Consider the following 144,179-nt stretch of genomic DNA (forward strand, 5'->3'; position numbering starts at 1 on the left):
ATAGACTTCTTTACGCCATTTTTACGGCTCCCCTAACAGGTGAACACCTCCTTTGCATACATTATGCCTGGCGCAGGCATAATGTAGCGCAAAGGGTTACAGGATAGCGCAATTCATGCATGGCGCCACCCTGTAAATACGGCGCAGGGAGTTTGGCCTCACTGGCCACATTAACGTCAGAATAAATGACGTTAATGTGGCACAAGGTGGTGCTAGGGGCCTATAAATATGCCCCTCAGAGACAGATTTATGGAAAAGTGGCACAGCACGGACTGCACCAAAATTAGCGGCCTTGTGCTGCATCACTTTAGAAATGCAGGGATGCGCCATATTTAAGTGAAAATGGCGCACCCCTTTGTTGTCCCATGTGCTGGCGATAAATTCAGCTGCAAGTGCCAATGCAGGCATCCTTGCACCACCGTGCAAGGATGTCTGCGTTGAGGTATGTGATTGTTTATGTGCGGGAAGGTGTCCCTTCCTGCACATAAACAATCACTGTTGGTGCTTTGGCACTTCTGTGTGTGCTGCACAATGCAGTACACACAGAAGTGTCACAGCGTCATTTTCAAATGATTATTTATGAGCAAGAAGGAACACCTTCCCGTACATAAACAGAAATTTCTGGAATTTTGTTCTTTATATTCTGCAGCACGCATGGAAAAAGCAAAAAACGAGGAGAAATAAAAGTATTCCTTCTCGTTGCACCCTGCTAACGCCACCCCTAGGGGTGGCGTTAGATTTTGGCACTGCCTAAGGTTTACAAAATTTCATAAATCTGAGGCAGTGTCAAAATGCAATGGGTGTTGCTGTGGCACACCCACAGAAACACCCATAGCACGCCCCTTCCACACACAGTGCTGCGTGGGAAGGGGACATATTTACAAGGTGACGTTAAGCCACAAAAAGTGCCTTAACGCCACCTTGTAAATACGGCTCAGTGCTTAGCGCTGCAGGAGAGTCACGAAAAAGTGACACTCCTGTGGTGCTAAGGGCCTATAAATACGCCCCTCAAGGCCAGATTTAAGGAAAAGTGGCGCAGCGCAGTGCTACACCAAAATTGGGAGCACTGCGCCACTTTAGAAACTTAGGGATGCGCCAGAATTTAAGGGAATACGGCGCACCCCTGTGTTTCCGCCTGCGCTGGTGTGATATTTAGCTGCCAGCACGAACGCAGGCATCCTTGCACCATTGTGCAAGGATGTCTGCGTTGAGGGGTGTGATTGTTTATGTGCGGGAAGGTGTCTCTTCCTGCACATAAACAATCACTAGTGGCGCTTTGGCACTTCTGTGTGTGCAGCAGAATGCAGCACACACAGAAGTGCCAAAGCGTGATTTTCAAATGATTGTTTTTGTGCAGGAAGGGACGCCTTCCTGCACATAAACAGTCATTTCTTGCCCTTTACTCTTTCTATGCGTGCTGCAAAATGCAGCACGCATAGAAAAAGCAAAAAATTAGGAGGAATACAAGTTTTCCTCCTCATTGCACCCTGCTAACGCCACCCCTTGGGGTGGTGTTAGATTTTGGCGCTGCCTCAGGTTTACGAAATTTCATACAGCCCACAGCAACACCCATTGCACGCCTCTTCCATGCACAGTGCTGCGTGGGAAGGGGCCGTATTTGCAGGGTGACGTTAAGTCACAAAAAGTGGCTTAACACCACCTTGTAAATACAACACAGTGCTTGGCCCCACCAGGAGCGTCACAAAAAGTGATGCTCCTGTGGCGTTAGGGGCCCTCAGGAACATATTTATAAATTTTGGTGTAAAACTCCACTAACACAGTTTTGCATCAAAACGTTTTGCACTGGCTTGCCCCATTCTTGAGCACCAGACGGGCACCATATTTATGGAATGGTGCAAGCCGGCACAAAGGGTAGGCTAGCATTAAAAAAAAAAGACTTTAGCCAGGTGGGGGTGGTGGTATGGGAGAAGGGGGTTTTGCACCAAAAAATGACGTTAGGCAGGTAAGAGTAAAAAAAATTACTCTAACCAGCCTATCATCATTTTCTGATGCAAAACCATCCATACCACATGATTCATGTCTTAGAAAAGACAGGAGTTATGCCCACCACCCTAATGGCCAGCACAGGGGACCAGGGTCCCCTGAGCATGGCCACTGCCCGCAGTGCCATGTAGGGGGGCCGATTTCAGCGTCCCCAATGGCACTTAAAAAAAAAATACTTACCTGTACTTATCTATACTTACCTGGGATGGGGTCCCCCATCCTCCGTTGTCCTTCTGGTGTGGGTGGGGGTGTCCCTGGGCCCTGTGGAGGGCACCTGTGGGCTTATTCCATGGTGTTCCACCATGGAAATAGGCCCAGAGGTCCCCAAATTCCTGCCCTGACCCAGGCGTTAAATAATGGTGCAAAGCAAGCTTTGTACCATTATTTGACCCCTCCTCCTGTGCGTGATATTAGCACGGGGGTAAATATGGCGCTAAGGCCATAGAGTCATTTTTTGCACGGGAACGCCTACTTTGCATCTTATTGACCAAGGCAGGTTTCTACGTCCAAAAAATGACTTTAACTCCATAACCTTGGTGCTAGACGGGTCTAGCGCCAAAGTATAAATATGTAGTTAGTTTTGCACCAAATTTGCATTTAAAGAAATGATGCAAATTCGGCGCAAAACAGTATAAATATGCCCCTAAGGCCCATATTTATACTTTTTCACGCAAAACTGCGTTATCACAGTTTTGCGTGAAAAAGTGTAGAACCGGCTAGCACCATTCTAAGACGCCGGACGGGCACCATATTTATGGAACGCTAGCCGGTGCTAATGCCCTGTTAGCGTCCTTGTAAAGGACGCAAACAGGGTGGGGGAGGCATAGGGGAAACCGGAGCTTGTGTGCCGAATTATGGCGCTACACTGTTTAGAGGCAAAAAAAATGCCTCTAAGCAGTATAGCGCCATTTTCTGCCGCACAACCCCTATGGACATGGCTCCAGTCTTAGTAAAGACAACAGGCATGCCCACCACACCAATGGCTATGCCCAGGGGTCGAATGTCCCCTGGGCATGGCATTGGGGCCAGCGCCATGCAGGCGGCCCCAAGTCAGGGCCCCTGGTCGTGAAAAAAGAAAAAAAGAAAATACTTACTGGGACTTACCTAGGATGGGTCCCCCAACCTGTTGTGTCACTCTGCTGTGGGTAGGGGTCTCCCTAGGGCTAGGGAAGGGCAACTGTGTGCTTACAGGTCCCCTAATGCCTGCCCATACACAGACGTTCAATAATGGCTCTAAGCAAGCTTAATGACATTATTTAAGGCCCCCATCCCCGTGCTGGATTTTAGCATGGGGGGATAAATATGGCGCTAAGGCCATATCGTCCTTTTCTGGACGGGAACGCCTACCTTGCATCTCATTGACACAAGGTAGGTTTTCACGTCCAGAAAACGACGATAACTCCATAAATTTGACGGTAGAGGTATCTAGCGCCAAAGTATAAATATGACGTTAGGTTTGCGCTGAATTAGCGTAAAAAAAATGACACTAATTCAGCGCAAACCGAGTATAAATATGGGCCTCAGTGTCTTATTTTTAGTCTGACTCTGCGTTCTCGAATTAACATAAGTACCTTCCAAAGAGAATGTGTCCTTACGGGTGACTAAATATTGAGAGCTTGGCAAGGGATTTAAGGGCGTTTATCCTCCATTAAACTGGAACAGACGCCAATAGGGATAATCTTGAGCTGTGATAATGACAAACAACAACAATGTGATTCAGAGTTTTGTTTCCATCAGTGCCCTTTATTGCAGTTACCCCTTCGTTTTTCTAAAGTGCTTTCATTTAATTTACGGTGTGAACTGGGATGTGTTTGTTCTGTTACTTAACCCACATCTGGGCTCCTCACTCATGCCTAGAGGGATATTCTGGTTCTTTCTCTGGTTTATTTGTGCCCACCCACTCCCCGGACTGCCTGCACTACTATGAAAGGGTTCGAGAGAAGTTGAATGTGAAGATTTCTCCTTCAAATATGTGGTACTCCTGTACGCCAAGGGCTGCCATCACTCCCAGTAGTTTGACAGTAAAGTATTTTTCTCTTCAGTGAACCTTTTGTTTCAGTGAACCTGACAGACCAATACAAACAGGAAATAACCTGTGCAATTTCCCGTTTGCACCAAGACCTATCTAAACCGAGGTTTCCATAGAGCTCAAGTATGGAGTAGAGCACTGCACTGCGTACCTGCTTTGCATTTTTCCTGTACATTTTCCATTAACATGTCTTGGAGAAGGCAAGTAACACAGACCCTTAGCCACGAGAGGAGGAGAGGGTGGCAGGGTCAGGCACTACCATGATAATGGTCACCTTCCTCCATCTAAACGCACACAAGCTTAGGTCAGTGAACTGTTCCTATGTAGTATTGAGACGTGGAGGATAATGATAATACTGCAGTAGTAGCATATTTGTTTAAATTGTCAATTGTCCCTTTTTTGAAGTGGGCCTCTCCCGCAAAACTATATTTCACATCATTTTTTCAACCTACTTTTCATAAAAAGGTAATTACCCTAATATATGTTTTAGATCACCTGAGGCCACGTGTACAAATATCCGGTTTTGCGACTCGCAATTTGTGAGTCGCAAAACCTGATGTACAACAATGTCAATGACACTGTTTGCGATTCCCGAAGGGGTCACAAATGACCTACCTCAATAATATTCATGAGGTAGGTTACAATGTGTGACCCCATTGGGCTTGGGACAGCAGACCACCATGTCTGTGACTGCTTTTAAATAAAGCAGTTTTTTTTTAAATTCATCCCGTGCATTTAAAAAAAGAAAAGTTTTCTACTAATTTTTCCAGAGCAGTCAGTGGTCCGTGGGACCACTGCCTGCTCTGAAAATATATTTTCGCATCCATTTAGGAAGGGATACTGTGGGGACCCCTTGCCGTTTGCGAATTGGTTAGCACCAATTTGAAATTTGTGCTATATGCAATTGTTTTGTGACCGCATTAACGATCACAACACAATCATAGATCGCACTGCAAATTGCAATCAGGAAGGGAGTGCCCCTTCCTTATTGCTACTTGCAAACCCTTTGTGTGATTCAATAAGTATATTATCGAATCACAAATTTGAGTCTGTGCATCGCAAAATACTTTTTTCTTGTCACAAACGCCTCAATTCTGCGAATAGGGCTGTTTGCAACAAGAAAAAAGCTTTGTACATCTGGCCCATGAACTCTTGTCTATCTTTATTATCAGCCGTAAGGCCTCTTCCATCCATATAGGTCTTCAAAATGAATCTGAGATGGCGTAGTTAGTAAGCAAAGAACAACATATTGAGAGACACTAAACCTAGTTTGTGACACTCCGGTGGTGCTGTGCAGTACACCACATTTACAAAGTGGCGCTAAGTCACTTTTTATAGCTTAACGCCACCTTGTAAATTCGGGCCCTTCCAACACAGCTTTCTGCATCAGAGAGTCGTGCAATGGGTATTGCTGTGGGTGTTCCACTGCAACACCCATTGCTTTTTGCGCTCCCCCAGCATTACAAGAATGCGTAAATCTGCAGCAGGGGCAGCGTTAGCATGGCAGAATGAGGAGGAATACTTTTATTCCCCCTCGTTTTTACTTTTTCCATGTGTTCTGCAGTTTGCAGCACACATAGAAAGAGCAAAAGGCCATGAATGAATGTTTATCTGCAGGAAGGTGTCCCTTCCTGCACATAAACAATCATTAAAAAATTATGATTTGCTACTTCTATGTGTGCTGCATCCGGCAGCACACATAGAAGTACCAAATCACCATTGCAGATTGTTCATGTGCAGGAAGGGACACCTTCCTGCACATTAAAAATTAACCCCCTCAACTAAGATTATCTTGCACTATGGTGCAAGTTTGCCTGTGTTGGCGCTGGCAGCTGAATTTAGTGCCGGTGCAGGGGGAAACACAGCGCATTCCTGTGTTTCTAAAGTGATGCAGTGTGGCGCTGCAAATTTTGGCAAAGCACCACACTCCTCCACTTTTTGGTAAATCTGGCCCTTAGGCACGAAATAAGGAGAGAGAACAGTACCAAAGACCAGGATCAGATTGGGAAGCTAGGCGTTCTGTTGGTGTCTGAGGCCCGCTGCCCAAGGCTTGATGTGGGCCATTTTTTCCCATCAATGTTCAGGCCTGCTCTGCTGCTCTGAACTCTAGAGGCTGACTAGCCCCTTTCCAAACCAACACAGATTATTGTGGCCATTGTCATGTATAGAATGACAACAGCATGTGATTTGAGCTTCCACCCTGATCTCATGGTATGACAGGGAGGCCTCGCCATGAGAGATGCTGCTACTTAGTGGCACCGTTTTCACTCCCCTTGGAAAAGGAAGTAATAGGGACAATAGATGGGGTTTTGCTTTTGTTCTCTGCGGTGGATGGCCAAACATGTGTTTCTCATGTCAATTCCCAGAGGGAACTGCAGCCTGAACTGCTGAACAGAATTACACCAAATTTGGCAGAAAGGTAGCTTGGTACATAAAGAAGCTTTTTTTGTTTGGTGGAAATCCATTCAGTAGTTTTTGAGATAATAAAAGAAAAATAAATATAGGTACCTAGAGGTGCGAAGGATTCACAAATAATAATGAGCTTTGGAGAGAAATGCACAGCTCTGAATAGCTGCCAACACTTCACCTAGAAAGTGTTGGCAGCCATCTTGTCCCGTTAAAAAAGTAAAAAAAAAACACAAGGGGCCAGAGTAGGGACATACTGACCTCTTAGCACTGGTGTGGCGTCCCAGAGGAAAACCCTTTCTTAAAAGGTTTTTGCAGAAAAAATGAAAAGAAAAACAAGTGTGATCTCCCTTACTTGTTTGTTCTGAAGCCCCCGACTGGGCCAAGTCCCAGGGGTATTGCTATAGATAATGCGAGGGCCCGGCCCCTTCTGCAGCCCCAGGGACCGCCACCTCCCCAGGGCAAAAATTATTATGGCCCTCATTACAACCCTGGTGGTGAGTGATAAATTGGCAGTAATGCTGCCAACAGCCTGGCGGTAAGTACCGCCAAATTATGACCATGGTGGTGATGACTCCCATAGAGAGCCAATGTACCACACCAACCGCCAGGGGGGAAACAACACTCACCATGGCGGTAGCCAACAACAGCCAGGTGGAAGACAAAGTGCCGCCCACAATATTAAGACACTGCAATCCACCACCTTTTCCGGGGCGGTACCAATGTCATCAAAAGCGTGGCAGAAACGCAACACTGAAGAGACAGGACTCACCATCAGAGACACAGTGAAGAACAATGCCGCCATGGAACCCGAACTGCAAGTCTTTCCAATGATCTTCTATGTTATGCTCCACCTGGAATGCCGACGAAGATGACGACTGTGAGTACAGCCGCCTAGCACACACGGAAGGGAGTGACACACACACGCTCGACACACACACCATACACACAACCAGCTGCACACGTAAAACAATTTGTCCCTGAAAAATGGCAGAATAACGCAAGGACAACAGCAACGTACTAAAGTGACTGTAATCAGATCAAAATAAAAATTAATAATTTGATATGTCAATGAAACAGATATATACACATGTACACAAAGGGACACTGCCCAGTCCAATGTTCAAAGGGCCCACAAGGCCACAGGGCACAGTCTAAGGCCCAACTCGTACCCTGACCACATCCAGATAGTACACTGCAGGGACATCAGTTAGCAAATAGGCAGGTTCGGGGGGGGGGCACCTCAGCCGGATGTAGGAACAAGCCCACTGGTTCTGGAGGGGGCTTCATGCCCATTGCTCTGTACTGAGGAGTGCAAGGCCACAGTCTCTCAGGTGGGTGACTTGCCCACTGGTTCTGGAGGCGGCAACTCGCACAGCAGCCCCTGGAGTGTGGCCTACATGGCGTCCGTTTGCAGTGACGGCTGCAGTGTGATGGTGGATGGAGGAACCTCCTAGGCAGCCTGTGAACGTTCTGATGCTGCAGTGTGCTGGTGAATGGAGGAGCATCCTGGGCAGAGTCTGCAGTTTCTGATGGCTACAATTCAGCAGATGGCGGTGGGGGCCCCTTGACAGCTGGGGTGGTGGAGGAGGTGTTACCCTGACAGCCTCCGCTGGAGTAGAGAGCTTTGTCTCCTCCAGTACATGGGGTGTGGATCCCTTATCCTTCCTGGCAAGGGTGGATGGGCTCTTCCCCTTCTTTCCTGGTTGTGTAGGCTTCTTCCCCTTCTTTCCTGGTGGTGCAGGCTCCTTCCCCTTCTTTCCTGGTGGTGCAGGCTCCTTCCCCTTCTTGCCTGATGGTGCTGGCTCCTTCCACTTCTTCGATGGAGGTGTGGTATCCTTACCACCACGAGTAGGTGATGCTACCACTCTCCCCGTGGACTGTTTGGCTGAGGTGCTGGGCTGTGTCCTTGGTACCCTGCTCATACGGGCAGGATGGGGGGACGGGTAGGGAACTGGTCAAGTTGGGAAAGGAAAAGCTTTTTAGGGGCGTTGGGGCGGGAGGAGGGAGGAGTAATGGGAGTGGAGGTTGAAGGAGTGGTTGTTGGAGGTGTATATCTGCTGGACTTGGATGCAGGTGCATGGGCTGTATGCTGATGTGAGGTGGATGGCTGTTGGGTGTCTGAGTGCTTGCGTTTGTGTCCTTTAGGAGGGGGGACAGACAGGGTGGGAGAGGACAGAGGGGACCCGTGCATGGCTGTTGTGGAGGTGTCTGCCAGTGAGGTGTGTGTCCTGCTTGGTGGGGTGATGCTGGTAGTGGATGTTGGTGTAGTGCATGCAGGTGTGAGTGTGGACATGACTGGGAGGGAGGTGGTGGAAGAGGAGGGAGACAGTGGAGGCAGTGGATGTTGTCATGTCTGCATCTGTTTGGTGTTTGGTGTTTGGGTGAGTGCTTGTGGGATGAAGTGTGGTGTCTTTGTTTGCCTGTAACACTCTTGGGTGTTGGCTTGTGTGCATGCTCATCTGTGTGTGTGCCTGGGATGGGTTGGGGCTGAGGTGAATGGGACTGGGAAGTGGTAGTTGGAGGAGGAACGGTAGAAACAGGGACAATGGCTGCCGTCAGAGAGGAGGCCAGAGCCTGAATCGATATCTGTTGGGCCGCCAATCCACTGTGAATGCCCTCCAGGAATGCATTACATTGCTGCTCCTGGGATGCCAGCCCCTGGATGGCATTCACAATGGTTGACTGCCCTACAGAGATGGATCTCAGGAGGTCAATAGCCTCCTCACTCAGGGCAGCAGGGCTCAGTAGGGCAGGGCCTGAGGTTCCTGGGCGAAGGAGATGCCCACCCTCCTGGGTGGGCGGGCATGGAAACTCGCTGAGGGGATGCTGGGATGGTGGTGCTGGTACGGGGGATGGAGGCTGTACCTGCAGCTGGGGTGGTCACAAAGGTGTCCGCCACCACCAGGAAGCTCCCATCGGAGGAGATATCCGAGTCTGTTTTGTTTCCTCCAGTCTCCGCCGTGGTGCTTCCCTCACCCTCCGTCCCACTGGTTCCCTCGGCGTCAGTGGATTCTGCCTCTTGGATCATGTGGGATGCAGCTCCCTCTGTCGCGGGTGCCCCTGCTCCTCCGCCAGATGATGCTAATAAACACAAGGACAGGATGACAAAACAAGAAGGGGGAGAGAGAGACAAGGGACACACTGGGTCAGTGATTGCACCAACACCGCAGTTGGCATACACATCACCGTCACACACAGGGAACAGGCTTCAGCACTATGCATTGCACTACCAGGGATATGGCTAGTCACTAAGGCAAGATGACGACAACACACCGCCAACGGCAGCACTCCTGGGGCCCACGATGCCCTGCCTAAAATGGACTGCTAACAAGCTAGGTCACCTGTATTTGCCATACACCCATTACCCTTCACATGACCCACAATGCAATCTCTGGCCTGGCCTTAGAGGTATCCACTAACACACATCCATCACCCTGGTACCACCCCACCAGCAAAAAAATGTATTGATACCCACTGTACTCATCCCCTTGTGGCTGCTGTGTCGCACTCAAGCACCCATCCAGCTCAGGGTAGGCCACCTCCAGTATGCCGGCCATCAGGGGGGTCAGGGTCCGATGGGCACCCCTTCCTCATTGGGAGGTCATCCCCAGCTGGGCCTCCGTGGTCTTCTATGCCCAGCATCTCAGGTCCTCCCACCCTTTCCAACAGTGGGTGCTCTGTCTGACCGCCAGGGTACGCACGTCTGTGGCAATGGCACACCATGATCCCTTTTTTTGATGGGCGCTGACCTGCAGAGGCAATATAGACAGGAGAACACTGTAGGAAGTTGGCTCTGTATGCACTATTTCAAAGTAAGGAATAGTATGCACAGAGTCCAAGGGTTCCCCTTAGAGGTAAGATAGTGGCAAAAAGAGATAATACTAATGCTCTATTTTGTGGTAGTGTGGTCGAGCAGTAGGCTTATCAAAGGAGTAGTGTTAAGCATTTGTTGTACATACACACAGGCAATAAATGAGGAACACACAATCAGAGACAATTCCAGGCCAATAGGTTTTTTTAAATAGAAAAATATCTTTTTTTAGTTTATTTTAAGAACCACAGGTTCAAATTCTACATGTAATATCTCATTTGAAAGGTATTGCAGGTAAGTACTTTAGGAACTTTGAATAATCACAATAGCATATATACTTTTTACATAAAACACATATAGCTATTTCAAAAGTGGACACAGTGCAATTTTCAACAGTTCCTGGGGTAGGTAAAGTAATGTTAGTTTTTGCAGGTAAGTAAACCACCTACGGGGTTCAGGTTGGGGTCCCAAGTAGCCCACCGTTGGGGGTTCAGAGCAACCCCAAAGTTACCACACCAGCAGCTCAGGGCCGGTCAGGTGCAGAGTTCAAAGTGGTGCCCAAAACACATAGGCTTCAATGGAGAAGGGGGTGCCCCGGTTCCATTCTGCCAGCAGGTAAGTACCCGCGTCTTCGGGGGGCAGACCAGGGTTTTTTTTTAGGGCACCGGGGGGGACACAAGTCCACACAAAAAGTACACCATCAGCAGCGCGGGGTCGGCCGGGTGCAGTGTGCAAACAAGCGTCGGGTTTCCAGTAGATTTCAATGGGAGACCAAGGGGTCTCTTCAGCGGTGCAGGCAGGCAAGGGGGGGGCTCCTCGGGGTAGCCACCACCTGGGCAAGGGAGAGGGCCTCCTGGGGGTCACTCCTGCACTGGAGTTCCGATCCTTCAGGTCCTGGGGGCTGCGGGTGCAGGGTCTTTTCCAGGCGTCGGGATTTCAGAGCCAGGCAGTCGCGGTCAGGGGGAGCTTCGGGATGCCCTCTGCAGGCGTCGCTGTGGGGGCTCAGGGGGGACAACTTTGGTTACTCACAGTCTCGGAGTCGCCGGAGGGTCCTCCCTGAGGTGTTGTTTCTACACCAGTCGAGTCGGGGTCGCCGGGTGCAGTGTTGCAAGTCTCACGCTTCTTGCGGGGATTGCAGGGGTCTTTAAATCTGCTCCTCTGGATACAAAGTTGCAGTCTTTGTTGAACAGGGCCGCTGTTCTCGGGAGTTTCTTGGTCTTTTGGAAGCAGGGCAGTCCTCTGAGGATTCAGAGGTCGCTGGTCCCGGGGAAAGCATCGCTGGAGCAGTTTTCTTCTGAAGGAGGGAGACAGGCCGGTAGGGCTGGGGCCAAAGCAGTTGGTGTCTCCGTCTTCTCTGCAGGGTTTTTCAGCTCAGCAGTCCTCTTCTTCTTTAGGTTGCATGAATCTAAATTCTTAGGTTCAGGGGAGCCCTTAAATACTACATTTAAGGGTGTGTTTAGGTCTAGGGGGTTAGTAGCCAATGGCTACTAGCCCTGAGGGTGGGTACACCCTCTTTGTGCCTCCTCCCAAGGGGAGGGGGTCACATTCCTATCCCTATTGGGGAAATCCTCCATCTGCAAGATGGAGGATTTCTAAGAGTTAGAGTCACTTCAGCTCAGGACACCTTAGGGGCTGTCCTGACTGGCCAGTGACTCCTCCTTGTTTTTCTCATTAATTCCTCCGGCCTTGCCGCCAAAAGTGGGGCCGTGGCCGGAGGGGGCGGGCAACTCCACTAGCTGGAGTGCCCTGTGGTGCTGGAACAAAGGAGGTGAGCCTTTGAGGCTCACCGCCAGGTGTTACAGCTCCTGCCTGGGGGCGGTGATAGCCTCTCCACCCAGTGCAGGCTTTGTTACTGGTCACAGAGTGACAAAGGCACTCTCCCCATGTGGCCAGCAACATGTCTTGAGTGTGGCAGGCTGCTAAAACCAGTCAGCCTACACGGGTAGTTGGTTAAGGTTTCAGGGGGCACCTCTAAGGTGCCCTCTGGGGTGTATGTTACAATAAAATGTACACTGGCATCAGTGTGCATTTATTGTGCTGAGAAGTTTGATACCAAACTTCCCAGTTTTCAGTGTAGCCATTATGGTGCTGTGGAGTTCGTGTTTGACAGACTTCCAGACCATACACTCTTATGGCTACCCTGCACTTACAATGTCTAAGGTTTTGTTTGGACACTGTAGGGGCACAGTGCTCATGCACTGATGCCCTCACCTATGGTATAGTGCCCCCTGCCTCAGGGCTGTAAGGCCTGCTAGAGGGGTGACTTATCTATACTGCATAGGCAGTGTGAGGTTGGCATGGCACCGTGAGGGGAGTGCCATGTCGACTTACTCGTTTTGTCCTCACCAGCACACACAAGCTGGCAAGTGAGGGGTCCCCAGGGTGGCATAAGATATGCTGCAGCCCTTAGAGACCTTCCCTGGCATCAGGGCCCTTGGTACCAGGGGTACCAGTTACAAGGGACTTACCTGGATGCCAGGGTGTGCCAATTGTGTAAAACAAAAGTACAGGTTAGGGAAAGAACACTGGTGCTGGGGCCTGGTTAGCAGGCCTCAGCACACTTTCATTTCAAAACATAGCATCAGCAAAGGCAAAAAGTCAGGGGGTAACCATGCCAAGGAGGCATTTCCTTACAAACACCATTAAAAAGACAGTCCAGCCTGTCACACAAATGGCCCACCATACCAGTTTCCATCACCATTGCCACACACATAGCTCAGCGTACAACATGCACACCACCAACAGACAATACCCCCACCCCCACCCACCCTTACATGATGTTTGCACATACATCTCCAAGCATCCTTGACACATGCATTGTGGCCAAAGTAAACTCACCTGTTGGTCTGGAGGCCCATACAGCTGTCCGTACATGGGTAGAACCACATCCACCAGTCGCTCCAACTCCTCTGAAGTGAAGGCAGGGGTCCTTTCCCCGGTCACACGGGCCATCTTAGGTTCCAGACACAGGTCACAGCACCACATGCAGTGTAGGTCTTCTCCTGTTGAAGGTCAGGAAACAAGTGAGGATTGAAATAGAAAATGTCAGACACGTCCGCAGCGGTGTATACCATAACCGCCGGCGTAGATCCCCATTGGCCACTGTACTCCATAGAGCCTTATAATATCCAATGAGGAATTGCACGGCGGTGCAAGACCGCCTTCCGCCACAATGCCCAACGTCTGCGGAGTTACCTCTCTCCCAACTATCCCTACATACAGGACAGGCAGTTGCTATTTCAGTCGGGGGGGGCAGGCATATCAACAATTGCTGTGTCACAGATTACATTGGCACATACTTCGCCATTAACACAGTCCCAATACATAAGTGCACCATGTGGATTGCTGATGTGGTTTTGTTGTTCCAATTGTGACAGCCTACTCACTCTTGTGTCCCTTAAATACCTACCGCTGTGGATGAATAGGAGGTGGCGACATGCCCCTATGTACAGACCCCTAGTGGACTTAGCTACATTGGAGGACAGGCACATTATACTCACCTATAGACTGGACAGGGCCACAATCACAGAGCTGTGTGCCCAGTTGGAGCCAAACCTCATCTCATCTATCTGTCATCCGACTGGAATCCCCCCTCACGCGCAAGTGCTATCAGTGCTCCATTCCTGGTGACAAGTTCTTTCCAAGTGACAGTGGGCTTGGCATCAGGAATGTCACAGCCAATGTTCTCAATAGGGCTGGCAAGAGTGTTGTATGCCCTGGTAAAACACATGTGCAGCTACATAGCTTTCCCCCAGGTGGAAGATTTGGCCACTGTGACGGCTGGATTATTTGTAATTGGACATATCCCCAATATTATTGGGGCGATTGACGGGACACATATAAGCCCATATTTATACTTTTTGACGCACAACTGCGCCAACGCAGTTGTGTGTCAAAAATGTTACCGCCGGCTAACGCCATTTCAAAGCGCCATGCGGGCGCCTTATTTATTGAATGACGTTAGCCGGTGCTGCGGACTGGTGTGCGTCAAAAAAAATGACCCACAACAGGCAGCGCCGGCGTAGGGGAAAATGGAGGTTGGGCGTCAAAAAATGTGGCAAGTCAGGTCTGAGGCAAAATTCAGGCCTCAACCCGATTTGCGCCATGTTTTTTTACGCCCAACCTCCATTGACATGACTCCTGTCTTAGCAAAGACAGGAGTCATGCCCCCTTGCCCAATGGCCATGCCCAGGGGACTTATGTCCCCTGGGCATGGTCATTGGGCATAGTGGCATGTAGGGGGGCCCAAATCAGGCCCCCCTATGCCACAAAAAAAAACGAAAAAAATACTTACCCCAACTTACCTCAACCTCCCTGGGATGGGTCCCTCCATCCTTGGGTGTCCTCCTGGGGTAGGCAAGGGTGGCAGGGGGTGTCCCTGGGGGCATGGGAGGGCACCTCTGGGCTCCTTCTGAGCCCACAGGTCCCTTAACGCCTGCCCTGACCCAGGCGTTAAAAAACGGTGCCCATCAGGCTGGGCGCCGTTTTTTAAGGCCTGCCCCCTCCTGTGCATCAAAATGACGTCAGAGTAAAAATATGGGGCACAGGCCTTAAAGTCATTTTTTGGAAGGGAACGCCTACCTTGCATATAATTAACGCAAGGCTGGTTCCCCCTTCCAAAAAATGACGCACATGGTGGAACTTTGACGCCCACGGGGTCGGACGTCAAAGTATAAATATGGGGCAGGGTTTCCGCCGATTGTGCGTCAAAAATTTTGACGCACATTCGCCGCAAACAGAGTATAAATATGCCCCATAGTGTTTGTCTCCCCGCCAGAGTGAACAGGTGTACAGGAATCGTAAGAGTTTCCACTCACTGAATGTGTAGATGGTGTGCCTGGCGGACCAGTACATCTCCTACGTCAATGCTAAGTATCCTGGGTCGGTGCTTGATGCCTTTGTCCTAAGAAATAGCAGCATCCCAAATTTGATGGCCCAACTACAAAGGCACAGGGTGCCCACCCACTGTATGTTAGTGTATGCCTCTGGTGTTAACCTCATAGGATAATGTGTGGATACATTTTGTCCCTCAATACCTGCAGGTGACTCTGGGTACCCAAACCTATCTTGCCTGCTGACCCCTGTGAGGAATGCCAGGACAAGGGCTGAAGAATGTTCTAATGAGGCACATAGGCGAAACAGACGGGTCATCACAAGAACCTTCGGCCTCCTGAAGGCCAGGTTCAGGTGCCACCATCTGACAGGTGGATCCCTGTGCTACTCACCTGAGAGGGTCTTCCAGATAGTAGTGGCATGCTGCATGTTGCACAACCTGGCCCTCAGGCACCATGTACCTTTTCTGCAGGAGGAGGACACTGGAGATGCCCCTGTGGCTCTAGAAGACCCTGATGGCAGTGAGGATGAAGAGGCTGAAGATGAGGATGAGGACAACAGAACGTCAGTTATCCGTCAGTACTTCCAATGACACACAGGTGAGACAGTGCAACTTCACATTTCTATGACTATTGTTGTATTCTGTGTGGCTGTGGCATGATGGCATTAACTACTTTTTACCTCTACTTACTGTCACCTATGGTTTATCATTTTACAGAAGACAACTGTGTACTGATGTGCTGAGTACAGCCAGCTACAGGTCATTATTTCTATGCTCTCATAATGTACAGTTCATTTGCAAAGGATAAAACTGTTTACATAAATACACTTTTTCAAAACATGACATACAAGTACTCGAGTTCAAGGGTGTTTATTTTAGTGCTACCAAATTGAGGGAAAAGTGCAATGAAATGGGGTGATGATGGAGGAAAGTCCAGCGTATTGCTCCAGTCTGTTTGTAGCACAGGTGCAGTGTCCAAGTGGCCATAGGAAGGTGAGCAACAGAGTTCAAGGTGGACAAGGTGACTGAGCGTGTCACAAGGGGGACAATCAGGAGAGTCTAATTTCCTGGAGGTGGTCTTGGCAAGTGTCTCTGGCTTCCCTCTGGGTCACAGGGAACGTTTGCAGGGTGGTTCACCTTCTGCAGGGGAAGAGGTGCTGGTGGCCTGTGGGTCCTGTGGCGGGGCCTCCTGCCCACTAGCGGCAGCGGAAGTGGAGGGCTTGTCAATGGACTGGCTAGTGGTAGGGGCTCACTGGTGCGCTGTTGCCTCCCTCATGGTGTTGGCCATGTCTGCCAGCACCCCTGCTATGGAGATCAGGGTGGTGTTAATGGCCTGCAAGTCCTCCCTGATCCCCTGATACTGTCCCTCCTGCAGCTGCCTGTTCTCCTACACGTTGTCAAGGATCTGGCCCATCATTTCCTGGGAATGTTGGTAGGCTCCCAGGATCTCAGAGAGTGCCTCCTGCAGGGTTGGTTCCGTGGTCCTGTCCTCCACTTGGTACACAGCAGTCCTCCCATTGTCCCTGTTGCCCTGTGTCCCCTGAATGGTGTGCCCACTGCCACTGACTCCAGGTCCCTGATTGTCTTGGGTATGAGGTGTGGCCTGGGGTCCCTGTACAGGTAGGGACACTGCTGATTGACGTGTCCTGGGGACAGAGGTGTGGGTACGCTGGGTGAGTGCTGTGGTGTTGGATCCTGATGGGGGAGGCTCTGTGATGGTCTGTGAGTGGGCTTGTGTAACCAGCTGTCCAGTGGTCCCTGATGGGCCAGGTAGGTCATCCAGATCCAGACATCCAGAGTTACTGTCATCAATGGTGGCATCGTCTGTTGGGGGACTGGATTGTCGTGGCACCTTCTCTCCACTGACATTGGCTAGGGTACCTGTGGAGATGTAAGTGATGTATTATGCTTCATGTGTATAACATTTGTACATCTCTGGCTTCCCCTCTATCATTGGAGTTGCCCTGCCACCTTTCGATTTTGTATGGTGATGTATTGTGGGAATGTTAGTTTCCTTATGCTGTGCATGCTTTAGTGATGGGCGTCCATGCGGGGCTGGGAGGGGTGTCCATGCATTGGTGTAGCAAGCAGGGTTTGGCATTGTGGTTAGTCATATGTTTAGGTGCAGTGTGTGTGATGAAGTGGAGTGATGGGAGTGAGGGTGAGGGTGTGAGATCATGCAGGTATGGGGGTGATAAGTAGTAAATGTTGACTTACCAGTGTCCAGTCCTCTGGCTACTCCAATGAGTCCCTCAGGATGCAGGATTGCCAGTACTTGCTCCTCCTATGCTGTGAGCTTGGTGGAGGAGGTGGGGGTCCACCGCCAGTCCTCTGCATGGCGACCTGATGCCTTGCTGAAATGGAATGTACCTTCCCCTGCAGGTCGTTCCACCTTTGCTTGATCTTGTCCCTTGTTCTTGGATGCTGTCCCATGGTGTTCAAACTGTCCACAATTCACCGCTATAGCTCTATCTTCCGGGCAATGGAAATCTGCTGTACCTATGATCCAAACAGCTGTGGCTCTACCCTGACAATTTCCTCCACCATGACCCTTAACTCCTCCTCAGTGAAACAGAGGTGCCTTTGTGGTCCATGAGTGTGTGGAGTAATGTGGTGGGGTGTGTGATGTGAGGTGCGTGAGGGATGTATGAGTGTATGTGGTGTGTGTGTCTAGTTGTGTCTGTGTTGCTCGTATCACTCTCCTGACAGTAATTGTTGTTCGTAAAGGGTTGTGGGTAATGTGAGTGAGTGTTTTATAGTGCTGTGGGTGGGTGGGTGTGGTGTTAGTATGGGTGTCAGGTGTGTGTTTTTAGTATTGGCCAGTGTAGTGTTGTTTTGTATGTAGGTGTCCATTCTGAGCGTGCAGTATGTACAGCCAATGGTTTACTGCCGTTGAATGTCCGCCGTTGTGATTCATGGGTCGTAATGTGGTGGCTATTGTTTGGTTGGCGTAACGGTATGGGTGTTGGTACTGCCACTTTATCACTGACCTTTGGGCTGGCGGATTTGTGTATGTGGCTATATTCTGTCGGATTGGTGTGTGTCATAATATGGTGAACAGATATTTGCCTCTGCGGTGATATGTTGGCGGCTGTCAGAATGGCAGTAGGTGGCATTTACCACCAATGTCATATTGAGGGCCAATGTGTGCAGAGAGAGCCACCCCGCCCCGGAGCAACCCCAGGGACCGCCACCACCCTGGGGCAAAACTGTCATTAATTGCGGGGGATACCCAGCCCTCCTGTAGCCCTGGCGACCACCACCTCCCTGGGGATTTAAAGTAAATGAATTTGGGGAGGACATGCACCCCCCCAGGCCCGGAGACCACCACTTCCTCAGGACTTTAAATGAATTAGTGCACGAGGGCCGCAGAGCACCCCTGCCTCCCTGGGGACAGCCTTCGTCCCAAGGCTTCAAATAAATGAATGCAAGAGGGCGTGCATGGTCCACCACAGTCCAGGGGACCAACACGTCCTCCAAGATTTAAATAAATGTAATGCGGGGGGCCACACACAGCCCCTGGTCTGCCACCTCCCTGAGGCTTTAAATAAATGAATGAGGGTGGCCGCCTAGCCCCCCTGAGCGCCTGAGACTGCCACCTCCCTGGGGCTTTAAAGATGTGTAATGTAGGGAGTCACCCTTTCCCCCTCTAGGACCCGGGGACCACCCACTCCCTGGGGCTTTAACAAAATGTAATGTGCGGCCTGCGGCCTGTGTGCCCCCCCTACAGCTCCCGGGACCATCACCTCCCTAGGGCTGAATTAAAATAAGATGGGGGGTCCTTTGTGGAACCCCTGCCCCAAGGACCATTACCTACCTGGAGCTACTTGAAATGTTGGAGGTGGTCTGCGCTCCACCCCTTGTGGAGCCACTGAAGGCCCTGGGGACCGCCACCCTCCAGTACCAGCTCCTGTTATGTCCGAGGTGCCCACCCCCAGGGCATTGCTGTTTGCTGTGACTTGGTGGGAACTGACAGCTCCCTCCAAGTCACAGCAAACACTCCACTCGGATAAAGTGAGAGCTGTTAAACATGCAAGTGGAGGTTTCTTCTGTTTCCCGACCTGCGGGCAGGGAAACAGAGGAAACTGCTCTCACAGACCACCATGCTGGCTCCCATAGGAGGTGGGGCGCTGGCTTGGACTGCAGGGGCCTTCAGGCTCCCCCTGCTGTCCCCAACATTGTGACTGGGTATCTGGGGGCCACCCAGATCACATGGGCAGGCCCCAGGCAATGGGGTCCCCGGGAGGTGAGATCAGCCTGGTGAGGGGGGCCATGTGGCCTTCTCACCAAAAAAAAAATATATATTTAGGCCGAACCCTGGGGGATGTGGTCCCTGGGGACAAGTTAGGCCTGTGGAGAGGGGCCATGTGGTTGCGCGCAGTGTGGGCGTGGGTGTTTATAGGGGTTGACTGAAGGGCCTGGCCTCTGGCCAGGGCCTGCGGCCTACTCCCAATAAGCACACCATATGCGTTTACCCCACAAATTAAAGCACTCATGACATTAAAAAAAATATTCATCAGCAGGGGCACGAGTTATAGTTACCTTAGGGCGTGAGTTATAGCTATTTGAAATAACTCTATAGCTACTGAATTTCCCTGGAGTAAATTCAGAACCTAACTATAATGTCCCTGTAACCCCTGGTTTTATTAAGTGAATATATGTATATATTCACTTAAATATATATAAAATTAGCACATTTTGTTTCTGCAGGTGGTTTCCCTCTTCCACTACAGAGCCAATGGTGAGGGCCCACCTTTTTGTCCCTCCTGCAGATCTGTCTCTTCCACACATGACTCACAAGTGTCTCTCTCTTGCATTCCAGAGGCCATTAGCAGAGTTTATCTTTTCTATCTTTTTGGCCATGGAAAGAGTCTGTGCCTTTTTTTGTAATTAAAATTGGGTAAGTCTTTGCACCTAGAGGATACTTAGGGCCTCATTACAAGTGTGGCAGACTTGCGGGCCTGGTAGATAAGACCGCAGCATTACGAGTTTTGCAGTTTGGCCAAAGCCAAACTACCACAACGCCACCAGTCCCGCTGGTCTGGTCAGACCGCCGTGGCCGGCAGTGAGCCCCCATGGTCCGGCAGCAGACCTAAAACCGCTGGCAGTATTAGGAAGCATCAAACCACCAGGCTTTTCGCGGCATTCTCATTGCCACAAAAATCCTGGCAGTAATGCACCTGGCGACAGGAATCCCCATGTCTGTCACCGGCACAAGAACTCCCACCCATCCCCACACTTGCAAACACCCCTCTCCCTTCCACACACTTGCAAAGACCCTCTCACCTGTCCACACACTTGCAAACACTCCCCCTTGACGGCACACTTGCAGACACACACTCCCACCCGACCGCACGCATACATACAAACACTCCCACTTACTCTCACACTGACATACACACACCCCCACTCGCTCTCACACTGACATATACACACACCCCCACTCGCTCTCACACTGACATACAAGCATCCCCACTCGCTCCCACACTGACATACATGCACCCCCACTTGCTTTCACACATACACCCCCTCTGCATTCATACACATACACATCCCCCTCTGAATTCATTCACACCCCACTCCCTCTGCATTCATACACATTCATACACATCCCCCTCCGCATTTATTGACACACTCCCCCTCCATGCACGCATACGGTCACACACACATGCACGCCCATTCTGACACACACACCCACATGCTCACACTCATCCATGCACACACCACATACATTCACCAGTCACACACATCCACCTCTTTCGGTCACTCCACCTACCTGTCTGGGCTGCACAGCAGCCCATGTCGAGGTGGTCATCCGGGAGGGGGTGGATGTTGGCGCTTCCATCACCAATGCTGCACCCCCATGCAAGGACCGCCATGCCATATTACTGCTCGTAATATGGCGGGTAGAGTCCTTGTGGCATTGCAGTGCTGGTGGTGGAACCGCCTCTCTCTCACCCTCGGCCATCCTGGCAGTGTTGGGCTTGTGGCTGTAATCTGGCAGTATTTGGTCTCTGACTCGTAATACACGACCGCCGACACTGGCGGTCTTTTGGCGGCCACCAGCATAGTGGTCTTCCAAAAAGACAGCCAATGTTATAACTGGGGCCTTAGTCACATTCTTCAAATCTAATTTAAAAATTGATACCACTCTCTTCATTACTTCTCCACTGGTGTTTATATCCCCACAATTTCAGCTATAAAATATCTATCATCCCCTCCATTATTAAAGGGAAGAGAATCACTGATATCATCTCATCTTTATTGCTCTACATACAAATACAATCCATACGAATGTAAAACAGTCTCTGGCTATTTATATTTTATTCATCTTTTTATATCAAATACCATTTAGTACATGGCATCTGTGAAAATATTTAACAAAGTAAAATACTATTCTAGGCACCCCTTCCCATTCACACATATCTACTAAATAAATCCTGGTAAGGGGAGACAAAAACACCAAGCAATATGAATTTCATCCAGCAGTCCTCCTGCTTTTCCAGACACTTTTTTAACAGTTATCAATTTTGTACACAACGTTTTGGCTCCTCATTTATTGCCTTCATCAGGATATATATGGATTATGGCCCAGTAGACAGGAGGAGACTCATAGATATGAAGTGGAACATGGGATAATGAAGATTCATGGACCTTGAGATGATCATCAGGACAAGAGTGAGCGGGCTTAGTGGAATAATGTAATTTTCAGTCCTGACCAATGTTACTGGCCATTCAGTGGTGCGAGTGGGTGTGAGAAGAGTCTATGTGGGTGTGAGAGTGGGGGTGAGAGTGTCTGACTCTGTTCCAATAGATGAAAGATGCATTTGTCTTCACAAAAGAATTTCAGATTGTTTTTCAATATGGAATCACGGACTAAACACACTTGCTTTGCCTTCTCCAAAGCCCAGGAGTTAGGATCATTCATCCTTTCCGGAAGTGGAGCTTCAACTGGGGCACGTTCTACATTTATATTTGTAAGTGCTTGCTGTTGACACTTAATTTCTGTGAAATGAGCGTCATTGCCAGAATGGAAGCTCACCTGCTCTTTTATCCAACAATAGTCCACAGTTTGCACAAAGGCCCTGATTTATACAGTTTTGCACCAAAATGTTAAGCACCGGCCTGCACCATTTCTGTACACCAACCAGGCACCATATTTATGGAACAGTGCAAGCCGGTGCAGGCTAGCTTAAAAAAAAAAAAAAAATTTAGTTGGGTGGGGCTAGCAGTATGGAAGAAGGGGGGTTTTCACCAAAAATGACGTTAGGTAGGTTAGAGTAAAAAAAATGACTCTAACCTGCCCAGAGTCATTTTCTGATGCAAAACCATCCATACGACATGACTCCTGCCTTTTCTAAAACAGGAGTCATGCCCACCACCCCAATGCCCAGCACAGGGGACCAGGGTCCCCTGGGCATGGCCACTGCACCCAGTGCCATGTGGGGGGGCAATTTCAGGGCCCCCAATGACACTTAAAAAAAAAACTACTTACCTGTACTTATCTATACTTACCGGGGATGGGGTCCCCCATCCTCTGCTGTCCCTCTGGTGTGGGTGTGGGTGAGGGTGACCCTCGGGCATGGGGAGGGCACCTGTGGGCTTATTCCATGGTGTTCCACCATGAAAATAGGCCCACAGATCCCCTAACACCTGCCCTGACCCAGGTGTTAACAAATGGCACAAAGCAAGCTTTGTACCATTTTTTTACCCCCCGTGTGTGATTTTTGCACGAGAAAATAAATAAGGCGCTAGGGCCTTAGAGTCATCTCATTGACGCAAGGGAGTTTTCCGCAAGACTAACTCCAATATTTTGGCACTATACATGTTTAGCGCCACAATATAAATAAGGAGTTAAGTTTGCGCCAGATTTGCATAAAAAAATAATGCAAATCCAGCTCAAACAGAGTATAAACATGCCCCAAAATGTCTATCCAACTGGAACACTTTGTACTGGTTACTTAGTAAGTGCTGCCTTGTTGGTTAAATGTACATTGTGGGGATAGGGGCCGCACGTCCTCCCTCCCTGCCCAATTTCAGCCCTAGGGCCCCTATTCCCTGGTGCCCACTACATTTCTATGGGGGAAAGTGTGGCCCCATCCCTGGGCCGACCTCACCTCTGGGGACCCCATCCCTCTGCCCTTGGCCTTCAATAAAAAGAGACCCCCATCCCCAGGAGCCCATCCATCAGGCCTGGGTGACCTCCAGTGCACCCAGTCACCAACATTGGGATTGCGGAGTAGCCTGATGGCTCCTACGATCCCAGGTGGCTCTCCGCCTCAGCAGGAGTCAGCATTGCTGTCACAGACAGTGAGTTGATAAACATGCAGCTCCCTGTCTGTGAGGGCAATTGTTTCTCCTGGTTCCCTGCCCACATGTCTGGGCACAAGGAAACAGAGGACACCACTGCTTCCAGCAAGCCAGAGCTGTTTGACCGCTCTCACTTGCTGGAACCAGAGTGTTTGCTGTGACTTGGCAGGAGCTTTCAAACCTCCCACCAAGTCACAACAAAAAACTATGTCTCAAGGGTGGAAACCCTGTGACATAGCAGGAGCTGGCCTTGGGGGGTGGCGGTCCCTAGGGCAATTATTGGCTCCTCGAGTAAATGTTGTAGTTTTTTACATGACCCCTCCATCATTTCACTCAGCCCTGCGGAGGAGGTGGTCACTGGGGCTGGGGGTCCACAATGTACTCCCTTCATTCTTTTATTTTAGCCCCGGGGGAAGTGGTGGCCCCCGAGGCCTTGGGGGCCCACAGGACTCCCCCTACTTAATTTACACAATTTGTCCTGAGGACGTGGTGGTCTCCGGGGCTTCAGGGGGTCCACAGGCCGCCTCCTACTATATTTTACAAATTTTGCCCCTGGGAGATGGTGGTCCCCAGGGTGCTGGGTGCACGGCCCTTGCACACTATTGAAATGAAGCCCCGGGAAGGTAGCAGTGCCTGGGCCATCAATAAGGCCAGGAGGGGCCATGTGCCCCCTCCTTTACTTTTTTACATGGCCCCGGGGCCTAGGCCACATGGAGGCTTTATTAAAACAAGCGCAGGAGACTGTGCTTGGTTTTATAAAAAACAATCTACTGTGGATTTGCAGTCCCAGTGCAAATTCGTGGCAATTCTTTTTTAGAAAGTGCTTTTTTTCCCCGGCGGGGTAGTCCCTCTGGTACTCCAGCAGAGCTAAGGGGTCAGGGCATCCCTACCCTGGCCCCTTTTCTGTTTTTTTATATTTTTTTTCTGGAACATGGCTGAGTCCCAAGATGGCTGGCAACACTTCCTGGTTGAAGTGTTGGCAGCCAATCAGAGCTCTGCAGATCTCTGCATGAGCTTGTTATTATGCAGAAAGCCTTCGCACCTCTACATATCTATATTTCTTTTTCTTTTAATACCTCAAAAACTTCTAAGCAGATTTCCACCAAATAATGAAAAGCACTCTTTCTGGACCAATAGCTACCTTCCTGCAAAATCTGGTGTAATTCTGTCCAGCAGTTCATGCTGTAGTCGTGTCTAAAATCAATATGGGAATTAAAATGTAAAACACACTTTTTTTGGCCACCTCTCCCCCTTTTTTCTTGGCCCCCACTTGACGGATCACCTCGAAAATTCTCATGTACAACAGAATCCTCAGGAACACTTTTTGGGAAAATTATGTGAAGATCCGTCAAACAGCACCAAAGATATTGGCAAGTCAAGAAATGCTCTTTCACTCAATAAGAACATGGTCCTACTATAATATATATAGATATATATTCACTTAGAAAACCAAAGTTTACGGGTTGTTATTGTAAGGCTCACATTTTAAACTTACCAAACTATAGCAATTCACCTGTTAGAGTTATCTCAAGTAACTATAACTCGTACCCTATGGTAACTATAACTCACCCCCACAGTGCATTTATTTTTGTCTAAACCTCTAATGCAAATAATACACTGATATTTTCAGTGATGTTATCAAAGATGTCATGAGTGCCATAATTTGTGGGGTAATTATCAGTGCATGGTGAGGGCACATGTTTTGGTTCGACTTGAGCCGAGTCACACAAAAAAGCAAAAATAAAATAAAAGGGGCCAGGGTAAGGACATCCTAACTACTACATTGAGGCACACGCTCAAGTAAATTTGTGCATATCTTTCATTGGTGGTTTATAATCATGTATATATATCTAGATCATGTGAAGATGAAACATCAAAGTCCAAAATCCATTGTCATGAAGAGAATCTGATCACATGGCAAGCAGATACAAAAACGTCTCAGTTCTTCCGTGTGGTTCAACCAGTCTGTAGTTTATTTGCTTCAAGCACAATTCTTGTCCATTTATGTATGTAGACATTGGATTTCAAATATACCACAGCCAACACATGTTTCGTCTAAGGGAATAACCCAACGACTTCCTCAGGGCTAGATTCTTATAAAAAAAAAAATAATGTTAGTAAAAGAAATTACAACTGCAACAAACACAATCCCTTCACCAAAGTATCCTAGGAATGGAGACCAGTTGTTGTAAATCACCTCATAGGGCATAATCCTAAGAGTACAAATAGTTATTTGTTAACATTGTCGTGATTTCTAATATTTCCAGTGCAGTGACATGCCAAAGTTTACATTAACTTTTGGTGCAACATAGAGGTTCATATGCCCATATTGTGCATTACACAAAACCTACCAAGTAAAAAGTGTAATGAACCATGCACACTCATGTGCAACAAAACCTAGTGATGACACAAATAGAAATAAAATTAAAACTACTCTCAAACTCTACCTGATGCTATATTAGGTCTTTAGCCAACTAATGAGTTTGAACGTCATACTGGATGAGCCCCAACACAATGCCTTGCGTAGTATCAGCTGTCAAAATTCAAACCAGGAAGGCTAGATCAATTCGACATTTCATACGATAATAATTCGATCTATTTAGTGCAAACGAGAACAAAATGCGAAATTTCCTAGCTATCGTGAAGGAAAGTTTCAATTCTATTAAGGACACAGAGGCGAGGCGAGTGGTAAATTCGAATACCTGATTGTTCCAGATGAATTGTAGGAATCTGCGATGAGGGGGAAAAATAGGGACGGTGAGGTATGCGTCCTTGAGATCTAGGCGCACCATCCAGTCCCCCTGAAGAAGGAGGTCGCGGAGCAAATGAATACCTTCCATTTTGAAATGCCTGTAAACAACCCATTCGTTGAATGCTCGAAGATTGATGACAGGCCGAAAACCCTTGTCCTTCTTCTCTACTAAGAAGATGTTGCTTACAAAACCCCTGGGGTGCCGGGAAGTTAAGGCTATGGCGCCCTTGTCCAGCAGATCCTGAACTTCTAAATCTATGAGGTCGCAGTCTGCTGCAGAAAACACTATCGGTGGTGGCAGTTTCCCTTGAATTGGGGTACCCCAGAATTCTATTTGAAACCCCGACACTGTCTGTAGCACCCAAGCGTCTGATGTAATACGTCTCCAGTTGGTCTTGAAATACTGCAATCTCCCTCCGAAATTTCGAGGGGAAAAAGGTTTAAGCCTTACCAGAGGGACCTCCTGCGGCATTAGCTGCTCCACGTGCAGTTCTGGAAGCTCTGCCTTTACCCCTTCCTCTGTTGGGGAAGAACGTTCCCTGTCGGCCATCACGCCAACCGTTGTTTTGGAAGGAACCGGGGCTTGGTTGGTAAGGACGGCCGGAAGAGCGACCCCTGCCTCGTCCGGCCCCGCCAAAAACCTTACTGGGAAAAATCTTTTTAATAGATGACTGGGCTTTATCCAGAGCCGAAAAAGTAGCCACGAATTTACCCAATTCTTTTACGAAAGGGTCACCAAATAAATTGCCTTGGGCAATAGCCCCTGCCTCCGAATTTGAAAGTTCCCCCAATTTGGGGTCAATTTTAATTAATAGAGACCTGCGCCTTTCTGCAGAAATGGCACAGCTCGCATTGCCCAGTAGATAGACAGCACTCTGGGCCCATCCTGCGATAATGTCCGTTTGAAGGGGAGTGTTTGAATGTTTGGCGCGTTCTGCCAATTGAATTATCTGTGTGAGGGGTCCCAACACATCGAGAAGTTTGTCCTGGCATGCCCTCCAGGAGCGATCAATCCCCTTCTTGGGATCTTTAGTGTATTTTGCAAAAAAGGTACACATTTTCGGGTCTATATCCGGAGTAAAAGCGACCTTATCTGATAAAGATGGGCGTGGGCATTCGGCCCGTAAACGAGCACGCACTTCCTTGTCCAAGGGTTGCCTAATTTTACTGGCGACATATTCCGCAACCTTGAGGTCTGGGCGCCACTCAGAGGAACGTGGATGGTATATACCCTCCGGTTCAAACATATCTGAGTCCGAATCCCCAGGGTCAGAAGGATCCGGTAGGGTAGCATTAGGACGCCAAGGGCGACCTGAGTCATCGTCCAAAGATGAGGAATCCTCGTCCGAACCACCCATGATGCCTTTAGGTGACCCTGAATTAGGGTTCCATAGATGGTAAAGCATGTCACCCATTACTCCGGGCAATCGACCCTCCCAGGAGGGTAAACGCGTATGCGCGCACGCACTCTTGGAGTGTGATAAAAAATCGCTATCCTCCAGGTGCCCCGCGTCGCGCTTGCGCCTATTCTTGGGGGCCGAAAGGGTAGATGAATCACCCTCCGCTCCCGTCACGCCAAACATGCCCGTACCCTTGGACACCTGCTCTGTGAGTTTAGCTACGGTCTCCCTAAGAGGGGCCAGGGCGTGCGAAATCGCTTGCGAGAACAAAGCGTCCACCCCAGGGGGGATGGTACGGTGAGAGGTACCCTCACCTGGGGACATGTTGGCAAAAGGCTCATGTTCCTGAGAGGATTGCATGCTGAGGTTCAGACGAAGCGCAATAATGTGACAGAGAATTACACCCTATAAAAATATATAAAGGGTAATTCCCTACCCCCTCTGTCAAGAAGAACACAATTATAACAAAAATTTCTTCCCCTCGGGGTATAACCGACCAACAGGTGTCACGGGGTAGGGAACAGCAAAAAACACAGAGGTGTTGCAAAATATGGAAGAAAATAACTCCAAAACCGAGCGCCCAGTGTTCAGAACAGCCGAGCGCTAAAAACGCTTTAAACAAGCACCGCGCGCCCTCAGCCGAGTGCGACGCGTGTAAACAAAGAATGAAAAGAATGAAGAAAAACAAACACGCGTGCCCTCTGTCGGGTGCGACGCGTGTGGAGAGGCTGACAAATACAGAAAATAAAGGCGCTCGAGCGGAACGTCTTGTTCCGAGCACCTTCGTAGCAACGCCCGTTGCTACAACAGGCTAAACAGACAAAAATACAAAAGTCGAAGCGCTCGGGTGTTCCGAGTCGAGCACTCCCGTAACAACCCTTGTTGCTACCACAGGCCAAAGGCAATAACGCGCCAAGCAAAGCAAACACAATGCTAAGAGCAAATTTAAACGGAGGCAGTAAAGGCACTTATCTGACGGAGCAGTGAAGAAAGAGGAAGTGTGTCGCAGCTGAGGATATTTATACCAGCGTGAAAGGAGGAACCTCATTGGATACTGGATACCATGGTGGCGGCTTCATGGAACTTGTAGTTTTTCTGTTCATTTTGTGTTTAAATTTGAACTTGCTGATTAATAAAAAGTGAAGAAAGATATGCATAATCCTCGCCTCCGGTCCTGCTATAGAATCCCTTATGGTGCATTGGTGTTCACCATCATAACAACGTTAGCAACTAATGATTGGTTAGTGCTAATAAATATGTGCTGAACAACTCTCCTGCAATGACAAATGATGAAAAATTATGCTGCAAATAACGGTTGCGAGTAATCTAACATTTTCAATACCGGAAATGCCTCCTTTTAAGAAACCGTCGAGGTAAAGGAAGGACTTCATTACACAACCTTCCTTGCCCGCCATCTTAAGGGTATAACATTGCTTCAGTTACCCGTAGACGGAATCTCAAAATAAGATTAATTGCCTCCTTCGCCAAAGAATTATAGTATAGCGAAGTCTGAACATGAGTGAGCTTGTAACCATGGAAACCAGTAAATTGGCATTTGTAAAACAAAAATAGCTAGACCGTCTCCAAGAGTTCCAAATTACTATAAAATTATCCTTAAATCACCCATAACATCGGATTGTGTTATTAGCCATATTTATGTATATACCAAAGCCTATGACTAATATGATTACCGTACCCTCGTCCAAATAATGGAGCAAATTGCCCTCATTTGTATATAAGTATATAATGTCACACCTCTGTCTCCATCATTGTAAAACAAGCAAACCAAGGTTAAGGAAGACTAAAGTAATGTAAACCAGTATTATAATGTAAAACAAAAATCTGTCTACCAAATACCAAAATTAAGGTCTAGTCATATTGATACTCTAGAAAAATGTTGTGAGTCACTCTACATACATACAATAGTATTTCATTACTTGATATCGATCTAAATCTATTGCAAAACATGTGTGTGCATGTTCAAAAGTAGTACTCAGGAAACTATTAAACTGGCTCTAACATTGATATGGCAATATTAACCCAAAATAAAGTACCAAATCAAATCAGCAGTAACCTTGTATGAACATGTTCTTGAAAATCATATTATTAGTGAAGCTGATTTCAAATAGATTAATACTATATAAGTGGTAATATACAGATCTAATAAGCAAAATTCATATAGCAAAAATCTCCTGTTGCACGGATATGATCATACAATACAGAGAGATTTCGTCGCCCGAGAAGTATTCAAGTTCGTGGTTCGTATTAAGACCGTTGGGTTGGTTACAGCCCCTTTGAACTTCTGTAGGGGCACCCTGCGAAGGGCCTCCCACCCTGGTAAAGGAGGGCTGGGAGCAAACACCTGGGAGAGCACTCCAGGATGTGGTTAGCTACATGCTGGCCGTCCGCAACCAGACAGCGTGGTTTCAGCCTGGCCAGAAGGTGTGGGTCATGGAGCACATGGAGCCCCATGTTTTAAAAGACCGCTGGCCTTGGCCCAATGAGGTTAAGGAGTAGGAGAGTGATGTCACCTGTTGGATGGACCTCACAAATGCTGGAAACCCCTTGAGGGTTCTACATGTGAACCACCTCAAGCCCCACTTTGAAAGGTCTGAAGTGACCATGCTCTTGGTGGCAGATAATGGGGTGCAAGAGGAAAGTGAACCTCTCCGACCTCCAGTCTGCCAAAGAGCAGGATGGATAAGTGAAAGGTGTCAACCTCTCCCCTACACTAACCCTAGACCATCAGAGGGACTGCCGCCAGTTGCTGGGGAAGTTTGCCTCGCTGTTCTCTCTTACCCCAGGGCTCACTACATGGTGCACCTATGATATAGACACTAGGGACAGTCCACCTGTAAAAAACATAATCTACGTGTTATCTGATAAGGTAAGGACTAGCATCAAGGAGGAAGTCTCCAAGATGTTGGCACTGGGTGTTATTGAGCACTCAAGCAGCTCTTGGTCCAGCCCAGTGGTGCTGGTCCAGAAGGCTGACCCACCATGCGTCACCAGGACCAAAGCACACCTCATCCCCAGAGCTGATGAGCTCATAGATTGGCTTGGGGCTGTCAAGTTCCTCAGCACGTTTGACCTAATGTCTGGGTACTGGCAGATTGCCTTGACCGGTGGGGCAAAAGAGATGTCTGCATTCTCTACCCCATGAAAATCACTACCAACTCCGGGTCATGCCCTTTAGGGTTAAAGTATGACCCTGCCACCTTCCAGAGGTTGGTAAACCAGGTCCTAGCTGGACTGGACAGCTTCAGTGCCGTCTATCTGGATGACAGTGCAGTCTTCAATTCCAGCTGGAAGGACCACCTGGGCCAACTGCAGGGAGTGCTTCAGGCTCTGCAGAGAGTAGGCCTTACTATCAAGGCAAATGAATGCTAGATAGGGCAGGGTTCTGTGCTCTACTTGGAACACCGAGTAGGGGGTGCCATGGCAAACCACGATTGACACCATTCTGGCTTGGAAGCCCCCCAAAACCCAGACTGAGGTGAGAGCCATCTTAGGCCTCACCTAGTATTACAGGAGATTTATCAAGGGATATGGCACCATTGTTGCCCCATGACAGAGTGACTTCTAAGAAGCAGCTTCATCAGGTGATCTGGACAGAGGCATACCAGAAAGCCTTCAACACCATCAAGAAAGCCATGTGCACCGCACCCGTGCTCAAGGCCCCAGACTTCTGAAAACAATGTGTTGTCCAGACAGACACCTCAGAGCATGGCATGGGGCAGTGTCTTCCCCACGTAAATGAAGAAGGCCTGGATAAACCTTTAACCTTCATCAGTAGGAGGTTACTTTCCAGGAAACAGATGTGGAGCACAATTACAAGGGAAGCCTTTGCTGTGGTCTGGGCACTGAAGAATCTAAGACCATACCAGTTTGGCACTCACTTCCAGGTTCAGACAGACCACAGGCCCCTTGGATTGTTAATGAAGATGAAGGGTGAGAATCCTACACTGTTAAGGTGTTCCGTCTCCCTACAGGGATTGGACTTTACGGTGGAACATCGTCCTGGAACGTACCACACCAATGCTCATGGTCTCTCCAGGTTCTTTGCCTTAGTGAGGAGAACTTCCAGGGGGATGGGTAGTTTCCCCCACTTCCAGCAGGGGGAACAAGTGTTAGACCTGGCATCATTGGTGTCATCTCCCCTGAATTTTTGCCCAATGTCTTCCTGTTTATCGGACCTATTTTTGCTGTCCTTTAGCCATCTATGCACTTTACCACTGCTTACCAGTGCTAAAGTGCAGGTGCTGTGACCTCTAAAACATGGTTACATTGGCTTCTCCATTAGTGGCATATTTAATTTACTTGTAAGGCCCTAGTGAAGTGCACTATATGTGTCTGGGGGGGTGTAAATTAAATGCTACTATTGGGCCTACAGCACTGATTGTGCGACCCATTACAGTACACTTTCTGCCACTGCAGACTCTGTGTGTGCAATTGTCAACTGCCATTTCGACCTGACAAGTGTACCTACTTGCCAGGCCCAAACCTTCCATTTTTATTCCATGTAAGTCACCCCTAAGGTAGGCCCTAGTTAGTCCCAAGGAGAGGGGGCAGTGTATTTAAAATGTTGGACATGTACTCTTAAGTTTAACATGTTTAGATCGTGAAAAACTCCTAAATTCGTTTTTCACTATTGCAAGGGCTATCTCTCCAATAGAATAGCATTGGGGTCACCATAGAACATATTTTAGGTATAATTTCCCATTGGGAAGAGATAGGTACCTGGCATTGGGGTCGCTGGACTCACAGTTTAAAATTACAACTTATGATGAAGTTGATTTTAAATTGTAAGTCTGAAAATGCTACTTTTAGAACGTTGGCATTTTCTTACTTCAAACATCCTGAGTCTCTGCCTGTCTCTGAATACATGTCTGGGTTAGAAGACAGCTGGGCTTTGTGCATTCACACTAGACGGTCACTCAAAGGGAGCCTAGGTGTGGCATTTGCATATTGATGTCTTATCACCAGGCTGATGGGTCTTCCTAGGCTAGATGGGACCGAGGAGCTGACACTTACTTCTGAATAGGGCTGTGCCTCTCCTCACACAAAGAACTGCATACCACCCTGTTGAGTGTCTGCGGAGGGCAGGAAAGGGACCCTGGGGAGTTCAAAGGAAGGTCTGGAAGTTTCTCCAACCTTCCAGCACCTGGGTACCAAAGTGTAAATACTGGAGCCCAAACACCACCAAATTAGAACTCTATTGGGACCAGGACACTCTACTTGGAAGAAGGACTGCTGTGCTGGAAGGATGGGCTGCCACTCTGCAACTGCATTGCTGTGTTGGACTACTGCTGGTGCTGTAGGAGGGACTGCCACTTTTCTGTTTACCCTTTTGTGTTGGCCTGCTGCCTGCTGGACTCTTCTCTATATCCCTCTCCCATGAGTCTCCAAGGGCTTGTTGGCATGCCCTGGTTCTGGTAGAGGTCTCCAGGACATCAAAGACCTCTTATTCAGCCCACCGATCCCCTATGACCTGTACTAGCACTTCAGTTTGTCAGCACGTGCCTTTGTTAGAGCTGGTACGGCCAAGAAGAACCTAGTGCAGTGCTGCATTCCCACCCTGCACCATGCTATGTGCAGCGAGGACAAGTGTTCCAGAGTGCCAGGGAGGAGCAGCATCTATTTGTGGACCGAGGCCCGAGTATCAGCACTCCAGCCCCAACTGCACCTGTGAGCCGTGCTGCAGTTGTCTTCCCCGCCAGCTAGAGGAGACTGCTGCACCACTCGAATAGTACTCAGTGTCACACGGGGATGACTCTCTGTGTCAGCAGGAAAGTGTGTTACTCCTGTTTAAACTAAGAGGAAACAATGCCAAAAAATGCAGTACTTTTAGTCTGAGTAATGAATTTATCAAGGCACTTCCCAGATATCAAATGAAAGCTCACGAATATATGAAAATAATCATTTAACTCAATTTGTGCATATGCCAGAATCAATCACTGCCGTTGGACAATCACAGGCAAAAATGTACAATACATCAGCAGTGAATATCTATCTATCTATCTATCTATCTATCTATCTATCTATCTATATATATATATATATATATATATATATATATATATCAGCTAAGAAATCAAATAAATCACCATGGGGGTTAAATCCATCACCCTTGCCAACAACAAGCCAGGGAACCCTCAAACAGCTGAGGCATGAGACCTTCCCCCAAATGGGATTTCCGGGGCAGTGCGTCCTCTCTGCAGGTGGGTTCCTACCTCAGTGCTAAGTTTCCTTATCTTTTATACCTTAAACTAATTCAAGAGCAAGAGTCTAGTAACACTCCTCCCTTTGGTTAAGGAATTCAAACGTTAGGCCTTTGCTTGACTATGTTTTGCAGCAAGTGTGGGAATGGAGCAGCTGGCCTAGCTTGGCATTCCCTGGCCTGGCCTGATGTGGCATGCTGTGTTTTGTTGTGCTGTGCTGTGCACTGCACTGTCATGCCATACCATGCCATGCCAAGGGGGTTAGTACTGGGACTTTACACACTGTCTGTACTTGGTCTGTATTGAAAACATGCAAAGAAACTGGCCCGACCCCAATGCGCATTCCAAAGACAGAGCCGTACTTTCCCTGATGAAAACATTCCCTGACTGGTACTCTCTTATCGACTCTCTTATCGTATCTGCATCCCCCATAATATATTCCAACACTGTATGACCCTGTTCTGGTGAGAACAGCAAAAACATGTTCTATGTAGAAAACAAGCTTGGTTGGCCAAACCTGGGCGACCGCTATGACAGCACCTGAAGCTAAGCACAAAATTGAGTCAATGATCAAGATGGAGTTGTGTTCAAATACACATAGCATTACAGAAAAGAGAATGCAACTCAGGACGCCAGCCTGCCAATGCTTGTTGAACATTAGTTACATGCATACATTGGGCCAGATCTACAAGAAAGTGGCGCATTGGTCCCAAAGTGCCACTTTTCTTGCATCGCCCCTGCCTCACCTAACGAAACAATGGTTGTGCTATATTTACAATACACCGCACCATGGCACTCATTTCCACAATAGCATCATAATTTATGATGCTATTGTGGCGCTTTCCTGGATTAGTTCAAAGAAATTATGGAACTAGTGCAGAAAAGCACTAGGGAGGCCCATAGGCTACTTTGGGCCCATCCCTTTAACGCCTGCCCTGAGCAGGCATTCAAAATGATGGAAAAAATGTTGCACTGAAATCTTGTACATTTCACTGTGCAATTTTTGCCGCCCCGCGTGGAAACGCCCCCCTTGCATACATTAAACCTGGCACAGGTATAATGTGGCGCAAGGTGTTACAAGGGGCGCAATGCTAGCATTGCGCCACTTTGTAAATATGGCGAAGGGGAATGGTACATTAACGTCACATTAGTGTAAAAAAAGAAATACTAGTGTAGCGCTAAGGCCTTATAAATCTGGCCCAATGTTCCCAATCGTGAACTTGGGGTGTCTGTTTTGTTTTTTCAAAGTGCATGAGACTCTTGTGGCTCTCCTTCATCGACCCGTAGGATCCCATGGGTGGTTTGTACACTTCTGAGAAAAGCAACTGTGATTGGCCAAACTGGTGCTTAAGGACAGTCTATTCACTCAAATACTACTTTTAATGCAGCACTTTTCTTCACTTTTACTGAATACTTTTATGTGGCATATGAATTGTTTCTCGTTTTTTTATGATTTGCCAGTGTTAACCTCAAAAATTATGCTCAGCAGTTTCTGTACATATTTTGCATGTTTTAAATACAACCTCAGAAACGTTTCCACAAAGCAGTAGTGATCTGAACATTCTCAAGGCTGTATGGATATTAACATTATTTAAAAGTTGCGTGTCTCAAAGATTCGATTATCATGATTGTGTAATAAGTGAGCACATACACGGACATGCTTATAGATTAATGTTTAAGCAGTCTGACTTTCATATTTCAATCCTTTGGTTTACAGGAGTAGGTGTATGCGGCAGGCCATAGACAAGCAAGCATTCAAATAAATAACGTTCAGCCGTGCAATGATCCAGCGCAAGTAAAAATCTGAAAACAGAGGTCCACGGGTGCAATGGTCCATGAACACTTAAACCATTTTATTTATAGACTGACACATGTATAACAGTCACTCTTAGTGATAAACCATTATTATTATTGGGTATACTTGTTCAGGATTCTGTGACATTGCAAGGATAATCACTAAACTGTTAATATCTCGTAATCCCTGCGAATTTTCAGGTTTTGTTTTTTACGTTTTTTGTCCTGGCTGACATAGCTTCTCCTCTTATTGTTGCCATTGTTCCATATTCAATTATTCGATTTACAAGATGTGGAACTATTTAGCAGAGACAGGATAGGTCTAGTTCCTTTAAAGCGGTGGGCATGAATGAGGGAAAGAAACAGTTACTCTGTACCTATGTAACCCCCCACGACGGCTCTGATTTGGCTAACACACACGCATGCCTTCGTGGTCTTCCAGCTTCCCACGACTCCCTTCACACTTTTTATTTTGTATGCATCAAGAGGTGCAGAAGAGTAAACTGTGAGAGTTCAGCCGCTCGGGCGCGTCGAGACGGACACGCCTTGGGCGCGCAATGGCCCAGGGGAAGAATTAACAAATCTGTGTTATTCACACGTAGGCCTGGGAATCTCTGGCCTCAGCACGTCTAGCGGCGCGCGCTGCTGCACCGTCCCATATGTAAAAGGAAAGTGAGGAGAAGGCTGGTAGTGACGTGTGCCAAAGTGCATTTCATAGAGGCTGGTTGTTCATATGTACATGGAAGAGGTCGTATAATTGCTGACACGATACAGCCTGCGGTTGCCAATGTGGAGGACTGTCTGAACAAGTGATTGATGTAAAATAAATTGGTACCTACCCTCGATAAGGCCCTAAGGAACCAAGGGAAAAGAGTTCCGTTTCCCATGATTTGGTGGTAATATACAACTGTAATTAGTTCGAAGGGCTTTTGGGAGACCACGGTATTGTGTCATCACACATGGGCTGAGAATAGCTTCGCTCCTGTATAGAATGTAAACTTTCTATTGTTCTAAATTGTTCTTTAAATGGATATATTTTTCATCTTTAATTGTTAAGCCAACCTAGCATTCTAAGAACTGTGCATTTTTTATGTGCATTAAAATAATTTCTGATACACACTAGCAACAAGCAATTGTTTTAAGAACAACCTATAACAAAGTGAGTTTCTTAACAAATACAGATAAAAAATACCAGTCCCATACCATACCTTCCAAACAGCACAGCTGCTATCACAAGTATATCCCCTCTATATATATTCGACATTTATAGCCCAGTATCAGGGTACAACAAGCTTTTAATCTTAAGTAAGGTAATGCCATTTTCTAAAGACAGTGCCATTTATTTTAAACATGACTTCATCAGCCAAAGACACGTGTCTCTCAAAGGTAATTAACCAATGTGTGCAATATCACTTACCAGTGGGCTACAAACATTATCAGCAAGCGGTCCAATGAAAGGGCGGGTGTCCTCAGATCCTTTACCTTATCCTGAGTTTATCCTGGGTTTGACCCTTTCTTGAGGACAGTAATGGCTACTCTCCTTGATCAGTGACATGTAACACATCACTTCTTATCAGCAGCTCTTGCCACAGAAAGATTGCAGATCCAGAAACAGTACCCACGCATTCACTGGAAATCTCAGAATATTTGCATCTTCTAGCTTTCGACTGACCAAATTCAGTGCTGGAAATGGAAAAAAAAGACTCATAAATTGTGTAGTAGCACAAGGGAGTGAAGTCATGATGGGACGAGGCATGATAAGTGGAGCCTGAAAGGCATCTTACATATTTTTTAAAAACTCTGCTGCAAAGATACATCCAACAAGGACAGATGTGGCAGTATATTTGTTCTGGCTTGCTTAATTGATCATAAAGAGGTTGTATTTTAAATTATCTTGCTGGAAGGAAAAGAGCAAGGCCGTGATGGTCATGATCTAAATAACCTTTTCCTTCCTGCTCTGGCGGACCACCTGTGACACAGTGTTTGCTTCACCTGCTTTCTGCCCCCTGCTGCCCTACACCACTAGGTTACTCTCCTGTGAGTGGCGAGGGCAGGAAGTGCCTTTCGATGTACTTGCGTGAATTCTTCGATCACCGCCTCTGGCCAAAGAGTAATAAGAGTAGGAGGGCAGTAAATAAATATCTGCAACCCCGCCCTCCCGTCACACCTCCCCACCCGTGGACTTGTTCAAACACACCACAACTTCACTTAAACATCAGAGGGCTAATGTGAAGTTATGGTAGGCTTTCTGGTAAGACTTTGACATATGTTTACAAAATACACAGATTAGTAACCCAAACCTGGACTTTAAGTGTGTTTAAGGAGAATGTTTGTATTGTTTTAAACAGTCAAGCATATTTTTCCTTTTGCCTAAAAAAACAAGGATGACCTGATATTATAGTTAGATCTTGTAGTAATATTAAAAATAGCATTTAAAAATAAACAAAAACACTGAAAAGCACCAAATACAGTTACAGTCTTCTGAGCTAACTATAACTTGAGCCGTACCATGTCCTGCCTATGACCTCTCATCTTGCATCACTCGTGACATGTTAAATGACAACATTGATGACATCACAGATAACACCATTGTCATTGACTGCATGGGGTTACTGAATGTGCATTTGTGGGTCCATTGCAAGGAAAATAACATAACCCTGAAGTCAAGCGTGATTGTGCATGTTGACAGTTATGTGGTGTATTGTTTACAAATCACTCAATAATGGGGTACACATATAACTCCCTGTTAAACAAGATACAGGCTGAGCACACCTGGTGTTGGTCACAGGGGTTTGTTTCAAATTATCTTGAGGCCAAAGCCTACTCCAAAAGATCTGTGACAAGGGGCAAACCTTCTGTTCATAATAGATTATCCACCAGTGGATATTTGGAAGTGCACATATCAAATAGTTATAAAACAGTGCAATATACACATTCTATCTAGGAAGGATGTTTATAAAGTATGGCCATTTATTTCCAGGACTTTGCTGAAGATTTTGAGACTTTGGCAATTGCTGAATATTGTAGAAGGTGGGGGTATCCCACTTAGAGGTGATTTATTTCCCACTGGTGTTGTAAGTATAACTCTAAGGTTGTATTTCACTGTACCCATCTCAGGGAAGTGTTACTAAACTATGGAGGGTGATCCATAGAGTCTTGAAGAAAGTGTCTTTGCAGTGGCAAATATGTAACTGTCAACCTCTTGACATAAAATTGTGGGGCATGTGAAGTATTTCAGGGGGTAATTCCATTACGGTGAATAGAAAGGAGTCCACATGAGTGTTGAATTGTTTCAAGGTCATATATATATTTATAATTTTATGGCCTAAAGCCAGGCCCTGTGTTCAACCCCCAGAGGTGGCCAGCCATGCACAGCCTCCAGCCATAAGTGGTGACTGGTTGGCTGCAGAGCCTGGCCAGCAGAGCGGCTAGGTCCTATGACCAGGCTAGCCAGTCTTGTTGAGGGGGTCCTGGATGGAGGTGCAGGGGTAGGGTAAAGGCTTTGCTGCAGGCCAGCTTCTGAGGCCAATCCCACACCACGCACAGCCAAAGGCTTTGCACAGCAGTTGATGACCACCCAGGGGAGGTGGATTGACCGCAGGGCCAGGTCACCAATTTGGCCCTACAGTGAGTTAATATATATGCAAACTGTAGCAAATGACCCATGGTGATCTCTGTATACATTGGCTCACTGCAGGACCTTCTTATGATCTCTGGATAGAAGCAGCTTTTCCTTTGTGTTCCTTTAGAACACAGTGAACTGACATCTTTTTTTTACGATGTAAAATGATTTAGCTAATGATGACCGTAGGCACTGCTGACCAAACTACATTGTGAGTTTTATTAAGTAATAGATACACCCTTTTCTTTTGATGCCCTTTTAGAAGACAGAAAAGCTCTTGGGATGCAGCCTTATGGATTGTGCAATACAATGGACTCAGTTATTAATTGCTGTTACAAATGGAGTCTCTAGTTGGCAGTCGGTTTGCACCCTGTCCAATTAGGGACAATCACTCTAGTCAGGATAAGGGAGATACCCGTTCAGCCTACCCCTGCCCACCCCCTTGGTAGCTTGGCACAAGCAGTCAGGCTTATCTCAGAAGCAATGTGTAAAGCATTTGCACATAACACACAGTAATATGTGAAAACACTACAAAAGGACACCATACCAGTTTTTGAAAATTAGCCAATATTTATCTGTGTAAAACAAGACCAAACCAATAAAAATCCAACATACAGTGCTAAAGATATGAATTTTGTAAGATTTATCTTAAAAATACAGTTCCTTGAGGTCGATAGCTCCACCTGGGGCTATCACGGCGTCGTGATCAACAAAACCAACAGTTCAGGCCGGTCGCGGCATCACGGACCAGCTACGGTGTCGGAAACACCCACAAATAGTACATTGGATTTGCAGGGTGTCATGATCCTTGTGGTGAGCTCCGGAGAGTGGCCTCGCTGATGTTGCGATGTCGGTTCCAGAGGCGGTGCGGGAGTCGTCGGGCCCTTGAAGTCACCCACGTGCGGATCAAACTCCGGCCTGATGAAGTCTTGAGCACTGGCGTGGATGGCGTCGGGGATGTGGTGTGAAGCGAGATGATGCAACGTGCGGTGCCTACAGGTCAAGGTGCAGGCAGCAGCTCGTGATGGCATCCAGCGGCGACAGTGACACCAGGGCTGCAGTGTGAAGCGCAGTGGCGTGACATGCCGTGTCACCAGGTCGCGGTGCAGGCAGCGGTGTCATCATTGCTAAAGCGCTGTCATCGGTAGGCCCATTCCAGCGGTGCGGGACGGGACGGTGCTTTGTGACCCTCATGAGCAGTGTCCACAAGCCACGGTACAGGCAAGATGCCTGGTGACAGCACTGGAGTCGATGATGCTGGCATCGGTGGACCGGGTCTGCGGTGTGGGACGGGACGGTGCTTCGTGTACCTCACAAGCGGCGTCCACAGGCCACGGGGCATGCATCGGCACTGGTGTCAGCAGGAGCGGCGGCGTCGGGGATGCCAAGGCTGCGGTGTGAGCATGCAATGCCGGAGTGCGGGGCCCAGAGGTCGCAGTGCGATCAGCGGCTCAGTGAAGTCATCCAATGACGGAATCTGTGAGACCAGGGTAGTGGTGAGAAGCGGGACAATGCGACTCTGTGCGGCATTGGCAGGTCATGGTGCAGGCCTGCAGCATCATTGGCTGCGTCACAGTAGTTTCTCCTCTTGAGCAGCACAAAGCACACAGTTCCCAGTGCTGCAGGTTGAGGAAACTGAAGTCTTTGGTGTCCCTGAGACTTCCAACAGGAGGCAAGCTCTACACCAAGCGCTTGGAGAACTTTCTCAAGCAGGACACACAGCAAAGTTTACCCTTTGCACTCTTTTAAGGCAGAAGCAGCAACTGCAAGCCAGTCCAGCAAAGCAACACAGCAAAGGGACAGTACTCCTCCTCCAGCTCTTCAGCTCTTCTCCTTGGTAGAGGTTCCTTTTGATTCCAGAAAGATTCTAAAAGTCTGGGATTTTGGGTCTTCTTCTTATACCCTGTTCTGCCTTTGAAGTTGGCAAATTTTGAAAGCAAACTCTCAAGTGTTTGCAACATCCTTCCTTGTCCAGGCCAGGCCCCAGACGCACACCAGGGGGTCAGAGACTGCATTGTGTGAGGGCAGGCACAGTCCTTTCAGGTGTGAATGACCACTCCTTCCTCCCCTATAGCTAAATGGCTTATCTGGATATGCAGGCTGTAAGGAAATGCCTCCTTGGCATGGTTACCCCCTAACTTTTTGCCTTTGCTGATGCTAAGTTATGATTTGAAAGTGTGCTGGGACCCTGCTAACCAGGCCCCAGCACCAGTGTTCTTTCCCTAAACTGTACCTTTGTCTCCACAATTGGCACAACCCTGGCACTCAGGTAAGTCCCTTGTGACTGGTACCCCTGGTACCAAGTGCCCTGATGCCAGGGAAGGTCTCTAAGGGCTACAGCATGTCTTATGCCACCCTAGGGACCCCTCACTCCGCACATGCACACTGCCTCACAGCTTGTGTGTGCTGGTGGGGAGAAAATGACTACGTCGACATGGCACTCCCCTCAGAGTGCCATGCCAACCTCACACTGCCTGTGGCATAGGTAAGTCACCCCTCTAGCAGGCCTTACAGCCCAAAGGCAGGGTGCACTATACCATAGGTGAGGGCATATGTGCATGAGCACTATGCCCCTACAGTGTCTAAGCAAAACCTTAGACATTGTAAGTGCAGGGTAGCCATAAGAGTATATGGTCTGGGAATTTTGTCAAACACAAACTCCACAGTTCCATAATGGCTACACTGGAAACTGGGAAGTTTGGGGCCATATTTATACTCCGTTTGCGCCGAAATTGCGTCGTTTTTTTTTTACGCAATTTCGACGCAAAACTAACGCCAACTAACGCCATATTTATACTATGGCGTTAGAGGCGAATAGCGCCAAAGTTCCCGGAATGTGCGTCATTTTTTAGCGTGAACCCCTTCCTTGCGTTAATGATATGCAAGGGAGGCGTTCCCGTCTAAAAAATGACTCCCAGGACTTTACGTGGTATTTATACTCCCGGGCAAAAGAGACGCCCGGGAGTTGGCGTGGCTAAAAACGGCGCATTTGCGCCACTTTTTAACGCCTGCTCAGAGCAGGCGTTAAGGGGCCTGTGGGCTCAAAATGAGCCCACAGGTGCCCTCCCATGCCCCCAGGGACCCCCCCTGCCACCCTTGCCCACCCCAGGAGGACCCCCAAGGATGGAGGGACCCACCCCAGGGACATTCAGGTAAGTTCAGGTAAGTATAATTTTTTTTTTTAATATATTTTTTTGGTGGCATAGGGGGGCCTTATTTGTGCCCCCCTACATGCCACTATGCCCAATGACCATGCCCAGGGGACAGAAGTCCCCTGGGCATGGCCATTGGGCAAGGGGGCATGACTCCTATCTTTACAATGATAGGAGTCATGTTGATGGGGGATGGGCGTCGAAAATAAATGGCGCAAGTCGGGTTAAGACGATTTTTTCGACGTAACCTGACTTGCCCCATTTTAAGACGCCCATGCGCCATTTTCCCCCTACGCCGGCGCTGTCTGGTCTACGTGGTTTTTTCCCACGCAAACCAGGCAGCGCCGGTCTGATTGCGCCGTCTAACGCCATTCCATAAATACGGCGCCCGCATGGCGCTTCAGAATGGCGTTAGACGGCGCAAAACTTTTTGACGCTAAACTGCGTTAGCGCAGTTTAGCGTCAAAAAGTATAAATATGGGCCTTGGTATCAAACATCTCAGCACAATAAATGCACACTGATGCCAGTGTGCAATTTATTGTAACATACAGCCAGAGGGCATCTTAGAGATGCCCCCTGAATACCTATCCAACTTCTAGTGTAGGCTGACCAGTTTCTGCCAGCCTGTCACACACCAGACATGTTGCTGGCCACATGGGGAGAGTGCCTTTGTCACTCTGTGGCCAGGAACAAAGCCTGTACTGGGTGGAGGTGCTTCTCACCTCCCCCTGCAGGAACTGTAACACCTGGCGGTGAGCCTCAAAGGCTCACCCCTTTTGTTACAGTGCCCCAGGGCATCCCAGCTAGTGGAGATGCACGCCCCTCTGGCCACTGCCCCCACTTTTGGCAGCAAGGCTGGAGGAGATAATGAGAAAAACAAGGAGGAGTCACCCACCAGTCAGGACAGCCCCTAAGGTGCCCTGAGCTGAGGTGACCCCTGCCTTGAGAAATCCTCCATCTTGAGTTTAGAGGATTCCCCCAATAGGATTAGGGATGTGCCTCCCTCCCCACAGGGAGGAGGCGCAAAGAGGGTGTAGCCACCCTCAAGGACAGTAGCCATTGGCTACTGCCCTCCCAGACCTAAACACACCCCTAAATTCAGTATTTAGGGGCTCCCCAGATCCCAGGAAATCAGATTCCTGCAACCTGAAGAAAGAAGAAGGACTGCTGACCTACAAGCCTGCAGAGAAGGAGGAAGACGACAACTGATTTGGCCCCAGTCCTACCGGCCTGTCTCCAACTTCGAAAACCTGCTCCAGCGACGCATCTGACAGGGACCAGCGACCTCTGAAGCCTTAGTGGACTGCCCTGGACTACAGGACCAAGAAACTCCCATGAACAGCTGCCCTGTTCAAAACCAGCTACTTCTTTGCAACAAAGAAGCAACTTCCAAAGACTTCACGTTTCCCGCCGGAAGCGTGAGACTCTACACTCTGCACCCGACGCCCCCGGCTGGACCTGCAGAAAACCAACACCTCAGGGAGGACTCCCCGGTGACTGCGAGCCCATGGGTAACCAGAGACGACCCCCCTGAGCCCCCACAGCGGCGCCTGCAGAGAGAATCCAGAAGCTCCCCCTGACGACGACTGTGTGTTACTCATTCATTGCCTGTGTGTGTACAACAAATGCCTAACACTACCCTCTGATAAGCCTACTGCTCGACCACCCTACCACAAAATAGAGCATTAGAATTATCTGCTTTTGCCACTATCTTACCTCTAAGGGGAACCCTTGGACTCTGTGCACACTATTTCTTACTTTGAAATAGTATATACAGAGCCAACTTCCTACACAGGCTACATCCTCGCCCCCTTCGTGTCACTGTATAGAGAGAGGTGCAAAACAGCCCAACTGTCAAACTGACCCAGACAGACAATCCACAAACAGGCAGAGTCATAAAATGGTTTACGCAAGAAAATGCCTACTTTCTAAAAGTGGCATACTCAAACTGACAATTTAAAAAACAACTTCAGTTAAACGTGTATTTTTAAATTGTGAGTTTAGAGAACATAAACTCCACATTTTTATCTGCTCTGAAAGAGAATCTGCTCTTTCAGGATATTTAAAGGCAGCCCCCATGTTCACCTATGAGAGGGATAGGCCTTGTACAGTGAAAACCAAATTTGGCAGTATTTCACTGTTAGGACATAAAAAACACACTACTATATATCCTACATACACTGCACCCTGCCCATGGGGCTATCTAGGGCCTACCGTAGGGGTGCCTTGCATGTAGTAAAAAGGGAGGTTTAGGCTTGGCAAGTGAGTAAACTTGCCAAATCGAATTAGCAGTTTAAAACTGCACACACAGACACTGCACTGGCAGGTCTGAACAATGTTTACAGGGCTGCTAATGTGGGTGGCACACACAGTGCTGCAGGCCCACTAGTAGCATTTGATTAACTTGCCCTGGGCACCTCTAGTGCACTTTACTAGGGACTTACCAGTAAATCAGATATGCCATTCATGGATAAACCAACCAACAGTACAATTTACACAGAAGCATATGCACTTTAGCACTGTTTAGCAGTGGTAACGTGCCCAGGGTCCTAAAGCCAACACAAACTGGTCAGAAAATTTAGGAGGCAAAAAGATTGAGGATGACCCTGCAAGTTGGGCCAAGTGCAACAAATGCCATAAGTGTATTCACTATTAAGTTATGTTTGCTTTGAACTCATATAGTGCATATAGATTGGAAATTTCATTTGTGTTTCCTTATATCAAGCAATCTATTTATGATCTGTTGCTACTAAGAGGGTGCTGAGCATCATTTTGGAAAAATTCTAGGAGGATAATGTTAGATGTCGTCTGCAACAGGGGTTGTTGGTGATTGACCCCTGTCTCTCCTGGACCTCATTTGGACTAGTGTATTAGCTAAATAAATGATGATTACAATGATATATGCAGTATTGTGCTTGTGCCCCAATAGCTAATTGTCATTTATTTCACCTAGAAACACCATATGGCCTGGTGTCACCAAGACCTGTCGCCCATACCTCACTATTCAACACAAGACCCCGACACCCCAATTCACAACCAAATTGACATTACTTCACCTTAGACAACAACAGTTCCTTGGGTTTGGGAGTCATGAACTCCTGGCCGTATCTTTCAATAAAAAAGAACACATAATCAAAATTCAATTGACAACACTTTTTACACAGTACTTACAATTTTCAGATGCCTAGCCTTAACAGTGTCCGCTAACACATCTGATTATCTATCACTAACTAAATCAGTTCCTGCGTATCCAAATATCGTGACTGCGGACTAGATCATGTCTGATTGCTAATGCACCCTGTCCTTGCCCCTCCTTCTAGCTATAAGGCCCAGAGGTAGGATATCCATGTGGGATCATTCCATCCCCCTCCAAAATACCAGTTATGTGTAGACCCTGTAGAGGGGGCCTGCCTGCCCGACAAGATACCTACCTCGGGCACCCCTCCACTCACAGACTCTCTGACTCTACCCCCCCAACCTCCAAGGACCAGTGCTAGCTTCAAGGTCTTTTCAAATGTGCAGGTGGTTGGCCCTAGGGACCAGATGCCAGCGACCGCTCGCAACCCCAGAGCCCCTGGATGTCATCCTCACTTCCCAGCCAGCACCTCTTGGATGGTCCAATTACCTTGCCGTCCTGCTGAGGTTAGAAAAAGGTACCTAATTGTCTCCCCAGTCATGATCTCACCCCGCCACCAATAAACAGCATAAGAAATATGACAAAGAAGCATTCACAATGAATCTATCCATGTTGTAAAGGGAGAAACATCATCAAAATCCCAATGAAAAAACGGAACAGATAAGACAGGTGCTAGCTGAGAGCTAGATAGTATAACCAAAACCAAGCAATTACTGTGAGGTGAGGTGGGTGTTTGTTTTGCTGCCAAAGTGCACAATTCTTTCATTGCGGTGTGTGAGCGGGAGCAAGAGACAGCTCGCCGACCGCTAACTCCTTTAAAAGGGGGTGAGTCTGTGGCATCAGCATCTTGCTTGGCCCGGAAGCACTTGAGTGCACCTGAGTGCTTCCGGGGCTGCAGCACTGATGCCTGCCAATCCCAGGAGGCCTCAATGAGGAGGTCAGGGTCACAATGCGCTCTCTTCCGCTACCTTAAGCACCCTGCCTGGCATCCTACCATGTGGGGGGCCCGCCCGATGGGGAAGGCCCCGTACCTAGGGTAAGGGATCACTATTCCCAAACTCCTCTTAAGCACCTGTAATCTAGGAGTCCTTTCCCAAGTTTCAAACTATGGACACACAGTCTTTCTGGGTCTGTCATCACAGTGCATTGCAGACATTTCAAAAGTCACAAAGGACTGCTGGCCACCCACTCCATGTGCTTCTTTACATAGGCCTAATTGGGTCTCTTTTGCATTGAGATGCTAGTTTAACTGTGGTTACTGCAGGAGAATGTTGTTTCTGTGTTGTGGGCTGGGATTGATTTTGAAAATTGTAATTCATCATTATACACTGGTTCATTGATTCATAGTCCATAGAGACCTGGATAGTTTGTTTATGTTCTGTTGCAAGATCTCCTTAAGCCTAGTTCTCTTCATCGAAAGAAAGTCAGTACAGAAAGACCATACATCAGCAAAACAATGTTACTTTATTGACTTTCACATCATATCAGTGTAATCAAAACGTTGTTGATAATTTTGAAATTATTTTAATTTAATTTTTGTATAAAAGATTTGTCTATTAGGGCCTGATTTACAGTTTGGCAACTAGAATACACCGTCATAACCATGACTGATATCCGGTCTGCTTTATCATAAGTGTATTATATCCTATGGTACTTGTAATACAGCAGACTGGATACTGTCATGTTTGTAACAAAGTATCCAACCCACCGAACTCTAAACCAGGCTCATAGTGGTGTGTGAGCCACCATTCTGAGCCTTGAATACTTGTTGCATTAGAATTATTGGGTATAGCATAACACGTTACAGTATACTAGGCTTGTTTATATAGTGTATGTTTTGATTCACATCTTTCATATATTGCATGCTAGCTGATTACATTGCCTCTTAATGTTTCCAGTTGGAAATGTTGGACCTGAGGTAGTTGATTTCCCCGTAGTGGGTCCTCCATGTGGGAAAGGCGTAATGGGGATTGGTTCTTTTGAAATGCTGACAAAAGCTATTGGAGACTAATGAAGGTTATGGATTATCTCTTTAGGGAGGGGGAACTCCAATGGGAACTTCTGTCCTGTAACCTTCGACTAACCCAAGTCAAATCCTGCAGTCACCTCTGTTGTTCAGACTTTTTGTGTTGGGCCTATGTTCATTGTTATGTGATGATGTAATGTTTTATTGCACTAGCATTGCACGACATTTTGTTTGATGTAGTGGGGTGTATTTGAGTTGCTCTGTTAGGTGTGGTGCCCTGTGGGGTTCTGTGATTTGTAATGCTGTTTGGTGTGGTGTTGTATTAAGTGTATCATCATTTGGGTGATCAGTTGATGTGAGTTTAGAACAATTTGAGCACTGGGTTCCCTATATTGCCATATGTTTAGCTTCTGGTCTACTGGGGCTGGTGAGCTTACATTTGCATGGTTATATTTTACAGTAAGGCAAATCATGGTTCAGGTAGTGGCGCAAGTTGTACTAGTCTTAGTTCAGGGAGCCCCCTCTTCGAGGGATGGTATGTAGACCCAAAAGTCTATGAATGGCATCAACATTGTTCCCACTCCCACTCTCAAGCTGCTCAGCCTGAGACCCATCTACATTGGTTATGAGAATAGAAATTCTCAGACATATATATTCATAAAAACAGGTTTTGTTGATCTTACAAGCATTACATAGAAAACATTATTCTTGATATACATTAGAAAACTGGACAATAAGTCACCTTACCAGCATAATTACAAATGTACAATAACTCACAAGTCATGGTTGACCACACAGCAGGCCATTCCAACATTAGGTAATTTGGTCTGGGGTACTATTAATCACATTCCAGCACCCTGACTGGACTATTTTCTGCAGAACAAACTTACCTGCTCCTGAAAGTTTGGGCCAGCTGTTAGGTTATGCCCTAAAGCCAACCATATGAAAGCCAAACCTAAATAGATACCCTGTACACCCTTTGAATGATGCCCCTCATCATCTGGGCTATATCTTGATTTCCCTGGTGCAAGCATTATTTCCCTCACATACCAAGGGCAGTGCCATGAAGTGCCCATGAAAGGGCTGAGGACAGTTACTGGATTGAGAATTTACCTGTTTTTTTCACTGTGTGATGGCAATGTAACCTTATGTCTTGTGGCTAACCGCAAGGCTACTTCTCCGCAGGCTCAGATGGTAAGCTGGCTATCTGGAGCAACCCATCCATCCTCCTCAGGATGACCCTTTTTTAGGCTGCGGGCCCCCAAAAGGGTCTCCCCTCTCTCTGAAACTGGGTATAGCTGGTGCACAGTGAAAGCCAATAGAGAGCCCACAAATAACTCTTTACCTTGGGAAGACAAGAGCACCCCTTCACTGTGAAAATATTAGTGTCCCATAAGGCAGCCATGCCAAATTATTTTTGCTCTGGATGTGTTCAGCAACTTTTTAAAATTACCGTTTAAGTAACTAGCTGACTCATTAAGGCATTTAGATGTGGGAACCACCCTCCGCACTCTTTGTGGTGTATGTGACCAAACAATGACAGCATTTGGGAATATCTTTGTCATGCATGAGATCTTAATCATGAGAACCTCAACTAAAGCTCTTCTATCCAGAACTGACAGATCATAGCCTACCATGAAAGATGATGAGCACAGGTGACTAACTACCTGAACACCAAGTTTTCTGCTAAACGATGAAGATTGTTGTGGTGAAGTCCCCTTACTTCATATCAGTGCATGTGTGTCTCAACTGTGGCTGCTCGCCTTCGGAATTCTTAATGGATAAACATTGCTTTAGCTGTTCCTACAAAAGAATGACTGAGAACCTATCTGCTGACTCTAGTTATGCATACCTAATTCAAAGATTTGAGTAGGGAAAAGGGACAGGCATGAGAAACACAAACAAGGCCAACCTGCAAATAACTATTCTGCTGTGCACAGGCCTAGATTAAATTGAAGCGCTCATATCATGTGTACCAATCTGATTTCCACCTCCCAATTCTTTTGACTGGGCCTGGTTCGACGCCAAGGGCTAGTGAAGAAGTTGCAGTCTCAATCCTAAAATAGTGAGAGGTGAGATTGGCGCCTCCTATCACTGATGTCTGAAGTGCCAAGGACATCACCCTGCTAAACTGTAAGCTCGACAATGGGATCTCATTATTGTGTAATAAAAGAATGGTAGCCTTGCAAGGTGACCTCAGATTCAAGTACATTTTTTGTTGTTTACCAATGGCAGACTACCAGCTCCTTCCCCTACAAACTTAAAGACTATGTGGTGTGGTTTTGGGGTGCCTGGGAGATATAGAGGTCTTGCATGGAATTCCTATTTATTTCATTTTACAATACAGACTATGACAAAAACAAATCTCCTACAAGGTGCTTAAAAGGAAATAGCATAATCCAAAAGAAGACATACATTTGCAAACACATGTGCAATGCAGAGCAATCACACAGAATAAATATATAAAATGCCTGCCTTTAAAATAGTTATTCCTATAACAGCATGCCAATATAACTACCCACCTCAAGATATCTGATGCGCTGTGAATTGTTAAATGTAGTGGTGTGATTTTGTGTTATGTGCTGCTATGTTTTTTCAGTGTTTGCTGAATTACTTGAGAGAATGGACACTGTGATTGTTATGTTGAGTGTGGCACAGATAGACCGATAAAACAGCGTACTGTGTTGGATGTCAGATGATGTGTGGTGTGATATTGGGTTGTGTTCTTTTGGCTGTGTTGATTTGAGTGTTAGTTAGGTAGTGCGAAGCATTTATATGATGTTGTTGTACCTTTCGAATGTGAATTTTATGTTGTGGCGGTGTTGTAGAGTGTTATGGTGCATGGTGGGGGGGAGTGTAGTTGCCACGGCTGGATTGCTTAGCAAAACGGTAAATGCTGAGTCTTCTGCTCTTATTGCTCTGAAAGTGATGAAGTGTTACTGGGTTGTGCGTAGTTATGCTTTTGAGACGGCGACCTACATGTAGGAGTATTAACAGTGAGTTTGTTTAAAACCTAGCTAGGGAGACAGTTGTTGTATTCTGCCATCCTTACTGGCAGTATTTGTGACACATCAGATAACCATGTTTGCAGATCCACATAAGACTAAACTATGGGGCTTATTCACAAGAGTCCTGAGCCTCCGGACTGTCACTTTTTTAGATGATCTGGTGGCACAGGCCTCAATCATATCTATGAGATGACGCAAAGCCACCCTGTGTGGCTTTGCTTGGCCTCATAGATATGGAGTAAGGCAAGGCAGCGCAAAGCGCTGCCTTGTCTTACTCTGCATCAAGGAGGTGTTCCATGGGTGTAGCGGTGGGTGTTCCCACAAATACCAATGGATTTTGAAGCTGCCTTGTATTTACAAAATCACATAAACCTGAGGAAGCACCAAAATCTTACACTTCTCCAGAGCAGGTGTAATGAGGAGAATTTTTTTCATTTCTCCTCATTTTTTCTACCTCTTTGTACCTTCCTGCACAAAACAATCCTGCCAACAACTCAGTGCAAGGACGCCTGCAATGGCGCTAGCACTGGCTGAAAGAACATGAATGTACTGCATCTTATAACAACAGTGCATTCCTGCCCTTTTGATTTGGTGTAGGGTAGCACAGCAAAAAGACTTGTGGTGCTGTCCTACACCAAGCGTTTGTAAATGAGGCCCTAAGGGGCAGATTTAAGGAAAGTAGTGCTGCACTGAGTGCAGCGCCTCTTTCCTTACGCCTTTTAGTGCCCCCCCTACCACCACCTTGTGTGTTTCATATTTAAAATATGGCACACCATGGTGCAGGGTAGGGGGCAATAGCATCATTTTATGTGACGCTATTGAAGCACTCTGCTGCAGATTACGTAGGGGCCCATTATAAATATTAGTATGCCCCCTTCCAACGCCTGTTCTGAGCAGGCGTTAAAAGTGCTGAAAAATATTTCTGCCCACCCCTATCGGGGGAACGCCCCCCTTGCATACATTATGCCTGGCGCAGGCATAATGTGGCGCAAGGCCTTACAAAGTGGCGCAATGCAAGTATTGCACCACTTTGTAAATATGGTGCATGGGAAATGCCACCTGAACGCCACATTTGCGTCGAGATCAATGCCGCAAATGTGGTGGCGCAAGGTACTTATAAATATGCCCCTAAACATCTTCTCTCATCTATCAGATCTTCATATAACCTCCACTTTCCACGTTTTATACACATTCTCGTAATTGTCTCTCAGCCTAATTTAAACCTGAAGCTTTGGTCTCTGAGAGTATTTCTGACTCGGCCGGGATTGACAGTGGCACACTGAAGGTCGCAGCAGGCGATCTGACTGGAAAATGAGATCACACTGTGAGGCGTGTGCGCGCCAAGGAGGCAAACTGTTAATAAGGTGCCAAGATGCACGCCTGGCCAGGCTCCGCTCATGCTGAGAAAGGTCAGTAGAAGGGTCAAGGAGCACAGAACCCTGATATCGGCTGCAGAGTTGTGCAAAAGACACTAAAGAAGCTGAGGACATAGGAATGTTCGAGTGCAGGACAGTCTCCAACCGCCAACACCCCATTAAAGGCGTTAGACACATGGGCCCATATTTATACTTTTTGACGCTAAACTGCGCTAACGCAGTTTAGCGTCAAAAAGTTTTGCGCCGGCTAACGCCATTCTGAAGCGCCATGCGGGCGCCGTATTTATTGAATGGCGTTAGCCGGCGCAAGCAGACCGGCGCTGCCTGGTGTGCGCGAGAAAAACCACGTACACCAGGCAGCGCCGGCGTAGGGGGAAAATGGCGCATGGGCGTCTTAAAATGGGGCAAGTCAGGTTACGTCGAAAAAATCGTCGTAACCCGACTTGCGCCATTTATTTTCGACGCCCATCCCCCATCAACATGACTCCTATCATTGTAAAGATAGGAGTCATGCCCCCTTGCCCAATGGCCATGCCCAGGGGACTTCTGTCCCCTGGGCATGGTCATTGGGCATAGTGGCATGTAGGGGGGCACAAATCAGGCCCCCCTATGCCAAAAAAAATTATTAAAAAAAAATAAAAAAATACTTACCTGAATGTCCCTGGGGTGGGTCCCTCCAGCCTTGGGTGTCCTCCTGGGGTGGGCAAGGGTGGCAGGGGGGGTCCCTGGGGGCAGGGGAGGGCACTCTGGGCTCATTTTGAGCCCACTTGTCCCTTAACGCCATGCCTGACCCAGGCGTTAAAAAGCGGCGCAAATGCGCCGTTTTTAGCCACGCCCACTCCCGGGCGTCTCTTTTGCCCGGGAGTATAAATACCACGTAAAGGCCTGGGAGTCATTTTTTAGACGGGAACGCCTCCCTTGCATATCATTAACGCAAGGAAGGGGTTCACGCTAAAAAATGACGCACATTCCGGGAACTTTGGCGCTATTCGCCTCTAACGCCATAGTATAAATATGGCGTTAGTTGGCGTTAGTTTAGCGTCGAATTTGCGTCGAAAAAAACGACGCAAATTCGGCGCAAACGGAGTATAAATACGGCCCATGGAGCCTGCACGGCGGACAAGGCCTTAAAATGCTCTCAAATGAAAAAAAATACCCTTACATCGAAGTGTTCGATAGAGTTTTCCAGTTCCGCGTTAAAAACGAATTAAATAGGCTCCATGTACTTTGTTTTATTATTTAAATCAGGTGTTAGCTGACAGGATAATACAAATGTAAAAAGCTTTTGTATGTTCCGAAACCCTTAAAGCAGTGGTTTTCAATTTTTTTAATGCCGCGCCCCCCCAGTTGAAAAATAAAAATCATTGGGCCCCCCTCTGAATTTTTCACAATCATTTTAGAAAGATGGTAATATTTAAATAGGTCTAAACCTATTTAAACATTGCAGTGAAGTACTGTTACTGTTTTAAAACTACAATAACATGCTTCTGCTTAAAACAAAGGCATGTTACCTGTATAATATTTCTTTTGGCCAGAGTTTGGCGCCCCCCGGGATCTCTTGAGGCCCCCCCAAGGGTGGCCCACCCCCCAGTTTGAAGACCTCTGCCTTAAAGGGATTTTTGTCAACTAAGCAACTGTCTATGCTGAAAATAGTTACTTTCAAATGTTTGTGGATTGTATAAATTGCATTATTTCGTTTATGTTACTTGTAAAACGCCACACGGAGATGCTCCCACTTCGTTTTGGATTCCGGTTATATAGCAGGGGCCAGCTAGGAGTTTTTGATTTGAGGAGCACATTCTAAAGTGCTGATATAAAAGGAGGATTCTCCTAGAAAAAATATTTAGGGCCATATTTCTACTTTTTTGCGCTGCATTTGCGTCACTTTTTGACGTAAAAGCGGCACAAACTTACCAAATACAATTGTATTTTGTAAGTTTGCGCCGCTTTAGCATCAAAAAGTGACGCAAATGCGGCGCAAAAAAAGTATAAATATGGGCCTTAATCTTCTTAGAATTGCACATGGTCAAATTAGTAAGATTTTAAACAGGCAGTGCAGTTTCTTTTCATATTTTGATAATGGTTTAAGAATTTGAAAATATACTTACTATATACAATTTATCTATGTTTCTAATCACAGCCCGACATGAAGACAGAAACAGCTGGAATGCGTGGCAAGTCAGCCACTGTGCATACTGCAGTCTGGAATACGTGCACTACGCACAGAGTCAGGGAAAATCTGTGTGTGGGGACACAGTCGATGGGTGTTATAATGGACAGAGTGTAGAGGACATGTTGGCGCGCGTGCATAGTAAGGAACTCGCTAGAGCAAAGAGGGTCTAGAAATACTGTAGTGCATGCAGAAAGAGTCAGGGAAATCCTGGCTTAAGAGAATAGTGAAAGAACCTGAGACTGAGGGCCTCATTTACAAGAAACTGACGCATTGTCATCAATGCATCAGATTCCTTGCGCCTGTTGAACATCCACTGACCGCGGCTTGGATGCTCTCTTTTTACAATACAAAGGTTCGTGGCGCACGTTTTCACAGACGAGTAAGAAACTCTGACGCGTCTGTTGGTGCTAAAGAGCGCATTGCTGGAGTTGTGTCGTTAAACTGTTGCAACTCCAGAGAGGTGAGGAGAGTTCCATTGGAAAAAGCCCTGCACTAATTTTACTCCTCGTCTGAGCAGGTGGCACAATTTTGACGCAGAGAAGTCGTAGAGTGATGCAGTGAAAAGTTGTAAATTTCACTGCATCAGTTGTACATGGCTTTTTCTGTGTGAACGCCTATCCTATATATATCATACCTGGTGCAAGTATAATGTGACACAGGTGTCGTAGTTTTGACTCTTACTCTGAGCAAGACTGCTGGTCTCAGGATGACAGTACTTTCGTTTGTAGGTGACTAAGGTGGTCGTTACAACCTCGGCGGTCTTTTAAGAAGAATGCCGAGAGACCGCCATGCGGAAGACCGCCAGTAGTGTCGGTTTGCCGCTCGGCGTATTATGAACGTTGGCTGCCCTCCGTCGTTTTTCCGACGGAGAGCCGCCAACAGCCATACTTGCGGGCGGTGGGGAAGTGGAGGTTGCTCCACCTCCACCGCCACGCCAACAGAACACCGCCGAGCTAATCACATCCTGTGAGACTGCGCGGCGGTGTTCTGTTGGCGGTGTGGTGGTGGTGGAGCTGCCCCCATGGCTCCCGTCCCCTCCCGGAGGATCGATGGAACAGGTAAGTCGATCGTCCGCTAGGGAAGGGGGGTGGGGGAGTTGTGTGGGTTCATGGGGGTGTGCATCTGTGTATGTAGGGGGGGTGTGAGTGCATGTATGATTGCGGGGGTGTTGCGTGTTTTGGAAGTGGGTGCGTGTCTGTATGTATGTCTGTATGGATGTGTACGTGTATGTTTGAATGTGGGTGTGCGTGTATGACTGTGTGTGGATGTTGGCATATATGTTGGTGTGTGTGCGTGTATGTGTGTTGGTGGTGCCTGCATGCGTGTCGGGTGTGTCAGTGTAAGGTAATGTCAGGGTCGGGGTGGGGAGGGGGTCCCTGCCACCTTTGGGGGGTGGCAGGGGTGGTGGGGGGGGGTAGGGGAGGGATTTGGGGTGGGAGTGGGGGATGGGGAGACCCCTATCAGTGCCAGGGAAGGAATTCCCTGGCTTTGATAGTGCTTACCGCCATTGATTTCATGGCGGTTCCTACCGCTGGAAATCCACGGCGGTAAGCCGGGTCACAATACCGGCAGCGGTATTGTCACGGCCGCCGGGCTGGAGACCCAGGTCTCCAGCCCAGCGGTCGTCTCCGCCCTAGCGGGCGAAACGGGGAAGCGGCGGATGACCATGGCGGTAACCGCCATGGTCATAATACTAAAAAAAAGACCGCCAGCCTGTTGGCGGTCTTACCGCCGCTTTAACACAGTCCGCCAGGGTTGTAATGACCCCCTAAGTCTTTTCCTACAACTTAGTTGTAACTGTTGTCCAAACCTTACCGGCTTACGAGCAGTACCTCACTAGAAACACAATAGTAAAAGGTGATTTGTAGCAGTCGCTTACGCACGGACTCAAAAGTAAGATTTCTCAGGGTTGTCGTGGTTAAACGGAAATTACCCTTTTCTCACAGATTTATTATGTCTCATACAAACAAAGGCAATAACACAGATGCAGTGAAGTTATATTAGTTTTTATTCAACATAACTGCAATTTGCGATAAGTTGCATGAACTGCAATGATTAGGATAATGAATATACCAAGCAACAGTATTGTGAAGAAGAGAGTCATTGTTATAAAGACCCCCACCATTGTGCAATATATGAAAAAAATATATATATATGTATTAGATGGAATATGCCCTAATACCCTAAGGAGAATAGGTCTAACCTCCCACCTAAAAGGAGAGCTGGGTTAGTTAAACCTAATCTGCCAAAGCCGTGTCCATGAGAGGAGCCCCCAAACCTCGTTACCTTGGAATGAGGTCTCTATCTCAGACTCCGCAGGGACACGAAGACTGAGTCAGCGTCAAGATGACTGCAGCATCGGTATCAGCGATGGTGGCGATGCCCTCTGGTCGGAATCCCTCTGATTATCTGTCTAAAGTGTGATGTATTTATACAGATCTACAAGGTCCCCTGACGTAGGTGAAATTCAAAACAATAGATAACAGGCATGCTTGGGACGGCAATTAATATCAACAATCCCTCGAAAGCATAGAGAGGGAAAATCCCTAAGTGTGAACACCTACTATATGTTTGTCTTTCGTGCTTGATCTTGACGCCTTGGCGCAGTGACACTGATAATAAAACTCATAACAAGTGGCCTAACTATAAACAAGGCTGCCATCTTAAAGGAAATAAATAATTAAATGGACTAAGACAGAGCAAGCTAAGTAGGTTAAAAGTCACTATGTGACGGGGGCACGAGTTTACAAGCCTACGGCTAAGCTAACTCCTGTTATCCTGTTAAAACAAACTAAGATTCACTACACCCTCCCCATTGCCGTAACAGGTATGACGAAGGTACAGGAACCCAAACGCTAAAAAAGCTGCTTCTGAACTAAAAGCCAAAAATAAAACAAAGAACAAGCTAATAAATGTAGCTAATAATAAAACAATTGCTGTGTGTTAAAATTAGTTTTAAAATACATACAGAGATGTTAATATCAACTATGACAAGTACAGCAAACGTTTAGTATAATTACATATTTTGGAACCGGGAAATGGTAAGCAGATTCATCGAATTATGTGTTATACGCAGGATCTTGAAGAATGTAATCGAAGTGCCCAGTCAAGGACCTAAAAAATGAGTCAACATCGTCTGAAGTGAAATCTATTGCTGGACGGACAAACGGATCCACAGAGCAGAAGTGAGCCACATCCACCGGTGTATCGATACTCACTGCAGTGTCCTCATCCATGTTAGATCTGATAATAGAATGCTCATAGGTGGCCTCGCGGAGCAACCTCAGTCTCAAGGGGCATGACCGTGTATGAACCCTCATCGGGGACATCAGCAGTTCGCGGTCCACAGGAGATGTCGGTGCAACAGCAAGACAGACCATAGGCAGATGTTCAAAGAGACACCATATGCAGCGGAACACCGGTTGTACACACCAGAGTAGAGGCCGGAATGACAACGACCAGTCAAACTCCAGTTCCACCAGCAAAGGTGTACCGAAGATCCGAACCATGCGTTCACGGCACAGCGGGGTTGACGGGCGCGGCTTCATTCCTCTCTGTTGCTGGAAAGAAACAACCACCGCGAATCAGAAGAAATAGCATTAGTAGTCCGCCAATTAAAGCCAAAATAATTGGAAAGCCACCAAACACACTGGAAAAGAGAGAATGGATGGCTGATGGGATGACTCCGAAGACAGTCTGGAAGATGGACACGAAACCAGACCTGACAGCCTTAAAGAAATGAACAATCCCAGTTGTGCTTGAAGCATTGAATATTCTGGATACCAGCTCTCCAAAGTGTTTGGGGAAATCGGTATTTAAAAGGGATTGTATCTCGGCTGATGATCTTGCAATCTGGAGAGCATACGTCTCTTTTGCGGATGTCAAGGCGACCTGTTTCTGAAACAATAGCGCCTTCAGTCTACTCAACTTGTCATAGTTCACATTAATAGTATCTATGTGGGGCCACATTTCAGATACTTTTATTTCTCGTGTGGGGGGAAACAAAACATGTCCACAACACGTAACGACCTGCGTGACTGAGATTGCGTAGGCAATTCCAGGTCGCAAGCCGCAACAGCTTTCATCGTTCAGTAGAACATAACTTCCATTGGAAAGTACATGAAACACTGGACGAAACAAGGGGACGGGAGTGCCCTTCAGAAAACAGGCGAAATTTGCGACCCCCGCATTGCAAAGACCGTGAAGAGACACCTGTTTGCATATCATAGAATGACGAACAGCAGTCTCACATTCACTTCCGCTAAGAAAGACCTCCTGTTCACCGTTCAGACACTTATAGTCAAAGGGCAACTCCCACTCTTCCTTAATTAAGCTATCTCCTAGCTGCTCATATCGTCCCACCGCAAGATGTTTCAGGCAGCTCGAGAAACAAAAGGTCGAAATCGGTAAATTAATAATGCCGTGTAAGAGTCAGATAGTTGAAGGACACTATGCTACCGTGAAGGGCAACTTATCTAACTTCTCTACTTGAAGCAGGGTGAAACGAGCCTCCCTTTTAGCCATTGTCTGTTGTTCCCTGGAAAAATTAAAAGCAGTGAACAGTTCACTCCCATTAATGTACTTCCATGGAATGTGGCCACTTTTCAGCGTCTGTAATGTCCAACCCAGCTGCATGATGGGACGTAGCTGTGTTTGCCCATGATATAACCGGGACAAGTCAGTCTGAGTGATATCAATAGCAGACGACACTATGGGGGTCATTCCAACCCTGGCGGTCGGTGTAAAAGCGGCAGCCAAACCGCCAACAGGCAGGCGGTAAAAAAAATGGAATTCTGACCCTGGCGGGAACCGCCAACACAGGCCGCCACTTTAACACTCCGACTGCCACGGCGGGGCAAACAAACAGCGTGGCGGTCACCGCCAACAGACAGGCGGCAGACAATGTACCGCCCACCCTATCACGACCCACCAATCCGCCACCTTTTCCGGGGCGGGAGCCCCGCCGATAAAAACACGGCGGAAACAGACCACGAACGGGAAAACGCTCACCTCTATACACTCCACGAGGAATCTGGACAGCATGGAACCCGAATTAAACATCCTACCAGCGATTGTCTACCTGCTCCTCTACCAGGAGCACGAACGCCGCCGCAGGAGACAACGGTGAGTACTGCACCTACGACACAGGGGAGGGGGGAGGAGAAAAGATTACGGGCACACACATACGCGACCCCCCCCCCCCCCCAAATCCCCACACACCAATGCAGAGCAACAAGTCAGATTTACACCCCCAAACCCCCCGGAATAATTCAAAGACAAAATAAAATGATCATTAAAATAGAAGTATATTAAAGCATATTTGAACTTAAGTGAAATATGAGATTTTTAAAATAAATAAATCACAACATGAACAATGTATACATAGTCCAAAAGTCCGGCACATATTGGCTAAATGCCATTGTTCGTGGGCCAATGTGCATTAACACATGGGCAAAGCCCACACACGAGACCCGATTCCATTGGAGAGAACACTGCTGGGGCATCAGATAATAAAACCACAGGCACCTCAGGGGGAAGGGAAGGGGGGGCACCTCAGCCACATGAGTCCACAACGCCAGATCCACGAGGGGCCTCCATGCCCACTGTACCATCCTGGGGAGTGACAGGAGGGGCCCAGCGGAGCGGTGCTTGACAGGAAGGGCCCAGCGGAGCGGTGCAGAGACGGCGGGGCCCAGCAGAGCGGTGCTTGAGATGAAGGGCCCAGCAGAGAGGTGCTTGAGATGAAGGGACCAGCGGAGCGGTGCCTGACAGGAGGGGCCCAGCGGAGCGGTGCTTGACAGGAAGGGCCCAGCAGAGCGGTGCTTGAGATGAAGGGCCCAGCGGAGTGGTGCCTGACAGGAGGGGCCCAGCGGAGCGGTGCTTGACAGGAAGGACCCAGCGGAGCGGTGCAGAGATGGCGGGGCCCTGTTCAGCGGTGCTTCTCTTGGCGGGGCCCTGTTCAGCGGTGCTTCTCACGGCGGGGCCCTGTTCAGCGGTGCTTCTCACGGCGGGGCCCTGTTCAGCGGTGCTTCTCTTGGCGGGGACCTGTTCAGCGGTGCTTCTCACGGCGGGCCCTGTTCAGCGGTGCTTCTCTTGGCGGGGCCCTGTTCAGCGGTGCTTCTCTTGGTGGGGCCCTGTTCAGCGGTGCTTGTCTTGTGTTCCTAGGGAACCAGATCTGGGCAATCATTCCCGCTCAGTCGCCATCCGACCTATCGCTTGCGGGGCCCTCCTGTGCAGGACTCCTGGGCCCGTGGGTGTCCTCCGTCACACCCCAAATGGGGCTGGTGGGGCCCTCCTGGGCAGCTCGCCTGCTGCCGGACTTGTCCGCCCTGCTGCCCTTGACCCTCTTGGCGGAATCTCTGGGGCCCTTGCCTCCCTTTGTGGATGGGCCAGGTGACGGTGCAAGGGTGGTGTCCTTGGGGGCAGCCGTCTCAGGCCTGTCGCGCCGGCCCTTCCCTTTTTTGGTTCTTTTCCCAGGGGGTGGGCTGGCTGTCCCCTTGCTGCTGGCCGATGTTCCTGCCCTAGGAGCTGGTGGACTCCAGTAGCCCTGAACGATGGTCCTAGTAGGTGCAGGGCTTGTGGTGGCTGAGGTGCTGTTTGGACTCTTACGAGATGGAGGGGGTGGGTCAGGTGACGCAAAGAGATTAAGGGCCGTATTTATACTCCGTTTGCGCCGAATTTGCGTCGTTTTTTTCGACGCAAATTCGACGCTAAACTAACGCCAACTAACGCCATATTTATACTATGGCGTTAGAGGCGAATAGCGCCAAAGTTCCCGGAATGTGCGTCATTTTTTAGCGTGAACCCCTTCCTTGCGTTAATGATATGCAAGGGAGGCGTTCCCGTCTAAAAAATGACTCCCAGGCCTTTACGTGGTATTTATACTCCCGGGCAAAAGAGACGCCCGGGAGTGGGCGTGGCTAAAAACGGCGCATTTGCGCCGCTTTTTAACGCCTGGGTCAGGCATGGCGTTAAGGGACAAGTGGGCTCAAAATGAGCCCAGAGTGCCCTCCCGTGCCCCCAGGGACCCCCCCTGCCACCCTTGCCCACCCCAGGAGGACACCCAAGGCTGGAGGGACCCACCCCAGGGACATTCAGGTAAGTATTTTTTTATTTGTTTTTAATAATTTTTTTTGGCATAGGGGGGCCTGATTTGTGCCCCCCTACATGCCACTATGCCCAATGACCATGCCCAGGGGACAGAAGTCCCCTGGGCATGGCCATTGGGCAAGGGGGCATGACTCCTATCTTTACAATGATAGGAGTCATGTTGATGGGGGATGGGCGTCGAAAAAAAATGGCGCAAGTCGAGTTACGACGATTTTTTCGACGTAACCTGACTTGCCCCATTTTAAGACGCCCATGCGCCATTTTCCCCCTACGCCGGCGCTGCCTGGTGTACGTGGTTTTTCTCGCGCACACCAGGCAGCGCCGGTCTGCTTGCGCCGGCTAACGCCATTCAATAAATACGGCGCCCGCATGGCGCTTCAGAATGGCGTTAGCCGACGCAAAACTTTTTGACGCTAAACTGCGTTAGCGCAGTTTAGCGTCAAAAAGTATAAATATGGGCCTAATTTTGGAGAGGAACAACTTTTTAGGAGCAATGGGAAGGGTAGGTGCAGTGGGTATGGGAGTGGAGGGAGAGGATGTGGTTGTAGGAGAGTCAAGTGTGCTGTCTTTGGGTGCAGGTGCTTGTGCTGGAGGCTGTGGTGAGGTGGATGGCTGTTGGGTGGGTGGCTGCCGGCGTTTGTGTGGCTTGGAAGAGGGAGTGACAGACACACTGGGAGAGGACACAGGGGACGTGTAAATGGCAGTGGGGGTGGTGACTGCACGTGTGTGGACTGTTCTGGTGGGTGTGGTGGTGATGGACGTAGTGGCTGATGGTGGTGTGCATGCAGGTGTGAGTGGAGACGTCACAGGGAGGGAGGAGGGAGACGAGGAGGAGGGGGACACAGAGGAGGCAGTGGCTGTTGGCATGTCTGCATGTGGATGTTGCTTGGGTGAATGCTTGTGTGATCTGTGGTGCTTATGTCTGGATGAGCTGCCCTTGGGTGTTGAGGTGTGTGCAGGCTGGTCTGTAGGTGTGTCTGGGATAGGCAGAGGAACAGGGGAGTGGGACTGGGTTGAGGAAGTTGGAGGGGGGAGGCTAGAGACAGGGACAATTGCTGCTGTCAGTGCTGAGGCCAGAGCGTTGAACGATCGCTGATGGGCAGCCTGACCCGAATGAATGCCCTCCAGGTATGCATTGCTCCGATGCACCTCCCTTTCTACCCCCTGGATGGCATTCAAAAGGGTAGACTGCCCAACAATGAGCGTCTGGAGGAGGTCAATGATCTCCGCACTGAGGGCAGCAGGGGTAACTGGGGCAGGACCTGAGGTGCCAGGGGCGAAGGAGATGGCCTGCTTCTTGCCCGAGCGGGCATGGGGCGGAAGCTGAGGGGCTGCTGGGAGGGCGGAGCTGGTGCGCTGGGTGGCAGCTGTACCTGTTGTTGCGGTGGGCACGGATGTTGCCGCCACCACAAGGGAGCTCCCTTCCAAGGACGTGTCGGTGTCGCTGACGTCTCCATGGGTCCCCGTTGTGGAGCCCCCCTCGCCCTCCGTCTCACTGGTTAACTCCGAGTCGGTTGCAGGGCCCTCCGGGTCCATTTGAGATGCAGCTCCCTCGTGCGCCGATGCCACTTCTCCTCCGCCTGATGATGCTAATGCACACATGAACAGGAAAACAAAAAAAAAGGGGGGGGGAGAAGAAAGAAAGACATGTTGAGTGCATGCATTGGCGGCACCGTTGGCGGAGAGGACAGACACAGAAGCCCCCTGCACTACGCCGCGCACTCGGGGTACACTACTCAATTATAGTGACTTGGCCTACAAGTCTATGGACGACAAATGCACACATAGGTAAGCCCGGGCCATGGATAGCTGTACTTAGCACCCTACAGAGGTGGGGCGGGGGCACAGGGCCATGTCTAACGGAGGGGCCTAGCCTACAGAAATGGCCCTGGCCTAGAGATAGCCACAGCCCTCCTCCCCCACCCAGACGCCTCCACTGTGCGCTAATATAGCGGAATGTGCTGAGACTCACCCCCTTGTGTCTGCTGTGATGTCCTCACGCACCCATCCAAATCGGGGTAGGCCACCGCCAGGATCCGGGACATCAGGGGGGTCAAGTGACGACTGGCACCCCTCCTACGTTGGGAGGCCATCCCCAGCAGAGCCTCTGTGGTCTTCCTGCTCCCACGGCGGATGTCCTCCCACCTCTTGCGGCAGTGGGTGCCCCGTCTGTTGTGGACCCCCAGGGCCCGGACATCCTTGGCGATGGCACGCCAAATGTCGATCTTCTGTTTGGCGCTGACCTATGTGACATGTACAGGGTTGAAAAATAAATATCATCACTTTTCTGCATGGTCGATGTGCGCGGCCCCCCCTCCCCAACCTTGCCATGTGGCACATGCTCTCATCTGTCGTGCGTTGCACTCCTCATTCGCTCCCCTCCCCACCATCTTACATCCACCCGACTCAACACAGGCATAGCCCATACTACGTGCTCCCAGTGTACTTACCTGTTGGTCTGGAGGACCGTAGAGTAGGGCATACTGGGGGAGGACCCCATCAACAAGTGTATCCAATTCCTCAGATGTGAAGGCAGGGGCCCTTTCCCCAGTCGCAGCAGCCATTGTCTCTTCCAGACCGAGTTCACAGCAGCACTTGCAGTATAGGTCCTCTCCTGTGGATGATCAGGTCTCGAGTGATTAAGCAAGTAGAAAATGGTGGTCACACCCGCGGCGGTGCGTACCGCGACCGCCGGCGCACATCGTCATTGGCTCATGAGACCCATAGGGTTCAATGTTAACCAATGCTGCTTTGCGCCGCGGTCTTCGACCGCCTACCGCCACGGTGTGCCACGCCAGCGCATTGACCTCACATCCCATTGTCACACTTCACAGGTCAGGCAGCTGCCATTTCAAGGGCACACATGGCTTAATTTCTACTGTGTCACACAGGCCTAGGCCTTGCATTGCCACTCATACAAGCCATTCAATGCATAGCGAATCGTGTACTGTGCAAGCTGTGGTTACGTACCTGTGGGTTGCTTGACTCTGTGCCCCATGTTGTCCTTCCTAGGCACCGTCCGCTGGGACTTGCGAGGAGATGGAGGAATCCTGCCGTGTACAGACCGCTGGTGGACCTGTCGACAATGGAAGAAAGACATGTCATACTTACATACCGACTTGACCGAGCCACTATACAGGAACTGTGTGCCCAGCTGGAGCCAGACCTGATGTCCCCCATTCGCCAACCCACAGGGATTCCCCCTCTGGTGCAGGCTCTGTCAGTACTCCATTTTTTGGCAAGTGGATCATTCCAAACAACAGTGGCCATATCATCAGGGATGTCTCAGCCTATGTTTTCTAAGGTTTTGTCCAGAGTGTTGTCTGCCCTGATGAAATACATGCAGAGCTACATTGTTTTCCCTGAGGTGGCCAATTTGCCTACAGTGAAGGGTGATTTCTATGCCCTTGGACATATCCCCAACATCATTGGTGCCATTGATGGGACCCATGTGGCCTTGGTTCCCCCCAGTGGAAGTGAGCAGGTGTGCAGGAACAGAAAAGGTTATCATTCTATGAATGTCCAGGTGATCTGTTTGGCTGACCAGTACATCTCCCATGTAAATGCCAAGTTCCCTGGGTCAGTGCATGACGCGTACATCATGCGAAATAGCAGCATCCCTTATGTGATGGAACAGCTACAGAGACACCGTGTGTGGCTAATAGGTGACTCTGGTTACCCCAACCTGTCGTGGCTACTTACCCCAGTGAGGAATCCCAGGACAAGGGCAAAGGAACGCTTCAATGAGGCCCCTGGGCGAACTAGGAGGATTATAGAAAGAACCTTCGGCCTCCTGAAGGCCAGGTTTAGGTGCCTGCATATGACAGGGGGATCCCTAATGTACTCACCAAAGAAGGTGTGCCATATCATCGTGGCCTGCTGTATGCTTCACAACCTGGCTTTGCGACGCCAGGTGCCTTTCCTGCAGGAGGATGGTCCAGATGGTGGTGTTGTAGCAGCTGTGTAGCCTGTGGAGAGTGAAGAGGAGGAGGACGACGGGGACGACACAGACAACAGGGACAGTGATACAACAGTATTTTCAGTAGCACACAGGTACGAATCAACCACGCCATTTTACATTTACTTAAAGTCTCCTGCCTCTCTACTGTCTGAGTTCCCCCCCCAGTTCCTGTTAACTGAGTTGTGACTTTCCCTTCCGTTTTCAGAGCTGTGGGCCCCACTGCGTGACCTCTGCTTTGTTTGCCCATGGACTTCAGCTGTGTGACAGTGGTATGTTGTCATCACAATGTAACTAAACATTTTGGCACCGTTATGTCTAATACATTTGTTCAAAATACAAGCAGACTCCAGATTTTTTTAGTGCAAGAAGTGATTTAATTCAAGTGCTAAATTTAAGGAACATGATTGTAAAACGGGGATGGGTGATGGTGGAGTAATGTCCATGGCAGAGTCCAGTTCTCAGTCGCACAGGTGCATTGTCCATATGCCTGTGGAAGGATGGAGCAGGGGCAGTTCAAGGTTGAACAGGGTGACAATGTGGGACAGTGGGATGACATCAGCGGGTATTGTTTGCTGGCGGGGGTCTTGCAACCCTACTCTGTCTTCTTGTGAGATCTCAGGTTCCGCTTGCGGGGTGGTTCTTCTTCTGCAGGAGGTGGGGTTCTGGTGGCCCGTCGTTGTGTGGGGGCCTCCTGTCCACTAGCGCCGGCAGAGGTGGTAGGCTGTTCCTGGTCCAGGCTAGTGACAGGGGCCCTTTGTGGTGCCACATGGTCCCGCAATGTGGTGACTATCTGGGTTAGGGCCACGACGATGGTCCCCATTGCGGAACTAATGTTCCTCAGTTCCTCTCTGAACCCCATGTACTGTTGCTCCTGCATGACCTGGATCTCCTGGAACCTGGCCAGTACCGTAGCCATCGTCTCCTGGGAGTGGTGGTATGCTCCCATGATGGAGGAGAGGGCCTCTTGGAGAGTCGGTTCCCTGGGCCTGTCCCCCCCCTGTCGCACAACAGCTCTCCCAGTTGCCCTGTTTCCCTTGGCCTCTGTCCCCTGGACGGTGTGCCCACTACCACTGCCCCCAGGTCCCTGTTGTTGTTGGGGTGGTGGGTCAACCTGGGTGCCCTGTAGTGGTGGACACACCGCTGATTGACGTGTCCTGGGGACAGAGGCATGGGCCCGCTGGGTGGGAGCTGTGCTGGTGTTCCCAGAGGGGGTTAGGTCTGGTGTAGCCTGTGGCTGTCTGTGGGGAACCGACTGTCCCGAGGTCCCCGATGGGCCGGGCTGGTCATCAGGGTCCAGGGAGACAGAGCTGCTGTCATCACTGGGGGCCTCTTCTGGGGGTGGGATGGACATCTCTGGACCCTCCGTGGCAGTGTGGTGGCGTTCGGGTCCTGCAGGGGTATAAGAGTATGGTTATTGCTTCTGTGTGTGGCATTTTGTGTAATGGGTGGGTGGCCGTGTCCCCCAGTGCTGGCATTCCCTTGTGGGGGCTTTTGTGATGGTGGCTTGTGGGGGTGATGGGTGTGTGCAGTGGGCATGCTGTGGGGTTGGGTGTCCATGCTTTGGGGACGCACGCAGGGCTAGGTTTTGGGATGGGTGGGATGTGATGGTGAGCCATTTGCAAGGAGTTGGTGTGATGGGGGTGGGGGTGAGGGTGGGGGTATGATTTGGCATGCAGGTGGGGTGGGGGGAATGAAGTAGTGAAGATTTGACTTACCAGAGTCCATTCCTCCGCCTACTCCTGCGAGGCCCTCAGGATGCAGGATGTGCAAGACTTCCTCCTCCCATGCTGTGAATTCTGGGGGAGTAGGTGGGGGTCCGCCGCCAGTCTTCTGCACCGCAATGTTGTGCCTTGATACCATGGAACGCACCTTCCCCCGTAGGTCGTTCCACCGCTTCCTGATGTCGTCCCGATTGCGTGGATGCTGTCCCACAGCGTTGACCCTGTCCACTATTCTTTGCCATAGCTCCATCTTCCTGGCAATGGTGGTGTGCTGCACCTGTGCCCCGAAGAGCTGGGGCTCTACACAAACTATTTCCTCCACCATGACCCTGAGTTCTGCGTCAGAGAACCTGGGGTGTCTTTGGGGTGCCATGGGGTGGTGTGGATGTGGTGAGGGGTGGTGCATGTGTTGTAGAGTGTGGTGAGTGTGGTGGTGTATGGTGTTTTGTGCGTGGAACTTGTGTGGGTGATGTTGTGATTTGCCTCTGTGTGATGGTGTACTCTATGCTGTGCTCTCTCTCTCTGTCCTTCACTCGCAATTGTGGTCGTAGGGGTTTGTGGTGATGTGGGTGTGTGTTTTATATTTAATTGGGTGTGTGGGAGTGGTGTGTGTATGTGTCTCAGGTGTGTATATTTTGAATTATCCAATGTGGTAGTGTTTTGTAAAGGTGTGTGTATTTTGAGCGCGGCGGTGTGTACCGCCAATGGAATACTGTGGTTGAAAGACCGCTGCAGGGATTTGTGGGTCGGAATGGTATGGGCGTATTTCTGTTGGCGTGATGGTGGAGGTTTGGTCATCGCCAGTTTCCCGCTGACCTTTGGTGTGGCGGACTTTTGTGGATGTCGGGTTTTTGGCGGTTTGCCAGTTGCGGGTCAGAATGACCGTGGCGGTTTACCGCGGCCGCAGCAGTGTTATGGCGGTCTTCTGGCCGGCGGTATGCGACTCTTACCGCCGAGGTCAGAATGACCCCCTATATTTGATAGGGAATAAATCCTGTTGGACAGCGTGTTCATGCCATTGTCGACAACAGCTAATGTTTTTTCCAAATTTTCCTTATCAAGTTGCTTTAAACGTGCAGCAGCTTCAATCTGGGAAAGTTTCCAAATTTCATTGTACATAGCATATAAAAACCGTTTAGAGCGTTGTTTCCTAGGACCTAATAGGAAATCCTGTAAGTTTACACTGTCAGAAAGAGTGTTCAGGTTTTGCTTAACCGCTGTTAAAGTGTTTGTCTGCACCCATTGCTGGCACAGCTTACCCACACTGTATGTCGTAATTATACCTGTATGTTGACCTGATAGAAAGCGAGGGTCAGGCCTGTGAATGGAAAAACCCCCTGAAGAGTTCAAGAAACGCTTTTGACACTCATCAGTGTCGGTGGGCCATACCAACCATCCACCGGGACGGGAAAGTGAAGAATTATAGGCACCAGCCTTAACCATTGCATCTAGCCTGTCTTCTGAGATATTAAGAAAGTGTTGCCAATCTCTAAATTTAGTTGGAGTAGGGATGCTGGGCGAGTTCAGGTCTTTAATTTTTGCTAACCCTAGACAAGATGTCTGCTCAATACTGTCATTTAAGAAAATCATTTGCACAGGAATCAGGCATGCTCGAAACAAAGCCTCCCTACCCTGTATCTGCCAATCTTGTGTCCCCCATACACTTTTCAAATCAATAGTGTTTTTCCAATATTCGTAACCCTCAATCAAGAGCCGGGAAACAAAGGGATCTGAATAAATCAGTTTCGTATCCGTTAGCAAAAGTTTTCTAAGTTGTGCAGGAGGTATCTTAAAATAATATGATTCTGCTTTCTTTGTATCATGCCCAGAAAAGTATGTAAATTTGTCGCTGTAATACTTTGGACTCCCCACCTGTGGTGTTGAACAGAGTTCCCATTGTGTATAGTTCAAGAGAGGCCTATATCTAGTTGCACGGTGTAGGTAGTGATGTCCCCAATTGTTACAGCAGAACATTTCCCCATAATTCATTGTATAATGATATACATCATCACTTCCAAAAGTGGAATAGTCCTTCATTTCAGTTAGCATGGAATCAACTGTTTGGACATCCCAATCATCAGAGACAACATTAGGTGTAATTACATCAGTCATTGAAATTTTTAACACGTATGGTATCTGAATAATCTCAGTAGGCCCATATATATCGAATGCAACTTTGTCCCACACAATCCCATCAGAAATTGGTATAGCTGTAATATTTACATGGGACAAATCTCGTCGGACCTTATGGGAAGAATGATGTGGTGTTAAAATTTCATCAACAGGCTCCACAGAGGAGCGATAAGCAATATAGTGACCATTAATCAGCAAAAAGAAAAGAGCCACAAAACCAATCCATAAAAACAATGCAATAAATGTCAAACAGAACCATAGATAGTTCCATGGGTAGATCAAATAGTTCTTTTTAAGCTATCAATACACTCTGCTACCTCTCGAAAGTTTGCCAGTCTCAGTTGAGGATGAATCCGAAGAAAAATCATCAATGTCTACGAAATAGCCAGAGGAAGTCTCTGCAAACACAGGACCTGCTGCATTCTGATCCACCGCTCGTGGAGGGTCTTGATAGACAACATCATTAGTTGTGGAAGTGTTCGTGTAAAATACTGCAAAATCTTGAAGCGGGGTGGTCACTGAAGTTGTGACTGGAACTACCAAAAGTTCATGTTCCGCCCTCCCCATGGTCGAGGAAGTGTCTGGAACAGCAGTGGACATAGTTGCATAGTTAGTAGCAGAGATGTTCATCCTATTATGTAGAGGGATGTCCTGTTGGGTAGTGAGAGGGGATCGGGAACCACCCAAGGGACCTCCTGGTCTACTGTGAAGAATCGGCCACATGGTGTAATTTGATGTCATCAATGGAGATGAATCTATTTGATTTAGAACCAGACAATGGTGGAAGGATGACAGTCCTGGTGCCTTTTATTCCCAAGACCAGTACAGGTGCTCTGTATGATGGACCGAACTCTTTTTTCACAGCGATCTTCTCACGAACCAGATCCCCAACGTTAGGAATCCAGCCAGTCGAAGTTTTTGCCAAGTCCCTTATTCCTAAGGTGGCAGCACTTGCAGATGATTTATCATCACGAAATTGTTGAAGCTCCTGTAAAACAGTGAGACGTTCTTTTATGTCAAATGGTGTTTCTGCTGCCACCATACCAGGGGCATCAAGATCGGGGACATACATAGGTATCTCAAAGAGAACCTCATATGGAGACTTTCCCCCCCAAGGACCGTCTTGGCAGATTATTCAGCGCTCTCTGGACCCCATATAGGTGATGTAACCAACTGCGGCCTGAACCTAATACTCGAGCTGTTAAGGACTGCTTTAGATCACGATTCCGCCTCTCCACGACCGAATTTCCCTCAGGATGGTATGGTGAGGAGTAATGGAGTTCAACACCCATCGTTCTCATGGTGTCACTGAAAGCTTTAGAGGCAAATGTAGGGCCCTGGTCCGAATGGAATGCTGCAACTGCATATGTACCGATCAGCAGATCTTTTATAACAGTCCGGGCGTCAGCCGACCACTGTGGCCATACCCACAAGAATCTAGAACAGGAATCCACAGCCACTAAAATGTATTTGTATGCACCATCAGGCTGTAAGGGACCACAATGGTCCAGGTACACACATTGGAGTGGCTTGTCTGACACTCAGAGGGATGTCTGCGGAGGGTGTTTGATATTCGAGCCCTTAATCTGCTGACAAATGTCACAGCAAAGGACATACTGTTTAGTCCGCCTGCATGGACCAGGCCACCAGTATCGTTGTTGTAGAATTGTTATAGTGGCCTGTGTACCAGCATGTGCAGAAGCGACACCCTCATGTACGGCTATAATCAGCTCTAACCTCTGGTCTTCATTGGGGATTACTCGATCACCTATCCCAGGAATCGTTGCATAAGCAACATTCTATGCACTGATATGGTAAGTATAGTTCGTAGGGTATCCTTTCGGAAGGGTCTTGCCTGCAGCCAAAGCTTCAACGGCAATCAGTATTTCATTATCCAACCTCATCTGAGAATGAGTCACTGCAGCCACAGAAGCCGTAGCTACTGATGCTTTGGCTGCTTCATCAGCCAATGTATTGCCGGCAACGTGTATTCCTACACGTTGGTGTCCTAATGTATGAACTACATGGACACATGGCAGCTTATCCTTAAGATCAGCCACCCTTCCCCACAACATTTTGTGTTTAATGGTGTTCCCTTTAGAATCTCTAAACCCGTTCATTTTCCAATGATTGAGATAATCATTGTATGACTGGACGCAGTAATATGAATCACAGACGATCAAAGTCGGAGTTCCTGGCTGTAGGAGGCTGGACTGGCTTGTAGTGAGTACCAAGGGGTACTTGCACCTTGCACCAGGCCCAGTTATCCCTTATTAGTGTATAGGGTGTCTAGCAGCTTAGGCTGATAGATAATGGTAGCTTAGCAGAGCAGCTTAGGCTGAACTAGGAGACGTGTGAAGCTACTACAGTACCACTTAGTGTCATATGCACAATATCATAAGAAAACACAATACACAGTTATACTAAAAATAAAGGTACTTTATTTTTATGACAATATGCCAAAGTATCTTAGAGTGTACCCTCAGTGAGAGGATAGGAAATATACACAAGATATATATACACAATAGCAAAAATATGCAGTATAGTCTTAGAAAACAGTGCAAACAATGTATAGTTACAATAGGATGCAATGGGGAAACATAGGGATAGGGGCAACACAAACCATATACTCCAAAAGTGGAATGCGAACCACGAATGGACCCCAAACCTATGTGACCTTGTAGAGGGTCGCTGGGACTATTAGAAAATAGTGAGAGTTAGAAAAATCACCCTCCCCAAGACCCTGAAAAGTGAGTGCAAAGTGCACTAAAGTTCCCCTAAGGACAAAGAAGTCGTGTTAGGGGAATAATGCAGGAAAGACAAAAACCAGCAATGCAACAACTGTGGATTTCCAATCTAGGGTACCTGTGGAACAAGGGGACCAAGTCCAAAAGTCCCAAGCAAGTCGGAGATGGGCAGATGCCCAGGAAATGCCAGCTGCGGGTGCAAAGAAGCTTCTACTGGACAGAAGAAGCTGAGGTTTCTGCAGGAACAAAAAGGGCTAGAGACTTCCCCTTTGGTGGACGGATCCCTCTTGCCGTGGAGAGTTGTGCAGAAGTGTTTTCCCGCCAAAAGAATGCCAACAAGCCTTGCTAGCTGCAAATCATGCAGTTAGCGTTTTTGGACGCTGCTGAGGCCCAGGAGGGACCAGGAGGTCGCAAATTGGACCAGCAGAGAGAGAGGACGTCGAGCAAGACAAGGAGCTCTCTCTAAAGGAGGTAGCACCCGGAGAAATGCCAGAAACAAGCACTACAAGGATGCGTGAAATGGTGCTCGCCGAAGTTGCACAAAGGAGTCCCACGTCGCCGGAGACCAACTTAGAAAGTCGTGCAATGCAGGTTAGAGTGCCGTGGACACAGGCTTGGGTGTGCACAAAGAATTTCCACCGGAAGTGTACAGGAGCCGGAGTAACTGCAAAGTCGCGGTTCCCAGCAATGCAGCCCAGCGAGGTGAGACAAGGACTTACCTCCACCAAACTTGGGCTGAAGAGTCACTGGACTGTGGGGGTCACTTGGACAGAGTCACTGGATTCGAGGGACCTCGCTCGTCGTGCTGAAAGGAGACCCAAGGGACCGGTAATGCAGCTTTTTGGTGCCTGCGGTTGCAGGGGGAAGATTCCGTCGACCCACGGGAGATTTCTTCGGAGCTTCTGGTGCAGAGAGGAGGCAGGCTACCCCCACAGCATGCACAAGCAGGAAAACAGTCGAGAAGGCGGCAGGATCAGCGTTACAGAGTTGCAGTAGTCGTCTTTGCTACTATGTTGCAGGTTTGCAGGCTTCCAGCGCGGTCAGCAGTCGATTCCTTATCAGAAGGTGAAGAGAGAGATGCAGAGGAACTCGGATGAGCTCTTGCATTCGTTATCTGAAGTTTCCCCAGAGACAGAGACCCTAAATAGCCAGAAAAGAGGGTTTGGCTACCTAGGAGAGAGGATAGGCTACTAACACCTGAAGGAGCCTATCAGCAGGAGTCTATGACGTCACCTGGTGGCACTGGCCACTCAGAGCAGTCCAGTGTGCCAGCAGCACCTCTGTTTCCAAGATGGCAGAGGTCTGGAGCACACTGGAGGAGCTCTGGACACCTCCCAGGGGAGGTGCAGGTCAGGGGAGTGGTCACTCCCCTTTCCTTTGTCCAGTTTCGCGCCAGAGCAGGGGCTAAGGGGTCCCTGAACCGGTGTAGACTGGCTTATGCAGAATTGGGCACCTCTGTGCCCAACAAAGCATTTCCAGAGGCTGGGGGAGGCTACTCCTCCCCTGCCTTCACACCATTTTCCAAAGGGAGAGGGTGTCACACCCTCTCTCAGAGGAAGTTCTTTGTTCTGCCATCCTGGGCCAGGCCTGGCTGGACCCCAGGAGGGCAGATGCCTGTCTGAGGGGTTGGCAGCAGCAGCAGCTGCAGTGAAACCCCAGGAAGGGCAGTTTGGCAGTACCAGGTCTGTGCTACAGACCACTGGGATCATGGAATTGTACCAACAACGCCAGGATGGCATAGAGGGGGCAATTCCATGATCATAGACATGTTACATGGCCATATTCGGAGTTACCATTGTGAAGCTACATATAGGTAGTGACCTATATGTAGTGCACACGTGTAATTGTGTCCCCGCACTCACAAAGTTCAGGGAATTGGCTCTGAACAATGTGGGGGCACCTTGGCTAGTGCCAGGGTGCCCTCACACTAAGTAACTTTGCACCTAACCTTTACCAGGTATAGGTTAGACATATAGGTGACTTATAAGTTACTTAAGTGCAGTGTAAAATGGCTGTGAAATAACGTGGACGTTATTTCACTCAGGCTGCAGTGGCAGGCCTGTGTAAGAATTGTCAGAGCTCCCTATGGGTGGCAAAAGAAATGCTGCAGCCCATAGGGATCTCCTGGAACCCCAATACCCTGGGTACCTTAGTACCATATACTAGGGAATTATAAGGGTGTTCCAGTAAGCCAATGTAAATTGGTAAAAATGGTCACTAGCCTGTTAGTGACAATTTGGAAAGAAATGAGAGAGCATAACCACTGAGGTTCTGATTAGCAGAGCCTCAGTGAGACAGTTAGTCACTACAAAGGTAACACATTCAGGCACACTTATGAGCACTGGGGCCCTGGGTTACCAGGGTCCCAGTGACACATACAACTAAAACAACATATATACAGTGAAAAATGGGGGTAACATGCCAGGCAAGATGGTACTTTCCTACACAACCCCCCCCCAAACGAAGGACAATAAGACTAGCCATGACCTGATGAGTCTTCATTGTCTAAGTGGAAATATCTGGAGAGTCCATCTACATTGGAGTGGCTACTCCCAGGTCTATGTTCCACTGTATAGTCCATTCCCTGTAGGGATATGGACCACCTCAACAATTTAGGATTTTCACCTTTCATTTGTTTTAGCCAAAGTAGAGGTTTGTGGTCTGTCTGAACAATGAAGTGAGTGCCAAACAGGTATGGCCTCAACTTCTTCAGAGCCCAGACCACAGCAAAGGCCTCGCTCTCAATGGCAGACCAACGCTTTTCTCTAGGGGTCAACCTCCTACTAATAAAAGCAACAGGTTGATCCTGGCCCTCAGAATTAAGTTGTGATAGGACTGCCCCTACTCCTAATTCAGATGCATCAGTTTGGACATAGAATTTTTTAGAGTAACAAGGGCTTTTCAGGACAGGTGCTGAGCACATGGCCTGCTTCAGCTCTTCAAAAGCTTTCTGACAGTTTGCTGTCCATAATACCTTTTTAGGCATTTTCTTGGATGTGAGGTCATTAAGAGGGGCTGCAATGGAGCCATAGTTCTTAATGAACCTCCTGTAATACCCAGTGAGGCCTAGGAAGGCTCTCACCTGAGTCTGAGTGGTAGGGGGAACCCAATCAATAATTGTTTGGATTTTCCCCTGTAGTGGTGCAATCTGTTCCCCACCAACAAGGTGTCCCAGATAAACCACCTTACCCTGCCCTATCTGGCACTTTGAAGCCTTGATAGTGAGGCCTGCCTTTTGCAGGGCCTCCAAAACTTTCCATAGGTGGACCAGGTGATCATCCCAGCTGGAGCTAAAGACAGCTATATCGTCCAAATATGCTGCACTGAAAGCTTCCAGCCCTTGCAGGACTGTGTTCACCAACCTCTGAAAAGTGGCAGGTGCATTTTTTAAACCAAAAGGCATTACAGTAAACTGGTAATGTCCTCCAATGGTAGAAAATGCAGTCTTAGGTTTAGCATCTTCTGATAATTTGATCTGCCAATACCCTGCAGTCAAATCAAAAGTGCTTAGATACTTGGCAGATGCCAGTGTATCTATGAGCTCATCTGCCCTGGGTATAGGGTGAGCATCAGTTTTGGTTACCAAGTTGAGACCTCTATAGTCTACACAAAACCGCATTTCCTTCTTTCCATCTTTGGAATGGGGTTTTGGTACCAGTACCACAGGAGAAGCCCATGGACTGTCAGAGTGCTCAACCACTCCTAGTTCTAACATTTTCTGGACCTCTTGCTTTATGCAGTCCCTGACATGGTCAGGCTGCCTATAGATCTTACTTTTGACAGGTAAACTGTCTCCAGTATCTATAGTGTGCTCACACCAAGAAGTGGTACCTGGCACAGTAGAGAAGAGTTCAGAGAATTGATCTAGGAGATTTATGCAATTGTCTTTCTGCTCAGCAGTGAGACAATCAGCCAAAACTACACCTTCCACAAGAGCATCTTGTTCTGTGGAAGAGAAGAGATCAGGTAGAGGATCACTGTCTTCTTCCTGTCCCTCATCAGTTGCCATGAGCAGGGTGAGATCAGCCCTGTCATAGTAGGGTTTCAGGCGGTTGACATGGAGCACCCTAAGGGGACTCCTGGCAGTGCCTAAGTCAACTAAATAGGTGACTTCTCCCTTCTTTTCAACAATTGTGTGGGGACCACTCCATTTATCTTGGAGTGCTCTTGGGGCCACAGGCTCCAAGACCCACACTTTCTGCCCTGGTTGGTACTGAACCAAAACAGCCTTCTGATCATGCCATTGCTTCTGGAGCTCTTGGCTGGCCTGAAGGTTTTTACTGGCCTTTTTCATGTACTCAGCCATCCTTGATCTGAGGCCAAGTACATAGTCCACAATATCCTGCTTAGGAGCTTTTAAAGGTTGTTCCCAACCCTCCTTTACAAGTGTGAGTGGACCCCTAACAGGGTGTCCAAAAAGAAGTTCAAAGGGGCTGAAGCCCACTCCTTTCTGGGGTACCTCCCTGTAGGCAAAAAGGAGGCATGGTAGAAGGATATCCCATCTCCTGCGGAGTTTTTCAGGGAGACCCATAATCATGCCTTTGAGAGTTTTATTAAATCTCTCCACCAGTCCATTTGTTTGTGGATGATAGGGTGTTGTGAACTTATACGTTACACCACACTCCTTCCACATGGCCTTTAAGTATGCAGACATGAAATTGCTTCCTCTATCTGATACCACTTCCTTTGGGAAGCCCACCCTGGAAAATCTTCCCAGGAGGGCCTTTGCCACTGCAGGTGCTGTAGTGGTCATTAAAGGAATAGCTTCAGGATATCTTGTGGCATGGTCCACTACCACCAAGATAAACCTATTGCCTGAAGCAGTAGGAGGGTCAAGGGGGCCAACTATGTCAACCCCTACCCTTTCAAAGGGAACCCCAACCACAGGCAGTGGGATAAGGGGTGCCTTTGGGGTGCCACCTGTCTTGCCACTGGCTTGACAGGTTTCACAGGACTTACAAAATTCCTTTGTGTCCTCAGACATTCTAGGCCAATGAAACAGGGGAACAAGCCTGTCCCAAGTTTTCATTTGTCCTAGATGCCCAGCTAAGGGAATGTCATGTGCCAGGGTTAGGAGGAACTTTCTGTACTCCTGAGGAATCACTAATCTCCTGGCAGCTCCAGGTTTAGGATCCCTATGCTCAGTGTACAAGAGGTTGTCCTCCCAGTAAACTCTGTGAGAGTCACTGACATCCCCATTAGCCTGTTTGACAGCTTGCTGTCTGAGACCCTCTAATGTGGGACAGGTTTGCTGTGCCACACTCAGCTCCTCTCTGGCAGGTCCCCCTTCACCCAAAAGCTCAGCAGTGTCTGCTTCCAGCTCCTCTGGTGTAGGTTCTGCACAGGGAGGGAATTCTTCTTCCTCAGAAGTAGAATCCACTGTAGAGGGAGGGATAGTAGGAAGTGGTTTGCTTCTACTAGCCCTAGCTTTAGGGAGCACTTGGTCCATTGTTCCAGGATCCAAGCTTCCCTGTCCTTTTTGCTTTTTGGCCTGAGCCCTTGTCAAAGCAAAAATATGCCCTGGGATGCCCAGCATTGCTGCATGGGCCTCCAACTCCACATCTGACCAAGCTGATGTCTCCAAATTATTCCCTAATAGACAGTCTACAGGTAAATCTGAAGCTACCACAACTTTCTTTGGACCAGTAACCCCCCCCCCCCAGTTGAGATTTACAACAGCCATGGGGTGGCTAAGTGTGTTGTTGTGAGCATCGGTTACTTGGTACTGGTGACCAAGTAGGTGTTGTTCAGGGTGGACCAGTTTCTCTATGACCATAGTCACACTGGCACCAGTGTCCCTGTAGGCCTGAACCTCAACACCATTTATTAGGGGTAGCTGCTTGTACTTATCCATATTAAGGGGACAAGCAACTAAGGTGGCTAAATCAATAGCCCCCTCAGAGACTAACACAGCCTCTGTGGCCTCCCGTACAAGGCCAACCCCAACTAAATTACCAAAAGTGAGCCCAGCTACTCCCTTGGATTGGCTATTAGTAGGTTTGCTCCCACCACCACTGCTATTAGTAGGGACACTAGGTGTAGCAGTAGGGGTTGTAGTGGTAGGAGCAGTGGTGCCTTTCTTTGGACAACTGGGATCTGTTGTCCAATGGCCTTTTATTTTACATAAATAGCACCATGGTTTCTTTTCCTTGTTCTGATTAAAGGAGGATTTGGACCCACCACCCCCACCAAAGTGTTTTTGTGGGCCTGATGAAGACTCATTTTTAGATTTGTCCCCACCCTTGTCTGAAGACTTACCATCCTTCTTTTTGTTGCCATCTTTGTCACCCCCTGTATGAACTTTTCTGTTCACTCTTGTTCTGACCCATTTGTCTGTCTTCTTTCCCAATTCTTGGGGAGAGGTCAGATCAGAGTCCACCAAGTACTGGTGCAACAAATCAGACACACAATTATTAAGAATATGCTCTCTCAGGATTAAGTTATACAGGCTGTCATAATCAGTAACTTTACTGCCATGTAACCACCCCTCCAAGGCCTTCACTGAATGGTCAATGAAATCAACCCAGTCTTGTGAAGACTCCTTTTTGGTCTCTCTGAACTTTATCCTGTACTGTTCAGTGGTTAAGCCATAACCATCCAGGAGTGCATTCTTAAGAACTTGGAAATTATTAGCATCATTTTCTTTCACAGTAAGGAGCCTATCCCTACCTTTTCCACTAAATGATAGCCATAGGATAGCAGCCCACTGCCTTTGAGGGACATCCTGTACAACACAGGCCCTCTCAAGTGCAGCAAACCACTTGTTAATGTCATCCCCCTCCTTATAAGGGGGAACTATCTTGTGCAGATTCCTGGAATCATGCTCTTTTGCAGGATGACTATGGGGAATACTGCTGCTGCCACCATGGGTTTCTAAACCCAACTTCTGTCTTTCCTTCTCTAGTTCAAAAGACTGTCTATCCAAATCCAGCTGTTGCTTTTTAAGCTTCAGTCTGGTTTGTTCCACCCTCAACTTATTGAGTTCCCTCTCTAACATTCTGTCATCAGGGTTGGTGGGAGGGACATTCCTAGATACAGAGGTATGATGGGAATGAACAGAAGGAGACCTGTCCCTTACAGAAGCCACCCTAACAGCTTGGCTAACAGAAACATTACTACCAGTATGGTCAGAATAAATGCTTTTGCTATGATGTGAGACAACACTTTTTGTATGGTGTGGCTCATCATCATTACCAACTATGCTAGACTGTCTAGTAATGGGCAGGCTAGGAAGTTTCTTTCCTGAATCTTTTCCTGAGGGAGTCCCTGAATCAGATTGGGAACTATTAGGTACTTTTTCAACAGATGAGTCACCTATGGCCTTATCCTGTTCTCTAAGCATGTTAAGTAACAGTTCCAAGGAAGGATTCTTCCCTACACTCAAACCTCTCTCTATGCAGAGATTCCTTGCTCTTTTCCAGCTAAGGTTGTCATATGCAAGTTTGGACAGATCAACATTTTGGCCTGTGCCAGACATTTTTAGAGAGAGTTAAAGTGATAGTAAAAGATAAAAAGTTTGGCAGAGCTTTTAGAAAGACAGAGAAAAAAAACTTTTAAAACTTTTTAGAACTTTTTAGAAAGTTAGAAGTACTTTTCAGCACTTAGAAAAGAGTGAAAAGAGGAAATGCAAAACTTTTTGGCTATGTGTATATACACTGACCTTGTTTTGTATATTTTTCTCTTATGAAAAGTACAATGACAAGAGTGGTAAGTAGTCTCAAAGCACTTATCCCACCACTGCACAACCAATGTAGGAGGCTGGACTGGCTTGTAGTGAGTACCAAGGGGTACTTGCACCTTGCACCAGGCCCAGGTATCCCTTATTAGTGTATAGGGTGTCTAGCAGCTTAGGCTGATAGATAATGGTAGCTTAGCAGAGCAGCTTAGGCTGAACTAGGAGACGTGTGAAGCTACTACAGTACCACTTAGTGTCATATGCACAATATCATAAGAAAACACAATACACAGTTATACTAAAAATAAAGGTACTTTATTTTTATGACAATATGCCAAAGTATCTTAGAGTGTGCCCTCAGTGAGAGGATAGGAAATATACACAAGATATATATACACAATAGCAAAAATATGCAGTATAGTCTTAGAAAACAGTGCAAACAATGTATAGTTACAATAGGATGCAATGGGGAAACATAGGGATAGGGGCAACACAAACCATATACTCCAAAAGTGGAATGCGAACCACGAATGGACCCCAAACCTATGTGACCTTGTAGAGGGTCGCTGGGACTATTAGAAAATAGTGAGAGTTAGAAAAATAACCCTCCCCAAGACCCTGAAAAGTGAGTGCAAAGTGCACTAAAGTTCCCCTAAGGACAAAGAAGTCGTGTTAGGGGAATAATGCAGGAAAGACACAAACCAGCAATGCAACAACTGTGGATTTCCAATCTAGGGTACCTGTGGAAAAAGGGGACCAAGTCCAAAAGTCCCAAGCAAGTCGGAGATGGGCAGATGCCCAGGAAATGCCAGCTGCGGGTGCAAAGAAGCTTCTACTGGACAGAAGAAGCTGAGGTTTCTGTAGGAACGAAAAGGGCTAGAGACTTCCCCTTTGGTGGACGGATCCCTCTCGCCGTGGAAAGTCGTGCAAAAGTGTTTTCCCGCCGAAAGAACGCCAACAAGCCTTGCTAGCTGCAAATCGTGCGGTTAGCGTTTTTGGACGCTGCTGAGGCCCAGGAGGGACCAGGAGGTCGCAAATTGAACCAGCAGAGAGAAGGGACGTCGAGCAAGACAAAGAGCCCTCTCTAAAGCAGGTAGCACCCGGAGAAGTGCCAGAAACAGGAACTACGAGGATGCGTGAAACGGTGCTCGCCGAAGTTGCACAAAGGAGTCCCACGTCGCCGGAGACCAACTTAGAAAGTCGTGCAATGCAGGTTAGAGTGCCGTGGACCCAGGCTTGGCTGTGCACAAAGGATTTCCGCCAGAAGTGCACAGGGGCCGGAGTAGCTGCAAAGTCGCGGTTCCCAGAAATGCAGCCCAGCGAGGTGAGGCAAGGACTTACCTCCACCAAACTTGGGCTGAAGAGTCACTGGACTGTGGGGGTCACTTGGACAGAGTCGCTGGATTCGAGGGACCTCGCTCGTTGTGCTGAGAGGAGACCCAAGGGACCGGTAATGCAGCTTTTTGGTGCCTGCGGTAGCAGGGGGAAGATTCCGTCGACCCACGGGAGATTTCTTCGGAGCTTCTGGTGCAGAGAGGAGGCAGGCTACCCCCACAGCATGCACAAGCAGGAAAACAGTCGAGAAGGCGGCAGGATCAGCGTTACAGAGTTGCAGTAGTCGTCTTTGCTACTATGTTGCAGGTTTGCAGGCTTCCAGCGCGGTCAGCAGTCGATTCCTTATCAGAAGGTGAAGAGAGAGATGCAGAGGAACTCGGATGAGCTCTTGCATTCGTTATCTGAAGTTTCCCCAGAGACAGAGACCCTAAATAGCCAGAAAAGAGGGTTTGGCTACCTAGGAGAGAGGATAGGCTACTAACACCTGAAGGAGCCTATCAGCAGGAGTCTCTGACGTCACCTGGTGGCACTGGCCACTCAGAGAAGTCCAGTGTGCCAGCAGCACCTCTGTTTCCAAGATGGCAGAGGTCTGGAGCACACTGGAGGAGCTCTGGACACCTCCCAGGGGAGGTGCAGGTCAGGGGAGTGGTCACTCCCCTTTCCTTTGTCCAGTTTCGCGCCAGAGCAGGGGCTAAGGGGTCCCTGAACCGGTGTAGACTGGCTTATGCAGAATTGGGCACCTCTGTGCCCAACAAAGCATTTCCAGAGGCTGGGGGAGGCTACTCCTCCCCTGCCTTCACACCATTTTCCAAAGGGAGAGGGTGTCACACCCTCTCTCAGAAGAAGTTCTTTGTTCTGCCATCCTGGGCCAGGCCTGGCTGGACCCCAGGAGGGCAGATGCCTGTCTGAGGGGTTGGCAGCAGCAGCAGCTGCAGTGAAACCCCAGGAAGGGCAGTTTGGCAGTACCAGGGTCTGTGCTACAGACCACTGGGATCATGGAATTGTACCAACAACGCCAGGATGGCATAGAGGGGGCAATTCCATGATCATAGACATGTTACATGGCCATATTCGGAGTTACCATTGTGAAGCTACATATAGGTAGTGACCTATATGTAGTGCACGCGTGTAATGGTGTCCCCGCACTCACAAAGTTCAGGGAATTGGCTCTGAACAATGTGGGGGCACCTTGGCTAGTGCCAGGGTGCCCTCACACTAAGTAACTTTGCACCTAACCTTTACCAGGTAAAAGTTAGACATATAGGTGACTTATAAGTTACTTAAGTGCAGTGTAAAATGGCTGTGAAATAACGTGGACGTTATTTCACTCAGGCTGCAGTGGCAGGCCTGTGTAAGAATTGTCAGAGCTCCCTATGGGTGGCAAAAGAAATGCTGCAGCCCATAGGGATCTCCTGGAACCCCAATACCCTGGGTACCTTAGTACCATATACTAGGGAATTATAAGGGTGTTCCAGTAAGCCAATGTAAATTGGTAAAAATGGTCACTAGCCTGTTAGTGACAATTTGGAAAGAAATGAGAGAGCATAACCACTGAGGTTCTGATTAGCAGAGCCTCAGTGAGACAGTTAGTCACTACACAGGTAACACATTCAGGCACACTTATGAGCACTGGGGCCCTGGGTTACCAGGGTCCCAGTGACACATACAACTAAAACAACATATATACAGTGAAAAATGGGGGTAACATGCCAGGCAAGATGGTACTTTCCTACATTGGCTCAGTATGTTCAATCGCTAGAAGAAGAGCCTTGAGCTCGGCCAACTGGGCTGTGCAGTCCCCTAAGGTCTGCGTGTAGGTATTGTGTGGATTGAAAACTCCGTCTTCCATTGTCCCGCACACGGCTGCGCAAGCTGCCAAGTATTGATGTTTAGTAGCTACAGCTGGTTGTGCCGACCCGTCAGTATAAATGATGGTATTATAACTGTCTATTGGCAAGATATGTAGAGGAGCGGGGTACTCCTGTTCATACTGGAGAACTTCTTGTGTCTGAAGTCTTGGGTCAAATACATAATCAACATCAGTGGCGGTCAGAGACGTTGCTCATTGAATCCAGCATGGATGTAATGCCTTAGCGTTTGGAACGCTAGCTTTAGTGACAGCCTCTAAAGCCGGCACCGGGGAGACAACAATAATGCGTTTCCCCTGGGCAAGTGGCCTCTCCTTTATGACGGCTATCTGAACTGCTGTCAGAATCTTTTCTGTAGGTGCAAAACGTTTTTCAGCATTTGAGTATAAGTGTGATTTATATGCTATGGGCACTGTGTCACCTTCATTAAAGGTGACATAAGTAAATCCAAGGGCACCAGCAATTATTCTGATGACCAAATTTGTTTTATTGTCACATGTGTATAAGTGTCTAGCTTCTAGCATGTCCCGTTGTATGTCCCTAAGGATTTGTGTGTGTTCAATCGTCCATCGTCTGCTAGAAAAATTGGGCTGAATTAAGTCATAAAGTGGTTTGATGCGTTCTGCATAATCTGGAATGTATGTTCTGCCAAAATTAAAGAAACCCAGCAATGACTGTCATTTCTTAAGTGTGTTCGGAGCTGTAGTTGAGCACACTTTTCTAAGAAATGCGGGCCAGGCTCTTCCCCTCATTTGATAGCTCATAACCCAGGAACAATACACTAAGAAAGGCTATCTTGCTTTTCTTAAAATTAAATTTATAACCGAAGTCTGCAAATCCCAAAATGATCCGATCGACCCTCGCAAGATGAATGCGAGGGCGTCGTCAGTGAGATAGATATCATCCACATAGGACAATGCATCGGAATCAAGCTCGTGCAAAATTGATGTCACACGGGCTGAAAACAGTCCTGGGCTATTTTTATAGCCTTGAGGTAAACGACAAAAGCGTTTCTGAGAGCCAAATGAAAACGCACTTAGGTCCCTACTTTCATGTGCTAAATTCTGGCAGAAAAACCCATTAGATATATCCAATGTAGTCTTATATTTTTTATGCACTATATTGTTTATCAGTGCTGTGCTGTGTGAATTTTGTATAGCATATGTGCGAGTATGACTATTTAAGTGTCTATAATCAACCACTATTCTATATGAATGATCTGGTTTTGCAACGGGAAATAATGGACTATTCATTGCCGATGTACAGGGCTCAATCACTCCCTGGTACTCAAGTTTTGACAGTATCTCCGTTACCGGAGCTTTTGCTTCATGCTTAACAGGGTATTGTGGTTGCGGGTGGGGTGTAGACCTAACGGGAATAACATGACAAGGAGAGTCCTTGTCCCAACCTACATGATTATGGTATAATGCAGGTGCCTGCGCTAAAGCCCATTCGACAGCATAGGCTTTTTTATCTGCCTCTGGAACAAGATCGGAGAAAGAAGGCAAAATGACATCTTCCCCATGCGGGAGCTTGCGGTCGTGTTCAGGGGGCCAGTCTCTCTCAGCCAATAGGATATCACTAGTGAGTTCATCCCAAAATATTACATTAATAATTCGTTCTACGTCTCACTCTATCTGAATTGTTAAATCATAAACCCTATCGGGTGGGAGGACGCGGCCATCCGCCGTCTCAACTGCGATGTAATCGCTAGTTGCTGTCGCATCCAGATGATCTTTCAGACTCTGGCGACATATCGTGACCTCTGCCGCGCTGTCCAACAGAGTCACGGCCCACTTCTTGTTCCTCAACAGTGTTCTCAATACTACTGTCATTTTTAACTGTCAGTGCTGCCACTTTCTTCTTTTTAAACTGTGGCTTTTGCTGAGGAGTCTGTTCTTCTTTCTTAATGGTAGACTGTGGTGAGTCTTTCTTTTCTTTCACGTATTCCGGACGTCGATCTTGACGGCCCCCTCTCTCGCTACGTTTATCCGGTGCGTCCTGAAAGGAACGAGAAGGACGTGAATCAGTATATCTGTCTGGAGTTCTAATGTTTTCCCTATTTCTGAGATTATACCTCCTTTCGGAGTACTCCGGATGTGGAGAATCAGTTCTTCTATTTCTCCTCTCTTTGAAATCTTTTTGTTTATCCCAGCGCTTTTTAGAGCCCTCTTGTGCCTGCTTTGTACCTTCCTTATGGGTGATACTTGGTATTTCCAATTTTTTAGGTTTGGCTCCCAAACTATCCCGTCCTACACTAGTATAGGTATCGTAAATTATTTTCGGTAGCTATCTCTCTTCTTCCACATTTGGAGTTTCCCGGATACGCTGGCGTATTGCCAGTGCCACCGCTTCCCCTTTAATATTACTCAGTATAATTGAGGAGACGGCGTCAAAGTTACGCATCAATTTCATCCCCAGATCCAGGGCCGGTGGAGCCCCATGTTCATTTTGTATTTGTTTTAGCACTTCCGGTAAATTGGCAAGTGTAGGGGTACCATATGTGGTAGTATAAACGGCAGCAAAGACTGTACCCCATGTGGCACAGTCATCCACCAAGGGAACCATTCCAAACGGCAAGCACATAGTGAGCAGTCTATGTTTTTCCTGTGGCACCGTATGGGGGAATACAGCTTCCAGCTGATTTGTTTTCTGGGCAATCCAGAACGGTATTTTTTCCCGTTCAGTGGGCACTTTCCCCATAATAGTATGCACTGTCTGTGGATTGATCCCAGTAGCCAATTGATATCCACCAGTTACTGGCGGTGCTGGATGCGCTGGTGTAGTGTTCAACGTTCGCATTACGAACTGAACCAATCGTCTATATAATGCCACTAATTCATTATATAATACCCGTAAATCTGCGATCGGCATGGTCTGTATGCCTGGGTGAGGTGTATATGTGGCAAACATAGGCCATGTAGGTCCCTCATTACTTAAAGGACCTAGCCTCACCCGTCTTAGTACATGTGGTAGGGCGCCTTCAAACCAGTTCTGATGCTCTTGATATGTGAACGATATTTCATGATACTGGTATGCTTCGTATCTTACAGGTACGTTCGCAATTTCATATGTGTGAAATGTATGTGTTCTTTGGTCGGCCTCAGGAAAGGTGACCCAACTGTAAAAAGTCTCTGTTTGGTATGCTTCAGTCGCTTCTATAATCAAAGTAACATCCCGGCCCTCTTCTATAAGGCCATGCGCTAATAAATGTTGTGTAAGTGCATGTCTAGCGTTCGCAGGAATGTCTATGGTATCAGCCATAGTTGTTTAGAGAAACAGAACACCAAATAGGGGAAGTTTGTTCCTTTTTATGAGTTCGAGCTCGAACAACCTACAGCTTAATTAGGTGTTACCTGTTCAGCTGAGGAGGATTCTCCCAAAGACCACGGACATCTCCGTATAATGGTACTGAGGGTACCTGTTGTCTGTGAGACAGTGATAGTCAGGGTAACCGTAAATTAGTGCCTAAACACTATTGTTGGTGGCGCCATGTCATAGTTTGGACTCTTGCTCTGAGCAAGACTGCTGGTCTCAGGATGACGGTACTTTCGTTTGTAGGTGACTAAGGGGGTTATTACAACTTTGGAGGAGGTGTTAATCCGTCCCAAATGTGACGGATATACCACCAGCCGTATTACGAGTTCCATAGGATATAATGGACTCGTAATACGGCTGGTGGTATATCCGTCACTTTTGGGACGGATTAACACCTCCTCCAAAGTTGTAATAACCCCCTAAGTCTTTTCCTACAACTTAGTTGTAACTGTTGTCCAAACCTTACCGGCTTATGAGCAGTACCTCACCAGAAACACAATAGTAAAAGGTGATTTGTAGCAGTCGCTTACGCATGGACTCAAAAGTAAGATTTCTCAGGGTTGTCGTGGTTAAACGGAAATTACCCTTTTCTCACAGATTTATTATGTCTCATACAAACAAAGGCAATAACACAGATGCAGTGAAGTTATAATAGTTTTTATTCAACATAACTGCAATTTGTGATAAGTTGCATGAACTGCAATGATTAGGATAATGAATATACCAAGCAACATTATTGTGAAGAAGAGAGTCATTGTTATAAAGACACCCACCATTGTGCAATATATGAAAGAAATATATATATATATATGTATAAGATGGAATATGCCCTAATACCCTAAGGAGAATAGGTCTAACCTCCTACCTAAAAGGAGAGCTGGGTTAGTTAAACCTAATCTGCCAAAGCCGTGTCCATGAGAGGAGCCCCCAACCCTCGTTACCTTGGAATGAGGTCTCTATCTCAGACTCCGCAGGGACACGAAGACTGGGTCAGCGTCAAGATGACTGCAGCATCGGTATCAGCGATGGTGGCGATGCCCTCTGGTCGGAATCCCTCTGATTATCTGTATAAAGTGTGATGTATTTATAAAGATCTACAAGGTCCCCTGACGTAGGTGAAATTCAAAACAATAGATAACAGGCATGCTTGGGATGGCAATTAATATCAACAATCCCTCGAAAGTATAGAGAGGGAAAATCCCTAAGTGTGAACACCTACTGTATGTTTGTCTTTCGTGCTTGATCTTGACGCCTTGGCGCAGTGACACTGATAATAAAACTCATAACAAGTGGCCTAACTATAAACAAGGCCGCCATCTTAAAGGAAATAAATAATTAAATGGACTAAGACAGAGCAAGCTAAGTAGGTTAAAAGTCACTAGGTGACGGGAGCACAAGTTTACAAGCCTACGGCTAAGCTAACTCCTGTTATCCCGTTAAAACAAACTAGGATTCACTACACAGGGATTACAAATGGATGCATTGGGCCAATGCATCAGTTTTTAAATATGGAGAAGTGTAGTGCACAGCTAGCGACGCTGCTGCGTAAAAAAAATTACACAGAGGTGGTGCAAGGGGCTTGAAAAGGAGGCCCTGAATTTAAGAACTGTTGGGTTTCATTGAGAGTTTCACAGAAAAGTCATCATGCACTGAGCATTAAAAAGAGATTGTGTTAGGAATAGATGTGCCGAAATCTTGTCAGAAAAATATCGTACAGTTCTAGAAATCAGGCATTCAAACAAAAACAGGTTTATGTCAATGTTTGGGCTATTTATTAGACATATCATTACTTCCATCATAATGACACCTGTCTCAAAACTTAATGAACGTATTATTTGATATCTTTACAGCAACATTCACTACACTCACTCGTTCATAAAATATAACCAGCATTTAGGAGTGAGAACATTAAACTAAACCAAAGGGCAACTGGAAATGTGGGAAAACAAAATGGCATAGATGAGTTGACTCGAGTATCAATCGGGCAGTCAGTTAAATCAGGATGGAGAAATGATAGACACCAACCAGCATAACATCACATTGATATTGTAAACTGGTATAATAACTTCTACTCAGTCCACTCATAGCAAATGAGTATTGTTACCCAATGCAACAGTGTTCGTTTTATCCGCCTACAAAAGATAAGTTATTGAGTGGACTCATCAGGAAACCAATGTCACAAAGCTCATTACCTTCAATCCACAACAGGCCAGGGGCATATTTACAAGGAGCTTGGTCCGCCACATTTTTTGGGTGCAGTGACTGCACAGTCACTGCTCCATATTTACAAAGTGATGCATCTGGTGAAATGAATCACTTTCCCTGACCTGCATCAGTTTTTACTTGAGCCTCATTATATACTTTGTTTGAAATCGATAAGTTACACAGTTTCTGAAATATTGGCAATTATCTGTTTTAAAGGTTGACAGTGCAATTTTCAGAAACAGTTCTTGGGGGGGAAGAGAAATGAGTAAGATTTACAGGTAAGTACTCCACTTACAATTCCAGTCCCTGGGGGTTAGGAAGTCCACTGGTTTGGTCCAAGTTAACCCCAAACACCTACCACCAGCAGCACAGGGCCGGCCAGTTGCAGAGGTCGAAGAGGAGGCAACGTTAACATAGGCTCTGATAGAGACTTGGGGCACTCATAAACAGGCCTGCCTGAAGGTAAGTACCCGTGGCTTTGATGGTCAGACCTGGGGGTTCAGAGGAGCACTGGGGGAGCCACAAGTAGGCACCAAACACACACCCTCAGCCGCACTGGGGCGGATGGGTGCAGGGTACAAACAAGGTGTAGGGTTTTTAATGTTGGTCTATGAGGGGACACTGGGGGTCACTCAGATGCTGCAGGCGAGGTCCAGGGGATCGACTTGGGTAAACCACAGGCTGGACAGGGAGGAGGGCTGCCTGCTGAACGTAGCTGCACCGGAGGTCGGGTTCTCCAAGGCCTGTGGGCTGCGGGTGCAGTGATAATTTAGCCATTGGATATCTTTGTCCAGAGCTTTTGCGGTCAAGGGGGTCCCCAGGATTTCCTCTGCAGGCGTCATCATGGAGGAGTGGAGAGGTCAATCCAGGGTGGGCACTTACTCACAATCGCCTGGAGACACTCTTTAGTTGGTTGGGCCACCTGGTCACAGGCCAACAGCATTGGTTGCAGGGTGGTCAGGACTCACTGATCCGGGGAGGCTCTGGAGTCCCTTGGTTGAGGTTTCTTCTTGGACAGGACTGCTATCCACAGGAGTTCGTGGTCCTTTGGGGTGCAGGGCAACCCTTTGGAGCTTGGCAGAGGTCACTGGTCCTGCAGGATGCATCTCTTTCTTGTTGAAGGTTCTTTGCAGCAGGAGGCAGGTAGGTGGGGCTGGGGCCAAGTCAGTTTGCATCTTCTTTCTTCTCTACTGAGGGTTCAGCTTAGCAGTCCTTTTCTTTCTTGTCTGATCACCAGGAGTCTGCTGAGCTGGGTTCAGGGAGGCCCTTAAATCTTGGATTTAGCAGTGTTTCTGGGTCAGTAGCCAATGGCTATTGTCCTTCTTGTGTCCATTCCTCTTGAGGATGGGGACACAAACCTAACCCTGTTAGTCCCTGTCCTCCCAACCAAGATGTAGGATTCTGCAGGCAGGGGGTCACACCAGCACTGGCCACTCTTGGGGTGGTCCTAGCTGGGGTGGTCACTCCTCCCTGTTTTCCCTAATTTTCCCACCGGATTTGCCGCCAAAAGTGAGACTTTGTCGGCGGGAGGCAACTCCACTTGTTGGGGTGCCCTGGGGCACTGTAACAAGACGCTTGAGGCTCACTGCCAGGTGTTACAGTTCCTGCGGGGGTGTGGAAAGCACCTCCACCCAGGACAGGCTTTATTTCTCACCACAGAGAGCACAAAGGCTCTCACCCCATGTGGTCAGAAACTCGTCTGAAAGTGAAAAGCTGGCAAAGACCAGTCAGTCCTGCACTAGCAGTTTGGTTAACAGACAGGGGACATCTCTAAGATGCCCACTGGGTGCATTTATCAATAAATCCCACACTGGCATCAGTGTGGGTTTATTGTGCTGAGAAGTTTGATACCAAACTTTCTAGTATTCAGTGAAGCCATTATGGAGCTGTGGAGTTTGTAATGACAAACTCCCAGACCATATACTCAATATGGCTACACTGTACTTACAATGTCTAAGAATGGACTTAGACACTGTAGGGGCATATTGCTCCTGCAGCTATCCCCTCACCTGTGGTATAGTGCACCCTGCTTTACCCCATACAGTCTGGCAAGCTTGTTTGCACAATGGAGCTGCTCCTACGCCAGCTCAGAGCACCTAGAAAAAGACGTGCACTACCATCACCAACCCCACAGAGGCAGCACAGGAGAAGGGAGCAGACATACCAGCAAAGGACTACTCTCATTGCCCTCAGGAAGAAGGAGGTCATCACCTCCTATAGGCTCAGGAGGAAGTCCATTGTCCAGCTCCTACGCATGAATGCACCAAGGCGGCAGACATCACAGAGGTCCACCAACATCACACTGCAGGCCAAGCCGGTGGCAGTATTACACATGCTGGCATCTGGCACATTCCAAACCACCACACCCAGAGTGGCAGGAATATCACAGCCATCATTTTTTGCATGCCTCCCCTCTGTCCTCGATGCCATCTTGAGCCTCACACCCCAATACTTCATGTTCCCCAACACACAGCAGAAACAACTGGAAAACAAGCAGGGCTTCTTTACTAATGCTGGGTTTCCACATGTGTTGGGGGCAATGGACTGCACTCATGTGCAACTGGTACCTCCTGCCGCTACGTCACTCCTGTATTGAAACCGGAAGCGCACATATTCATCAATATGCAGTCCATAGTGGACCATAAGGGGATGTTCATAAATGTGCTGACAAAGTACTCTGGAAGTGCTCATGACTGATACAGTCCATCATCAATGAGTGCTCCCAGAACAGGAGATATGGGAATGGCCTACAAGTTGATAAGTACATCTCAAGCACATGACTTACCTCATTACAGTCAATCATGTTGGATAAAATTGCCATCTTTAGGTTGTGTGAATGAGAGAGTGTCTATGTAGAAGGTGTACGGCTCCTACTTGCTAAAACACATGGCACTTGTGCAAAATAACCCTATAAGTCACACTCTCTGTGAAAACAATGTGGGCCTCATGTACAAGAGGCCTGTACTGCTGGGTTGTTCATTTCCATGACGCCCTGGTGAGGCAGGTATCCCAATCATAAATATGAGGCAACGCAAAGTCACCCTTTATGCTTTTGCATGACCTCATAGATATGGTCAAAGGCAAGGCAGTGCAAAGTGTTGTGTTGACTTACTCTGCATCAAGGATGTGTCCCATGGGACTTACGTTGAGTTTACCAATGCAACGCCAAATGCATTCGAAACATTCCCAGATGTACAAGGACATGGGAAACTGGGAATGTGTCAAAACTGTGTGCCTTCCTATGTCTGCTGCATACTTCAGTACACACACAAAACGTCTATGTGCAGGAAGTTCTCCCTCACAGCATAAACACTATTGAGCTCACAATGCAGACACACCTGCACCATGGTACAAGTGGGTATGTGTTTTCACCATTCACCAATCAGTGATATTGTGCATGCAGAAGAGACACAAATGTACTGTTTTTTAATTAATATGACACATTTGTGCCCTTATTATATAATGCAGAGCAGTGCAGCTAATTGACTCCCTGTGCAGTCCTGTGGCAACAACATGGAAATGAGGCCCTGTGCATGTTTCAAAATAGTGGAAATATCCTCAGCAATGCAACAATGTGTAAAATGCTGCGCTACAATACCAGGTTGAAAGAAGGGCCTCCATTTTTGCTGTCTGTGTGTACACAGGTAACTCCCATGGCCACAAGGCATGTCATGTATCCAATACTTGTGAAACCTAAAGAGGACCAAATATTTCACCATCCCCAGCTCATACCCATACCTTATTCATCATATTAACACGTGCCATCCTGTGTCTGCTCCATTCAATAACACAAAACATACTCAAACGGTCATCTGAGGGTCACAATGTGCAGCGAGGCATGCCCTCATACACAAGGTTTAGCTCATAGACCAGGCAGCTACATATTCACCATTGCCATAATGTGTCTGTCTTGGGGCTATGCTGCCCATTGTCTGCAAGTGGAGGTGGCAAACCCAGGACACAGCATCATGTAGAAAAATGTTTTCTATACTGTCCTCAATCAGTGAGGAAGGGCAGTTCTGAGACTTTTACAGTTGCACTGTACAGTGCAAATCTCAAAATAATCTCTCCTCTTGTGTACTGTCAACACAGTAGACACAGTGCAGTGCCATGTGTATACTATCATGTACCACAATGACATGCACTCATAAACTTTGCATGGCAGTAGCTAATGAATAAAAGTATCTACTACTCTCACATCCACATATATGTGAATGAATGGGACAACATCATCTGGACTGGCTACATTTTGAACAAACAGAGGTGTTTGAGGTCAAATATGCCAACAGTAGCCCAAAAATAACATGTTAGAAGTGTGAGAGAAGTGTGTGCTCAATGGCTAACATACAATCAATGACTCACTGCGGTCATGGCACCGGCACGCACAGGTTACACAAATAGTAAGTGCAATACACAAGCCAGTATACTTGTATATGTAGTAGAGTAGTACAGTGTCAGTCATAACAAAAATGAAAGTGTGTGTATGTCAAACAATGACAGTACACTTCCCATACTGTTTGAAAAGTGAGAGCATCATTCTGGATATAAAACAGTATGTAAATGAATGTGGGCGCAGCAACCATTATGAACCATGTCTGACTGTTCCCCTACTGTCTTTAAAGCTGACCAAGGATATGGTCTGTATCCATAGGTCATGACCCATATGCACATCCCCAGACAGAGGCACAGCACAACTACAATCATGCCGTCAGCGGGACCCAATCTATTGTTGAGAGGACTTTTGGACTACTCAAATCATGCTTCAGGTGTCTTTATTTATCCGGTAGGAGATGGTTCTACTCCCCCCCTATGGTCTGTAAAATAATCCTTGTCTGCTGCATTCTGCATAATATCTGTGTGCATACCAATGTCCCATGGAATGAGGGAAATGTGGACCATGAAGGACCTGCTGAGGATGAAAAGGAAGATGAGGACCAATCTAAAGATTTTGCAACGATTGCTGGAACGCAGCAGAGAGGCCAAATTGTTAACAATTTCTTCTCTGATGCATGAGACTATTCAAGCCAATAACAAATGTATGAGCTAACTGACAAAAGGGTAATAAAATCTCAATTATTTTGGAAGACTAACAATGTGTAAGCAATCTTAATTCCTAGTTATTGTAAACGACAAAATCATCAAAACATAACTGCTAGTCATTGGCACACAACAAAGGTATGTAGCAACGTGAAAGAAACAGGGCTAGACAACATCTTGTAATCTAAACATTGTGTCCATACCAAAAAACTTTGGCAAATGCAGGTCTGTTGGGAATATAGACCACAAACAATGTTTGCAATGTGGCAAAGTTTGTACAGCTCATGATATTGTGTTTTGTTGCAGCGTAATTAACGACAGACAACAAACCATATGCTTCATCAATGTGGGCAGGCATATATAAAAACATTGTGACATATCACAACACACATATTACTGCTAAATACAAAAATCTGGCAGTAAAAGATTGACTGCCTACTACTAATGCTGCCACGCTTGCTCCACTAGGCTAATATGCAAATGGGCCAAGCAGGGATGCCTCACACTATTTCCCTGTGTTGCACTCAGATACAAATAAAAGGTTAACTCTAATAACAATAATTCACTTCTGAATGTTAAAACATAACACAAAGAGTCTGATCATGTAACCTTAGCACAGAAACAGTGATGCAATGGAAGCTGAAACCAGCCAAGGTACCATGCACTGATGCATTTCAGGTCAGTGGCATAATGTGACAATAAATGTCCGCTGACCATCTTGTGTGAATGTATACCCACATCCTAAGTATAAGTAACACCTCAATATTGCAACAGATTGTGATGAATGGCAATAGCATACAGATTCTTCCTTTGAATAATTCTAACCTTTTTGAGTAGCCAAGCTGACCTCATGAACAACAAAATATCAAGAAAGATATGAGACAAAAACTAATGTATAATGGCACAATGCTCATGCAACACATATCCTTCGAGACCCATGTTCATACAGCAGATGTGTGTTTAACATTTCATGACATGGTTGTTTGACATGACTCTCTGGTACCTATTAATATGCACATATCAACATTGATTACAGGTGGCACAAGTGTCACTAACAAATCCATGAGGGCAAGACAAGTCATCCTGTGTGGCTCATCATGGCCTTATAGCTATTAAGTAAATAAAGGCATATCAATAGGCTTCCTTGATCTACTCTGTGTCATATGTAGTTTCTATGTGATTTGCAGGGTGTTTCAACAGCCAACACACATGGATATCCAGGATGACCAAGGTAAGGATTAGGATTTAAACATGGAGTAGCAGAAAAGTCCGATGCCTCCATCCGAAGGGACCTCAAGTTCAAAGTCATCTATGCAGCTTCATGCACATAAACCAGACATGGTTTTGTTTGGCATGTTCCATGTGTGCTGCATGATGTGGCACACATGGGAATTGAAAGACAAGGATCTTTCATAAACAACCGCCTTGTTAAGCCTCTTCTAGGAATGAGTACATTTTTGGCCCAGCACTAGGTTCATGTGAGTCTAAGATCCTGGGTCAGTATCAAACTCCATAGGACTTGAATGTGGTCACCCACTGCAATGCAAATGCCACACCTTCTTGATGCCAACTCATGCTATTCTGTGCTTCACGCTTCCTTCCCTTACCCAATGATCATGTGGTCGTGCACAGCTATGCATGCTGGTTTTACATTGCATCAACATTATTAATGAAAGTTCTGCACACTCCAACATTCAAGAACGGGAGTTTCCTGTGAGGCAGGATCATTGTACATAAACAGCATGATGTAAACAATTTAAGAACGTTCCTTGCTATGTCACCTATCTTTTTGTGTCCTCAGTGCAATACTTTTTTTTTACAATATCGGGCTCATTAAGGATTGCTGCACTTCCCGCTGCAAGGGGGTTCTAACCACTGGCCTGGGCAAGAACCACTGGGCCCAGGGTGCCTTGTGGCAGAAGCCGCTTGTCAGCTTTTTCGTGCCATCTGGCACATTAAAGATTGCCTCACTTCCTGCTGCATGGGGGTTCTAACCACCAGTCTGGCCAAGAACCAGTGGGCCCAGGGTACCTCACAGCAGAAGCAACTTGTCAGATTTTTCGCACCATCAGGCGCATTAAGAATTGCAGCACTTCCTGTTGCATGGGCCCGTCCACACCCGTCGGAGCCCTGAGCAGGCTGGGCTGGGCCACCCCTCTAACATCTGCTCCACTACCAAAAAGATACTGGTTTACTGGTTTTGTATTGTTTGTCTAACTGTACATGAGACTTTGTTCAAGATTATATTTGAGGATTACTTGGACCATTCCAGTAACAATAACGAGCTACTCTCTTGATTGCTGGCCCATTTGCTAGACTTCAATGCCCTTGAGTGCAGCTAGAGGAAATGATGGGCAAAAGAAAGGCAATTGATGGTGGGTCTGGGGTGGTGGCGAAGAAGTGCAGGAAAAGCCTGAAGAAGACAAGAGGCAACTGTGTGATTGATCGTACTGATAAACTTTTGGTTGAGTGCGAGGAGATTCTGGTCCCAGCAGTTGACCCCTGCCCATCCAGAACCCCACCCAGAGCGCCTTGGCCACGCAGTGGTTAACAAACATTATAGCACACCTAGGCCCATATTTATACTTTTTGACACAAACCAGTGCCGGCGCTGGTTTGCGTCAAAACTTTTACCGCCGGCTAACGCCATTCCTACGTGCCATGCGGGCACCTTATTTAAGGAATGACGTTAGCCGGCGCTGCAGACTGGTCTGAGTAAAAAAAAAATGACTCAAACCAGGCAGCGCCGGCGTAGGGAAAATGGGGGTTGTGCATCAAAAAATGGTGCAAGTCAGGTTTGAGGCAAAAATCATGCCTCAAACCGGACCTGTGCCATTTGTTGACGCACAACCCCCATTGAAATGACTCCTGTCTTAGAAAAGACAGGAGTCATGCCCCCTTGCCCAATGGCCATGCCCAGGGAACTTCTGTCCCCTGGGCATGGTCATTGGGCACAGTGGCATGTAGGGGGGCCCAAATTAGGCCCCCCATGCCACTTAATTTTTTTTTTTAAATACTTACGTCAACTTACCTGTACATACCTGGGATGGGTTCCCCCATCCATGGGTGTCCTCCAGGGGTGGGCGAGGGAGGCAGGGGGTGTCCCTGGGGGCAGGGAAGGGCACCTCTGGACTCCTTCCATGGAAGTGAGCCAACAGGTCCCTTAACGCCTGGCGTGTCCCAGGCGTTAAAAAATGGCGCACATTAGGCTTTGCGCCGTTTTATAAGGCCCGCCCCCTCCTGTGCGTCAAATTGACGCGGGAGTATAAATAAGGCGCACAGGCCTTAAAGTCATTTTTTGGGCGGTAACGCCTACCTTACATGTCATTAACGCAAGGCAGTTTCCCACATCCAAAAAATTACGCGCACTGAGGAATTTTGACGTCCGCAGGCTCGGGCGTCAAAGTTTAAGGTGCATATTTATACTCTCTTTGCGCCGAATGTGCATCATAAATTTTGACGCACGTTCGGCGCAAACCGTGCACCATATTTAAACTTTTTTTTAATACATTCGGGACGGCAGTGAGACTGGCTGGGTTATAGCAACCCGAAATAATGTATCATTCTTTTCAACACACTCGAAGGGATTCCAACCAACAAAACAATAGTTTGGACAGTTGTCCTTTCTACGTTTAAGAATATTCCATTCTCAGGCTTTTTCCTAAATATCATCAATACAACAATGACTAAACAATATGATATGAATATGCAACTCAAAATTATTTATAAAGCTATTTACAATAACGTTCATCATAAATATTCCATCAACCTGTGAGCCAGAATGGTGACGTAAATAAACCAAATTCCTGACTGAACCGGAAGGGCCAGCCATGCTATGGACAAGTTAAATCTTTGAGGAATGCCAACCAAATCCTTAAATCCTGTTTCATACTTGAAGATAAACATGTCCTATGACATTTTCCTCTTAAACCAGATATGACCAGAGCTATGGAGCATGAGAATGGGTGATCCTTTGCTATTATTAGCAATGCAAAATTGAGATGGCCCACCAACACCTACAGCTGACATAATGTGACATTTTGTGCCTCCAGGCAGGACTCCAGTGACTCTCAGAATGCCAACACCTTCTCAAGGGAGTCTGCATTCCTTTTTTACCAAATCAGTTTGGATACCCATTAAAACAAGTGATGTGGCTGGGCCTGTTGTTTTCACTTGAGTCAAGGGTATCCCAAAGTCAGCCATTAGCCCTTTAAGTTTTGCCTGTGACCTCCCACAGCTGTCTGAGCCACCAAGCCCCAGGAACAAGAAGTTGTCCAAGTAGTGGATAACTGTGGTCAACCCTAATGCCTATGTTAAGACCTATTCCAGGAAGGTACTGAACTGCTCAAAATATGTGCATGAGACCGAACACTTATTGATGATACTTTGATCATAATAAAATTGACCCTGAAATGAAAAGCCAATAAATGGTCATCATCTGGATGGACTGGCAAGAGTAGAAAGGTGGACTGGATATCTTATTTTGCCATGAGAACACCTGGACCCAGATGTCACGGAATTGATAGGGAGTTGTCCAGGGATGCGTATTACAGAGAGCAGAGTGCTGGGTCAAAGTAGCATTGACAGTGCCTCCCCTCTGGGTTGAAAGGTTGTGAATCATTCTAAATTTCTCAGGGTCATTTTTGGGTGCCACCCATATGGGAAATTAAACACAACTTGTCAATAAGGAATTACAAAATGGGCCTGAAATCCTGCACAATCTCAGTTCTTTTTCAGTCTTCCTTTGGGTTACTTTCTCTCCCAGCCCCAAGGAAAGTTGTTTTTGCAAAAATCAGGGCTATGTAAACCTGAAGCGGGAATCCTGAAACAATAACAAAAACCACAATAAAGCTGCTGGGGACTTCAAAGTCCGGGCACTTATTTAGCCAGCGGTTCAAAGCCAATATTGACATGGGTGATGAATTATAAAAACCTGCAAGAGGGGCACTGTGGTGGGCTGCGTTACGAGCGGATCAGAGAGAGTCAAAAGAGTGGATTAATTTAAGTTTTTAAGTTTTTATTTTCTGTTTAGTCACAGCCTATTTCTTTTAACGGTAGGGCTAAGGGTCTAAGTCTCTGGGTTTCTGTTTCCCTTGACTTCTTTCTTTTCTTCTAGGGTTTTCCTCGTTTTCGCGGTCGCCTTCGGTCTGTGTAGGATGGACGTCTCTCCCGGACCCCGACCGAAATGAAAGAAACAAAATAAAGAATCGGTAAGTACTTCTGGGATAGTGGGTGGGGTACAGTGCTCGTGAGGGTTTAAGGCAACATGCGGGCAAGTTCGTGAAGGGGTGATCAGGGTGGGGGTTTAGGGTTGCGGGGGTCCACACTGTGCCTATTTCCCTTCTTGCCCCTTCCCTTGTCCCTCGTTCACCCTCCCCGTCCTTCCTCCCACTTCCCCGGTGCCTTTCCCCGTAACCGACCTTCCCCGTGACCCTCCCGTCCCTAGGAGGGACCGTACCTTGTGAAGCCACGACCCTCCTGGGTCGTGGCGGCTTTCTCGTTTCTCCGGTGTCTCTTCCTTTTCCCGCTCTCGCGCTTCGGTGGTTCCTCTGGGCGTCTCTTCCTGGTTCTTCGTCGGGGTGGTTAACCGGTTCGTCCTCTTCTCCCCGGCCGGGATTTCCCTTCCGCTCGCCTCCTCTCCGCTACGCACTCGTGTCGCTCTCCACTCTTCTCCTCCTTGGGCTCCGACGCGCGCCCTCTCCGGATCTGTCTCCCTTTTTAATCCGCGAAACCGGAAGTCCTCGATGCTGTGACGACGTGGCGTTTCCCCGTTGCCAGGGGAACGCTGCGTCGTTTCCGTGGATTCGGCCGAAAGATGGCGGACTCGAGGTGAGTGTGTCGGGTCCTCCGGGACCCGTCTACAATCCCCTACCCTAGATCGGGGCTGTTCGAGATCCGATGACGGAGGGAACCGGGAGAGGTAGTCGGCAGGGCCTTGTAGGGAACCAGGGATATGGCGAACCTGGAATGTAAAGGGTTGCAGTTCTAAGAACCATCTCAAGATTCTGGAGTTGGAGTCTTTGTGAGCAGCAAGCCAGGTGAGGGGGGCATGGTCAGTGAATAAAACGAAGGACCTCCCTAAGAGATAATATTGCAAGGAGTCTATGGCCCATTTAATGGCGAGACATTCTTTTTCAATCGTGGGGTAATGGGTCTCACGCAGAAATAATTTCCTACTTAGAAAAACCACTGGGTGGTCAAACCCCTCCTCATCGGGCTGAGTGAGTACGGCTCCCAGGCCTACGTCCGATGCATCCGTATATAGGTGGAAAGTGTTTAAGAAATCCGGGCATTTTAGTATTGGGTCTGTGACAAGAGACCGTTTCAAGCGTTCAAAGCTACGGTGTTGGAAATCGGTGAATGGGGCCAATCTGGTGGGGTTTTGTTTGGTCAGGAGGTCAGTCAGAGGGGCAGCTATGGTGGAATAATTGGGGATAAACAGGCGGTAGTATCCTACTAAACCTAGGAACGACCGTAGATCTTTCTTTGTTTTAGGTTCAGCCGTTCGTAATATAGCCTCAACTTTGTTTTGTTGGGGTTGTAGGGTGCCATTTCCTATGACATACCCCAAATAGGAAATTTCAGTGTTTCCCAGTAAACACTTCTTAGGGTTGGCAGTTAAACCGGCTTCCGTTAAGGTGGAAAAGATTGTATCCAGATGGACTAAGTGTTCTTGCCAGGTTTCGCTAAAAATGACTATGTCATCGAGGTAGGCAGCTGAGAAAGTTTGGAATGGTTTTAAGATTTGATCCATCAAACGCTGGAAGGTCGCGGGAGCGCCGTGAAGACCAAAAGGTAAAACCGTAAATTGGTAAAGACCGGAAGGGGTTGAAAAGGCCGTCTTTTCCTTAGCTTCGAGATAGAGGGGAATCTGCCAATACCCCTTGGTTAAGTCCAGGGTGGACAAATAACGAGCCTTGCCTAACTTTTCTAAGATGTCATCCACCCTTGGAATGGGGTAGGTGTCAAAAAGGGAAATCTCATTCCGTTTGCGAAAATCAATGCAAAATCTTATCGATCCGTCCGGTTTAGGAACCAACACTACGGGGGAATTCCAAGGACTATTAGAGGGTTCAATGACCCCTAAGGCTAACATTGCTTCGATTTCGGCTTCAATGACAGGCTTTCGGGCTTCGGGGATGCGATATGGACGAAGACGCACTACTTGTCCTAGAGGTGTGTTAATGTGATGGTAGGTTAATGTAGTTCTTCCCGGTGTTTTGGAGAAAAATTGGGGATGTTGCTCGATTAGGGTATCTAGTTGTTTTTTTTTAGCATCAGTTAGCTTTCTGTTAATATTGGGTTTTTCTTCAGGAGGGGTTTCTCTCATAGGGCATAACTCCAGTTCTCGTTCTTGGGCATAAGAGACCGAATACCCAATATCCGTCTGGTCGGTAGTCTCTTCTGTCGATTTCCATTGTTTTAACAGATTTATGTGGTAAATTTGTGTTTTTCTTGGGTGGGTGCTTATCTCTAATAGATAAGTGACCGGGGAGACTGATTTAATAACCCTATAGGGCCCTTGCCATTTGGCGATCAACTTATGGTCAGATGTAGGTCGCATAATAAGGACCTGTTCATTAGGGAGGAAGGAACGAATTTTGCTTCCCTTATCATAGTAGGCCTTTTGCTGTTTTTGAGCCATGATTAGGTGGCTATGAACGTCTTCCCAGAGGGTTTGTAACTGCCCTCTGAGCTGATGGACATAATCCATCAGGGGTTTCCCTTCTTCCTGTTCTTCCTCCCAGGTTTCTGCAGCCATATCCAGAAGGCTGCGAGGTTGCCTTCCAAAAACCAATTCAAAGGGGCTATGTCCCGTAGAGGACTGTTCGTGGGTCCGTATAGCATATAGAACCAAGGGAAGCTTCTGATCCCAGTTGCGACCGGATTCATCTACAGTTTTCTTTAACAGTGTCTTTATTGTGCGATTAGACCGTTCTACCAGTCCATCTGTCTGTGGGTGATAGACTGAGGTGCGTAGCTGGGTAATCCCTAATAACTGACATATTTGCTTCATGAGTCTCGACATAAAGGGGGTGCCTTGATCCGTCAATATTTCCTGGGGAAAACCTATGCGGGAAAATACGGTTATCATGGCTTGGGCTATGGTTTTGGTGGTCATACTGGCGAGGGGTATGGCCTCTGGGTATCTGGTCGCATAGTCAACTATGACTAATATGTAGGTATGACCTTTAGAAGAGGGAAGGAGGGGTCCCACCAGGTCCATGCCGACCCGTTTGAAGGGGATATCAATAATGGGTAAGGGGTATAACGGTGCTTTCCGGGGCATCCCTGGTTCAGTTAATTGGCATCTAGGACATTGGGAACAATATCTGCGTATCTGAGCATATATTCCTGGCCAATAGAATTTTCGCATCAGGTATTCTTCTGTTTTCTCCCGACCAAAGTGACCACCCCCAGGTTGATTGTGGGCTAAAAACAGTACGTGAGCTCTAAATGGTCCGGGAACAACTAACTGTTGTTTGATATCCCCTTTACCCGTCCTAGTTATCCGGTATAGGAGGTGTTTCTTGATAAGAAAATAAGGACCCACCTCATTAGTAATCTCTGTTCTGGCCGAGTTCCAAGCATGGGAAAGGGTAGGATCTTCTCTCTGGCTCGTTTGGAAAGAGATGGGTCGGCTACTAATCTCTGCTACTAATGTAGGAACCTCCTTCGCCTTTTGGGTTTCCTGATATTGTCTTTTTTCCCGTCTCTTTTCCTTTCGCGTAAGTTTCTTTCGGTATGGAGGTACTTCTATAGGGACATGGGAAAAAGGGGCTTCGGTCCACCACTCGGGAGTCCCAGCAGGCTTACGAACTTGATCTAATAGGTCGTAAAACCGACTATAATCAGTCCCGATAATACAGTCCTCGATTAGTTGCTCCATAACCCCTATCGACAGCATATCCCGAAAGGGGCCCCATTCTATTTTAACCGTGGTGAGGGGATAAGTTCCCTTGTCTCCATGTATACAACATATGGATACCCAGCGGTTGGTGACCGAAGTACCCAGAGGGATTATATCCTTCCTGATTACCGATTGTCCACATCCTGAATCGATTAGAGCTGAAATGACCCGTCCATTTATGGTGACCAGGTATCTAAATTTCTCATTCCCCTTCCCTGTACACAATACTCTACGTCGTGTGACCCCAATTTCCATAGGCTCCGGTCCTTCGGATTTCCTGGGACATATTCTGGCAATGTGGCCCCACTCACCACAGTGGAAACACTGTGGGGACTGCATAGGGTGATGTTCTGCGGGTATAGGGAACCGCGTTTCCTCGGGAAAATACCTGGGAGTTGGTTTTAGTGGAGGGATGGTTTTTTTTTGGAAAGGTCTCGGGGTGACGGGTTTACTTTCTGTGGAGCGATGGAAAGCACAAGCCAAGTCAATAGCAACCTCAGTGTTCATGTTTGGGTGTTGTCGGATCCAGTTCTTGGTGTTAAGGGGTAGGGAATCCAAATACTGTTCCAAAGTAATTGTCTTAATGACATCCTCCCGAGTTGTCCCTATGGGACCCAACCATTTTTGAGCTAGGTCTTTCACCCTAAAATAGAAGGAGCGAGGGTCCTCGTTCGCGCTCCATTTTATTTTTCTAAATCGTAAACGAGAATATTCCGTATCATGTCCAACCCTCCCCAGGATACTTTTTTTTATCTCTTGATAGGAGGTCGTACCATCAGGATTGGCTGATTGGTAGGCAGCCTGCAGGAGTCCCGTAAGCAAGGGGGCCACGTACTGACCCCAGCGTTCCTCTGGCCATTGAGCAGATGAGGCTACCCTCTCGAAATTCGTAATAAATGAATCTGGGTCTTCCCCTTCCTGGTATTTTTGGAGGACCGAACTGGGAACGTTTGGGTGTACCTTACTAGCCGCGATTGTATTGGTTAGATTCTGAATTGCAGTCTCATGTACTAGTTGATTATTGGCTAGTATTGTAGCCTGACTTTTTAACGCGGATTGTAAGGCCTCCCGGTCTTCCTTGGCTTCGCGTTGGTGTGCTTCCCACACCAACTGCAGATGTCTCTGCCCTTCTGCGAGTTGTTTAATTATGTCCTCCAGGGAAGGGGCTTCGCTCATGATGAAACGCTCGTAAGCCCACCTGAGAAGGGGTGATCCCACTTCTGACACCACTGTGGTGGGCTGCGTTACGAGCGGATCAGAGAGAGTCAAAAGAGTGGATTAATTTAAGTTTTTAAGTTTTTATTTTCTGTTTAGTCACAGCCTATTTCTTTTAACGGTAGGGCTAAGGGTCTAAGTCTCTGGGTTTCTGTTTCCCTTGACTTCTTTCTTTTCTTCTAGGGTTTTCCTCGTTTTCGCGGTCGCCTTCGGTCTGTGTAGGATGGACGTCTCTCCCGGACCCCGACCGAAATGAAAGAAACAAAATAAAGAATCGGTAAGTACTTCTGGGATAGTGGGTGGGGTACGGTGCTCGTGAGGGTTTAAGGCAACATGCGGGCAAGTTCGTGAAGGGGTGATCAGGGTGGGGGTTTAGGGTTGCGGGGGTCCACACTGTGCCTATTTCCCTTCTTGCCCCTTCCCTTGTCCCTCGTTCACCCTCCCCGTCCTTCCTCCCACTTCCCCGGTGCCTTTCCCCGTAACCGACCTTCCCCGTGACCCTCCCGTCCCTAGGAGGGACCGTACCTTGTGAAGCCACGACCCTCCTGGGTCGTGGCGGCTTTCTCGTTTCTCCGGTGTCTCTTCCTTTTCCCGCTCTCGCGCTTCGGTGGTTCCTCTGGGCGTCTCTTCCTGGTTCTTCGTCGGGGTGGTTAACCGGTTCGTCCTCTTCTCCCCGGCTGGGATTTCCCTTCTGCTCGCCTCCTCTCCGCTACGCACTCGTGTCGCTCTCCACTCTTCTCCTCCTTGGGCTCCGACGCGCGCCCTCTCCGGATCTGTCTCCCTTTTTAATCTGCGAAACCGGAAGTCCTCGATGCTGTGACGACGTGGCGTTTCCCCATTGCCAGGGGAACGCTGCGTCGTTTCCGTGGATTCGGCCGAAAGATGGCGGACTCGAGGTGAGTGTGTCGGGTCCTCCGGGACCCGTCTACAGGCACCTTCTGTTCTTTCCACCCTTTTCTTTGGATTTTTTAAAACACTAAAACTCTGGATGCCCAGCCAGTCTGCAGAATGAACCATTATGTGTGACCTTGCAGGACCCTAGTGGTTGAGAACATGCTTTCTCATTAATGCCTAACATGCCCCTTCTCGCTCACCCACCCGCCCCTCCCCAGCAGCCCAAAAGGGCGCCTGCCCATAAAACTTTGGTTTTTCAACATCATACAATGTTAACAAGCATTGATATCAGTCTGATTCCAACACATGTCTGGGTTTGTGGCCTTCTTTAACCTGAAGACCTAAGCGTAATCTTTCCAACTGGACCTCCCTATTCTTCATATGAGCCCACTGTCTTATTCATGTAGTAAACAATTTGTGGACCTCAATCCGGGAGTTTTTGTAACAACGTGGACTGGTAAATTCTGAAACTTAATCCAGTTAATTGCGGTTTTATCCACATTAAGTGTTTAAGATTTATGTGCACATTCTTTTATTCTCTTTATTTTCATCGCCCACTGATGTCATGCTGGTAAGCTCAAACATGTCCATGAATGCCCGTTCTTTCTCTTCTGCTTCATCTTCTGTAACAGATGGAATCCCAAATGATCGCTATGGGACAACACATGCTCATAGGTATGACTAGTTGGGTCCACCTCCTCACTTTCTTCCCCAGGTGCAGGGGACCTGGATGTAGCGGGATCCCATTCTGTCGGAGCTACAGAAGAAGCTGTTGTGTCTGCCCCAGCTGCTGCCAGAACTATTGGCTGTACGCACCTCTCAGATGCCTTCAAGTTAACCCCCTCTTGCCATTGTTGGACACGGCTGTTTCCCCTGACTTTTTTTCTCTGAACCCTAGAAGACCCTTTCTTAGGCCACTTCGGAACATGGGGGAATGCTGCTCTAGATGTGACTCCTGCTCTCCTGGGACACTCCTCAGTGACTATTGTAGCATTCTTTTGTAGCACCCCAGATCATCTCTGTGCTATTTCCTGGCTATGTACCATGTGCACCTGCTGCGCCTTTCCTTTGCACTAATGAAGCCAATGCTAGCTGCAACAGGGCCAATACCCAGTCCATGGAGTCTAGAGAATCCATGATGAGTGACATATCCAGCATCCACTTTAACTGTTTTGCAAGCATGTAGCTCTCAAGTATGGACACTCAATGGCTAATTGGAGGCTTGGCAGTTAATGGAAAACCCACGCTACCTCAATCATACAGATATACATGACACTTTAAAAGGAGAATTTGTCCCCTACAGGAATGGAACCTGTGACCTTGGTGCCATTAGCACCACATTCCAAACAACTGGGCCAACGAGCCTTGTACTTTATTTTGGTCACACAAATACCAAAAATACCATAGAGACTATACTCCCTTAGGAGGAAAGTAATACACAAAATATATACACTAGTTTGCAGAAATAGGTATAAAAACAGTTAGAAAACAGTGCAATTAGTCAAAATTAAAATAGGAAGAAATGGGCAGGAGCACAAACCATATACTAAGAAAGTGGAATGCGAAAGTCGGTCTCCCACCTAGGTAAGTGTAGTGTGTAGAGGGGAGCTGGGAGTACTAGGAAAGCCCAAAGATAAGTACCACAACCCATCCCAGCGACCAGGAAAACAGGAGTAAATCATATTAAGTTTCCCAGAACACACACACAGAAGTAAAGAAGAATATTGCAAAACCCAGAAGAGACTGCAAGATAACAGTGGATTCCTGGAACAGAGGACCTGTGGAAAAAGAGGACCAAGTCCAAGAAGCACAGACGCTTCCAGGAAGGGCAGAACTCATTACCCACCAGGAAGATGGTGCAAGAAGTGAACCACAGGTGAAGAAGAAGACAAAGTCAGGTTCCTGGAGGGTGCAGGTGATGGCACACACTGGAAGGAGGATTCCAGTCTGGTTTTCATCATCGGGTTCTGCTAACAAGCCTTGGCCCACGCAAAACACTCAAAACTTGTGGTTAGCAGAAAGTGGAGCTGCAGGGGACCAGGAAGGACTAGATGGACTCTACCCAGGAGTGGGAGTCAGAGGGGGCCCTCAGCAAAACAGAGAGCCCACAGAAGCCCAGGCCGCACCCACAGGAGTCCCACAGGATGGGGACATGAGAGTTGCCGAAAAGGCCCATGCAGCACTACGAGAAAGGATCGTACGCCGCCATAGAACCACTCAGGGAGCTGTGCGTCACAGGAAGGAGTGCTGGGGACTGGAGCTTCAAGATGCCTGAAGATCTTGGAGGAAGGATGCCAACATGCCTTGGCAGTTGCAAAGGAGGCGGTGCACAAGGTTACTGTCCTGTGTGGGCAGGCAAGGGCTTACCTTTACCCAAGTTGGAAAGTTGGAAGAGAGGACCGTCGGAACCACTTCAGTCTACCACCCATGATGCAGAATCCATGCAACTGAGCAGGAGAGGAGATCCATGCTGCAGCCAGTCGCCGTCGCAGTTGGTGCCTGCAGAAGCAGGGGAATAACAACTTCACTCCAAGGGAGATTCCTTCTATCTTCCGATGCAGGCTGAAGATGGACTGTCCTCAGAGAATGCAAAACGGGGGAAATGATGCAGTTGCTGGAAGGAGCCAGAGATACAATGTTGCAGAAGGCGTCTTGCTTCTTTGTTGCAGCTTGTGGGGTCCTGAAGAGTCAGTGATAAAGTGGCGGTCCCAACACCCATATCGTTACGCCAACAGAACAACACCCACCACATCATGACCCACGAATCACCATGGCAGGCATTTAATGGCAGTAGACACCGCCGCGCTTAGAATGGAAACCCAAAAACTAAACTGCAGAACATTGGCCAATTCAAACATCACACACCTGACCCCCATACACACACCACACCCACCCACTCACACAACTATAAAACACACACTCACATTACCCACAACCCTTTACATATACAAATCTTTGCCACCAGACAGACATCAAGACCACTGTGACAAATACACACACACCCAAACATCCCTCACGCACTCCACTACGCACACCCAATCACACCACGCAACACCCACACGCTCACACACATCACACCACACCCATGTCCCCACAAAGGCACCCCCGTTTCACAGATGAGGAGTTGAGGGTCATGGTGGAGGAAATAGTCAGGGTAGAACCACAGCTGTTTGGAGCACAGGTCCAGCACATATCCATTGTAAGGAAGATGGAGCTATGGTGGAGAATCATGAGCAAGGTGAACACCGTGAGACAGCATCCAAGAACAAGGGACGACATCAGGAAGAGGTGGAACGACCTACAGGGGAGGTACATTCCGTGGCAGCAAGGCACCAGCTCGCCATACAGAGGATTGGCGGTGGACCCCCATCTCCTCCCCCACAGCTCACAGCATGGGAGGAGCAAGTCTTGGCATTACTGCATCCTGAGGGACTCGCTGGAGTAGCCGGGGGACTGGACACTGGTAAGTCAACATTTACCACTTCTCACCCCCCATACTTGCATGCCATCTCACACCCTCACCCTCAATCCCATCACTTCACTCCATCCCACACACTGCACCAATGCAGATGACTAACCCAAATTCCAAGCCCTGCATGCCATACCAATGCATGGACAGCCCTCCCAGCCCTGCATAGACACCAATCGCCAAAGCATGCACAGCATAGGGGAACTAACAATCCCACACTACATCACCATACACAATCAAAGGTGTCAGGGCAAAAGCAACCATAGAAGGGAGGATAAGGATGTACAACATGTCACAGGCATGAAGCATAATACATCTCTTACATACCCACAGGTGTCCCAGCCAATCTCAGTGTAGAGGAAGTGCCACAACTATCCAGTCCCCCAACAGAAGATGCCCCCTGTGATGACAGTCACTCTGGAACTTCAGGGTCTAGATCAACAACCTGGCCCATTAGGGACCACTGGTCAGCCGGTCACCCCTGCCCACTTACAGTCCACCAGGGAGCCTCCCCCATCAGTTACCAACACCCCGCACCCACCCAGCGTCCCCACACCTCTGTCCCCAGGACACATCAATCAGCAGTGTGCCCACCTGTACAGGGACCCCGGTCCACACCTCATACCCAAGACAATCAGGGACCTGGGGTCAGTGGCAGTGGGCAAACTGTTCAGGGGAGAGGAGCAAAGGGCAACAGGGACACTGGTGGGACTGCCGTGCTCCAGGGGAAGGACCAGCCCAGGGAACCGACTCTCCACAAGGCACTCACCATTGTCCTGGTTGCCAACCAACAATCCCAGGACACAATGGGCCAGATCCGGAAACAACATGCAGGATAGCAAGCGGCTGTAGGAGGAACACCATCAGGAGATCAGGGAGGACTTACAGGCACTCAACACCACCATGATCTCCATAGCAAGGGTGGTGGCAGACATGGCCAACATCATGAGGGAATGGACAGCACACCAGAGAGGCCCCTACTACTAGCCAGTCTATTGCCCAGCCCTCCACTTCCAGTGCAGCTAGTGGACAGGAGGCCCCGCACAGGACCCACAGGCTACCAGCACCCCTCCCCCTGTAGAAGGTGAACCACCCCGCAAACGTTCCCTGCGAACCAGACAGAAGCCAGAGACACTTTTCAAGACCAAGACCACCACCAGGAAATGAGACTCTCCTGATTGTCACCCTTGTGTCCCACTCTGTCACCCTGTTCACCTTGAACTGCCAATGCTCCCCTTCCTATGCCCCCTTGGACAATGCACCTGTGCTACAAACAGACTGGACTCTACCCTGGACTTTCCTCCATCATCACCCCAACCCATTGCACTTCCCCCTTTTCTTCAGAGCACTGCAATAAACACACTTTGAAAAAATACAAGTATGTAGTATGTCAAATTATTTAAGTATGTATTTGTTTAACAAGGTTTAAACATTGCAATTCAACTGTACAGTAATGTATACATAGAAAAGACCTGTAGCTGGCTGCAGTGAACACACCAGGAGTGATAGTGGGGCACCAACATCTGCAAAAAGAGTTGCCAAAGGGTACAGTGAGTGGGCATAGAAGTGGGAATTCACAGCCTGGCAGTGACAATGTCAAACAAAAAACTGTCAATGAAATGTGAAGTTACACTGTCTTACCTGTGTGTCATTGGAAGTATTGTCGTATCACTCATCCTCATCCTCTGCCTCCTCATCTTCACTGTCCACAGGGTCCACTGCTGCTACACGGCCATCTCCAACCTCCCGCTCCTGCAGAAAAGGCACATGGCGTCTCAAGACTAGGTTATGCCACATGCAGCATGCCACGATTATCTGGCAGACCTTCTTGGGTGAGTAGCACAGAGATCCACCTGTTAGATGGAGGCAACAAAACCTGGCCTTCAGGAGGCCAAATGCACTTTCAATGATCCTTCTTGTTCGCCCACGTGCGTCATTGTAACGTTCCTCTGCCCTTGTCCTGGTATTCCTCACAGGGGTCAGTAGCCATGAGAGGTTGGGGTAACCTGAGTCACCTGCAAATATCGAGGGACAACTGTTAGCCACACACTAAACCTTATGGCCCACACAATACCCATACACTAACATCCACTGGGTGGGAACCAGAACTCACCTATAAGCTACACCCCGTGCCTCCGGAGTTGGGCCATCACATTTGGGATGCTGCTATTCCTCAGGATAAAAGCATCATGCACTGAGCCTGGATACTTAGCATTGACATGGGAGATGTACTGATCCGCCAAACACACCATCTGCACATTCATCGATTTCTGAAGAACTGTTCATTTTGCCAGGGGGGACAAATGCAATATGTGTTCCATCAATTGCCCCAATTATGTTGGGGACATGTCCCATGGCATAGAAGTTAGCCTTCACTGTGGCCAAATCCTCCACCTGAGGGAAAACAATGTAACTGTACATGTATTTAATCAGGGCAGCCAACACTCTGGTCAGCACCATTGAGAACATTGGCTGTGACATTCCTGCTGCCAAGCCCACTATCACTTGGAAAGAACCAGTTGCCAGGAAATGGAGCACTGATAGGACTTGCACAAGAGGGAGGATCCCAGTGGGGTGACAGATAGCAGATATCAGGTCAGGCTCCAGTTGGGCACACAGCTCCATGATTGTGGCCCTGTAAAGTCTGTAGGTGAACATAATGTGCCTGTCCTCCATTGTTGCCAAGTCCACCAGGGGTCTGTACACGGGGGGATGTCTCCATCTTCTATTCATCCGCAGTGGTTGCCATCTATGGGGCAAAAGAGTGAGGAGCCAGTCATAATCTGTACATTATAACCACTACAGTTCAATGCATGATGTGAAATCTTAATGTATTAGTGGCATATGTCCTGAATGTACAATTGTGACCTGTGACGCAATTATGATCCATGGCCTGCCGCCCCCTCTGAAATGTTATCCGCCTGTCCTGTATGGAGTGACAGGTGTAATTGAGGTAATTCCACTGACGTTGTGTGCCGTTGCGGGAGGTGGTCAGTCACCGCCGTGCAACTCCTCATTGGTTATTTTTGGGCCCTATGGGGTACGGTGGCCAATGGTGATGTATGCCGGCGGTGACGGTATTCACCACCGCAGACGTCACCGCCATTTTCTATCTGTTCACTCACTTGCTACCTGACCTTCAACAGGAGGAGACCTACACTGCATGTGCTGCTATGACCTGTGCCTGGAACGTACCATGGCCTGTGTGACTGGGGAAAGGGCCTCTGCGTTCAACTCGGCAGAGTTGGAGAGACTAGTGGATGGGGTCCTACCCCAGTATGGACTGCTGTATGGGCCTCCAGACCAACAGGTGAGTACACTGTGAGCATGATGCATGGAGCATGAATGCATGGAGTGCTGTGCCTGAAGGCCTCGTGTAGGGGCAGCGTGCAGCATGTATGCTGGGCCATGTCTGTGCGTAAGGGGATGGGAAGAGCTATGGTGGGCTATGAGTGTAACAGGCAGGACGGTCTAACTAATACCTTTCCCCGTGTATATTTCTTCTGCAGGTCAGCGCCCATCAAAAGAAGGGTATATTGCGTGCCATCACCAAGGACGTGCGGCCCCTGCGGGTCTACGCCAGGCGGAGCACCCACTGTTGGAAACAGTAGGAGGACTTGAGATGCTGGGCATGAAAGACGGCGGAGGCCCAGCTGGGGAAGGCCTCCCAACGCAGAAGGGATGCCCTGATGGCCGGCATACTGGCGGTGGCCTATCCGGAGCTGGATGGGCTCTTGGGGGCATCACAGCAGCAACAAGGGGGTGAGTACAATGCCCATCATTACTACTTACTCCTGGTGGGGTGGTATCCGGGTGGGGGATGTGTGTCTGTGGCTGCCCCTAGGCCAGGCCTGACATTGCAGAGTAAGTCCCATGTGGGCAGGGCTCTGATGTGAAAATGCTCCATCCTAGCTAGTTGGCATCCGAAATTCAGTACTGGGCAGGGGTGTGTGGGTCCCAGGTATGCTGCAGTTGGCGGTATGTGTCTCTCCCCATGCCCTGGTGACTATCATTGTTACTGGTAGTGCACTGCATAGTGCGTAGGGCTGTTCCCTGTGTGTGAGGGTGCTGTGTACGCCAACAGTAGTGTTGGTGCAGCCATTGACCAAGTGTATCCTTTGTTGCTACCCCCTTTTTGTTTTGTCATCCTGTCCTTATGTGCATTAGCATCATCTGGCAGAGGAGCAGAGGCACCAGCAACGGAGGGAGCTGCATCCCACAGGACCCAGGAGGCAGAGTCCACTGACGGTGAGGGCACCAGTAGGACGGAGGGGAGCACCACTGCGGAGACTGGAAGGGACAGTTCGGACACGGATACCTCCTCCGATGGAAGCTACCTGGTGGTGGCAGACACCTCTGTGCCCACCACAGCAACAGGTAAAGTTGCCACCGCACTCCCAGCAGCCCCTCAGCGAGTTGCCCATGCCGGCTCACCCAGGATGGTGGGCATCTCCTTCGCTTCAGGCACCTCAGGCCCTGCCCCAGTTGGCTCTGTTGCCCTGAGTGAGGAGGCTATTGACCTCCTGAGATCCATATCTGTTATGGCATGGGCACTGCAGGGGCCCCCTAACAGGGCCCCACCAAGATTTTCAGTGTCTGCCACGCAGACACTGAAAATCGCGACGGGTGCAACTGCACCCGTCGCACCCCTTCCACTCCGCCGGCTCCATTCGGATCCGGCATCCTCATGGAAGGGGGTTTCCCGCTGGGCTGGCGGGCGGCCTTCTGGCGGTCGCCCGCCAGCCCAGCGGTAAACTCAGAATTACCGCGGCGGTCTTTTGACCGCGCAGCGGTATTCTGCCGGCGGGACTTTGGCGGGCGGCCTCCGCCCCCCGCCAAAGTCAGAATGACCCCCATAATGTTGCAGAAGTCTTGCTTCTTTGTTGCAGCTTGTGGCGACCTGAAGAGTCCAGATGCAGTTTCTTCGGTCAGAAGTCAAAGTGGAGGGTGCAGAGGATTCCTGCTGAAGTCTTGCAATCCGAATCTGAAGAACCACCCAAAGGAGAGACCCTAATTAGCCCTGAAAGGGGGATTTGGCACCTAGCTGAGTGGCCACCTATAAGAAGGGGGTTCTGACATCACCTGCTGGCACTGGCCACTCAGACACTCCCAGAGTTCCCTGCCAACCTTGAATCCAAGATGGCAAATCCCAGGGACCCTAGGAGGAGCTCTGAGAACTACCCCTGGGGTGTTGGCGGACAGGTAGTAGTCACTCCCCTTTCCTTTGTCCATTTTCACGCCAGAGCAGGGACTGGGGATCCCTGAACTGGTGTAGACTGGCTTCTGCAAGGGGGGCACCAAATGTGCCCTTCAAAGCATTTCCAGCTGCTTGCGGGGGGCTACCCCTCCTAAGCCTGTAACACCTATTTCCAAAGGGAGAGGGTGTAACAGTCCTCTCCCCAAAGGAAATCCTTTGTTCTGCCTTCCTGGGCTTGAGCTTCTCCAGCAACAGGAGGGCTGAAACCTGTCTGGGAGGTGGTAGCAGCTTGGGCTGCCTAGAAACCCTCAGAAGGCTGTAATGGCAACACTGGGGGTCCTCCCAGGAGCCCTCAGAGTGAATGGAATCATACAACCTATTCTTGTAAAAGGCTTGGGGTAAGATTACAACATGTTTGATACCTAACATGCCTATGTTCAGAGTTACCATTATGTAGCTAGACATAGGTAGTAACCTATGTCAAGTACATACGTAAAGTGGTGTCCCCGCACTCACAAAGTCCGGGAAAATTGGCCTAGAGTTTGTGGGGGCACCTCTGCTAGTGCAGGGTGCCCTCACACACAGGTACTTAGCACCCTGCCCTCTGGGCTGGAAGGCCTTCCATAGGGGTGACTTATAAGTAACCTGGTGTAGTGAAAAGTGGCAGTGAAAGGGTGCTTGCACCTTTTCATGCAGGCTGCAATAGCAGTCCTGCAGAACCCTTTGCTTCGGCTCCCCGTGGGTGTCAAAATATATGCTGCAGCCCATAGAGATCTCCTGGGACCCCAATGCCCTGGGTACCTATGTACCATAGACTAGGGACTTATAATGGGGCACCAGTGTCCCAATTGTGGGTGAAATACAGACTTTTCGGAGAGAGAGCAAGGATCCCAGTGAACACAGTCAAACACACTAACATCAGGCAGAAAATGGGGGTAATCATGCCAAGAAAGAGGATACTTTCTACACATTACATACTATTTTGAAATTTCTTCACATAATGTTCCTGCCATGAGGAAAGGATGACAACCTCCAGTGTACCACCCACTAGTATACCTGCACACCACGGAGCAGAGACATTCAATCCAGACCTATCGGCTGAATCGTTAAACTATCATGGATCCTTGTGATCCTTGTGATCAATTGGAACCGGATCTGATGCCTGCCATTCACAATCCCTATAGCATACATCCCATCGTTCAAGCCTCGTCAGTGCTACACTTCCTGGTCACTGTGTCCTTTCAGATCACAGTGGCCCTACCTGCAGGAATGTTCAGTGTGGTTTTGAGGGATGTAGTGGATGCATTGTTGAAACATCTGGACAGATAGATAAGGTTTCCCAATGTGCAGAATTGGCCTAAGTGAAGGCAGATTTTATGCTGTGGGACACATTCCACATGTGGTTAGAGCCATAGATGGCACCCATGTAGCCTTAGTTCCCCCTAGTGCCAATGAACAGGTGCATGGGAACAGGAAAAACTACCACTCAATCAACGTTCAGGTGGTGTGTCTGGCAGACCAATACATTTCACAATTCAGTGCCAAGCATCCTGGATCAGGCAATGATTCCTTCATCATGAGGAACAGCAATGTCCCACTGCAGATGACACGACTCCACACAGAGAGAGTGTAGGAAGTTGGCTCTGTATGTACTATTTCAAAGTAAGAAATAGTGTGCACAGAGTCCAAGGGTTCCCCTTAGAGGTAAGATAGTGGCAAAAAGAGATAATTCTAATGCTCTATTTTGTGGTAGTGTGGTCGAGCAGTAGGCTTATCAGAGGGTAATGTTAAGCATTTGTTGTACACACACAGGCAATAAATGAGGAACACACACTCAAAGACAATTCCAGGCCAATAGGTTTTTAGATAGAAAAATATATTTTTAAGAACCACAGGTTCAAGATTTACAAACAATACTTTAAATGAAAGGTAATTCACTCAGGTATCTTAGAACCTTTGAATCATCACAATAGCATGTACAGTTTTGGCAAAAATGACAATAAGCTATTTTAAAATTGGACACAGTGCAAAAATCAACAGTTCCTGGGGGAGGTAAGTATTTGTTAGTTTCACAGGTAAGTAAAGCACTTACAGGGTTCAAAGTTGGGTCCAAGGTAGCCCACCGTTGGGGGTTCAGGGCAACCCCAAAGTTACCACACCGGCAGCTCAGGGCCGGTCAGGTGCAGAGGTCAAAGTGCTGCCCAAAACACTTAGGGCCATATTTATACTCCGTTTGCGGCAGATTTGCGTCGTTTTTTTTATCGCAAATTCAACGCAAAACAAACTCCATATTTATACTCTGGCGTTAGACGCGTCTAACGCCAAAGTCCATGGAGTTTGCGTCATTTTTTAGCGTGGACACCTACTTTGCGTTAATGATATGCAAGGTAGGCGTTCCCGTCTAAAAAAGTGACTCCGAGGCATGTGCGCCGTATTTACACTCCCGGGCAAAAATGACGCCCGGGCGGGTAAAAAAAAATGACGTCCAGCCGATTTAGCGTCGTTTTTTAGCTCCTGGTCAGGGCAGGCGTTAAGGGACCTGTGGGCTCGGAAGGAGCCGAGAGGTGCCCTCCCATGCCCCCAGGGACCCCCCCCTGTCACCCTTGCCCACCCCAGGAGGACGCCTAAGGATGGAGGGACCCATCCCAGGGAACATAAGGTAAGTTCAGGTAAGTAATTTTTTTTTTTTGTGGCATAGGGGGGCCTGATTTGTGCCCCCCTGCATGCCACTATGCCCAATGACCATGCCCAGGGGACAGAAGTCCCCTGGGCATGGCCATTGGGCAAGGGGGCATGACTCCTGTCTTTGCTAACACAAGGAGTCATTTAAATGGGGGTTGGGAGTCAAAGAAAATGGCGCAAATCGGGTTGAGGCGAAACTTTTGCCTCAGCCTGACTTGCCCCATTTTTGGGCGCCCAAGCTCCATATTCCCCTACGCCGGCGCTGCCTGGTGTACGTCATTTTTTTTTACGCACACCAGCAGCTCCGCCGGCTAACGCCGGCTAACGTCATTGAATTAATACGGCGCCCGCATGGCGCTTCAGAATGTCGTTCGCCGGCGTTAGCTTTTTTGACGCACAACTGCGTTGGCGCAGTTGTGCGTGGAAAAGTATAAATATGGCCCTTAGGCTTCAATGGAAATAGGGTTGCCCCGGTTCCAGTCTGCCAGCCAGTAAGTACCCGCGACTTTGGAGGGCAGACTAGGGGGGTTTTGTAGGGCATCGGGGGGGACACAAGTCAGCACAGAAAGCACACCCTCAGCGGCACAGGGGCGGCCGGGTGCAGAGTGCAAACAGGTGTCGGGTTCGTAATAGGTTTCAAAGGGAGACCCAGGGGTCTCTTTAGCGATGCAGGCAGGCAAGGGGGTGCTCCTTGGGGTAGCCACCACCTGGGTTAGGAAGAGGGCCACATGGGGGTTGCTCCTGCACTGGAGGTCAGATCCTTCAGGTCCTGGGGGCTGCGGGTGCAGTGTGTTTACCAGGCGTCGGGTTCTTTGAAGCAGGCAGTCGCGGTCAGGGGAAGCCTCTGGATTCCCTCTGCAGGCGTCGCTGTGGGGCTCAGAGGGGTCAACTCTGGCTACTCACGGACTCGCAGTCGCTGGGGAGTCCTCCCTGTAGAGTTAGTTTTCCACAGGTCGAGCCGGGGGCGTCGGGTGCAGAGTGGAAAGTCTCACGCTTCCGGCGGGAAACGTGCGGTCTTTAAAAGTTGCTTCTTTGTTGCAAAGTTGCAGTTTCTTTGGAACAGGGCAGCTGTCCTCTGGAGTTCTTGGTCCTTTTAGATGCAGGGTAGTCCTCTGAGGCTTCAGAGGTCGCTGGACCCTGGGGGACGCGTCGCTGTTGCAGTTTTTCTCGAAGTGGGGAGACAGGCCGGTAGGGCTGGGGCCAAAGCAGTTGGTGTCTCCGTCTTCTCTGCAGGGCTTCAGGTCAGCAGTCCTTCTTCGTCTTCAGGTTGCAGGAATCTATCTTCCTCGGTTCTGGGGGGCCCTAAATTCTCAATTTAGGGGTGTGTTTAGGTCTGGGAGGTTAGTAGCCAATGGCTACTAGCCCTGAGGGTGGCTACACCCTCTTTGTGCCTCCTCTCGGTGGGGATGGGGGCACATCCCTAATCCTATTGGGGAATCCTCCATCTGCAAGATGGAGGATTTCTAAAAGTCAGAGTCACCTCATCTCAGGACACCTTAGGGGTTGTCCTGACTGGCCAGGGACTCCTCCTTGTTTTTCTCATTATCTCCTCCGGCCTTGCCGCCAAAAGTGGGGGCTGCGGCCGGAGGGGCGGGCATCTCCACTAGCTGGGATGCCCTGTGGTGCTGTAACAAAGGGGGTGAGCCTTTGAGGCTCACCGCCAGGTGTTACAGTTCCTGAGGGGGAGGTGAGAAGCACTTCCACCCAGTAGAGGCTTTGTTACTGGCCACAGAGTGACAAAGGCACTCTTCCCATGTGGCCAGCAACATGTCTGGTGTGTGGCAGGCTGGCAAAAACTAGTCAGCCCACACTGGAAGTCGGATATGTTTTCAGGGGGCATCTCTAAGATGCCCTCTTGGTGTATTTCACAATAAAATGTACACTGGCATCAGTGTGCATTTATTGTGCTGAGAAGTTTGATACCAAACTTCCCAGTTTTCAGTGTAGCCATTATGGTGCTGTGAAGTTCGTGTATGACAGAATCCCAGACCATATACTCTTATGGCTACCCTGCACTTACAATGTCTAAGGTTTTGCTTAGACACTGTAGGGGCATAGTGCTCATGCACCTATGCCCTCACCTGTGGTATAGTGCACCCTGCCTTAGGGCTGTAAGGCCTGCTATAGGGGTGACTTATCTATGCCATAGGCAGTGTGAGGTTGGCATGGCACCCTGAGGGGAGTGCCATGTCTACTTAGTCATTTTCTCCCCACCAGCACACACAAGCTGGCAAGCAGTGTGCATGTGCTGAGTGAGGGTCCCCCACGGTGGCATAAGATATGCTGCAGCCCTTAGAGACCTTCCCTGGCATCAGGGCTCTTGGTACCAGGGGTACCAGTTACAAAGGACTTACCTGGATGCCAGGGTGTGCCAATTGTGGAGACAAAGGTACAGGTTAGGGAAAGAACACTGGTGCTGGGGCCTGGTTAGCAGGCCTCAGCACACTTTTAAATCATAACTTGGCATCAGCAAAGGCAAAAAGTCAGGGGGTAACCATGCCAAGGAGGCATTTCCTTACAGAGAGCCTGGCTAGCTGGTAAGTTACGAAGGAAATGTGTGTTTGCAATGTATGTCTCCTGCCATCACAATATAGCATGCCCCACATATATGTGTGCGTTGTTCTACCTAATTGTTCACAGATGACTCTGGCTATCCAAACCATCCTTGGTTGTTGACACCAGTGAGGTACCCAACCACACCCGGGCAAGTCCGCTACAGTGATGCCCACAAGAGGACAAGGTGTGTCATTGAGTGGACTTTTGGGCACCTGAAGGCAAGATTTATGTGCTTGGACAGATCAGGAGGAGCCCTCCTCTACCCACCCAACAAGATATGTCAAATATTAGTTGCCTACTGCATGCTCCACAACTTTGACCTGAGATGACATATATCATTTATACCAAATGAGGGGGAGCCAGCAGAACCTGCGGATGCTAATGCTGATTTGCGAAGTGATGAAGAGCCAGAGGAAGATGAAGCAGGATACTGTAGGACAGATCTGATCAATCAGTACTTCAACTGGCTAAAAGATATATGAAGGTGATGTAATGTTATGGTTCAAATTTGCAACCTCAAGTAGATGGGTAGCATGTCACCTCTTTTCTTGCATCATCTGTGGGGTTATAGATAGCTCCAATGCCTGTGGGTGAGTTGTGCTTGCAAACATTAACTGTATTGTGTACAGAACAGAGTGGCCTTCATAATCATGTACTGTTATAGCAGATGCAAAGTTACACTGCTGGATATTATCTCCCTGAAGTGAGGAGTGAATACTGCTAAGTCCCATCCATCTTCTGTTACACACACAGATTTACCTAGCTCCTGTTTGGCTGATCAACCTTCACAAATAAAAGACAGTGTCAAAAGCAGATGGGGATTGCAGACAGACATGAGAAGGGGACATGGCTGATATCAGGTACTATGAGTCTTGATTATGTGAGCGTGATTGACATTGTTAGACTGCCAGGACACTGGGGTGGAAAAATGTTTCCCATCAAGGTCACCTGTAGGGTATATGAGGTTGTCTAATGCTGTAATTTGTGTCTGATTATGTGTCTGGCTCATGTGTAAATGTAGGAACATAGCCTCTTCCTGCACAATGTTAACAGTTTTATGTATTCTACCTTGAATCTAGCTGTCAGTGTGTTCCTACTTTGCAAACCAATGTGCATGTCACGGTGGACAGCCATAGGTGAGTGACAAACCTAAAGTTATGTGAAAGATTCCAGGTATGGGTAGATCAGTACTGATCTCTGTTTGTACCATGGGATATGTACATTTAGAAGCAATGGCATGGGTATGTGATAAGGCTTTGCCAGGTGATACAAAGAACCAATCTGTGTGCCTTGTGCCTTGTTGGTGGAGTGACATGACCCTAACTTCTGTATTGTGTAGTTTAGCATTGTGTTACACCTTAGCAGATATCCTGATGCTACTCTCAGTCATGCTCTTTGTGCTGTTAGCATATCTTTCACTGATTGTGTGTAGTTCTGTTTTACAACCTATGTGGCAACTGTCCAGTTACAATCCTATTGTAATGAGTCTCCTCTTGGTGGAATCCATGTATGGGGTCCATAACATTTGGTGTACAATACAGATGGACATGATCAGACTAGAGTTGGTATGCATAACTATTGTACATGGTTCATGAATGAGACCTGGGTCTAAGTGTGATTTGTGGTGGAGAAACAAAACACCTATGTGACTATGAACGTTAAACGAAGACAAAAAATGGTGAAAGGCTTAGTCATGCTCAATGACATCATCAATGTAGCTGCTACACCATCTGGGAACCCAGGTCCAGTGTCCTTGCATCATAGGAAAATAGAGATTGGCTAAAGAACACTCAACAGGGTGTATCTGTGGCACACAAGGGGGAACAGTTCAGGAGAGGTTTACTTCCTGGCAGTGGGTTTGGTTTGGCATCTGCTCCTGCTGGATGTCTGGGTGGACGTCCACATTTGCGGGGGGTTCTTCAGTTACTGAGGGTGGAGTGTCTGAGGCATGTCCTCATGTCCTTCCCCTGACAAGGCCTCCATTCCACGAGCATCCACAGATGTAGAAGGGCCTGATGTATCATTGCTAGTGGAAGGGGTCAGATGTTGGATACAAGACCTACCCAGTGTGGTATTCTAGTCTCTCAGCACCCTTGCAATGGACACAAAGTGGGCATTTTGTGACTGCGACTGCTGCATAACTTCCTGGAGGTTGTCTCTCTGCAGCTTTTGGGTTTCCACCAACATGGTGATAACTTGGCCCATCATGCATTGAGAACTTTGGTAGGTTGCCAAGACTTGGGAGATGGTATCCTGGTCGGTAGTATCCTTTGAGACCTCATCCTCTAGCCCACATCATCCCTCCCACACACCCTGCCCCACATGCCTGTCCCCTGGCACAATGTGCCCACTCCCAGTGGTGGAATGTCCATCATTGTCAGGGGTGGCACGGTGAGACTCGGGTACCTGAACTGTGGGGCGCACAATGGATGACACAGTCCTTGGGGCAGAGGTTAGGGGGCGAATGGTTGCCTCTGATGTCGATGCAACAGGGCTGGGAGGAGTTGATGTGGGCAGGGTAAGGTTGACAGTTGTTGACTGACCAGGTGTCCCAGATGGGGCAAGTTTTTCACCAGTGTCCAGACATCCAGGGCTGTGGTCCTCACTGGGGCCTTCATCCAGAGGGGTAATGACACTCTCCTGGTATCCTCTCAATGGTGACAATGGCAAGGTTGCCTGTGGAGGAAGTGGAGCACAGAGTTCACGTTACAATGTGGGTATTCTTGCAGTTGTTTGAGATGCAGACAGTGCCTTGACATGATCCCCAGCAATGACATTGACAGCTGATGCACTAACATGGATACACCATAAACTCTGTAACTTCAATTCCATACACCATGTTTTATGCTGGTAAACCATGTTTTTAGTGACTGTACAGCTGATGGCACCTGATATTGTCAGATAATTGACATGGCTGTTCACCTCTGCTAGCTAATCAACTGGCTGGCATGATAACTGGTACAAATGAGCTGTTGAATGCACATTGGAGCCCTTGAAGGAACACAGTATATGTGTTTACAATGGACATTGACCTGTATATGGATGTACTGCATGTGCATCCACTCAGCCATCTGATTGTTCAAACCAGGTTAGTATGTTTATAGCCTATGATCTTTGATCTATGACCATTATATATGGGCACTCAGCTATAGCTGTGTTTTGCTTGGGATGTTAGTGTGAGTGAGCCATTGCATTGTTGTCATTGCCATGTACTGTTCCACACTAGAACAACTAAGATGAGTTGGATCGGATATTGTTTTGACATGCATGACAAGTAATATTTGGTGCAGTGTACTGGTGTTGGCTATGTTGGGATTTAGCATTCTGGGAGTTATAGTGCTATGATTGGGCAGTTCTTCATGTGCCATTTCCAAGGGCTGTGGGGCTAGATGTGTTTAGAGGACATGTGGAATGCAGGGGGGGGTATTAGGTGATTAGGAGAGAGTTGTAGTGGGTGGAATGTAATTTGGTGTGGGTATAGGTGGTGAGGAAGCATGCAGGACAAGACAATTGTGTGATTTGAATTTTGTTGATACTTACCAGACTCCACTGCCCTAGGTATGCCTGTCAGACTCTCAGGATGCAGGCTATCCAAGACCTTCTCCTCCCAAGATATGAAAGTAAAGGGAGGAGGTAGGAGTCCACCGCCAGTCTTCAGTACCACGAGCTGGTACCTGGATGCCATGGAACAAACCTTCCTCCTGAGGTTGTTCCACCTCTTCCTAATGTCCTGCCTTGTGTGTGGATAACTGCCTACAGAATTGATCCTGTCAACGCTCCTTTGCCACAACTCCATTTTCCTGGTGTGGCTCTACCCTGACAATTTCATCCACCATGACCTTCAACTCCTCACAGTGAAAAGTGGGTGTTTTTGTGGCAACGTTGTAGTGGTTGTGAAGATAGTGTGGTTGTGTTCAAAGTGAAAGGATGCAAATTAGGTAAATGGTGGGGTGTAAGTGCTGTGATATGAGTGGGTGACGGAGTTGTGGATTGTGTGTGGTATTGATATGTGTTTTTTGTATGTTGTACAGGTGTGTGATGTGTGTGTAGTGAAGTGTAAAAGAGTGCCTATTCTTTCTTATATTAACTTTCTGGGATGTTGGTTGTCTGTGGCTGAGTTTGGCCGTTTGATTGCAAAGGAGTGTGGGTTGTGTAGGGGTGTGTTATTTAGTGCAGTGTGTAGGTGTGTCGGGTGTGTAGATGTGTATCAGGTATGGGGTATTCAAACTATCCAGTGTAGTGTGGTGTTCTGACAGAAGTGAGCTGTGACTGCCGGGTTCACACCACCAATGGTTTTCCGCCATGGATGAACCGCTGTCATGATTTGTGGATCGTAATATGATGGGATGGTTTTTGTTGGGCTGGAGGTGCTGGTGGTGGGACCGCCTCTATTCCATCCTCCACTGTCCTGGTAGTTTCAGGAATTTGGCTATTTTTTGGTGGACTTCACAGTGTGACACTTAATACAGCGGTCAGATTGCCGCTGACATGGTGGTCTTTTGGCAGCCGCCACTGCGACGGTCTTGTCAAAAGACCGCCAAACTCTTAATGTGTAATGGCATATAAATGTCTTTCTGACCTTTGATACACAGCAAAGAATCAAACAATCTGTACTGTTTCAAGAAAATCTGAATTACGTCTTCAAAAGCTTGAATCCAAAACTTCAAGGACCAATAAAACAGGTAAATTTTCTAATAAGAAACAGAAATTCAATATAATAATCACAGTCTTTTTTTTAAAGCAGAATACTAACAGATACTTTTTTCCATAGTTAACTAGCAATAAATAAAAAAAATTCTCAACAGATACTTAGATTTTTTTCTTTAGATAGGTAAGGGCCAAAAAGCTAGGAAAAATAAACAATTTCATTACATCACACTCATAAAAATTTTTCAGTTTTTTCAGATTTCTCTAGAATGGAAAATGCATGTGAAGCACAATATATTCTATCCAAAAGAGGAAAGAGTCTTTTAAAATATGGTGGCTATATTTATTGTAAGAAGAGATTAACTGAGCCCAGAAGTTATTGGAGGTGTGTTGAATATTTTTCATCCCATTGCAAACGAAACACGGTTACTCTTGGGGTCACAGTGAAAAGAACCACAGTGCATAACCACTCTGAGTCTGCAATGGAGATTGAATTAAGGGAAAATATTCATCAAATAATATCCCTTGCGGCCACCTTTAATGAACCCGGTGGCTCAGTCTTAAGGGAGGTAGCCTAGAACATCCCCATGCATGTTGTGGGTAATATGTTCACTATTCGAAATATAAGAAGAATGATTCGGCGCCAAAAACTGGTGAGTACTCTCCAAAGATTAACTCCTTGATCCTACCCTGACATTAACATCCTCCTGAACTTACTGTTTCTTTTACTAACAAGCTGTTTTTACTCTATGACAATGAGACCCCTCTGAAACGAATACTAATCTTCAGTACAATCCATAACATGGTAACTCTAGAGAATAGCAAAATTTGGATGATGGATGCATTTTTAAATCAACTTTCCATTCTTTCACCCAAAAGTATACTACTCATGCAAATATTACCAACACTACCATTCCATTATTCTATGGTTTACTTCCTGACAAACAATCCTCGATTTACATTGAATTTTTACCAGTTATAAAATCTAAAACAAGAAATAAAAGTATTAGGAAAATAATAATTGACATTGAGTCACAAATGATTAATGCAATTACTGAAAATCTATCCAAGCACAGAAATTCAATGATGTTTTTTTCACTTTTCCCAAGCATAGTGGCAAACAAATAAAAAAAAACATACATAGCTTGGGATTATATGTCAAATAGTAAAGTGCCATATGAACTAAAAACACTAACTGCATTGTGTTTTGTACCTCCTAAATGTGTAATTGACTTCTACACTTCAATTATACAATCAGAATATTTTTCGCAAATTTAGAGAAAATTGGCTGCAGATCTAATTTATTTAGAAGACATCTGGATTGGCCATCTAATCAGGTTGGGTCACAGAATTTAGGCAAGAGTTTCTGTATTTATTATCTTTTATTAACATGGTCACAAATGTTAAGAAATAGATTCAAAACAAAATCGAATAGATCACACAAATTATTGGCACATAACAATAATTGATAAAACAATGGGAATAGGGTTTGGCTGGGAACATAAAGAAAATACCATAAAGAATGCAGTGACTATAATGCAAAAACAAAAAGTAAAAAACATGGCTAGTATAGTAACACCAGATATACAATAGAAGATGTAGAAAAGTACCCTATTTTGGCATGGTCACCCCCACTTTTTGCCTGCTGCCAGTATGCTTAGACTGTTTTTACTGGGATCCTGCTAACCAGGACCCCAGTGATTGTGCTCTCTCACTCTAAATTTGGTTGCCTAGGACTTTGCACACCCCACAATTGGTATACTGGTGCCCCCCTTGTAAGCCCTAGTATATGGTACTTAAAAACCCAGGGCATTGAGGCACCCAGGGTTTCCCATGGGCTGCTGCATGTATCCCGCCACCAATGGGAGCGCATGCAAAATGTGTCTGCAGGCCTGCCATTGTAGCCTGCGTGAAAAGGTGCATGCATCCTTCCACAACAGGTCACTGCACCAGGTCACTGTAAGTCACCCCTATGGTAGGTCTTTAAAGCCCACAGGGCAGAGTGCAGGTCCCTGTGTGTGAAGGCACCCGTGCATGAGCAGAAGTTCCCCTAAGAACTCCAGCTCCATTACACTGGACTTCGTAAGTGCAGGGAAGCCATTTTACCTGTGTACTGGTCACTACCTATGTCCAGCTACATAATGGTAACTCCGAACCTGGCCATGTTTGGTATCACACATGTCAGAATCATACCCCAATTCCATTGCCTGTATTGGTTGTATGATTCCATGCACTGTGAGGACTCCTTAGTGGACCCGTATAATTATTCCTAACAGTCTCCTGGGGGTTTTCAGGCAGCCCACACTGTTGCCACCCCTCAGACAGGTTTCTGCCCTCCTGCTGCTTGACCAGCTCAGGCAAAGGAAGTCAGATCAAAGGATTTCCTGTGGGTGAGGGAGGTAACACCATCTCCCTTGGAAATAGGTATTACAAGGCTCAGGAGGGGTAGCCTCCCCAAGCCACCGGTTTGCTTTGAAGGGCACATTTTGTGCCCTCCTTGCATAAACCAGTTTGCACCAGTCGAGGGACCCTCGGTCCCTGCTCTGGCACTAAACTGGACAAAGGAAAGGGAAGTCACCACTCCACTGTCCATCATCACCAGAGGGGTGGTGTCCATAGCTCCTTCAGGTGCCATCTTGAATCCAAGATGGACAGAGGCTTCTGGGAGCATCTAGTGGCCAGGTCAGGCAGGTGACGTTGCAGCCCCCTCCTGATAGGTGGTCACCTTGCAGGTGACCAAACCCTCTTTTAGGGCTACTTAGGGTCCCCTTCTTGGGTAGGTCCTCAGATTCGATGTAGAAGACTCCACCAGGACTCATCTACATCATTAACTTCATCTTCTGGCCACTGGAACCACAACTGGACTCTTCAGAAACCAACATGCTGCAACTTCATCGACGACTCCGCTTTGCAACATTGTTTCTCTGGCTCCTTCCAGCAACTGCAACATTTCCCTGGCTGTGCATCCTTTGAGGTTGATGAGACTCAAGCCTGCACCAAGAAGTAAGAAGGAATCTCCCATGGAGTGAAGGGGTCACTCCCCTGCATCTGCAGACACCAACTGCAAAGACGACTGGCATCGTGGATCTGCTCCCCTCTGGAACTGCATGGATCCTGCATCACAGGTGGTAGTCTGGAGTGGTCCCCTTGGTCCTTTTTGCCAGCTTTCTAACTTGGGTGACCGTAAGCCCTTGCCTTTTCTTGCAGGACATTACCCCTGTGCCCCACAACTCTTGCAGCTACCAAGGCTTGCTTACCACTGCACCAAGGTATATTCAGGCTCTGTGTAGCCCCAGCCCCCAGCACGTCTCCCCTCTGTCTCTACTGTGATGTGGGACTCCTCTTCAGGTGTGCTGATTGGATTTCAATGCGACTTGCTGTGCCTGCTGCCAGTGGGTTGCCTGTGGGGGCTATGACTGCTTCAAGTGACTCTCCTAACTGCTGAGAGTCACAACAGACTACCCTCTTTGGGTCGAGTTCCCTGGGCCTTGTTGGTCCTCTTCAGCCTTGCAACTCATTAATTTCCTCTTTTGCATTTGCCAAGGCTTGTTGGTGGTTCTCCAGCACCACTGACCCACAGCAACCCGACAGTCTACGTGGGACACCAACTGCATCACTTCAGGAACTCCTCATCTTCAGCGCTGCAAGTTAGTCTTCTTCTTCCCCCGTCGACCTGGTCCTGCATCCACAGAAGAGTGGGCAGTGGCTCCTGCCACAAATGGAACACTCCACCATAAAATCGACTTGGTCCCCTTCCTCTGCATGTCCTCTTCTGCCAGAATCCACCCTTAAGTTCTTCCAGTCTAGTCTGGGTCTTGCACAATCCCTTTTCTAAGTTCTCCTGTCAGTTGTGGGGAAAACCAGGTACTTACCTCTGCTCTCCTGGTCGCAGGGGTTCACTCTGGTACTCACTTCTTTGGATTCCTAGTTCTTCCAGCTCCCCCCTAATGATTCCACATCCTTGGGTGGGGGACTATATCTCTCTTTCCATGTTTTTAGTATATGTTTGGCCCTCCCCTAGGGCCCCACTATTTTCTAACACTTTTGCCAATGCTTGTTGTTTTTATGCTCCTTACTGATTGCTTTTGTGTATATAATTAATGTGTTTACTCACCTCTAGTTGGGGGAACTGCCTAATAGTATTGTAGCATTTGTGTTATCATGATAAAGTACCTTTATTTTTGTGACACTGTGTGGTTCTTTCATGTGTGATAGTTCTGTGTGGCTATAGTGGTATTGCATAAGCTTTGCATATCTCCCAGATAAGTCTTGTCTGCTCATCCACAGCTACCTCTCGCGAGCCCTGGCTTCCTAGACACTGCCTACACTTCACTAATATGGGATACCTGGATCTGGTATAGAGTGACAACACCATAGGAGTCCACCACACACCAGGCCAGCTTCCTACAGAAGATATAAGGAAAAATAGTTTGGTAATAAAGCATTGATCAATCAGAATGCCTGGTTCCTAAAATCAAAGTTTATGAGCAAGGGGAGTCCTCTAGCTTTAGCCAATGTGAGTTCTCATTCATATATCTGCCGGAACAGAGCGACTACTCAGCGGGTTTCGGTGGAGAGAGGGAAACCCAGCTCCTGACAACCAAAAGCAGGGCAGTGACAATTATTAGCAGACGTTTCAGATCCCATCCTGCTCCGGCTTGACTCCCATTACAATCTCTTTAGAGAAAAATTGGCCCTCAAAGACTAGACCAGATGAGATTAACTTCAACACTTCATCCCAAAAACCATGGAGTGCAGAGCAATTAGAAAACATATGCACTATATCTGCTGCAGACCAATCACACAGTGAACATTGCGATGGTGCTGGGCAGAGGGACCCCTGGCAGTCTGACCGCCAGTTTTTTTTATGTGGGGTTCAGACCACCACAGCAGCGTCAGTCCTGTCTGCCACCATGGGGCTGGCAGTCTGAAGACCGCCAGACTCATATTGAGGGCCATAGTGTCCTAAATTGCTGAAATTTGTAAGCTGACAGAATGCACTGATGAATCAAGAATGTCCAGCATGCTCTGAATCTCGCACACAGAGATCTCTGAGGACAACAGACTACTCCGCTTAATTGCCAGTGAGATACTGTCATCAACAGCGTATCGAGAAAAATCTAAATAAAGTGTACTAATTGAAGCCTTATAGTTTACCTTCAAAAGAATGTTGTTAATACTGTTCCATCTAGATAATTCAAAAGCTGGTGGCCAGAAGAAGAAATAAAGAAGTCCCTAAGCTGTAAGTATTTTTTTTTAAATGATGGTGGGGATCAAATTAGGCCTATAGCTCTGCAAATGAGCAGAAGCCATTTAAATTGTGTAGCTGTTCAATAGTCCTTACCCCACGACTTGCTTAAGCCTTACACATGGGGTTCTGAAAAACTGAAGGAAAAGCAGGGTTATTCTATAGAGGGGTATCCTTCTTATACATAGAGATAGAATATGTGGCAGTAATTTCCTGCCATATACGCAGAATGTCCTTTATAATTTAAAAGTGGACGCATTTGCAGTAGTTGGGATCCCCCAGTCTATAGAAAAAAAGCCTAAATTCTGACCCTAAGGCTAGCAGATATACAAAAACTGATATATCTGGTTCTGCCAGTGTTAATTATCTTTGCAGCCGACCAGCGAATGGCACCCAAAAATATAACTTAAAGTCTGGCAGTTGCAGCCCATCCTGCTTAAGTTTAAAAAAGCAAATAGCATGCCTCGCCCACCTGTACCCCCATATAAAGCTACTAATTGCACACTGGGATTTCCCAAATAAAAAATAAAAATTGGGAAGAACATAATTTTAATTATATTACGGAGACCAAAAATGGTAATAGGAAGCATGTTCAAAACCTTAGTTTCGCAATTAATGAACGTAATAAAGGCTCATAGTTTAATTTAAAAATATTATCAAGTGTAAAATTAACTAAAACCTGGGTTTTAGCTATATTTAGTTTATACCCTAAGTGGGCTCCAAACCTATTAGCCTCGCTTACAATGTGTTCCAACAAGAGCAAGGGGTTAGCAGAGAAGATCACTGTCATCAGCATATGCCGTAAGTTTGAGTTTGAAGCCACCAGACATCAGTGGTTGAACACCAAAATTCTTCTGCAGTGATTGCAAAAACGGCTCCATATGAAGAGCAAATAAGAGTAGTGATAACAGGTACCCCTTTCCGGTGTCACAATTAGGAACGTGAACTCTTTCCTGCATATACTAACTTGGCACAAGGAGTCTTATAAAGAGACTGTACCAGTTTGCTGAAACTGTCCCCAATGCCAAAAGCCTTCAACGTAGCCCATATATCGTCCCAGATAACCTGGTCAAAAGTCTTTTCAGCATCTAATAATGTCATACCCATTCTCACATTAATCTTCTCTGCAACATTGAATGCTGCTATCACTGTATTAGTATGACTTATAGTTTCACAGCCTGGTAAAAAAACATGCTGCTGCTGAGACACTATCACAGGTGAAAGGGGACCAAGTCTAATAGCTAGAATGTTGGCAAATCCCTTCACATCTGAGTTTATCAAAGATATTGGTTGATATGAACCCATATCCTCTGTGGTTTACCTTTCTTCAATAATACAATGATGTTAGTTATATTCCAAGAAGCAGGTAATCCATTCCCATTATAAATATATTTGATCACGCTTAGAAATTCCGGATTGAGCAAATCCTTGAAAACCTTATAAAATTAGATTGGGAAAGTATCCTTGCCACTGCTTTGCTAGACGGGAGAGTAGCCAGTGCATTCTCTACCTCATCCAGATGGAAACCACCCTGAAGCATGGCTGCCTGATCCTCTGATAAGCAAGGTAATCTGCAGCCCTAAATATCTGCCATCATGCCTGGCTGATCAACTGCCAGAGGTCGACTATATAAAGCCTCTGATACTCTGAAGGAACAACATAGTTTCAGTCCTCAGCCATCTTGTGCTCTTGAGCCCTCCCTTCAGCCAGCTTCTGAAAACAACACTGAGCACCTCCCTGAGAAAATACTAAATGGTGAGCTGTCATGGACTGTGAGTCTAGGGGCTCCGGAGGGGCAGTTAAAAAACAAGAAGTTACTAATCCTCCAGTGACACCTGCTACATTGTTTTCCACACCATCAGTTGACTCTGTGTCGCTTCCACATGGAATTACCCCTCAGACTTTCATTGCTGCCCACTCTGGCAATGGGATTATTGCTGATAATGCCCTGACTCCGAAATCGGGAACCTCCAGATTTTTGGTGTGCCAGAAGGGAGAGAGTGTGATGATGCACATCAGTTCATTGTGCAATTATTTAGTAAAGCTTTCCCTGATTTTATGGATTGGAACTGGGATTGGGATTAATAAATTCAGCATGCACACCTCCTTCCTATCAGCCTTATCCACAAAACTCCTGATGCCAAGTGAGCATATCCCCGCCCGATATTAATATATGTGGGCAAGCAATCTCTTTAAAAGTTCCTCCGACTAACCCTTTTATGATGGTTGCAATGTCAATTTTGGTTCAGACAGACTTATGCAACATCACCATGAACAGGCATTGAAAGATGCAGCAGCTTATAGATCTACTTAAGGCTGTTGGGGGTTTCTTCAAGAACCATCTCAGTTTAAGATTATTAAGGATGGTTGGTCACAGGTGTGCCACTCCGAACAAGAGGCAGCTCAGGTCTTAAGTCGGATAAAGGGACTATCCTTATAGATCAATGGATTCATCGACCTGTAGACCTTTATATGACAGAGCTGAGTTGAAGAATCTACAACATTAATGTCATATAATGCTATTGTCCGATCCAGCTCAGTTTTTGGGCTTTGAATTCTCTATTTCTGCTTTTATATGTATGCATCTATTGTTGTGACGCAGTCACTCCCCTGAAAACCAGGCTGTCTGCAGGGGCGATGACTGTTCTCCCGGCCTGCTGAGGCACCTCTTGGTGCTGCTGATTGCACCAGGAGTCCCAGCAGGTGCTCCAAAAGGGAAGGGGATTTGGAAAATGAGAGAAAAAAACACGACACTCCTTTTCACGAGGTCCAGCCGGGTGTGGGTCTTCGAGTTATGGAGGACTGTCTGTGGAGCCCCTGGAGGATGCCTTTCTGTGACAAATTACGGTATTGGTGAAGGTATGTGCTATTAAGAGACTTTTTCACAACATTCAAGAAAGCATGCGCTGGTCTCATTAAACAGCATTCAAAAAGGCACGTACTGATACCATAAAATTTGCCGAATTTGGTTATCTCAGCACATTCACCTGGTAATATCAGCAACTTGGCCCTCTCTCTTTTCTGACAGATTAATATATGCAAAAGGTGACAAAATCTGAATGTCTCTAAATAAATCAGGAAGTTCCACAAGTCTCTTTCATGGATCTGCGCTTTCACATTAGGTTTGCTATGGCAAAACTACAACATAAAATGGGTTGCAATACCAAAAGCAAGAAAACTCACATATAGTGTATTCCTAGCAATGAATTGCATAATCACTATTAACATAAAACAAACTGCAATAATAAAAACAAGTAAACCAACACATAAAGTAATCCTAGCACTGATTTGCGTAATCACTATTAATACAAACAATAAACAGGAGGATAGTGAATTTCTGTCACAGTTCTCAGTTACAAAATTAATTTTGTCAAGGCCCCCGCGCTAAATCTATTATTCATCCTCATCAAGGCCCCCACTCATAAATCATGTCTGTGTCCTTAGAGGAGGTCTTTCAAAGTCTCAAGAAGGCTAGAGTGCAATCAGTCTCAGTTTTCACCCAAAAAAAAAGAAGTGACCATAATGCAATTCTGCACAAACAGATTCCAGAAAGCATGCTCCACTTATCTGACAGAAGTGTCTTCTTTCCAGAAGATCTCTGCTGAGGCTCTTTGCTGCCATCGGAGTCAAGAGGGCAGCGGGTAGGGCCTGGAGGGAATTCCAGAGTGCAGAGGGTTTTCCTTGCCAGACAGGAAGTGCAGAGTCATGTGCACAGCAAGAGTAATTATAGCCAGCATGACTCATGTTTTTGAAAACACGCAGCTGCTCCCTGGAGACCTTGGGAGCGTGGTGGTTGCCTGGCAAACAATAAACAAGTGAACCTGACACATTTAGAAGCAACAGGACTTGACACAGTCATGTGTTCAACAAGCATTGGTGAAAACAACTATATAGTGCAACAAGCATTGGTAACATCAAGTACATTTCAAACATTGACAATATTTATCCTGAAATGCAGACAGTTCAATTACATTACAAACAACCCAGTGGTGCTACATGCACATGAGTAAAACAACACCCCTGAGGATGTTGACAAATTAGGCAGAGTTGTTGGGTCTTGACATGTATAGCGTCTCTTAGAGTTGATTTATTGGCCATTTATACTTTGTTTGATTTTTATTGTGGAGGGTCTCTTTCCCCGCTTCTTTTTTATCCCCTGAGGCACTCTGTGTGTGGTTGGACTGTGGTTAGTTGCAGTGAGTGGGATGCGGGTAGAGTTTTCTCAGGGCTGCCAGGTCATCGGTAGCTCAGGGAGTTGGATGATTCCTTCATTGGACACAGCAGGGTTGGATTGGTTGAGGGTGGGGATGGGGGTTGTTAGGATTTTCAAATTTGGGCCTGGAGAAGAGAGCCTTGTCGAGTCCTTGGGTCTGGGTAAGGGGTAAGATTGGTCACTTTGTTCATAATATGTTGCATGGTCTTTTACATGTGTTGGCGCAGGTGTTTTTTTCTTTTTTGTTTTGAACATAGGATTTTATTCTGGAATAGCTCTTTAATACTATGGCCCTCATTACAACCCTGGCAGTCGGTGTTAAAGCGGCGGTAATACCGCCAAAAGGCCGGCGGTAAAAAAAGATGGGATCACGACCACGGCAGAAACCGCCATCTTAGACAGCCACCTTAACACTCCGACCGCCACGGCGGTAGCAACAAACACCACGACGGTCAATGCCAACAGACAGGTGGAAGACAATGTACCGCCCACCCAATCCAACCCGCCAATCTGCCAGCTTTTCCGGGGCGGTACCAACGCCATCAAAAGCATGGCAGAAACAGTGTTCTGAAGGGAAACCACTCACCTTTCGACACTCAACAAAGAACCAGGACACCATGGAACCCGAAATACAGGTCCTGCCGATGCTGGTGTATCTGCTAATGCACTAGGAAAACCAAAGACGGCGGCGACGACGACCACAGTGAGTACTGCACCTAGCACGCAGGAGAGGGGGGAGGAAAAAGAGAGTGACACACACACGCAACACGCAACACCCCCACCCCCACCCTCACCCACAACACCATACACACAAACACATGCAGCATCAGTACATTTACACCCTGTAACCCCTTGGAAGAACACAAGGACAAAAGGAATTGAGTGCAAATAGTGATATTTAGAAATATGCAGATAAAGTTAACGATTGGAAAAAACAGTATATACAAATATTTACAGTATGTACAGAAGGCCGTACACTGTCCTTTGCAAATGTTTATGGCCCAGTGGGTCAAAAAAATCATGGGCGAAGCCCACACTTGACTCCTGCCTCGAAACGGAGAGAACACTGCTGGGGCATCAGGTCGAAAACACACAGGCACCTCACGGGGAAGGGGAGAGGGGGCACCTCAGCCAGAAGATTATACTACGCCACTGCTCTTGGAGGGGGCAACATGCCCACAGCGATGTCCTGGGGAGTGCAAAGCCACAGTCTCTTTAGTGGGTGGTTTGCCCACTGCTTGGACCTGGGGAGTGCAAGGTCACAGTCCCTCTAGTGGGTGGTTTGCCCACTGCTTGGTCCTGGGGGGTGCAAAGCCACAGTCTCACAAGTGGGTGGTTTGCCCACTGCTTGGTCCTGGGGAGTGCAAGGCCACAGTCTCTCAAGTGGGTGGTGTGCCCACTGCTTGGCCCTGGGGAGTGCAAAGCCACAGTCTCTCAAGTGGGTGGTTTGCCCACTGCTTGGTCCCGGGGAGTGCAAGGCCACAGTCTCTCGTGTGGATGGCTTCTCCACTGGTTCTGGAGGGGGCCTTGTGCCCAGTGTGCTTCATCCTGGGAAGGAGGGGGTGAGTGGATGCCTTCTTCCACTGGTTCTGGAGGGGGCTTTGTGCCCCGTGTGCTTCATCCTGTCAAGGAGGGGGTGAGTGGATGCCTTCTTCCACTGGTTCTGGAGGGGGCTTTGTGCCCAATGTGCTTCATCCTGGCAAGGTGGGAGTGAGTGAATTCCTTCTTCTACTGGTTCTGGAGGGGGCCTTGTGCCCAGTGTGCTTTACCCTGGCAAGGAGGGTGTGAGTGGATGCCGTCTTCCACTGGTTCTGGAGGGGGCCTTGTGCCCAGTGTGCTTCATCCTGGCAAGGAGGGGGTGAGTGGATGCCTTCTTCCACTGGTTCTGGAGGGGGCCTTGTGCCCTGTGATGCAGCACATGGGGAGTGCAAGGTCACAGTCTCTCACCTGGGTGTCAGATCCACAAGATTTGCTGTGGGCAGGATGCATGACACTCCATGGAGGCAGGACTACACTCTATCCGCCGGTGGCGACGGCTGTACAGTGGTGGCAGTGCCGGTGCTGGTGTCGGTGCTACCAGTGTTGGGGGGAGGCTCTAGCCCTTCCCCTGCAGCTTCGGACGGCTGCCCACGGGGGCTGCTGCTGCTGCCAGTGGTGCAGGTGGCGGTGCTGCTAGCGCTGCTGGTGGCGGTGCTGGTGGCGGTGCTGTCAGTGGTGGGGGGAGGCTCCAGCCCTTTCCCTGCAGCCTCTGACGGCTGCCCACTGGGGCTGCTGCTGCCAGTGGTGCTGCTGGCGGTGCTGCCAGTGGTGGGGGGAGGCTCCAGCCCTTCCCCTGCAGCCTCGGACGGCTGCCCACTGGGGCTGCTGCTGCTGCCAGTGGTGCTGGTGGCGGTGCTGCTGGCAGTGCTGGTGGCGGTGCTGGTGGCGGTGCTGTCAGTGGTGGGGGGAGGCTCCAGCCCTTCCCCTGCAGCGTCGGACGGCTGCCCACTGGGGCTGCTGCCAGTGGTGCTGATGGCGGTGCTGGTGGCAGTTCTACCAGTGGTGGGGGGAGGCTCCAGCCCTTCCCCTGCAGCTTTGGACAGCTGAAGCGGCATGGTTAGTGGTGGGGGCTCAGATCCTGTCACAGCACCAGGCCTCCTGTCCCTTCTGCCTGCAGGGGCAGGCTCTTTGCCCTTGGCAGCTGGTGGTGCCTCCTTGCCCTTGGGAGCTGGTGGTGCATCCTTGGCCTTGGCAGCTGGTGGTGCCTCGTTGCCCTTGGCAGCTGGTGGTGTATCCTTGGCAGCTGGTGGTGCCTTCTTGCCCTTGGCAGCTGGTTGTGCATCATTGGCCTTGGCAGCTGGTCGTCCCTTTTTGCCCTTGGCAGCTGGTGGTTGCTCCTTGGCCTTGCCCTTGGCAGGTGGTGCAGGCACACTGCCAGTGCTGATGGGTGTCTCCTTGGAGCCGCTCACACCTGCAGAAGCTGCCAAAACTACAGTGGCCGTGGACTGGGTGGCTGAGGTGCTGAAGTGGTTTATGCCGACCCTGGCCCGAAGTGAAGGACGGGGGGGAAGGGTAGGGAAGAGGTCAACGGTGGAGAGGAAAAGCTTCTTATGGAGACCGGGGTGGGAAGAGGGTGGAGGTTTGGGAGTGGAGGAAGAGGGAGTGGTTGAAGGAGGTGTCTGCTGTGTTTAGGTGCAGGTGCATGGACTGGATGCTGTTGTGAGGTGGATGGCTGTTGGGTATCTGAGTGCTTGCGTTTTTGTACTTTGGGAGGAGGGGGCACAGACACAGTGGGAGAGGACACAGGGGATGTGTTCATGAATGTGGGGGTGGTGACTGCCAGTGAGGGGTGTGTAGTGATAGGCGTGCTGGTGATGGAGGTAGTGGATGAGGATGTAGTACATGCAGATGTGAGTGGAGACGCTACTGGGAGGGAGGTGGACAATGAGGAGGAGGGGGACACAGTGGAGGCTGTGGATGTTGGTGTGTCTGCTTCTGGGTGGTGTTTGTGTGAGTGCTTGTGGGATGATGTGTGGTGCTTGTGTTTGCCTGAGCCACTCCTGTGTGTTGCCTTGGGTGCATGCTGGTCTGATTGTGTGCTTGGGATAGTTTGGGGTTCAGGGGAATGGGACTGGGTAGAGGATGTTGGAGGGGGGAGGCTAGAGACAGGGACAATGACTGCCATCAGGGAGGTGGCCAGTGCCTGGAATGATCTATGTTGAGCTGCCTCGCCAGAGTGAATGCCCTCCAGGAATGCATTTGTATGTTGCAAATGCCCTGCCAGCCCCTGGATGGCATTCACTATGGTTGACTGCCAAACTGAGATGGATCACATGAGGTCAATAGCCTCCTCACTCAGGGCAGCAGGGCTAACTGGGGCAGGGCCTGAGGTGGCTGGGGCGAAGGAGATGCCCACCCTCCTGGGTGAGCAGGAACGGGAACCTCGCTGTGGGGCTGCTGGGAGGGTGGTGCTGGTATGGGGTGGCGGCTGTACCTGTACTTGGGTTGCCCACAGGGGTGTCCGCCATCAGCAGGGAGCTTCCATTGGAGGAGGTATCACTGTCAGAACTGTCCCCTCTTGTCTCCGCCGTAGTGCTCCCCTAGCCCTCCGTCCCACTGGTGCCCTCACGGTCGGTGGATTCGGCCTCCATGGCCATGTGGGATGCAGCTCCCTCCGCCGCTGGTTCCCCTGCTCCTCCGCCAGATGGTGCTAATGCACAGAAGGACAGGGTGACAAAACAAAAAGGAGGGGAAGAGACAGAGGATACACTTGCTCAATGCCAGCAACAACACCTCTGTTGGCGTACACAGCACACAGGGGACAGCCCTATGCACTATGCAATGCACTACCACTTACAATGCTAGTCACTAGGCCATGGACCGTAATACCTAATGCCAATTGCAGCATACCTGAGACCCACAGATCCATGCCCAGTAGTAGATGCCCGCTAGCATGTTTGAGGGTGGAGGGCATCAGCCCCTGACCAACATGGAACCTACCCTGCAATGTCCGGCCTGGCCTAGGGGCCCCCAGAGGCCCACATCCCTGACCCAGAGATCACCACACCAAACGCAATTTACAGATTTTGAAACTGTACTCACCCCCTTGTGGCTCCTGTGATGCCCTCAAGCGCCCATCCAGCTCCAGATAGGCTACCGCCAGTATGCGGAACATCAGGGAGGTCAGGGTTTGACTGGCACCCCTTTCCTCGTTGGGAGGCCATCCCCAGCTGGGCCTCCGCTGTCTTCCTTGCCCTGCATCTCAGGTCCTCCCACCATTTCCGACAGTGGGTGCCCCGCCTGCCGTAGACCTCCAGGGACCGCACATGCTTGGTGATGGCACGCCATATACCCTTTTTCTGATGGGCGCTGACCCGCAGAAAAATTAAAATGGAAAAAGAGATCAGTCATACCGTCCGGCATGTTACACCCTTGGCCCACCATATCCCTTCCATCCGCTTACACACATACATTGCCCACCATACATGCTGCACGCTGCCCAGGACCCCTGCACCACCTCCCTTACATGAAGCCTTCACACACATCACACCATGCATTCATGCCCCATGCATCATGCCTACAGTATACTCACTTGTTTGTCTGGAGGCCCATAAAGCAAACAGTACTGGGGTAGGACCCCATCCACCAGTTTCTCCAGCTCCACAGTGGTGAAGGCAGGGGCCCTTTCCCCAGTGTCTGGAGCCATGGTCGCATCCTGACACAGATCACAGCAGCACCTGCAGTGTAGGACCTCTCCTGTTGAAGGTCAGGTAGCAAGTGAGTGAACAGATAGAAAATGGCGGTCACGTCCACGCCGGTGTGGACTGTCACCGCCGGCATACATCACCATTGGCCACTGTAACCCATAGGGCCCAATGATCACCAATGAGGAGTTGCACCGCAGTACTCGTCCGCCTCCCGCAATGGCGCACAACGTCAGTGGCATTACCTCATTTCCACCTGTCCCTCCACAAAGGACAGGCATCTGCCATTTCAGGGGGGGGCAGGCCATGGCACCCAACTGTGTCACTGCTGACATAAGCACATTTTGGGAATAAACATAAAGATAATGTTTCTGTCACAACACGCAATGCATTGTACATTGAGGAAATGTTAAGAACTCACCAGATGCTCACCGTTTTTCCCCCTAGAGTACAACCGCTGAGGATGAATAGGAGATGGAGACATTCCCCTGTGTACAGGCCCCTGGTGGACTTGGCAACAATGGAGGATAGGCACATTATCCTCATCTACAGACTTGATAGGACCACAATCCAAGAGCTGTATGCCCAATTGGAGCCAGACCTGATCTCAGCTATCCGTCAGCCCACTGGGATCCCCCCTCTTGTGAAAGTCCTATCTGTGCTCTATTTCTTGGCGAGTGGCTCCTTCCAAGTGACAGTGGCCATGGTAGCAGGAATGTCCCAGCCAATGTTCCCAGCAGTTGACCCCTGCCCATCCAGAACCCCACCCAGAGCGCCTTGGCCACGCAGTGGTTAACAAACATTATAGCACACCTAGGCCCATATTTATACTTTTTGACACAAACCAGTGCCGGCGCTGGTTTGCGTCAAAACTTTTACCGCCGGCTAACGCCATTCCTACGTGCCATGCGGGCACCTTATTTAAGGAATGACGTTAGCCGGCGCTGCAGACTGGTCTGAGTAAAAAAAAAATGACTCAAACCAGGCAGCGCCGGCGTAGGGAAAATGGGGGTTGTGCATCAAAAAATGGTGCAAGTCAGGTTTGAGGCAAAAATCATGCCTCAAACCGGACCTGTGCCATTTGTTGACGCACAACCCTCATTGAAATGACTCCTGTCTTAGAAAAGACAGGAGTCATGCCCCCTTGCCCAATGGCCATGCCCAGGGAACTTCTGTCCCCTGGGCATGGTCATTGGGCACAGTGGCATGTAGGGGGGCCCAAATTAGGCCCCCCATGCCACTTAATTTTTTTTTTTAAATACTTACGTCAACTTACCTGTACATACCTGGGATGGGTTCCCCCATCCATGGGTGTCCTCCAGGGGTGGGCGAGGGAGGCAGGGGGTGTCCCTGGGGGCAGGGAAGGGCACCTCTGGACTCCTTCCATGGAAGTGAGCCAACAGGTCCCTTAACGCCTGGCGTGTCCCAGGCGTTAAAAAATGGCGCACATTAGGCTTTGCGCCGTTTTATAAGGCCCGCCCCCTCCTGTGCGTCAAATTGACGCGGGAGTATAAATAAGGCGCACAGGCCTTAAAGTCATTTTTTGGGCGGTAACGCCTACCTTACATGTCATTAACGCAAGGCAGTTTCCCACATCCAAAAAATTACGCGCACTGAGGAATTTTGACGTCCGCAGGCTCGGGCGTCAAAGTTTAAGGTGCATATTTATACTCTCTTTGCGCCGAATGTGCATCATAAATTTTGACGCACGTTCGGCGCAAACCGTGCACCATATTTAAACTTTTTTTTAATACATTCGGGACGGCAGTGAGACTGGCTGGGTTATAGCAACCCGAAATAATGTATCATTCTTTTCAACACACTCGAAGGGATTCCAACCAACAAAACAATAGTTTGGACAGTTGTCCTTTCTACGTTTAAGAATATTCCATTCTCAGGCTTTTTCCTAAATATCATCAATACAACAATGACTAAACAATATGATATGAATATGCAACTCAAAATTATTTATAAAGCTATTTACAATAACGTTCATCATAAATATTCCATCAACCTGTGAGCCAGAATGGTGACGTAAATAAACCAAATTCCTGACTGAACCGGAAGGGCCAGCCATGCTATGGACAAGTTAAATCTTTGAGGAATGCCAACCAAATCCTTAAATCCTGTTTCATACTTGAAGATAAACATGTCCTATGACATTTTCCTCTTAAACCAGATATGACCAGAGCTATGGAGCATGAGAATGGGTGATCCTTTGCTATTATTAGCAATGCAAAATTGAGATGGCCCACCAACACCTACAGCTGACATAATGTGACATTTTGTGCCTCCAGGCAGGACTCCAGTGACTCTCAGAATGCCAACACCTTCTCAAGGGAGTCTGCATTCCTTTTTTACCAAATCAGTTTGGATACCCATTAAAACAAGTGATGTGGCTGGGCCTGTTGTTTTCACTTGAGTCAAGGGTATCCCAAAGTCAGCCATTAGCCCTTTAAGTTTTGCCTGTGACCTGCCACAGCTGTCTGAGCCACCAAGCCCCAGGAACAAGAAGTTGTCCAAGTAGTGGATAACTGTGGTCAACCCTAATGCCTATGTTAAGACCTATTCCAGGAAGGTACTGAACTGCTCAAAATATGTGCATGAGACCGAACACTTATTGATGATACTTTGATCATAATAAAATTGACCCTGAAATGAAAAGCCAATAAATGGTCATCATCTGGATGGACTGGCAAGAGTAGAAAGGTGGACTGGATATCTTATTTTGCCATGAGAACACCTGGACCCAGATGTCACGGAATTGATAGGGAGTTGTCCAGGGATGCGTATTACAGAGAGCAGAGTGCTGGGTCAAAGTAGCATTGACAGTGCCTCCCCTCTGGGTTGAAAGGTTGTGAATCATTCTAAATTTCTCAGGGTCATTTTTGGGTGCCACCCATATGGGAAATTAAACACAACTTGTCAATAAGGAATTACAAAATGGGCCTGAAATCCTGCACAATCTCAGTTCTTTTTCAGTCTTCCTTTGGGTTACTTTCTCTCCCAGCCCCAAGGAAAGTTGTTTTTGCAAAAATCAGGGCTATGTAAACCTGAAGCGGGAATCCTGAAACAATAACAAAAACCACAATAAAGCTGCTGGGGACTTCAAAGTCCGGGCACTTATTTAGCCAGCGGTTCAAAGCCAATATTGACATGGGTGATGAATTATAAAAACCTGCAAGAGGGGCACTGTGGTGGGCTGCGTTACGAGCGGATCAGAGAGAGTCAAAAGAGTGGATTAATTTAAGTTTTTAAGTTTTTATTTTCTGTTTAGTCACAGCCTATTTCTTTTAACGGTAGGGCTAAGGGTCTAAGTCTCTGGGTTTCTGTTTCCCTTGACTTCTTTCTTTTCTTCTAGGGTTTTCCTCGTTTTCGCGGTCGCCTTCGGTCTGTGTAGGATGGACGTCTCTCCCGGACCCCGACCGAAATGAAAGAAACAAAATAAAGAATCGGTAAGTACTTCTGGGATAGTGGGTGGGGTACAGTGCTCGTGAGGGTTTAAGGCAACATGCGGGCAAGTTCGTGAAGGGGTGATCAGGGTGGGGGTTTAGGGTTGCGGGGGTCCACACTGTGCCTATTTCCCTTCTTGCCCCTTCCCTTGTCCCTCGTTCACCCTCCCCGTCCTTCCTCCCACTTCCCCGGTGCCTTTCCCCGTAACCGACCTTCCCCGTGACCCTCCCGTCCCTAGGAGGGACCGTACCTTGTGAAGCCACGACCCTCCTGGGTCGTGGCGGCTTTCTCGTTTCTCCGGTGTCTCTTCCTTTTCCCGCTCTCGCGCTTCGGTGGTTCCTCTGGGCGTCTCTTCCTGGTTCTTCGTCGGGGTGGTTAACCGGTTCGTCCTCTTCTCCCCGGCCGGGATTTCCCTTCCGCTCGCCTCCTCTCCGCTACGCACTCGTGTCGCTCTCCACTCTTCTCCTCCTTGGGCTCCGACGCGCGCCCTCTCCGGATCTGTCTCCCTTTTTAATCCGCGAAACCGGAAGTCCTCGATGCTGTGACGACGTGGCGTTTCCCCGTTGCCAGGGGAACGCTGCGTCGTTTCCGTGGATTCGGCCGAAAGATGGCGGACTCGAGGTGAGTGTGTCGGGTCCTCCGGGACCCGTCTACAATCCCCTACCCTAGATCGGGGCTGTTCGAGATCCGATGACGGAGGGAACCGGGAGAGGTAGTCGGCAGGGCCTTGTAGGGAACCAGGGATATGGCGAACCTGGAATGTAAAGGGTTGCAGTTCTAAGAACCATCTCAAGATTCTGGAGTTGGAGTCTTTGTGAGCAGCAAGCCAGGTGAGGGGGGCATGGTCAGTGAATAAAACGAAGGACCTCCCTAAGAGATAATATTGCAAGGAGTCTATGGCCCATTTAATGGCGAGACATTCTTTTTCAATCGTGGGGTAATGGGTCTCACGCAGAAATAATTTCCTACTTAGAAAAACCACTGGGTGGTCAAACCCCTCCTCATCGGGCTGAGTGAGTACGGCTCCCAGGCCTACGTCCGATGCATCCGTATATAGGTGGAAAGTGTTTAAGAAATCCGGGCATTTTAGTATTGGGTCTGTGACAAGAGACCGTTTCAAGCGTTCAAAGCTACGGTGTTGGAAATCGGTGAATGGGGCCAATCTGGTGGGGTTTTGTTTGGTCAGGAGGTCAGTCAGAGGGGCAGCTATGGTGGAATAATTGGGGATAAACAGGCGGTAGTATCCTACTAAACCTAGGAACGACCGTAGATCTTTCTTTGTTTTAGGTTCAGCCGTTCGTAATATAGCCTCAACTTTGTTTTGTTGGGGTTGTAGGGTGCCATTTCCTATGACATACCCCAAATAGGAAATTTCAGTGTTTCCCAGTAAACACTTCTTAGGGTTGGCAGTTAAACCGGCTTCCGTTAAGGTGGAAAAGATTGTATCCAGATGGACTAAGTGTTCTTGCCAGGTTTCGCTAAAAATGACTATGTCATCGAGGTAGGCAGCTGAGAAAGTTTGGAATGGTTTTAAGATTTGATCCATCAAACGCTGGAAGGTCGCGGGAGCGCCGTGAAGACCAAAAGGTAAAACCGTAAATTGGTAAAGACCGGAAGGGGTTGAAAAGGCCGTCTTTTCCTTAGCTTCGAGATAGAGGGGAATCTGCCAATACCCCTTGGTTAAGTCCAGGGTGGACAAATAACGAGCCTTGCCTAACTTTTCTAAGATGTCATCCACCCTTGGAATGGGGTAGGTGTCAAAAAGGGAAATCTCATTCCGTTTGCGAAAATCAATGCAAAATCTTATCGATCCGTCCGGTTTAGGAACCAACACTACGGGGGAATTCCAAGGACTATTAGAGGGTTCAATGACCCCTAAGGCTAACATTGCTTCGATTTCGGCTTCAATGACAGGCTTTCGGGCTTCGGGGATGCGATATGGACGAAGACGCACTACTTGTCCTAGAGGTGTGTTAATGTGATGGTAGGTTAATGTAGTTCTTCCCGGTGTTTTGGAGAAAAATTGGGGATGTTGCTCGATTAGGGTATCTAGTTGTTTTTTTTTAGCATCAGTTAGCTTTCTGTTAATATTGGGTTTTTCTTCAGGAGGGGTTTCTCTCATAGGGCATAACTCCAGTTCTCGTTCTTGGGCATAAGAGACCGAATACCCAATATCCGTCTGGTCGGTAGTCTCTTCTGTCGATTTCCATTGTTTTAACAGATTTATGTGGTAAATTTGTGTTTTTCTTGGGTGGGTGCTTATCTCTAATAGATAAGTGACCGGGGAGACTGATTTAATAACCCTATAGGGCCCTTGCCATTTGGCGATCAACTTATGGTCAGATGTAGGTCGCATAATAAGGACCTGTTCATTAGGGAGGAAGGAACGAATTTTGCTTCCCTTATCATAGTAGGCCTTTTGCTGTTTTTGAGCCATGATTAGGTGGCTATGAACGTCTTCCCAGAGGGTTTGTAACTGCCCTCTGAGCTGATGGACATAATCCATCAGGGGTTTCCCTTCTTCCTGTTCTTCCTCCCAGGTTTCTGCAGCCATATCCAGAAGGCTGCGAGGTTGCCTTCCAAAAACCAATTCAAAGGGGCTATGTCCCGTAGAGGACTGTTCGTGGGTCCGTATAGCATATAGAACCAAGGGAAGCTTCTGATCCCAGTTGCGACCGGATTCATCTACAGTTTTCCTTAACAGTGTCTTTATTGTGCGATTAGACCGTTCTACCAGTCCATCTGTCTGTGGGTGATAGACTGAGGTGCGTAGCTGGGTAATCCCTAATAACTGACATATTTGCTTCATGAGTCTCGACATAAAGGGGGTGCCTTGATCCGTCAATATTTCCTGGGGAAAACCTATGCGGGAAAATACGGTTATCATGGCTTGGGCTATGGTTTTGGTGGTCATACTGGCGAGGGGTATGGCCTCTGGGTATCTGGTCGCATAGTCAACTATGACTAATATGTAGGTATGACCTTTAGAAGAGGGAAGGAGGGGTCCCACCAGGTCCATGCCGACCCGTTTGAAGGGGATATCAATAATGGGTAAGGGGTATAACGGTGCTTTCCGGGGCATCCCTGGTTCAGTTAATTGGCATCTAGGACATTGGGAACAATATCTGCGTATCTGAGCATATATTCCTGGCCAATAGAATTTTCGCATCAGGTATTCTTCTGTTTTCTCCCGACCAAAGTGACCACCCCCAGGTTGATTGTGGGCTAAAAACAGTACGTGAGCTCTAAATGGTCCGGGAACAACTAACTGTTGTTTGATATCCCCTTTACCCGTCCTAGTTATCCGGTATAGGAGGTGTTTCTTGATAAGAAAATAAGGACCCACCTCATTAGTAATCTCTGTTCTGGCCGAGTTCCAAGCATGGGAAAGGGTAGGATCTTC

Source organism: Pleurodeles waltl, chromosome 5 (assembly GCF_031143425.1).
Source record: "Pleurodeles waltl isolate 20211129_DDA chromosome 5, aPleWal1.hap1.20221129, whole genome shotgun sequence".
In the NCBI taxonomy this organism is placed as follows: Eukaryota; Metazoa; Chordata; class Amphibia; order Caudata; family Salamandridae; genus Pleurodeles; species Pleurodeles waltl.